Consider the following 105,121-nt stretch of genomic DNA (forward strand, 5'->3'; position numbering starts at 1 on the left):
GAACACGGCAAGTGTAATTCTGTTATCTCACCCTAGGCAGTATGCGCACACTGTAAAATCCATCTCTTCATTTTCTGGTTGAAAAGATCATTGTAAAAAAGGACTGCCAGGGAGTGGAGGTCATGCTGATTTATTGGCAATTAAGCCTGCAGGATTTCTGCACTCCCTTCAAAACAAAGTATCTGAGGCTATTCAGCCAGGATGATTACATAGTGGGCTATCTACTACAGCCCAGGAGTCTTTCTGTTAGTGCACAACAGATACAATTGACTTGGCTGTATTTAGAAGATTACTGCTATTTTCTGTGCAAATTCTTGTTGTATCTTCCTCAAATCACCTAGGCCCAAAGAATTACCTTGTTAGCCAGTTTAATAAGCAGAATATTACCAAATGGTATATAATTCTGCTTGGGTGTATAAGAACTTTGGTATAAATACAAATATGGATTCACATAAAGCAAACGAATGTATTACTGAATCTATGTAATTGGCATATGGTGCCTCAGCCCTAGCTTTCTGAAATGTTTGAGATGGTGTTTCTAGGGTTTGATACTTGTGATGAACTGAATGTTTGTGTCCCCCCAAAATTCATACATTGAAATCTTACCCCCTAAGTGTGATGGTATTAGGAGGTGGGGCCCTTGGGAGATAATTAGATCATGAGGGTAGAGCCCTTATGAATGGGTTTAGTGCTCCTATAAGAGGGACTCCAGAGAGATCTTTCACCCTCTTTTTGTGATGTGAGGATACAATGAGAAGTCAGCAGTCTGCGTCCCAGAAGTGGGCTCTTCCCAGAACCTAACCATACTGAAACCCTGATCTTGGAGTTCCTATCTCCAGAACTGTGAGAAATAAATTTCTTTTGTTTATAAGCCATTTGGTTTGTGGTGTTTGTTATAGCAGTCTGAACTAAGATGATACTGGTGCATATTACTAGCTTTTACCTATTCCATGTCTAGACACAACCCAGGTTATTTAGGGCAGCTTTTTAGATCATGGGTGCGATAGATAGATAATAGATAGATAGATAGATGATAGATATTTCTGCTTGTCCTATAGATGGTTATGGGCAGGCTTAGGTGCTACGAATGATGGAATCTTAGCAACACATATAGATGGGACAGAGAAGGAAGGAATAAATTAGCTGAGGGTGGAGAACAGTGATCAGGTTAATAACATTTCTGCCTCTGCCCAACCCCACCTGCCAAAATGAACGTGATTATACCCAAGTTGTTCTACTCTTCAGAAACAGGAATATGGTCACTGTACCTTGTACCAGATGGGATTATCTGCCTGAGGTGCTAGCCTGCCTGTACCAATCCTAGCTTTCTTTTCCTCCCTGCTGGTTTGTATTGCTAAGGTCTCATTTATTCACCTATCCATCCATCCATTCACTCAGTATATATTTACTGAGATTTTTAATATATGCCAGTTACTGTTCTAGGTCTTTGCAATATAACATGTCTCTGTAATGTACTCTGGTTTTTAATTTTTAAAAAGATTTTATTGATTGATTGATTGATTGATTGGAGAGAAAGAGGGAGTATGTGGCAGGGAGGAGCAGAGAGGGAGGGACAAGCAGACTCTGTGCCCAGCGCAGAGCCTGACACAGGGCTTGATCCCACAATCCCAAGACCACAACCTGAGCTGAAACCAAGAGTCAGACGCTTAACTGACTGTGCCACCCAGTGCCTCTCGGGTTTCTTCTATAAAGTCATTTATCCCATGAGCCCTCATGACCCAATCCCCTCCCACAGGCTCCACCTCTGAAATACCATCCCTTGGGGATCAGGTTTCAGAATATGAATTTGGAGGGAAAATAAAACATTCAGTCTATAGCACATTCAGAAAACAATGGTGTTACTGTAACAGAAATATCCTGCCTCTCTATGCATTAAGTGTGCATTTTACTGCAGACTTCTAACATATTTTCAGAATATTTTAGAATAACATGTTATTACTTCACACACACACACACACACACACACACATATATATATATTTAAAGATTTTATTTATTTATTTGACAGAGAAATCACAAGTAGGCAGAGAGGCAGGCAGAGAGAGGGAGGAGGTAAGCACAGAGAGGCTGATGCAGGGCTCATCCCAGGACCCTGAGATCATGACCTGAGCTGAGGGTAGAGGCTTAACCCACTGAGCCACCCAGGCGCCCTTACTTAAAATATTTAATTACTGGGGTGCCTGGGTGGCTCACTGGGTTAAAGCCTCTGCCTTCAGCTCAGGTCATGATCCCAGGGTCCTGGGATGAGCTGCCTCGGACTCTGCTCAGCAGGGAGCCTGCTTCCTCCTCTCTCTGCCTGCCTCTCTGCCTACTTGTGATTTCTCTGTCAAATAAATATATAAAATTTACTTTATAAATAAATAAACTTTACTTTAAAAAATATTTAATTACTTTTTTTAATAATAAAAATCTCAATTACCAGCAAGATTGCCATCAGTACAGGCCCGTATTATTTTCCTTCCCATGGGTATCCACAGCAAGGTAAAAGTTTTGCATCCATGACTAGGAAAGAGCTGGGTCATTCCTTTTCTTTTCTTTTTTTTTTTTTAAGCTGGGTCATTCTTTTTTTTTTTTTTTTTTTTAAGATTTTATTTATTTATTTGACAGAGAGAGATCACAAGCAGGCATAGAGGCAGGCAGAGAGAGAGAGGAGGAAGCAGGCTCCCCGCTGAGCAGAGAGCCTGATGCGGGACTCGATCCCAGGATTCTGAGATCATGACCTGAGCCGAAGGCAGCGGCTTAACCCACCGAGCCACCCAGGCACCCTAAGCTGGGTCGTTCTTAAGTAGGAGCTAGTTATCTGAACTAGTTATCTGAAAGAGCTATTAGAAAGTCTCCCCATCATACTTTCTCTTATCAAAATGGAGCTACTCTAGATCACCGCAGGACCTAGGTAACTCTGAGACTAAGAAAAAAGGAATCATTCATTAGGAAGTGTGAGAAATGTCTTAGGGTTGATTTTGTTTAAATGCCAATGTGAATTGATCATTAGCATTTGCAAGAGCTGTGCAAATAACACCACCTAAGGGGCTAAACCAACATGGGATTGTTTCAAAGCAATTAATTCACTTCCAAGCTTCTTGTATTAACACCACCTTATTTCCCCAGTGTAGATACACAATTTGTCTTAAAAATCAACCCAAAACTGTGATATTCCACCAACAAGATTACAGGGTGAAAGCACAACCCCCTAGTCAAATGCAAATTATAGTCATATTAGTATGCTAATGAGCTAGGTGATAAACTGCGGGTCAAATTTCTCCTTCTTCAGCTTAAATAGCACTTGAAGAGGTTTATTTCTAAATGTTTGGAAAACCTAGGAGCAGCAACAATTAAGGTTTATAACATGAATGTTATCTGTTCAGCAATATGAAAAATTAATAGACAGGACTAAACTAAAATGAGACATAATTCTTTCAATAATTTGCAAGTTATTGGTAAACATGGCTTCAAGGAAACATATTTAATTATTCTAAATTTGGAGGGAAGTCTTTTCAAAATTCCTTGTTTTACAATTTAAAAAAATTAGGTCTGTTCTGTCTAGCCAAAGGAAATTTCAGGAGAAGTCAAGGAGGAAAATACTCCAGAAAAAAGCGTTGAAAGGAGATAAAGGTTTTCATGAGAAAGAATGTTTAGAGATGTCAATTTCTTTTTTCTGACAATTTATCAAAGAAGACTTTCTTGATTGAACCTACTTCCATCACTAGATTTCACCCGGTCACGAAACAGCTATGTGCTTCTACAGAGTTTTTCTACAAATATTCATTATCTTTTATATATTCATGTTCATTTTCCTTAGAATCCAAAGCAAGTCTGATCATATTTTGCAGCATCCAGCTCGGCTCCTGGCCTGCAGGGGAGGCTGGGGAAAGCCCAGGGAAGACTCCAGATATCCAGGAAGTGTGGCGGAGAGAGCCTGAAAATGGGGTCACATAGACACCCCTACACACTGTGCTTTCTGTGCGTCCATGTCCAGCTCTAACCCCTGCACTTTCACAAGCTGTATCACCATGGGCAAGTTATCGAATCTCCCTGGGCCTCAACTTTGACAATTGGAAAAGACACATAATAAAGCTTTAGGTCCAAGGCGGTGGTTCCAACCTCGGCTGCACAGCAGAATCACCTGGAGAACTTTAGAAACACTGCTGACTGTGTCCTACTCCCAGAGCTTCTAAATTTGTCTGTATGGCTGCTGCAAGGGCATAGGGAATTTTTAAACTCCCTATGTTGTTGTAATGGGCTGTATAATGTAATGGGATGAAGAATTAGTGCTCTAAGGGTGTTATAGGAATTAGTTCGAACAAAGACAAACAGTACCTAACAAGCAGTAGTCAAAAGTACTTGTTTCCTTTTTTCTGTGGTTGGTTTTTCTCTTTGTGCTGATAGCTGTGCTTGATCCTATATGGAAGCTAAAAGGGAGAATTCATTCAAAGATTTGTTTTACTTTTTAAAACTTTTTATTTTGAAATTATCTTAAACTTACAAAAGAGTTGAGAGAAAAATACACAGAATTCCTATATACCCTTCAACCAAATTCACCAGGTGTTAACCAGTTGTTAATAATGAAATACATTTACTCTATCTCTCCTCCACATTCTCTGTACACATATAATTTTTTTCCCTGAACTAGTCAAGAGGTAGTTGCAGAAAACATGGAACTTTACCACGAAAGAACACGTATTTATGAAGAATAAGGGCATTCTCCTACATACCTACAGGACAATTATTTGGCAAATTTAACCTTGTACAATAGTATTATCTAATCAATAGTCCATATGTAACTTCTCCAATTTTTCATTAATAGCCATATGGCATGCCACCATCCTCTCCCCCCAACAATCAGGATCCAATCCAGGATCATGAATTGCAGTTGCTGTCGTATCTTTTCATTTCTTTTATTCTGACATAATTCTTCTGCCTTTCACGAAACTGAGAGTTTTTGAAAAGAACTGGCCGCAGGTTGTTTTGTATCCCATGCCATTTTTCTTGTAAGTGTACAGTGTAATGATTTCTGGTAAATACACAGAGATGTGCAGCTATCGCTATAATCCAGTTCAGAACATGTCCATCATTCCCCCCAAATTCTGCTTTCCCCACTCAAACCCCCAGCCCTAGGTAACAACTGGTTTTCTTTCTGTTTTCATAGTTCGGCCTTTTCAGAATGTCAAGTAATAGAATTATACAGTACTGTATTCAATCTTTTAAGTCTGACTTCTTTCATTTAGCCTAATGTTTTTGTGGTTCACACATTTGCAGCATATCTTGGTAGTTTGTTCCTGTTTTTTTGCCGAATAGTACTGTTGTATGGATTTTACATAGAAGTGGGCAAATTCTAAGATGGTCTTAGATAACTCCTGCTTTCTGGTATTCATGCCCTTGTGTGGTTTCTTCCCATTGAGAGTGGGCTGGACCTAGCAACTTGCTCCTAATGAACTGAATTTGGTGAGATGTCATTCCTAAGATTAGGTTATAAAGAGACTATAGCTTTCCTCTTACGGCTCTCTCTCTCTCTCTCATGAATTCCTTGCTCTGAGCAGCCATGATGTAAGCAGCCTTATGGAGAGATCCCTCATGGCAAAGGAACTGATGTTTATGGTCAGAATTAACGAGAACTTGAGGCCTATGAACACCATGTGAGTGAGCATGGACTTCAGATGAGATGCAACCCTGAATAGCACCTTGACTGCAATCTTGAAAGAGACTAGAGTTACCCAACTAAGCAAGGTCCAGATTCCAAACCCACAGGAACGGTGATAAAATAAACACTTTTTTTAGTCATTACATCTTGGGGGGTGGTGGTGGTGGTGATTTGGACATAGTAATACATAACTAATATATCATATTTTATTTCTTCGTTTACTAGTTGATGGACAATTGAATTGTTTCTGGGTTTGGGCTCTTATGTTATATTGCTATGAACATTCACATACATGTCTCAAAGGACTTTTCTTATGGCATCAAGCTCTCTTGGCTTATACTATTCCTATAGTTCCATTTACCACTTTGGTTTTTTAACTATTTCTGTGTTTAAAGCACTTTCTTATCTTGACAAATAAAATTGTGCAATCTACCACCTATCCCTACAGTAATATTTTAAATCAGGACACTGTATGTTAGAGAAGGAAATTTGACTTAGTTTAAAAAATCATTAGGCTCCAAAAAAAAAAAAAAAAATCATTAGGCTCCAAACTATACAGAGTACTAACTACTTCTTGATAGCCAGAGTATTAATAGTTCAGGATATTAAAAAACTATTTGGGGACAGCAGTGGTTATTTGCTTAATTTTATACTGGATATGTGTAAAGGGTAGTTTTGTGTCCTAGGAGAATTAAGGTCATATTTTCTTTGTGGCTTCCTTGCTCTCCAAAGAATATATCTCTTAGAAAAAACATTTTTAATCTAGTGTGCCTGCACAGTGGTAACTGCATTCCTTTCGTTTTTTTTTTTTTAAGATTTTATCTATTTTTTAAAGAAAAATAAAGAAATTTATTTTATTTGCTTATTTTTAAAGATTTTATTTATTTATTTAACAGAGACAGACACAGCTAGAGAGGGAACACAAGCAGGGGGAGTGGGAAAGGAAGAAGCAGGCTTCCTGCTCAGCAGGAAGCCTGATATGGGGCTTGATCCCAGGACTCTGGGATCATGACTTCAGCCAAAGGCAGATGCTTAACCCACTGAGCCACTGAGGCACCCTGCATTCCTTTAATTCTCAACTAAGAATACAGTCACCATGACTATATTTTCAAGATTTTTTTTGCATAGCTAATATATGGACCAAATTCTAATAGTTAGCATCTAATGAGCCCTTACCATGTGCCAGGTATTATTCTAAACCTTTCATATGCATTATACTTTATTTAATCCTTATAATGACGTTAACTGTTACAACTCCCTCAGGTAGGTATTCCTGATAGTCCCTTCACACATTTCTAGGGGATGCCATTCATATGTTGGGTTCTATATGAATGCCTGCAATTATACAGTGCCAGGCTGCTTGTTAGCATTGTCTATTACATTCTCTACTCAACAGATGAAGAGGCCCAGAAATGTTAAGTATCTTGTCCAAGCGGCTTTGTAAGTGGCTGAGCTAGTATCTGCATCTAGGTTATCTGGCTTCTACCAGGGCATGAAATCTCTTAGATACTGTACTCTTTTGAAGAATCTTAATTCAGGGTTTTAAAAAAAAGTCATGTTGGTATGGTCATTTTATTTTTTTTATATGGTCATTTTAGATAATTATTTCTAGAGCATTGTTTCTCAAGGAGTGATCCTTGGACCGGAAAGATCAGCATCACCAGGGAGCTTGTTAGAAAAGTGAAATATGGGGTGCCTGGGTGGCTTGGTGGGTTAGGGCCTCTGCCTTTGGCTGGGGTCGTGGTCCCGGGGTCCTAGGATTGAGCCCCGCATTGGGCTCTCTGCTCAGCAGGGAGCCTGCCTCCTCTCTCTCTGCCTGCCTCTCCCCCTACTTGTGATCTCTCTCTGTCTGTCAAGTAAATAAATAAAATCTTAAAAAAAAAAATGTGAAATATAATGCCCTCTGTCCCATCCTGGACACACTGAATCAGAAAGTCTGGAATGGGTCCCAGCAATCTGCACTTTACAAGCCCCCAGCTAATTCTGATGCATGCTCAAGTTAGAGAACTACTAAATTTAGGAAATAATAGGTTGGTTTTTTTTTTAAAAAGGAAAACAATATTGGTATTTATATTTTTTCTATTTGCTTTAGACCAAGTTTTATTTCAAGTAACCTACTCAAATTAGCCCATGTGTTTATTATACTCTTGATCTATGCTATAAGAAGTAATAATCTTACAGAATTCAAGGGAAAGGCAAGAGTAAGAACAGGGCAGTTACTCTCTCCAGCTCCCCTATAAAAGTGATGTAGCTACCCACTCCCTAGGTCTCTTTCTCCTCTTTCAAATGTTCAAAAAGGAAAATCTGTTTGATTTAGCTGTGCAATGGGGTGCATCCTCTTGTGCCAGCCAACTGTCTACACATGGCTTACTTGCCTGAGTCCAGGGAAGGAGTGAGGTTACATAGTACAAATAGGCCAGAGGGGGCTCTGTTGTGATGGAGGCAAGTTAGAATCTTTCGGAGGGGAGGATGGATGGAATCAATGACCTGCATCTTTGATACACAATTTATGTTTAAAATAATGTGGTAGGGGCACCTGGGTGGCTCAGTGGGTTAAAGCCTCTGCCTTTGGCTCAGGTCATGATCCCGAGGTCCGGGGATCGAGCCCCGCATCGGGCTCGCTGCTCGGCAGGGAGCCTGCTTCCTTTCCTCTCTCTCTGCCTCTCTGCCTACCTGTGGTTTCTGTCTGTCAAAATGAATAAAATCTTTTTTTAAAAAATGTGGTAAATACAAGAAGAACGCATTTGTTCTATCATGTTTGTTACTGAACGTGCAGGATTTGAGCTTCTTAATTGGTTTGGGAAAGGATTCTATGGACCTTGCCAGAGCAGAAGCCCAGTGTAGAGCAGCAATGAGTGAGATTCAATACATTTCTCCGTCAAGTGGGAACACAGACACTGAAGTAAATAAAAGGAGAGATTTTACTTGCCAGATTAACTGAATTAAAGTTGGCATTTTTTTTCTCTTAAAGATCTGAAGATATTTTCCAAAAGAATATGAAATACAGTATCTGTTTATGAGAAAATAAGTCCAGTAGTAGTTCAGACTTCTTCAAAATGACACCATCATTAGCTCCCTTATGTATTGTATCCAGCTATTACCTGAACAGTATGTGACCTTTGAACAAATCCTGGCTGAATAGTCTGGCTGCCCTGTTTCTATCCCATTTGCATTCTCCTGAGCCACAGCTGATTGGATCAAAGGTAGACATATGACCAAGGAGAAACAAGCGATTTCAGAAAATTAGGTTTTCTATCTCCATACTTTGCTAGCTGAGGCACATTAATGATGGAGCACTAGAGCAAAGATCTCTAAAATCTTGATACTGAGAGTCCTGAAATGTATTGATTCCCATCTTTCCTGTAACTTAATCATTCTCTGTTCCTTTATGGACTATGAAAGTATTTTTATAATGTAACTACTTTTAAAATATATTAGTGGTGCCAGGGTGGCTCAGTTGGTTAAGAATCTGCTTTAGGCTCAAGTCATGATCCTGGAGTCCTGGGATCAAGCATCATATTGAGCTCCCTGCTTAGTGGGGAGTCTGCTTCTCCTTCTCACTCTGCAACCCCATGCTCTCTCTCTCAAATAAATAAAATCTTTTAAAAAAGGAAAAAAGAATTTTTACTTGAGCAAATTCAATAGGTTTCTATTATGTTCATGCAAACATGTTCTAAGACCCATAGTTATTAAAAATAGTTTAATAATAGTAGTGTTCGTTAGAAAAAAATAGAGTATGTGTGTATGTGTTTAAAGCATGATTCAAATATCATTAAACTCCAGGATTGGAAGAAAATTGAGAAATTTGCTACTTAGAGCAAAAGACCAGTGCAGAGCAACAATGAGTGAGGTTCAAGACAGGTCTTTATTTATTAACAAAGATAAAACTGGGAGCTAAAAAGAATAAATAATTTGCCCATTTTCTTCTTCTAATTCAGAATTCTGGGTTCTTTCTACCAAGCAGTACCACTTCCCTGACACGAGAAGAGACAGCAATCATATCAGTAAGAAATGCATATTTCAAAGTTTCAATTATTTTTAATGCTTATTTTATTCTTAGAAGACTTGACTGCCACAGAACTGAAAATAAATTCTCCTATGTATTATAATATCTATACATAAGCAACATTTTATATCATGATTGCTGGATATCAAGGACATTCAGAAAAGAAATTACTGCAATTTAAAATGGAATTTTACTGACAAGTACTAAATTTTCGTCCCTGCTTATTCATTTTAAATCATATAATAAAGTGAATTTAATGATAGAATGATTCTTATGGGTATAGGAAAAAATTGCTTCCTCTTTGCTAAACCCATCAAAGGTAATTGAAGATTAATAATACTATATGTTGTAAAAATTGGCTTATTTTCACTAATGGAAGACACATCACCACTCAGATGTTATAGTCTGTGATTTGGAAAGGAAAAAGAAGTAGAATGCCTACAGACTGGACCGACCACATTATTTGTACAGCCCAGTGAAATACGAAAATATGGCACCTTGTTCAAAAAGGCAGAAAAAGTGCCCATGTGCTGCAGTGCTAAAGATACTAAAATACAAAATGTTTTTCTTTCTTCTTCTCCTCTATCTCAACTCATCTTGCTGTTTTTTAATATGTTACTTAATGTCTTGCACAGGGATACTTTCAAGATGAGGGCAGCTGCTCATTGGCACCTCAGGGCCCCATCCCATGACTGTGTACACTCACCATCCCCTAGCTGCCAGCTTCACCTCTCTACAGCTGCAGGACCTATATGCTGTGCCCTGGAAGGGACAGAAAGTCAGCCTTCCTTGGCATGGCCCATCACCCTAACCCATGGCAGACAGGCAGCCCCAGAAGTCTGCAGTCTCCACATCTAAAATGTGCCTTACATAGCCCTGTGATGGAAAGCCTCCACTTTCACCCGATGTCAACCTTGAAGTAGGGACCAAAACATATTCAGATCTCCTCAAAAGAAAATCCATCCATCAAATATTTATAGGTGATGCAGATTCTGCTGAAGATTTTGTAAGGGAGCCAGGGGAGGATTTCACAAACCACAGTGAATAGCACACAACTTTATTAATGCCCTCCTCCAATTTGTCCTTCTTCTCTTGTCCCATGGAGGGAGTAACAAAGATTCATCATTTTCCCCTAGATGATCCAACTTTCAAATCTTCCTCTGTGCACCACTACTATTCTCTCTCTTCTTTACTGCCTTAGTCCTAACCTGAACTATTGGCTTGAAAATGACTGCCTCTTAGCCAATATGTAAGACCAGGCAGTCCCAGAAATAATGGCTATTTAGATATAAAAGTTGTGCTCTGTGAACAGATTGGGTATGGCTGAGTACTAGAAGGAGAGGGGAAGGGCAACACGGGCAGCACTAATTCTTAGGTGAGAAAATGTGCACATCAGCTTAAAGTAGAGTCATATTCAGGACATTTGGGGGTTTCAGCATGGCACGAAGAAGAAAGTGAAAACAAAGAGAAGTCGAAAGAAAATGAAAAACCCCCACGATGTAACAATTGGCTTTGTTAAATTATTATCCTTTTGTTTCATCTTTGTCTGAATAAGACAGTGCAACAAACACACACAAACTAAACACAAAACTAATAAGTTAATTCAACAAATATTTTTTTAATTGTCTACTGTATGCCAAGCAGTGTTCAAGATAATTAGACCATATCAGAGGACAGAAGAAAGACTTGTCCCTGGGAAGCTTACATTTTAGTCAGGGAGCCAGACTTAACAAAAACACAATAAATAAACTATCCAGTGTGTGGGAAGATGATGATTGCTATGGGAAAGAAAAGGTACAATAGGGAAAGGGGATTAGGATCCTTGGGACTTGGTTGGGGATAATTTGCAGTATTAACTAAGGAGGCCAAGGCAAGCCTCATTGTGAAAGTAAAATTTAAGTGCAGACTTAAAGGAAGTGAGAGAGTTAGCTAAGCAAGTATCAGGAAGAAGAACATTCCAGGCAGAAAGCAAAGGTCACAGGGCTGGGTGTGCCTGACACCATCAAGAAAGAGCAGGGAGGCCAATGGTGGCGGGGGTAGGGTTAGAGCATGTAAAACGTGGTCGACTATAATAAGGGCTTTGGCAGTATTCTGAATGAAATGAGGAAGCCACGGAGTAGTTATGAAATGACGCGTTACGTTAACTCACAGAATTTAAGAGGATCCCTCCGGCTGCTATGGTAAGGAAATATTGCCTACGCGCAAGAAGAGAAGCCAAGAATTAGGAAGTATTAAAGTCATTCAGCTGAGAGAGGACTGTGGCTTTGAGCAGGATGGTGACGGTAGAGGTAGGGAGATGGGGGTGAGATTCTAGACATATTTTAAAGAGAAAGAGAGGAGCCAAAGGTGACTTCAAGGTTTGGGACTTGCACAATCAAAGAGACAGAGTGAAGCAATTGACCACAGTTACTAAAAATGCCTAGCTCTAAATGCACTACTACTGGGGAACAAAAATTTGTATTTGCTACAATATAATTTAGAATCTCTTTAATACTGCCTTTTCTAAACAATTACCTCATTGGTCAAAAGTCAGTTTCACAACTGTATATTTAATTTTGAATAAACTCTATTTACTAGATAGCCAGTTGTTATAGACAAAATTTGTTTTATTCTTCTAGCAGTAGAAAAGGAAACCGACCTCTATAGCATCTCTTATGCAATTCTTTTGGGCAATTCCTAAAATTGCAGTAGGTTGACTTTCTAGTTGTTGTTCATTTAAAAAATAACAAGGGCCGCTAGCATTTACCGAGCACTTATTATTCACCAGGTCATGTGCTCCATTGTTTCACATACATTGGCCTCATAGCACCCCTCTGAGGCTGGAATTGCTATCTTCATTTTAGACACAAAGAGGTTCAGAAAATGTTGAAATATTTTGCCTGGGCTAGTAAGTAGTGGAGCCAGGATTCTAACCTGAGTCTAAGCCTATAGCTTTTAAGAACTGTACAAATTGTCTCTCTACTTGACTGCTAAGGAGGGAGGGACCAGGGAAGGCATATAGAATTTCAGCACTTTTTGTCCCTAAGAATTATTGAAGCTTTAGGTTTCCCTCTGTCTTAAGTCTATTTGGGCTGCTATAACACAATACCAAAGATTGAGTGGCTTATAAACAGCATACATCTACTCACAATTCTAGAGCCTGGGAAGTCCCACCATTTGGTGTCTGGTGAGAACCCAATTCCTAGTTCATGGCCAGTCATCTTCTCACCATAACCTCCCATGATGGAAGGGGCACGGGAGTTCTGTGGAGCCTCTCTCATGAAGGCACTCATCCCATTCCATCTCCCCTCTCAAGACCTAATCACATATGACTTTGGCGGGGGTGGGGGGGCAATATTCAATCTATAGTAGCCTCTTCTGTGATTGATTAGTATAATTTTAAACGTGCCTATTTTTAATTGAGTTTCACTGGTCACATTCTAAGCCTTAGTTTCTCCATCTTTGAGACAGGAAGCTAGACTGGTGATTTCTAGGTCTTTAAAAATTTCAACTCTTGGGACTCTTGGGTGGCTCAGTTGCTTGGGTGTCTTCCTTTGGCTCAGGTCATGACCCCAGTGTCCTGGGATGAGTCCTGCATGGGGCTCCTTGCTCAGAGGGGAGCCTGCTTCTCCCTCCCCCTGCTGCTTCTCCTGTTTGTGTTCTCTTTCTCTCCCTAATAAAGAAGTAAAATCTTAAAAAAAAAAATTCAACTCTCTCAAGGTACATATCCTATCACTATGAGGTATTCATTGTAGAAGTTCTCAATGAGGTAGAAGTAAGAGAGCCTGGGAGGGGCAGCTGGGTGGCTCAGTAGGTTTAAGCTTCTGACTCTTGGCTCCAGCTCACGCCATGATCTCAGAGTCATGAGACAGAGCCTGGCAACAACTCTGTACTCAGTGAGGAGTCTGCCTGAGATTCTCAAGACTCTCTTTTACCTTCTGCCCCCCCACCCTTCATTCTGCCCCACCAAGCCCAAATTCTCTCTCTCTCAAGAATATAAATAAATATTTAAAAAGAGAGAGAGTGTAAGTGCCTGGGAATTTGACAGAACTTAGCCCTAAAGATTCTGATAGTTCCTCTAGATCCATTAGATCAGTGGTTTTTTTCTTTTCTTTTCTTTTCTTTTTTTAAGATTTTATTTCTTTGTTTGACAGAGATCACAAGTAGGCAGAGAGACGGTGGGGGGTGGGGAGCTGGTAAGCAGGCTCCCTGCTGAGCAGAGAGCCCAATGCGGAACTCATCCCAGGACCCTGGGATCATGATTCAAGCCAAGGGCAGAGGCTTTAACCCACTGAGCCAGCCAGGCACCCCATATCAGTGGTTTTCAGATTGTGTTCCTGGAGGAACACTGGATGAAAATGCCTGGGCTTTCCCAGCCTTTCAGTATCAGCCCATTTTTCAACCACAGTATGTCCACTCTGATCTGTTTTATAGAGTTGGATTCCATATAAGGTTTCAAAGAAAACAAAACCCTATCAGTCTACTTTGAATAATATGAAAACTGCCATTCTAATTAAGTGCTCCTTATACTTTAATGTGTATATGAATCACCCATGGGGAGTTCTAAAAATGCCGATTCTTATTTAGTGAGCCTGGGTTAAGGCCTGGGATTCTGCATTTCTAATAAACTCCTGGTGATGCCAAAGCTGCTGAGCGTGCTCAGATTACACTTTGAATATAACAAGCACTAGAATGATCTCTAGAGCTTTAAAAACTCTAATGGTTTTTCTACTCAAATGAAAAGTCTTTCCTTGGAATTTTCCTGAGAACAATTTTAGCTCAGGTTACCAAAATTGTAAATTTTAGGTTTCTTCTCCTCTTACTCCCCAAGTCTTTGTCTTCCTTTGTCTTTCCAACTGTCTATCTCATCCTCTCAATGCCTCTCTTTTCTTCATCTTTTGAAAAGTAGATACTGAACCTTTAGGACATGCATTTAAAAATCTTTCTACACACTGTGAATGTTGCGCCTCAGCCAGTTCCTCTCAGCAAGAGCTAACTATTGGAGGGTCTGCGAAATTTGCCACAAGTGAGTTATTTAAAGGTAGTTATGGTGACACTTTCTTCTAAATTTAGCAACTTAATGAACTTCTCCAGATTAAGGAGTAACTGTCTTGCACTCTTCCACCCTTTGTGTGAAAAATTTAGCACATACTTGAGACTGATTATTTTCTTTCCTGTGTTAGAGCCTTCAAACATTTCCTTTCTCAAAATACTTCCTCAGCTGCCTTTTCCCCACATTATCCTTTTTCTGCAAAGAGGAGGAAGGGTTTATCCACTTCTCAAAGCTTTGATTCCCAGCACTGTCTCCTCCTGAGCCTCTATACAGCCCTATGTCTCCACATCCAACTATCCAACCCAGGGGTCAGCAATTTTCTTCTGCAAAGGTCTAGATAGTAAATATTTTCAGCTTTGTGGTCCATAGGTTCTCTGCTGCAACTACTCAACTCTTTCTTGTGACGTCAAACCAGCCAAAGACAACACGTAAATGAATGTGTGTGGCTGTGTTCCATTAAAACTTTATTTACAAAAGCAGAAGGCAGGCCAGATTTGCCAACTCCCCTCCTACCCCTCAAGGCCATAAGTTTGCTGACCCCTGATCTACATGCATGTTGAAACTGGACTAGCCAGATTGTACAGCTCCTGGGAATTTGGAACTGGCACTGGGAAATGGAGTTAAGTAATAAATGTGGGTTGCTTAGCAGGAAAGTTGGGCAAACTGGGTGGAGGCCAGAAGTGGAGAGCAGGGGCCGCTATTTGGGACTGCCATAGTAGCATGCAAGCACACAAGTTAGCAGAGGAGCCCATCTGCAGAGGAAATGAAGCAGACATACAAAGAAAAGCTCAGATTAGAGACTGGAAGTTGAGAGAGAGAAAGGGGGAAGGAGGGTTCTTGTAATGTTGGCTTTGCTTTCCACAGTTTTGTCTCACAAAATCCCTGCCCATTTTTATATTCGTTCCTCCTTTACTTTAGCCAGCTGGTGCGAATTTCTGTTTCTTGCAACCAGATAACCCCTAACTAGAGCAACCTTTTACACTCCAGATATTCTAAATGACTGACAGTTCTCTGACTTGAACAGTTAGGCTCTCACATAGCTGAGGCTTTGCTAGGTGTAGTTCCACTCCCCATCCCCCACATTGCCACTTCTCCTCCATATTCTTTTCTTTCTGCAAAGTTTGCTCAGACATTATCTCCTATGGCTGAATTAGGACTTGGTTCCCACTGCTCCTTATGTAAAGCTTTGTCATTGCACTCATAATGCCACAGTATATTTTCTGATTTCCTTCTCTGTAGTTATAACTACAATTTTTATCCCTGTGCTGTGTACAGGGCTGGTACATAGTAAGAACTTAACGTAGAGGTAAAGCTACCCAGTGGTAAATAAATGTGTAACTTAAGGATAGGTTCTAACCACCCTGAAGGCTCCAGATCCTCAGCTGTCCCTTCCAGCTTCATGAGCCAAAACAGAAATAATATAAACTGATAAATTTATTCATATGTAAAGGACTATAGAAAAGTAGTTAATATGTCTTTATAATCGACTTTGCTAATTGTTGTTCAAACCTATGTTCTCACTGAATATTTTGTCTATTTTATCAATAGCAGAATATGTTAACATCTCATGCTAAAATTGTTGATTTTTTTACATTTGCTTTCAGTTTTGTAAAGTTTTTGTGCCATCATTTTCCAGCTTCAGACTATTCTATTAAAAAGTCAGTTCTAAATCTATTATTTCTTTAAAGATAAGCTCTTATATTCCCTACTTCCTCTTTAGATTTTTCTCTTCGTCTTTGGATTTTAGCATTTTTTTTTCATGATGTATCTACATGCCAACTGTATCCTGCTGGTGACTCATTAATTCAAATATTATTTCTGCCCAATACTATTTTTCCTTTCCTTCCAGAATTCCAACTACATGCATATTAAGCTTTATAACTATATCTTCTATGTGCTTTCCCTGTGTTGTGTATTTTCCATCCTTTTTCTTACACCTCATTCTGCATAGTTTCTTCTCAACTATCTTCTAGTTCACAAATTCTATCTTTATCTGTGTCTAATATGCTGTTATACCCAGCACTGAGTTCTTATCTTCAGCTAGTGAATTTTTTGGTTCTAAAATTTTCATCTGATTCTTTTTTTCAGGTTTCTAGTTATCTGTCTAAATTTTTATTCTTATGTTTTATTTACTTATACATAGAAAGCATTGTTATTTTAAAATCTGTGTCTGATAATTTCACTATCTGAATCCCTTTTGTTCAGTTTTTGTTGTTGTTTCTGTTGTTTTTTGTTTGTTTGTTTCTTTGTATGACTGATTATTTTTCACTGTGTACTAGATATAGTTTTTGTAAAATTGTACAAAGGATTTGAGGCCTAAAATGATATTACTTTACTCCAGAGAAAATTTCAGTTTGCTTCTGCCAAGGGCTTCAGGGAATTAGCTTAAAGGAATTAATCTAATCCAATCTCAGGGGTGAGATGATTTGAAATGGAGATGTCTCCCCTTTACTTCTAGGATATAACCACTTGGATTCCTAGTCCAAAGCAAGGGGGCTTCAACCCAGTCATCCTCCTTCCCACTTTGCATATCTTAAACTCTAATCACTATCCCCCATTCCTGTTCATACTCTCAGCAACCTTCTATGGAATATATAAGTGGGTTCACTGGGCCTCCATCAACCCTCAGGTCATGGACTATAATTTCTATCTAACACGTTCAAGCTGATATTTTTATATTTTGCTAAGTTTTTCCAGTGTCCTTAGTAAGACACTAGTCCTAGTAAGTGTCCTTAATAAGAAACTAGTGAGACACTAAGTCCTAAGTAATTTGGTCCAAATTACTGCCAATAACAGGGTCTATAGAAATGTAGGTTCTTGGGTACCTGGGTGGTTCAGTTGGTTAAGTGTCTGCCTTCAGCTCAGGTTTACGGTCCCAAAGTCCTGGGGTTGAGCCCTGAGTCAGGCTCCCTGCTTAGCAGGGAGTCTGCTTTTCCCTTTCCCTCTGTCTCTTCCCCTGGTTTGTGCTCTCTCTCGCTCACTCTCTCTCAAATAAATAAACTAAATCTTTATAAATAAATAAGATTTTAAAAAAGAGAAATGTAGGAGCGCCTGGGTGGCTCAGTGGGTTAAAGCCTCTGCTTTCAGCTCAGGTCATGATCCCAGGGTCCTGGGATCGAGCCCCACATCGGGCTCTCTGCTCAGCAGGGAGCCTGCTTCCTCCTCTCTCTCTGCCTGCCTCTCTGCCTACTTGTGATCTCTGTCTGTCAAATAAATAAATAAAATCTTAAAAAAAAAAAAGAGAGAGAGAGAAGTGTAGGTACTATCAAATACAGGCAGTTGAACTTAGGAAGTACACTGAAAAATATCCTCAAAGGAAAAAAAAAAAAAGAAGACCTTCATTAACAATTCCATCTTTTTAGCCCAAGTGGCAGACCAGTACTTAGGACTGTTGTATCCTAGTCCTGGCAGCTCGTAATTTGACAAAAGTTACTACTTTTATCAACAAATATCATTGTTATATTATATATCACCTCTGTCCCAAAAACTGTTCCAAGAAATTAGAATATAAGAATGAAAAAGATATGGTCATTGACTTCAAGGGGATTGAAGCCTACAATTGTTATCAGTAAACTGGTTATTTTTAGAATCACCAAGTCATGATTAAAGAGTCTTTGTTAAATATATGTAATACAATGATAAATATATTTAAAGTGTAAACACGTATATTCGAGTTTATATCATATTTAGCCTAAATATGAGGGCATTTCAAACAATATATTTTCTAATGCATTTGTCTTCCAGGGAGGTTTATTACTGAATATGTTCCTTTAAAGTATTTTGGAGAACGAAGAATACAAACTTTGAAAGATATCTTAAATGCCAGGATCCTCTTTTTCCAAAAGAGTTAAACTATGCCTTCATAGCCTTTTTACTCTTGTAAACTCCTGGGAAAAGCTACTCATTCTGAATCATCATTAGTTTTAATCAGAGCTTTTCCCTGATAGGTGTCCAAAGTCCTCTAAAATAGCCTTTAAATGTACAAGTGTCCCTGGACTCTAAACTTAAAGTGTGACAGATTTCCTAAGGGACCTGAGCTTTACCCACAGAGATTATTTAAATGTTCCCAGCCTCTCTACTGAATTAGTAGAGAGGACCAGCAGAGAGCTCTTAGTGGATGCCCATGCAGTACATTTATTATTTGACCTTGAACAAGTTACTTAAGTGTTCTGGATTTGTTTTTGCATCCATGATAAACTGGGCTCCTAGAAGACATCTTTAAAGTATATATTAATTCCAGATCTCAAATTCTGTGATTCTTCTAGAGTTGAGGAAGACTGTTTGGTCACCTGAGTTTAAAATTGATTAGAGGGGCAACTGGGTGGCTCGGTGGGTTAAAACCTCTGCTTTCAGCTTGGGTCATGATCCCGGGGTCCTGGGATGGAGCCCTGCATCGGGCTCTCTGCTTGGCAGGGAGCCTGCTTCCTTTCCTCTCTCCCTGCCTGCCTCTCTGCCTACTTGTGATCTCTGTCTGTCAAATAAATAAATAAATACATAATTGATTAGAAGAAAAAATAGAAACTAAAGTCCAATATATCAAGTAAGATGCTATTACAATAATCTGTAAGGAGATGAAGACCTATATTATATTAGGGATCACCATGGGCAGCAGAGATAAAACAAAGGACTAAGGTATGAGAAGGCCATGGCTCACCAGAAGCTACCTCCTCTCAATCTTCCCTTCGTTCCTCTGCTCCCTTTCTACTACCTTCTCCCTCCGGGAGACAAACCTTCAGTTTGTCCACATGAGGAGGCAATAGTGATTGCTCTAAAGGGAAAAAATGAAGCAACTCTTGCTTTAACTGAAGCTGACTGTTATTTACCTTGTGGCCTCTTACTCTAAATACAGTTATGAGGCCTTTCAGGACAGTGTAATGAGAACCAAATGGAACTGGCAGGTGATTTTGGACAAATCATACAGACACAGCATTCTCCTCTGGGGAATGAGGACTGAACACTTCCATTTTTGATTTTATACATTCTGATGCCTGTAATTCTTCTGTGTCTCTGTCATCCCCACAGCTTGACTTGTTTTATTATCAGTAGGAAGCTTGTTTCATAATCAGCTCACTTTATACTCACAGCCTGGCACATAGTGAATATTCAGTTAACATTCATTGCTCAGGAAGAATGTGAACCTCCCATGCATCAGTCACTATGCAGGTCTCTTCACCTTTTCTTTCAATCCATTCAGCAAATTTGTGAGATAGGTATAACTACTCTCGTTTTTGAAGATGTGGATATAGATATTCAGAAATCTAGTAATCAGAATCATAATCTTAGTAAGATGGAGCCTTAGTTCTGCCACTTACCTTATATTTGTCAGGTTATTTTTCTAAGCCTCGGCTTCCTTATCTGTAAAGTGGGAATTTGTAAGAGTTAGGATAGGGTTTGCAGATTTAGCAGAAAAAAACAAACAAACAAACAAACAAAAAACACACATACAAACCACCAGAAGTGTATCCCCAAATGGAACATTCTCTTGTTTAAAAAATATGATTCTGTATTTATCTGAAATTCTGATTTAATGGACACTCCTGTGTTTTATCCAGCAATGCTATCTTAGCATTATGATTATTACAACGCATGTCAAAAATTTAGCTCAGTCCCTAGCACTTGGTGAGGGCTCAATAAATGCAATGCTTACTAAATTTTGGATCTGATTCCAACCCTTTTTTTTTTCCACCACAAACACGCTGAGCTCAGTTTTCACTTAAAATTTCAGTCAGGCGAGTGTAATAACGACTTTTTAGTTCATATTAATGTTTTACCGTTCCTACAGCGCTTTCAAAGTCTGGCCAATGGCGGAAAGCTCTTGGGGAAGCCCCCAGAAGCTCCTGCTGTTGGAGGTCTACAGGGTAGTCCCAGCACCGGGGAGGCCACGCTAGCCCCGCCTCCGCACCATTTCGGCCACTCAGGGGCCGTGCCGCGCCCCGCCGCCCTCCTATAGGTCCTTCCGGGCAGGCGAGGCCTTTCCATTTTTCCCGCCTTCCCAGCCCCTCCTCAGCCCGAAAGCAGCACTGGCCCACAACGTCTCCTCCCTGCCTTCCGTGCGAACCCCGCCCTTCCGGACACTGCATCACCCTTCCTTCCCATCAGCAGTTCAGAGCGGCCGGCGAGGTCCCGGGCCGGCCCTTAGGTAGGAGGTGGGAGGGGACACCGGGGGGCGGGCCGAGCCCCCTCCGGAGTGGTCGCAAGAGGCGGGGACCAGAGGGAGGGGCGGGGCTAATCTCCTTGGCGCCGCGTTGCCATGGCATCGGGGGAGGGTGCAGGGAGGGGGAGGAAGCGAGCGGGAGGGGGATGTGGTGCTGCCGCGGCCGCCACCGCAGCTGCCGCTGCCTGCTCTTTGCCGCGTCTTCCCGGAGGCGGCTGCTGGGAGCCGTCGGGAGCAGCTGCGCTGCTCTGCCATATTGTGTCTTCCCCTGCCCGTCCCTCGCCTCCCCGCTGCGGCGGTCGAGCAGACGGTGAGTCCCGTGCGGAGTGGCGCCCTCCTGGGCGGGCGCCGCCGGGCGGCCGCGCTCCTAGCCCCGGCCCGCCGCGCAGTTCCCGGGCGCGGAGGCAGCGCGTGCGGTTGGCGCTCGGCGTGGGGCGCGGAGGCGGCTGTCCCGTGACGCGCCCGCGGCTGTCCCGTGACGCCCCCGGACATTTTTGTCCTGTGAGGAATTGGCGCCGGCATGGGGGTCTCCCCTGCGCTTGGCTTGGGTCCTGCGTGGGTTCCCGGGGGTGTCAAACTAAGGGGAGCGCGGCCCCGTGAGGAGTTAGGAGTTTTTCGTGAGAGGTAATGACTGCCCCGGAGCGGGTGCCGCGCGGCGGGATCCGTGGCTAGGGGTGCCGGCTCTCCGGTAAGGCTCGGGGGTGGCCCTGAGGACGCTTAGGGCTCCACTCGGGGCGAATCTGCTGTTAGAGGAAGTGCCCCAAGCCCCTCGGGAGTGTGTGCAGCACCCCCTCCCCCGCCTCCAAGTGGAGCGAGACGTGCCGGGCGTGAAGTCTTGGTCCGGCCCCAGGCGGCCTGACTGGGCCGGGCCAAGTAGTGCCCGGGGAGGCGCCAGCCGCTGCCTGGAGTGAACTTGTTAAGCCCAGGAGCTGCCGGGCGTTGGGGGTACAGGGGCGGGTCCCGGATGTGGGGGTGGCCGACCCCGGCACCCTCTGGCCCCTCCTCCAGCGGGCGCCCTGGGGGCCTCGCCGGGTGGCTGTCTTAGTGGGGTGCGAGTTAGGGTTTTTCTGCGCTGCAATATGGACACTTCCTGTTCGCCAACTCTCTTGGGCCCGTGGTTACTTGTGCCCTTCTGTCTTGTGTCTGGGAGGGTGAGAGGTCGTAGGCGAGGCCCTCCGCGTGCTGGGTTCGCCCCACCGCAGCAGCAGCAGCGAGTCTGAAACCCTGGGGGGGGGGGGGTCTGGAGAAAGCGGGCCCCAGTGCATAACCCTCCATCCTCTACTGTTACTCAACTCCACCTCTTTTACCCCTTCGCAAAATGCCTCTGTTCCCATCTAGCTCGCGGGAGTGAGCTTAGCGAATTCAGTGGGGTGCACACTCGGGATCTTCTTGGACCTGATTTTTGATTTGAAGTCTCTTTAAAGCAGCCCCTGTACTTCGTTTTCACCTTACAGGAAAAAAAGTCTTATCATGCAAAGAAACGGCATGGTCTTTTTTCTACCCCAACTCCGCGGTGGAGGGAGGAGGAAGGTTATTTGTTTCCAGGTTAGTTTGTGCTGTTTCTCCTGTCTTCCTTCTGATTGTGACAGCCACGTGGCCGGCTGAGTGTAATAGAGTGCCCTAGCGCCACTAGATGTGAGGCTTCACTGGTACCCGGGGCTTTGCAATCGTGCTGTAGCCTCAAATCCACATTTATTTTGGTGTTTTCGGAGATGAGGAAGTGGAAAAAGCTGAACTGTTCATGTCTATCTCTGTTCCGTCCGAATTATAAGACTTACCTGTTACCTTGCAGTCCTTCTAAGGGTATATATTGACGTGGTTTTTTTGCCTTCTTGTGCTGTTTTGATGATTCAGCTCTACAAGCTCAGCAGTATTAGGTACCGTTAAGAGGTGGTGGGGCAATAGAGTAGAACATTATGGAGTTCCCCAACTCTGGAAAAAAAAAAAAGTCGTTTGTATTTCAAAAGCGTTAGTGAGGGGTTCTATGCAATAAGAAATAATCATGTGGAATATTTCTTTTTGAGTTTTATAAAAGTCTTATTTTTTTCTTCTTACATAAAAATTCTGACCTGGAAAAATATATTATTAGTGAAAATACTTGTTTAGGGATGAAGTAAATACCCGTTTGATTTGTGTGTACGCACTTTAAGCTTTTTGGGGAAAGTTTTAATAGTTAATATGAATGTTAACATGAACAGATTTTATTTTAAGGAATGACATTTAATTTTAAAATAGAAGGTCAAAGGGTTGAAGATGAAAAAAATCCAAACTTTTGGAGAGTTGGCGAATTTTAGAATTTAGGTGTAATCTCTGGACACTAACACATCATGTTTCATTTTGTAAAAGCTTTGGTGGATTTGAATTATTTCTGTAACATATGTTTTTATTTGAATCAGTTTTACTTGAAGGGTGCTAAGCCACAGGAAACATTTAGAATGTGTAAAAGAATTATGTACAGAAGTTACAGCAGCACCCTTTATTAGAATTTAATTATGCCGTAACAATGGTTCTCAATCAATGAAATTAATAAATAAAAAGGTTAGAGAGGCTTCAGTGCAGAGAAGATAATGTTATTGAGAAATTAGTATATGTGTTGACCACTGAGAGGAATGCTTAGTTGAGAAAGAAAAGTAAATGAGGTGATGAAATACTTATATAAAGCAGGAAGCACTGAAAACATATGCTGTCTGACACATTATTAGTTATGGGCTTCAACTATCGAATGAAACTTTAAAAAGTGCTGTCCAAACAGGACTTAGCTCTTGTTCGTATGGTAGCTTAGCTACTCATAGTATGTATGTTGTGTGTTGCTTTTAGATTGTTGTCATATTGGTAACTGGGTTTTGCACAAATGCAAAAAGTCCTCCCGAAATAAAGCTTCAGGGGCCCAGTGCTTTGCTCATTTGTTAGGGGAAAAAACAGAGGTCTATGATATGATCCCTATTCTTCAGTTGAAGAGAACAGACTAACAGCAATGAAAATAAGAATTTATATTGTGAGAGAATATAGTTAGGAGTTAAATTTTATAATGCAGGCAAGTACTGTAAAGCTTAAAAGGAGAAGGAACCTACAGGGTTTTGACTGGGGAGGCTTCTTCAAGAAATAAGGCTCTTGCTTTCTAAAGTCTAACCTATGTTATTCCACTCTTAGGTCAAACATGAATACCAAATTTCTTCTCAGGACTTTCCCAACTTTGGTTCCTGTCTTCTCCTATCTTATTTTCCAGTAACCTTCAGGAACTGTTCTTTAATTACTACTTCAGTGTTGTAAAAGAATTTTACTTCTTCTTACCTTTGCTGGTGTAACATTTTTCTGTTGGAAATGTACCTGCACACATCCTCTTAACCATGCAAGAAATAATTGATCTTGAGTCTTGGCTGTCCTTAGAGCCTTAGAATCAAAGAAATACAGACCTGCTTTTACTTCTCCAACTGATAATTCTTTACCTTCTCAAATTGCATATAATTCTTTTGGCTATAGCATTCTATACTGCCTTGTTTTCACTTAATGAATACTTTTTGAGCCCTTACATGTGGCAGGCACTGTTATAGGAACTGAAGTTAAGCTTTGAATGAGAAATATTCCTGTGTTCTTTGTTAGTCTTTTTTTTTTTTTAGGTTTTATCACCCCCAAGGAGATTATAAAGTCTTTGACCACCCAGAAGAATCTTGTTTTCTTGTGTATATGTGATATGTTTAGTGAGTATTGAGTTATTTTCTGAATAAAGGAAAGGCTTATGGTATGACGTAGAGAGATGGATGGAAGGATCTTTACAGTGAAGGTACAAAAAAGCATAAGCAATTATGGATGGCCTTGAAAGTATCACTTCTGAATTTAAATATGGTTTAGTTGAAAGAAAGTGTTTGAGCCTGCGTTTATGATAAAATCCTTATTTGAGGAAGATTCATTTGAAGTAGTGTGTACTACTGATTATAAACTGTGGGGTGGAGAGGCATAACTTTGAGAGGGAAGTTTGTTTGGAAGAGGAGCTTTATCAAGAAGATGAGGAGTTTAGTTAGTTGAGTGTAAGGTCAGTGGGAGATAACAAGGGGGAAATGACCTTAAAGTGATAAAGATTAGAGATGTGGGATAGTCCATGCAATACAGAATGACAGCTAATGTTATGAATTTTTGTCACAGAGTGAAATGAAATGTTGAGGACCAAGAATGATACTTTGGGAAACTAAAATTCAGAGGGCTTTTGCTTTGGCCATATTGTCACGTCGTAATTAGTACTATAGACTTATACGATGCCTATAGGGTGTTTTATTAATAACTTTATTTCCACTACAGGAGAATGCTATCTTTGTCTTACCACCAAACATAAAGAGACTAAAAGAATATTTATCATCATTACTCCCAAGGGATTTTGATTCATTCCTTATTTTCCTTACTCTGTTTTTATTTAAATAAAACTTTTTTAGATTAGTTTTATATTTACAGAAATGTTGCAGGACAGTACACATGAGTATACCTTACTCAGTTTCCATTTCATTTTCTTTTTTTCTTTTTTTAAGATTTTATTTATTTATTTGACAGACAGAGATCACAAGTAGGCAGAGAGGCAGGCAGAGAGAGAGAGAGGAGGAAGCAGGCTTCCCGCTGAGCAGAGAGCCCGATGCGGGGCTCCATCTCAGGACCCTGGGATCATGACCTGAGCCGAAGGCAGAGGCTTTAACCCTCTGAGCCACCCAGGCACCCCTCCATTTCATTTTCGTTGTTAACTTCTTATATTACTGAATATAAGATTACTTATATTATTTATATTACTATGGTACATTTGTTATAACTAAGGAAACAAAATTGGTGCATTTCTAATAACTAAGCCATATACTTTATTCAGATTTCACTAGGTTTTTCCTAGTATGCTTATTCTGTTCCAGAATTCCAAATTCTCAGGCTTTTCTTGTTTTTATGACTGACAGTTTTGGGGAGTACTAGTCAGAAACATTAGAGAATGCCCCTCAATTGAGATTTGTCCACTGTTTTCTTCGTGATTAGGCTGGGGTCATGGGTTTTAGGGAGGAAAACAACAGAGGTGAAGTGCCATTCTCATCACATTACTCCAAGAGTACATACTAACAATACGATAAAATTGATGATAATCTTGATCACTCTTTGAGGTCTTTGCCACATTTCACCCCCACCTTCCATATTTTACTGTTTTAGAAGCAAGATGCTAAGCATATCCCATCCTCAAGGCCTTAACCTAATTTGGATTCATATATTTTCCCCCCTCAACCTAATTTTCTTTTCCATAAATAAACATTTAAACTTGGATAGATATATTTTGAGCATCTACTGCATTTCAATGCTAAGAATATAGTGGTGAGCAGGAGATGTCATTTCTACTTTTCTGGAGTTTGCCTGAACAAAAACATAGAATTTATCCCCACACCTTACATAGGTGTTGATTTCACTGTCAGTTATAAATGTAGTGTTATAATAATGTGTTATTGAGAGTATTATCAATAAAATAGTGCTAGTTTTATTGGACAAAAATTTGATTAAAGGCATGTTGAATGAGAATTTCAGTTAATTTTTTTTTACTTTGAATTCTTACTGAAGTTCTTTCTAAAATGTTTTTAATACATTATATCTTTCACACTATTTGTACAGCCCACTGAGCATAATTTATTATTTAAGTTAGAATTTTGACACAGAGCTAATATAGTACTTCTGAGTTTTATTTGTAACCTTGGAGGTAGTGAATTGAGAAAATTGATAAACTCATATCCTTGTGGTTTTTTTATCTTAAAAGAGGAAATACAGAAAAAGAAGTGATTTCTTGTAAATATTTTTCTATTCCTTTTGTCTGTCCCCGCCTTTGTCCAGCTCCTCCATCCTCAAAAGTTCAGTTTGAATGCGACCTCTTATATAGTTATTGAACAACATTTATTAATAATCATAGCAGCAATCAGTACCTTTTATTGAGCACCTACTGTAGTCTTATGGAATTATACTATATATATAGTATATAGAGTTTATTAATTCCCTATAAAAACCTTACAGGAAATATTTTTTTCTTATTGATAAAAAGAAAGATAATGAAAAGTTATATAAATGCACTGCTGGGTATTTGAATTCAAGTCTGGAGACTTTAAAAATGCATATTCTGGGGTACCTGAGTGGCTCAGTTGGTTGAGCTTTGGGCTCATGATTTTGACTTAGGTCATGATCTCAGGGGTCCTGAGGTCTAGCCACATGGGCTCCATTCTCCATGGGGCATCAACTTGAAGATTCTCTCCCTCTACCTCCCTCTCCCTTCTCACTCTCTCTCTCTTTTTCTTAGATAAATAAATAAGTCTTTGAAAAAAAATGCATATTCTAGGTACTGTGACGTGAAGTCTTTTAAAAAAGAGTTATTTGCCAGGATGAGAAACATCTTGATCTGTCTCCAGGAAGGAGTAGGTAAAAATACAGGGTAGGGAGAGGAAGCTAATACTAATTTCCAGGACATTTTCACTCATTTGATGCCTAATTTATAGAATGCCTCATCTAGGAGTGCTACTACTTTATTGTTATAATGAGTTAAGTAACTGGTGTTAACTCCTTGGGACTCAAGGAGGTTAAGTCACTTCTCAGATTGTATAAGCTTATTGGCTGATGGGTCTGTTTGATCTCAAAGCCTTGCTCTTTGACTTTTCTGGTACAGGATGCTGCTATATTTTCTGGTACAGGATGCTGCTATATTTATTCATTTATTTAAACATTTGCTTACTAAATGGTCTGTATGAGAGCATAAAAATGAATATATTGAGTTCTACCTGCAAGGATTTATAGTCTAGCGCAGTATTTCCTAAGTGGTTGATAGAACCATTGTAGTAAACTGTAATCAGCATTTCTTAAAAAAAAAAAAAAAAATAGAAAATTTCAATGTATTGTATATGGTAAGTGTAAAAGTGTAGTTTCATTTTGTATCAGTTATATATATATATATCATGGTTTTCTAGGTATGTCATAAACAGCAAATAAGTTCCATAATAGGGTTCTGTATGGGGTGATAAGGAAGCACGGTGGAAAAGCAAATAATTCAAGGAGGGCTGGAAGATGACTTTAAGCAGTTGTAACAAATGGGGTAGAGAGCCTTAAATACATCTAAAAGCCTGAAGGAATAAAAGAGCATAGTATATTCAGGAACTTGAAGTGGTGTGAAATACTGGCATACAGGAGCCAGATTTTTCTAGGAGCTTATAGGTTACTGTACCAAAAATTTTAGATTTTACTAGCCCCATGATTTTCTAGAGTCTCATGGTGTTCTTTTGTTAAAGAACAAATACATGTATATATTTGATTGTATCATATAAGCCAGAAGCAGTTTTAGCAAAAGACAATTTGAACTGCAGTGCCCGAGTGGCTGAGTTCATTAAACGTCTGCCTTTGGCTGAGGTTGTGATCCCAGGAACCTGGAATCAAATCCCATATTAGGCTCCCTCCTCAGTGCAGTGTCCGCTTCTCTCTCCTGCTCCTCCTCCAGCTCATGCTTTCTCTGCTCTTTCCCAGAAAGAAAGAAATAAAATCTTGAAAAGAAAATAAAATTTGACCATATAACATGTATGCGGTATAAAATGGTGCCCATGAATATAACTGTTGATGAAAACAATCAAAACCAAAAACTGGTTAAGCAATTTTGAGGTGGCTATCAGGTAAATGTTCCTCTTTTACTTTTCCTTGTATTTTGTTATCTGTTAGCCATTGCTACCGACCAGTGGTAGCAGGTGCTAACGTTTTAAGAGAAACTTTGTAATTGTTCAGTATTCCTTTGAATTAGAAAGACAGTCATTTTTGCAGTTTTGAGGACACTTGGGCCAAGCTATTGGGATATTAATGTCAGACCCATTTCTGAAGGCAGTGTTCACAAATTTTGCCTACAGCTGTTTTTTGTTTAGGTTACTTTTGTTACTTTTTTTTTTTTCTTCAAATTTTGCATTATTTGCCAACATTTAAATATTGGTACATTTCACATGCAATGACTAGAGTTCTGTCATCTCTGGAAAAATTGAACATTGTAGCAACAATGGTTTCCTGTTCCTACATGGTGGTAATTGGCTAACCCTTATTATAAGGAGTTGCCTTCTTTTTGACAGTTTCCATCATTCTCTATTGTCTTAACACCAGATCAACTTCATTCATTTGTTGCCTACCTTGTCCTTGTAAGGCATTTAAATTGCCTGTGTACTGTACATTGTGAAGAGTTTTTAAAAGGGGCTTTTGGTGTTTGAAAGATCATTCTGCCATTACTGGAAAGGATAGATTGGAGGAATATGAGAAGGGTCTGGTTAGAATATTAATGCAGTAGGACAGGTGAAAAGCCCTTTCTTCTGTACCTGCAGTACTTTGTACCTTTTCTCAAAACACACACTATATATAGCTTTCTATTATAGGTGTTATTTATTTCTTCAAGTGAAGTGTAAATACCTCATACATTACATATCCTGGATAAATGTTTGTTGAATTTAAAATTTTATTTATTTGGAAGACCATCATATTTGTTGCAAAGATGAGTTCTCCAGGCAGTTTTAGAGTATCTCTTAAAAAAGACCCTTTTATGTATTTTTTATGTATGTAGTTAATTCTAAGAATTAGTCAATGTCAGATACTTTTTAAAGTATGTGTTACATGTGAGAAACAGAACAGGTAGGTACTCTGTATTGAGATAGTAGACTTAATTCACCATCCTGTTTGCCAAACATAAGGACAAAACATTGTGAGAAAATTTGTCCCTTGGTTTGCCACGTCATTTTATGAAGTTGGTTTGAAGATAATTCCAAAAGGTTTTTTTTTGCACCTGTTTTCCTTTGATACCTAGTAGTTTTAAATTAATTTATCTGTAGTTTTTGATTTTCCTAAATTCCTTTTTTACCCTTTTTACTGTAAAATAAAATGTAGATGTAGAAAACAAATGTGTAGCTTGGTGAATTATCATAAGACCGACACCTATGCAACCATCTTCCAGGTTAAGGGATGGAATTTTGCCAGCTACCTTAGAAGCCCTTCCATATCTGCCTCTTTCCCAAACATAACTTCCTTCCCTCAAGAAATAACTGCTATTCCTGACTTTTTTTGAAAGTCTCTTAATGTTCTTTTTTGTTTTATTACCAAGTATATATCCCCAGACACTAGAATTCAGCTTGCACACTTCCTTCCTCTTCATTTCTTTTTGACTCTTTTCTTTGCACCTTCTGTTTTTAAGGCTTTATCTTGTATGTTTATTTTTTCTTCTACTTTTTAAGTAGAAAAATCACTTTAAGTAGAAGAATCATTTCATTTCTGAAATGATTTTCTCTTTTTTATAAATCCAGATTCTTTCCTGAACTCTTGTCAATTTATTTCTTAGTTTTTTATTTTGATAAATGTTTTTCTTTCGGGTCTTGTATAATTCTTTTAAGTTCTTTTTGAAATAGAAGCTCATTTTTATTTCTCCTATGCGCATCCCTTTCTGGCATGCTTTAGTTATCTGTAGGATGTTATTGTATCCCACCACCCCCTTTTAAAAAAAAATTATTACTCTGTGTGTGTGTGTGTGTGTGTGTGTGTTGAGTACATTTAGCATGAGACCTACCCTGTTAAAAAAATGTTTAAGTGTACAGTATAATATTGTTAACTGTAGGCACTGTATTGTACAGCAGATCTCTAGAATTTACTCATCTGGCGTAATGGAAACTTTATACCTATTGAACAACTCCCATTTCCCCCTCTCTCTTGCTTCTATGAGTTTGACTCTCTTCCTGTTTCTTTTTTCTTATTGTAACTTTGTATGATATTCAGCCCCAATACTTGGACTTGTTTTTTATAAAGAAATAGTTTTCTTGAACTTGTAGGAGGAGACTTAGTTCAGATAGCTCTTCTGACTGCACAGATTTCTCTTTTGTTGTTTTTGTGCACCATTAAAAAAATGGTAGATGGCTTTCTGAAATTTCCTGGCTCTGTTCTACTCTGACACTTCTTTTTTTTTTTTTTAAAGATTTTATTTTATTTATTTGTCATAGAGAGAGAAGCGAGAGCAAGCACAGGCAGACAGAGTGGCAGGCAGAGGCAGAGGGAGAAGCAGGCTCCCTGCCAAGCAAGGAGCCCGATGTGGGACTCGATCCAAGGATGCTGGGATCATGACCTGAGCCAAAGGCAGCCGCTTAACCAACTGAGCCACCCAGGCATCCCTACTCTGACACTTCTATTTGGACCTTCTCTTCCTGTATCTTGTTTGTCCATAACCTGCTCAATTTTATTTTCATTCCCAGCACTTACTCTTAAGTGTAGGCTCTATCCTGAAAGACAGCCCCAAGTGCCAGATTCAAGGGACCTAAGAGGATCAGACTGCTCCAGGCCTGTATGCCTTATTGTGAACTGCTTGCACTTAGTACAGGAGTGATTTTAGCTTCTCACAAATTGTCTCTCACTGTTTTCCACTGAATACCTTTTGGCTGTTTTGTACTTCTGTTCTCAAATTCTTCATATATCTCATTGTTTCCCCCCTGCTTTCTCTCACTTAGACACCAATAGAAAACAGGTTGGGGGAGGAGTGAGGGGAAAAATGGTTGGCTGTTTGTGGTTTGTTTCAGTCCTTTGTATTACGGGGTTTGTGGTGAGACTGTCAAATAGTTTTGTTGTAAAAGTTACCCATGGGTTTTGGGTTTGCTCCCTAATTGCTCTGTTTTATGTAAAGATTCACAGGGAATCAAAAATTTGCTGCCACCACAGCTGCCATTTTCCATAATTCTCTTCCTGATAATTTTAATTTGGGGAGTGGTTATATCTCTTTCCCCCCTAAAATCTTGGCAAAAAAACTAATTTCTTCTAAAATTATTGCCACGTAATGCTGTCCATTGATTTTATATGTCATAGCACTCTGAACCTGTTATTTGGCCCTGATTATTTCTTCTTAGTTGAGCAAGCATTTAAAAGTCTATTAAAAATCCTTTGGGAAATTTTGAAAGGGTCATGGGATTATCTTTCAGTTGCAAATACACAAGTGTTAGTGCTTTGACATTTAATGCTTTAGCTCTTTCCAGTATTTAAAAGCTAACCTACATTATTTACACCTAGGGCTATTCTTAAATTATGGAGAAAGAATTGGTTAGTTTTGAGAACTTGTTGATTTTACTTTATTTTTTTTTTTTGAAAGATTTTATTTATTTATTTGAGAGAGAGAGACAGTGAGAGAGAGCATGAGCGAGGAGAAGGTCAGAGAGCGAAGCAGACTCCCCATGGAGCTGGGAGCCTGATGTGGGACTCGATCCCGGGACTCCAGGATCACGCCCTGAGCCGAAGGCAGTCGTCCAACCAACTGCGCCACCCAGGCGTCCCTTGATTTTACTTTATATAAGATAGTAATTAAATTCAGAAATATGAAATAATTGGAAGACTTAATGGGGTAGTTTCTTGATGTTTAGAAAAACAAAGATTTAAATTATTTGTTCAAGGTAAAGATACTTATTTACAGGGGCGGCTGGGTGGCTCAGTGGGTTAAGCCTCTGCCTCTGGTGGTGGCTCCGGTCGTGATCTCAGGGTCCTGGGATTGAGCCCCATATCAGGCTCTCTGCTCAGTGGGGAGCCTGCTTCCCCCTCTCTCTCTGCCTTGTGATCTCTCTCTGTCAAATAAATAAATAAAATCTTTTTTTTAAAAAAGGCACTTATTTACAAATAGCAAATGCTGCATGTAAGTAAATAATTGCCGTATGATATATAACCTTCTAGACACAGATTCAAGAGTAGTGTAGGAACCAGCTTTCCCCAAGGAGTGGGAAGGGTCAATTTTTTAGTTATAAAAGAGGTTTCCTAATGGTGTGTCATTATCTTTAATAAATTTGTTTTCTCTTTGTTTTTTGTTTTGTTTTGTTTTTAAAGATTTTATTTTATTTATTTGACAGAGATCACAGTTAGGCAGGGAGGCAGGCAGAGAGAGCAGGGGAAGCAGGCTCCTTGCTGAGCTGAGAGCCTGATGCGGGGCTCGATCCCAGGACCCTGAGATCATGACCTGAACCAAAGGCAGAGGCTTTAACCCACTGAACCACCCAGGCGCCCCTTCTCTTTGTTTTTGTAAACTTTTTCCATTATAGTGCTTCATACAAATGGTTTTACTGTATTCTTTCTTGAATTACTACTTCCAAATAGCAGATTTTCAAATGGAATTAAAATAATTAATGCTTAAAAAGTTTTCTGATACTATTTTCCAAATACTCCAAGCTTAAGTACTCTGCTTAGGGTTGTTATGACCATTGTTTTTTAGGCTTTTTGTTTTTATTTTTCATTCTGGAGTAAGCCTTTTTTTAAGGTATAGAACTTTAGTGTTTATAAAGTGGTTTCATTTCTGTTGTTTGTTTTGAGCTATTGACACAAATAACCACAGTTAAAAAAAAAAGGACAATATAAATGCAATTGGAACATAGTAGGAGAGAGAAACATTTCTAAAAGATGTTCAGGTGGTAATTGCATGGAGGAGTCCTCCTTAGAGTTTTGGCTGAATGGTGGTAGGGAAGGTAGACAATCCAGATGTTAGAAAAGCAGGAACAAGAATATAAATAGAGAAATGCACAAGAAATTTTTGGACAAAATTAGTCAGGTTTGGACTAACTTCAAGTAGAGGAGCATTAGCTTGATGCTATAGATTTTTAGTCATATATTTATATTTGCATGTACTTTTTTTTTCAGTCTTTTGTACTTGTGGAGCAATCTAAGCAGGGTAGCAACTAGTGTAGTGGTAAGGAGTGTGAGCTCTAGAGCCATACTCCCTCAGCTTGTATCTCCTTTGTGCTACTTTAGAGTTTGTGGTAATGAGCATGCCATTTAATCTTTCTGTATCTGTTTCCAAATATAAAATGGACACTAATAATAGCAACTGCCTGGCAGAGTTGTGAAGATTAAAAGAGTTAATACTGGTAAGTCACTAAAAACAATTCCTGGTATCAGTAAGCATTTAGTGCATTTTTTTATGTAAGAAACTACTAGCTCTCATTTACATAAATCCATGTGTACATGACTTAGACACACACATAAGAAATATACATATGGGTAGAATATATAGGTTTTACCATGTATCTGTAGGAAAGCTGGTAATATTTTAATTTCAGTTTTTGATGGCATTTAGATTTAGTATAGAATGAAAATCCAACCATCTTATTTTATAGATGTCCAAGTTATGTGGCAGCAGAGCTAGAACCAAGATCTGACCGACAAAAATTATTTGAGCTATAAACAAAACAAAAAACCAGCTCTGCCATTGTGTAGCTTTCAGTCAGTTAGGAAAGATAGGTCTTAAGCCATCTCAGGTATGCTAAATGTCATTAAAAAGTATAGGATATTGGGTGCCTGGGTGGCTCAGTGGGTTAAGCCTCTGCCTTTGGCTCAGGTCATGATCCCAGGGTCCTGGGATCGAGCTCCACATCAGGATCTCTGCTCAACAGGGAGCCTGCTTCCCCCTCTCTCTCTGCCTGCTTGTGATCTCTCTCTCTGTCAAATAAATAAATAAAATCTTAAAAAAAAAAAAAAGTATAGGATATTATGGAAGTACAGAACTTAGGGCCCTGTCTGGTCTGGGGTGTAGAGAAGATTTCCTTTAAGATTTTACAACTGCGATGTGAGTGATAAATAACAGCCAGGGCTAGGTGAAATCAAGAGGGTGTCAGGCAAAAGATGCAACATTTGTAAAGGCCCTGGAGGAGGAGAAAGCATGGCCTATTCAGACATCTAAATTGGGGAGAATCAGGAAAAGAGTGGCAAAAGATGTGACCAGAGAAGTTAGGGGCTAAGTCATGCCAGGTCTCATGTACCATGTAAAGGACTATACATTTGGACCTCAAGGTCCCCTTGCTGGATTAAGAAAGAAAGGGACCTTGTCAGATTTGCATTTTATGAGATTATATCGTAGAGAACAAATTAAGGGAAGATCAGACATAGATGCAGGGAGACTAATTAAAAAGCTCTTGTCAGAGCCCCTGTATATGTTTGTGCAGCAATTATAATGGGTACCATTCATGTAGACTACTATTATAGGGATCTAGATGAGCAATATCTACCTTCAAGAAGAAAAGCAGCCATTTTGCTATCAATATTCTCTGTATTATCAAATGGAACTCAACATCCATTTGGGCGGCTGATCCTATCTACTGGTAGTGACAACTAGACCTCCTAGCTACATATAGCTACAGTTGATTTGGCTGTTTAGGATTTAGGTTATATTCTGAGTATGTTTATTTAGAAACTTAGTTATTAGGTTAAGTTTTACTTTCTACAATGCCCTGGAGATAGTCTATTTAATAACATAAGTATCTTTAATAATTTTTAGCATAAATGTATTTTACTTCAGTAATTACTCAGAGTTAGTTGAGTCTATTTAAAATGTACTTACTTTTAATCGTACTTTTAATTAATCATATTTTGTGTTTGTGATATATATCAACTGGTTTAGAGTCCTAAGTTTTACTTTTGCTTTCCAAAGTTAATATAGAAAGCTATTAGTAAGGTAAGATACCATTTTCTGCCTTTATTAAATGTAATTTCCAATCTTGAATGTTCTTTTAAAAGATGCTTTTTTTCAGTGGAAAAATTTAATTGGCTGTAGGGGATTTACTGCATGGCTGACGGATTATGGCTTATTTCAAAGGATTAAAAATAATTTCTATATAAGTAAATTTTGATGACAAGGAATACTTACTATTTGTATTCAAATGCCAACTAAATTTACCTCTGTAGTTTAGGGCATTAGATCTGTTGACTTTCAGGTTTCTGTAACTTTGCTCCTTTCAGCATTTTTCCAGTTTGGCATAGGACTGTCAAAAAACCAAAGGGCTGGTTGGTTAACTGGTCACTATATGGTTTGTGGCATGGTGATACTACTTCTAATACTAGATGGCATGGTTAGTTCCTTCCATTAGCAATTATTTTTATTTTTTTTTATTTCTGTGTTGTCAGAGTTTTCCACCCTTTAACATATTTTCCTTTGTATACAACATTGATTGCAGCCCTAAAGGTTGAGAAAGATGGTTTTTCTAAGCTAGATTTACTCTAAGAGCTAATAGTGCTTTTTTTCCTATCATATTTAATAACAGGTAAAGTAAATTAATGCTATGTTTTAGATGGTAATAGAAGTTTTCAAGTTATTTTGTCATCAACTTTTTTTAAACATTTATTAGAACTAGTAATTTTCCTTATCAGAGAAAACAGTTTTCACTGCATTTAGATCTTTTGTGGTACTATTCTTTTAAATAAGTATTTCTGTGTGTGAAAGGTGGGGTTATTTGCTAGCATTCATTTTGAGGAAAAGTATTTGGTCTTTATAAAGAAAATACCAGGTTTGTTGACCGGTTAGAAGCAAATGTGTTTCATTTTTTCTACTTATAAAGCTTCTGCTTCATTTTAACTTCCCCAGGAAACTGATGAAAAAATGAGACTTTTTTTTAAAAGACAAATGCTGCAACAATGTGTAGGGGAAGTCTATATACAATGTACAGCTTACACAAAACTATTTAGATAGAAATGGCATTTAAATCATGGTTTACACTAAGTACCTGGGCAAGTTAGGGTGGAGAAAAATGGATTCAGTGGAAGGTTACAACAGAATTTTTCCCCGGATTTTAGTGTTTGGTGCTTTCAGCATGAGTTGGAGAAAGGTATTTTCCTTCACTCAGTTTTATTTCTTTTTTTACCCCTATTTGAAAAACAGTTTCCCTATGAGATAAATCTTTGACCCTTTTGTATTCTGCCCCCCTGCCCACTTTCCCGCCCTTTCTTGACTGGAAAATATAGCTGCACACATTTTTTGTGTAGAGACAATGGATCACATGCTGTGTCACCTAAATCTATGACCAAGAGGCAGTTTTATCCCTAAGAGACCATAATGCTTCAGTTGTCCTGGATACATGACATCATGTAGCATTATAATCAAACACATGTCTTTTTGCAGTACATTTGGTATTTGACTCTACCCTCTAATCTCAGTATTGGATTTTATGGGATGGACAGTATTTATAATAGAGAATCTTAATCAAAATGAAAGTTTTATTGTTATTCAGTAGAAAAGATTGAGTTCCTTCCTTTTACGTGTCTAAATTTTTTCTTACCTGAGGGTTACCAACATTATCAGATATTTTGAGTTAATGGAATATCATAAAAGTTCCAGTATGTGTTAGGTTTGTTACATAGTGCCTTGCTAATAGTATGTGCTCAATAAATGTTACACATTGTTTTTCTCTCAGTGTGGTAAATTAATAGGAATAAAATTGTTCTCTTTTTTAAAAAATGAAGAACTCTTAGGTTTTTAAAAAATAATTAGTATTTGTAAACTGCTAAAATAATTTTATATTGACCTTATGATAAATTTCTTATACTGTTGAGTAAATTCTGGGAATATAGTGCTGTGGCTTCCAGGGTTGAGAAAAGGTATTTTATTATAATTAATCAATGAAAATAGTTCACTCCCAAGGAGAATGGAGGTGAGGGAATGAGAGGAAAATTGAGTGGAAATTTCTTTTATATATTTATCTTCATCAGAGAAAGCTTTAAATTATGGTAAAGAATTGAGACAGTTGCCAGGCTGTGCTATTAAAATCACAAACATTTTGGAATTTTGTATTATGCCATGTAGATTTGTTTTTTTCTATGTCAAACATTGTTTAGTGATCTGAACTAAGTGAAAGACTATTTCCCTTTGCTAGGGTTCTCTTAGCCCAAGTCAAATAGTTTTTTATATTGGTTACTTTAAAGTGATTGGATGAGTAAGCCATAAATCTAAGATGGGGTCTACCCTTTGGTTGCTCTTTTATATTTGCAGGATTGTTTGATTTACTCATGACATTAAGTTATTGGTAGGAAGGAAGAAGTAAAGTCAATTAAAATAAAGTTTCCAAAGTAAAAAGTTTCCATGTAAAAAGATAGAAATTATAAATGCATTTAGTTAAATATAACCAAAAAAGAATACTCATTTGCCACATGCTTCATGAATTTACGTGTTGAAAGTATTTATAATGAAACTGATATTAAGTAGAAAGCTAGACTAGAAAAGTGAAATGGTGAGAAATAGCTTTATCTGTGGGTTAGATGCTGCCATGTTGTTGAAGGTTAACCATCCCTTGCTTTAACCATAGGACTGACAGCAGTCTTCTTCAGGGTTTCTCTGTACAATTGCTCAAGTGTTGGTTTCATCTGCTTCCCAGTTCTAGTAAAACATAACAGATGGCATGGTTCCTTTTCACTCTAGTGTAATAAAAGCTTTTAACAGCAAAATTGATTTTCCTTATTACCCTTTTAGGGTATTCCTCTTTTTATTTATTTATTTATTTTTAAAATGAGGAACTCTCTAAATTTAGAAAATAATTAGTATTTGTAAACTGCTAAAATAGTTTATGTTGAGCTTATCATAATTTTATATGCTGTTGCTTTAATCTAGGAAATATGGTATGAAAAGAAATATTCAGTGATTAGCTGGCAAGGGAATGCCAGGAAAAAATTGAAATAAATTTGCTTTGGAATATCAAGAATTGATTGCCATATCTTATTTTGATCTGAGTATTTTTTGGTGCTTTTAAAAAAATTTCTTAATGAGAATTCCTAGGTAATGAATTAAAAATAAATTTTTAACTATTAAAAATTATTTCACAAATAGTATCTTAGAGTTAGGGCTTAAAGAGCTATAATATAGGGAAAGTAAAAACTTAATTAAAATTGAAAAATGTAACATCAGGAGATTCAGTTATATTGAAAAGCACTTAGAAATATTAAACGCATCATTAATAGAACTGAGTTAATTGCAGTTATTCCTTATTTGCTATGGAGCTATATTACTAAAATATACACTAAAAAAGTCTCATATACATGAGACTTGCTGGACAGAGCCTGATTTGGGGGTGTTTAAGTAAATTTTATATTCATTAATGCATTTTTTTTATGAACCCTTTTTTTTTTAAAAGATTTTATTTATTTATTTAACAGAGATTGAGAGAGAGAGAGATCACATGTAGGCAGAGAGTTAGGCAGAGAGAGAGGGGGAAGCAGGCTTCCCTCTGAGCGGAGAGCCTGATGTGGGGCTCGATCCCAGACGGTGAGACCATGATCTGAGCTGAAGGCAGAGGCTTAACCCACTGAGCCACTCAGGCACCCTGAACCCGTATTTTTAAAGTACTGTAGATATTATGCTTAAATCACAAAACTATAAGTATTACCTTCAAAGAAGAAATTATTATCTTGAATATTCTAACTTGATAGGAATTCTGTAACAGGATAGTAGATTCTGAATTCCTTGATATAAATGAATGTACTATATAATATGTAGATATTTATATTCCTGTTCTGTTTGGTTATAGCTTCATATTTGCCACTATATTTTTTCTTTTTGTTATTGAGAATGTCATTACTAGTGAAAACTCAACCTTTTTTTTTTTTTTTTTACTTGAGAGGTAATGTGTTTTCTTTGTTTTTTTTATAAATTACTTTTGTGTGTCTGTATGAGAATGTTAACATCAGGCAGAGCTATGAATAAAGGAACTTAAAAAAGAGTTTTCAGAGGCCCCTAATAACAAAATTTAAAAAGTTCTAAAAGTTTATATGATTTGATTTCTTTTAGTTATTTAAACTAGAAAATTTGAAGAGTTCTGTCACATAGTGTGATTGGTAAAATACTGGTATATAAAGTGCATAGAAACAAATAGAATAAGGAAGTGAAAGTCGCGTCATAAAGAAAATGATGAAATTTTTATTGCAGCGTTCTTCTGAGAAGTCCTAATTTCAGGTGGCTGCCTTGCCAGTCATTGGTCATAAAGGAGACCTATCCTTAATGTTAGAATTTTTTTAAATTTCCAAACTTCAAAACATGAAGTATTATTACTGATTTAGTACCCTAATTTTTGTATTCGAAAGATACATCATTTATAAATCTACCTTAAGAAGGAAACTAAAAATGATTTAAAAAATTAACAACTAACAATAATTACCATATCTCTAGCTAGTATTCATTGTACCATTACTCTCTACCACTTTTCTAAGTGCTTTATATTCTCATGTTAATTTGGATTAAGTCTTTTGAAAGTCAGTACTGTTAAAATTCTAAATTAGGTTTTATAATCTGTTGAGTGGCAGAGCTGGGATTTGAACCTAGGCAATATCTCTTCACAGCTCATGCTCTTAACTCTCTGCTTTACTGCCACCAGATGTGATTATAATATCAAGAATAGTGATTTAGATTTTACTATTTTTTTGTAATATGAAATTGCTTATCCTTCACAATTTTAACTTCAGATACACTGTCCCCTCAAGTTTCTGTTAAGTGTCTCCTAGTATTACATGTATTAATTCCTTTCTCAAGGACGAAGCCTTTCATTTCATAGTGTGCATACATACATCACACATAGTTGTTAGATTCTATGGTAAAATAGTATACAATTACGGCAATAGAGCCATGAATGTAATAGGAGTAAAAGGGTTTTTTTGGTGGGGTGGGTTTTTTTGGGGGGCGGGGGGAGCTTCTTTGAATAGGGCCAAGAAAGATTATTCTGAATCTTATATATGTTATACTTCTATTAACAGATGTAAAGAGTTGTATAGATGTATCTATACATCTATACATAAATCTATATCTATAAATCTGTATCTATAAAGAGATGTATAGATGTATAGATGTATCTGTACATCTATACAGATATATAGATACTATAATCATAATCCAGTATAGCTAACACATTAGCTTTGGGATGTATTTTAAATTTCTGTATACATTTAGGTACTTCTGACATTTTTAGAATTCATAATATCTATTTCCTTTGATCAGGAAGTTACTTATTCTGTACCCTCAACTATTAAACCACAAATGGACAAAAAGGGACTCCTAAATAGTTGGGGGGAAAATTATAAAGCTTATGCATTAAACTTATACACCCTAAGTATAGATCAATACTATACTATATATCAATACCAATATGACTGTCTATCAGAACAATACTATACTTCATCATATACTTTCATATAAGATCACAGTAAGATCAGTAAGTATAAAGAATTAGAATATAAGTATAAATACTTAGTATTATACTAAATAGTATACTAAGTAAAAATACTTAGAACTAAGTATAAAGGTGAGTTCTTTATACTTATTGATCTTACTGTGATCTTTTATGAAATTCTTTTTTTTTTTTTTTTTTTAAGATTTTATTTATTTGACAGAGAGAGACACAGCAAGAGAGTAAACACAAACAGGGAGAGTGGGAAAGGGAGAAGCTGGCTTCCCACTGAGCAGGGAGCCTGATGCGGACTCGATCCCAGGACCCCGGGATCATAAGCTGAGCTGAAGGCAGACACTTAACGACTGAGCCACCCAGGCGCCCCCGAATATAAAATTTAATAAAAATTTTTTGGCTTTCTAGTTATAGCAGATAACAGTAGTATAATATGATGTTAATGATTTAGAAATCTTTTTTTTTTTTTTTAAAGATTTTATTTATTTGTCAGAGAGAGAGAAGGAGAGAGAGTGAGCACAGGCAGACAGAGTGGCAGGCAGAGGCAGAGGGAGAAGCAGGCTCCCCGCTGAGCAAGGAGCCCGATGTAGGACTCGATCCCAGGACGCTGGGACCATGACCTGAGCCGAAGGCAGCTGCTTAACCAACTGAGCCACCCAGGCGTCAAATCTTAAATGCTCTGAAAACCAGTTTTTTCTTAGGATATTTAGTAGCAAAACAGGATCTGAGCTGATGTAAGACTATTAATGGTCTTTGTTTAATCTCCTTAGTGTGAAACTACATTTTGCTACAGAAATATTAACACGTTTATTAGAGAATACTGCCTCAAACCTCACCAACATATTGTACAACATATCATATTGCATTCCTTTCTAAACTCTAAAATATTCTGAATTCTCAAATATATCTGCCCTCAAGGATTTTAGATAAGGGACGACACACCTGTGTAATCAGGTACAGTGAGTGCAGTACAAATGAAAACTAGTATATAATGAACTAAGAAGATTAATCTAGTAACTCAAGCATAGCAAGGTGAAGTCTTAGCGTGGAGCAATATTTCTCAACTTGATTGATACATGGATCTCTTTTATCTATTTATTTTTTTTAAAGATTTATTTATTTGAGAGAGATCACAGTTGGAGAGGGCGAGGCAGACTCACTGCCAAGTGAAGAGCCCAGCATGGGGCTCCTTCCCAGGACCGTGAGATCATGATACATGGATCTCTTTTAAAGAAAAAAAAATTGTAAGTGCCATTTTAAGGATCACTGACTTTAGTTCCTGAAGATTTTAGTAAGTCTTTCATTATTCTCTTTGAAAACAGTAAAATACATTTTTATGCTGTTACTGAAAAGCACAGAATGAAAGTTTGCAAAACTCTTGGCCCCCCGAGTATATCTGTGGGACATTCTCACTTGAGAAACACTTATAAAGTGGCAAATAGTCCTATATGCTTAAGGATTCCATATAAATAGACGTTACAAGTCTGTTTATAATGATAAGCCTGAATCGTAGTTAAAGGGGCTAAAATGTCTTTACGTCTTTAATGAATATGATTTTTTTTAAAAAGATTTCATTTATTTATTTGTCAAAGAGGAGCGAGAGTGAGCACAGGCAGACAGAGTGGCAGGCAGAGTCAGAGGGAGAAGCAGGCTCCCCGCCAAGCAAGGAGCCCGATGCGGGACTCTATCCCAGGATGCCGGGATCATGACCTAAGCCGAAGGCAGCCACCTAACCAACTGAGCCACCCAGGCGTCCCGATTTTTTTTTTTTTAAGGGGTGAGAAGAACCACCTCTATTTAGAAAAATGTGCATAATTTTTGATAAGTACCTTCCACCTCCAGGGAAGTGTCCAGTACCTACTTCCATTTGGGAATCACTATCACAATGAGCAACTCTTACTGTTAGAGGAGTGAGTCAGATCTCTCAAGTGTGTTGAAGCAGGAGAAACTTAAACAATAAAATAATGCATCAGTGCTCTGGCACAAAAGTAGAGAATATTTAGACCGAAGACTAATTGCAAACCCAGAGAGAACCTAGTGCAGTAAGCTGAGTACTGAAGCTGGCTCTTGCCTTGAGGGTATTTACCAAATCAAGGGAGTTTCTGTTTTCTTAGCCTTGTGGGGCTCAGGAACAGGAAGCAAAGCCCAGACCCAGCCAAGGTAAAACACCTAGCAGGAAATAGTCTTCCCCATTACTGTGGAGCCCCAAAGGGCTATAACTTCTAGATGTGTAATCTAGATACTCTTTCTCTTCGTGTCCTTAGAGAAGACAAAGTTTTAAGAATATTGCTGCTAAAAGGAAGAATAGAATCACTATTGAAAAATTTTTTTAACCACAATCTAGCCTTTCACACAGGTTTACTTGAATTCACACTAAGAATTCAAAATGATTCTTCATTGTTACTACTCCTGGGGACTTGACAGAAGCAACACAAATCGTCACCATCAAAGAGTTGCTTTTAGTAAAGTTCTAATGAAATGAGTAGCTTAGGGGCGCCTGCGTGGCTCAGTTGGTTAAGCATCTGCCTTCAGCTCAGGTCATGATCCCAGAGTCCTAGGACTGAGCCTCACATTAGGCTCCCTATTCTGCAGGAAGTCTGCTTTTCCCTCTGCTCCTCTCCCCGCTTGTGCTTGCGTGCTCCTTCTCTGAAATAAATAAAATCTTAAAAAAAAAGAAAAGAAAATGAGTAATTTGTAATAAAAATTACAAACAGTCTAGGGAAACAAGGCATAATATAAGAGAATCAGCAGAATCAGACTTGCCAATAGTTCACATCTTAGAATTATTAGATGTAAAATATAAAAATTACACATTTAATATGTTCAGTGACAACTTAAAATAAGGAAAAGAGCAGATATTTCATAAAGAATCAGAGGTTCTAGAAATAAAAATATATAGTAAATTAAAATTAAAATTCAAAAGATAGATAAAAGTAAATAGACCCCACTGAAGAAAAATTGATACAATGAAAGATAGTCCTCTGAAGAAATCCAGAATGCAACACAAAGAAGAAAATAGAAAATATAAAAGAGGCTAATAAAGGGGAAAATTGTAAGAGAAAACAGAACACCTTTAGAAAAATATCAGGTCTCAGTAAGAATAATGGAAGTAGACGACCGTGAAATTATATACTCAGTAGAAAGAAATTTAACAACTATGACCTATTCTAGTTCAACCTAGAATTCTATAGCTAGCAGAAATGTCTTTCCTAAACAAAGGATTAAATAAAGATATGCTCAAGTAAATAAAATCTAGAAGTTCAAAAGCAGTCCATGTTTTATGTAGAAAGAAAATGGTCATAGCTAGTAGAGATTCAAGAAGGAATAATCAGAGTGATAAGTATATGGGTAAATTAAAATTAACTATAAGTAATACTATTATTAACCATGAATAGTAAAAGCTAGAACTAAATTAACAATTATTATAGTTGTTTACTAAATACCCATTATTTTATAAACCAGGAGGAGGTGATTGGAGCTAGTATTCAAAAGGTCTTTTTTCTTTAAGATTTTATTTGTTTATTAGACAGAGAGAGAACACAAGTAGGCAGAGAAGCAGGCAGAGAAAGGAGGAAGCAGGCTCCCTGCTAAGCAGAGAGCCCAATGTGTGGCTCGATCCCAGGACCCTGGGATCATAACCTGAGCCGAAGGCAGAGGCTTTTACCCACTGAGCCACCCAGGTGTCCCTCAAAAGATCTTTTTATTACTCAGATTAAAGATAACTTTAGATTTTGATAAGAATGCATGATAAAAATTTTAAGGTAACACTTCAGTAATAGAAATAAATATCTAAGTTCCAAACTAATAAATGATAAAAAATGAAAGCAGGGGAAAAAGAATTCTAAAGAAGGCCAAAAAAGAGAAAGAAATATGGAGTAGAATATCAAATAAAGTGTTAGAAATAAACATATCTATACCTTATATTTAAAATGGGGTTTAAAGCAGAGACTGGAAGGAAACAAGAGGAAAAAATGTTGAAAGTAAAATGATGGAAAAAAATATATAAGGCAAATATTGGTGGAAAGAAATCTGGCATATCATTTGAAATAGATGTTAAAACTAGTAGAATTAGGGATGCCTGAGTGGCTCAGTCAGTTAAGTGGCTGCCTTCAGCTCAGGTCATGATCCTAGTGTCCTGGGATCGAGTCCCACATAGGGCTCCTTTCTCGACAGGGAGCCTGCTTCTGCCTCTGCCTGCCTGTGCTCTCTCTCTGACAAATAAATAAAATATTAAAAAAAAAAAACTAGTAGAATTACTACAGAAAAAAGAACTGATACAAAATGGTAAATGCTTCATTTTTGCCAGGAATACTAGAAGCTTTAAATTTGTATGCAACTAATAACTGTAACCACAAAAAAAAAGCAAAAATTAACAGAACTACCAGGAAAATCTAATTTCACCAGCATAGTAGGAGATTGTAATATATCTTCCTCAGTATTTAATAAAACAGACCCCCAAATTGGTACAAATATAGAAAATTTAAACTATGTAGTTAACAAGCTTAATTCAGTGGACATCTATTTCATCTAATCACTGGATGGATATATTCGTCCATCAGCTGAATCATGAAAATCAACAACACACTAGGACCAAACAAGTTTTAATACATTTCAAAGGATTAGTATCCTATGGACCATTTAAATTAGAAATCAGTTAGAAAAAAAGATCACATGGCAATTAAGAAGCATTCTTCTAAATAACTCATGAATGAAAGAAAAAATGTTAACAGAGCTTGGCCTGCTCTTTGATGTTAGGTCATCCCTCAAGTTTGCTTGTAGCAAGCAAAACCCTGAAAAAAAAGCCCAAGTGAAGGCTTTTCATTCTTGGCATATATAGCAAGAATGTTCAAGGATGCCAACGCTCAAGATTGGTTCCCGCAACAGAAAGGATACAAGTTTTTTTAAGATTTATTTTATTTTAGACAAAGAGACAGAGAGCAGGACCTGGCATAGGGACAGAGAGACAGGGAGAGAGAGAGAATCTCCAAGCAGACTACCAGCTGTTGGGGAGGCCCACATAGGACTCGATCCCAGGATCCTGAGATCATGACCTGAGCTGAAATCGAGTTAGATGCTTAACCAGTTGAGCCACCCAGGCACCCTGGGAAGGAATTCTTAAATGAGAAATAAACTACAGTAACTATAAAGCAAAGGGTTAATAAATTCCATCATATTAAAGTTAACTTTTTCATTCATAGACAACTAATAGACTAAAAAGACAAAGCACCTACTAGGAAAAGATATTTGCATTACATGTGAGGATTAGTATACAAACAATACAAGTGACTTAAATAGACATTAATAGAAGTTTTTTAAAAATAAAAATTATTTATTTATTCACTTATTCATTTGTTTATTTGTTGTTTGTTTGTTTGTCAGAGAGCCAGAGAGCATAAGCAGGGAGAGCAATAGAGGGAGAAGCAGGCTCCCCACTGAGCAAGAAGCCCGATATGGGACTCCATCCCACGACTCTGGGATCATGACCTGACCTGAGGTCAGGTGCTTAACCAACTGAGCCACCCAGGTGTCCCAGAAGATAATTCTTATGTACAGGTTTCTCCTGCTATCCAAAAGTAGAGTCTTCCTACAAAACCTTAGGAAGCCCAAGTGGTGTAAAGTGAAGAAGAAATTACCATTAATTTATATGGAAATATATATGAACATTCCCAAAGCCAAAAAAAGGAGCCTCCCATAGGCTTTTCTGGTACCTTAGGACACATCTTACCAAGGGATACACAAAATAAATCAAAATAAAGCCCAGAATTCCACAGGTACCATTCAAAGCTATGGCAACTTGACGCTAAGGGGCTGAGTATAGACCCTTTGGGGAAGGAGCTTGGCGGTGCCACTCTCCCTGCTCAGGGTTCACACATGCTTCAGAACAGACCCTAAATCCTATTTTCACTTTGTGCCTTTTCCTAAAAGTGAAAATCATCTTCAACAGGTACTAATGTAGGTCTTTTGTAGAAGCAAAGTAGTATAATAACTTCAAAAAGCAGGGAATACCTGCATGTTCAACTCCATTACTAATCTGGGAAATGCCAAGTAAAACACAAGGAAATGAAATTTCATAGTCATCAGGTTGGCAAAAAAATGTTTTTGAGGAGTACATGGAGTAAATAGAATACACATATATTCCTGGTAGCAATTTGTCATGACCAGTTAAAGTGGAAGAGAAAAATGCTCTGTGACCCAATAATTCTACCCAATATATACTGCTTTTAGTTGTGTACCCCACTAAAGTTCTTGGCAGTTGTATTCCAAGAGATAGGAACAAGGATATCCATAACAATGCTACTTGTAATAGCCTCAAACATAAATAAATAATTGTCCACAAGAGTATAATAAATTTTGGAATATTCATAAAGTAGAAAGAATAGTCGTCCTCTTTAGAAGTGAATTATTGCTGCAATAATGTTAATGAATTTGGTAGGGGGAAAAGTAAGTTTCAGTACAATTCTATTTTATATGATGTTTATTTATTTATTTTTTTAAAAGATTTTTTATTTTATTTATTTGACAGAGAGACATCACAAGTAGGCAGAGAGGCAGGCAGAGAGAGAGAGAGGAGAAAGCAGGCTCCCTGCTGAGCAGAGAGCCCGATGTGGGACTCGATCCCAGGACCCTGAGATCACGACCAGAGCTGAAGGCAGCAGGTTCACCCACTGAGCCACCCAGGCGCCCTTTATATGATGTTTAAAAAACAAAGCGGGTGGGGCACCTGGGTGGCTCAGTCCTTAAGCGTCTGCCTTCAGCTCAGGTCATGATCCCAGGGTTCTGGGACCGAGCCCCCCACATCAGGCTCCTTACTCCGCGGGAGGCCTGCTTCTCCCTCTCTGACTCCCCCTGCTTGTGTTTCCTCTCTTGCTGTGTCTCTCTCTGTCAAATAAATAAATAAACTTCAAAAAAAAAGAAGGGGGAGAGGGAGCTAAAATAATGATTAGGGGTCCTAACATGATAGAAGTATAAAGAAAAAATCTTTTTTTTGCCTAGTCTTTGATACAGTCAATTAAAAATATGGATAAATAAATAAATAAACTCTGTGTGTTTATAAACTCTATCAATAATAGCTCTTACAATACCTCTAATATCAGGGTAATATTGTAAATTCTATACCTTAGTTTCCCTTCTCTGAGCTCTGTCAAGCATTTCCTCTCAGACCATTGTTAATACTGACCTAAGCAAAAATGCTCTTCTCTAACCTTTTGGGAAATGATCCAAGAATTCCAATACGGAATTTTGTTTCTCTTGTCCTAGAGTAGACTATCATTGTAATATTAAACATAGTATGGAAATATGCAGATCTCTATTAAATATCTTTGAGAGATGCATGGGCTACACAGATGTGAAAAAATGTTACATTTTAATCCTGAGCCCTCTTCTCAAGATACTGCTATGGCCTTACACAGTGAAGCTCTAGGCAGGGGTTGCAGAGTGATTATACTGGGCTTGTTTGAACTCTCCACTGTTAAATTATTCTTGTCTAAAGAAATTCAGTTTTTTCTGAAATGTAGAAGACTTGGGAGTCTTAACACCAATGTGTACTTTGCAAAATTGTCTTGTACATTTATCTACTTTTTTTGTAGCATTATCTTGGTTTTAGGAATTGGTTTATTAGTGGATGTATTCATTACTTGGGTTATGCTAGTTATGCTCCTAGGAAATTAGAGTACAGTTTTCAAACCCCACATCATAGTCTCTTGACCCTAATGCTTATTTTGAGTGACATTTATTATGTGTAACAATTACGTGTGATTTGTTGAGGTATTGTTCTTAAAAGATTAATAAAAGGAAATGTTACATCACTAGCTCAGATTTCCTTTTATTTCTTTACTTGTTCTGCTTTGAAGCAAACTTCCATGCACATTATTAATGACCTGTTACTGAGTGGTTTCAGTTCATTTTAAGAAGCAGTTTCTTATAAAACTAGATTTTGTTTTGGTATAAAACTAGAATTTTCCAAACAAAAGTAAAAGCTTTTTAAAAAATTTTTGGTGTGAAATATACAGGTCTTTCTTATGTAATATTACATATTATATATTTCTGAAAACATTAAAATATTGTGCTAGCTGATAGGTCAGCTCGCCTAAAAGTATGAAGCTTTGTAACCAGAACACTAACAAAAATAAATTTTAAGAATACTAGAATATTTTAAAAGATATATTAAATTTATTACAAATAAAGAAATACAATTTAGGAATTTAAAAAAAAAAAAGTGAAAATAGCCTGATGGAAGGGTATGCAAGGAAGGGTTGAAGCTGCAAGGTTATGGAGGGCAGGATAAAATGCATAAAAATTTGTGGAGAGAAGAGCTCATTAACACTTCCAAGGAAATGCATGTGGCCAAGCTGTGCCAAGAGGAAGAACATGGGTTGAATGAGAATTGTGTACAATACTGTATTTTCAGCAGCTTGCAGCTTTGCACTACGTTAGCCTATTTTGGGTTCAGCTGTTATTACTTAGTATTGCAAAAACATAAGCTGGTAAAAATCACTTACAAACCAATGTGATTATCACATTGTACTAAAATCTTACCCCTATTTACCAGTGAGCTAATTTGTGTTACAGAAAAGCTTGGTAGCAAAATAGACTGTACTGAATTTAAGAGGTGACTTTTGTTCGGGTTTTTTTTTTTCCTTTTGTTTTTTTTTCTGTGTGTGTGTTTTTTTCTGAGGTGGCTTCTGTTTTTAACTTATGATCTTTGATAAGTCCTTGATCTTTTTGTGATTTGATTCTTTGTTAAGTGGAAACACTAAAAAATAATCCAGCATAGCTCTTCCCCTTGAATGTATTTTAATTTTTTATTCTAAAAATAATAAACACATTAAAGAAAAAGTGGTAAAGAGATCAAAGAAAAAATTATCAAGTTAATAAAAACTACTTTAGTGTTTATATATTTTTACTTTTTCACTAATTTATAATCTTTTTTGTTTACTTCACAGTCTTCAAGAAAGTTATTATTATTTTTTTAGTTTTATTTATTTATTTGACAGACAGAGATCACAGGTAGGCAGAGAGGCAGCCAGAGAGAGAGGAAGGGAAGCAGGCTCCCTGCTGAGCAGAGAGCCCCAAGCAGGGCTCAGTCCCAGGACCATGGGATCATGACCCTAGCCGAAGGCAGAGGTTTTAACCCACTGAGTCACCCAGGAGCCCCAAGAAAGTTATTTTTAGTGACTAAATATTAGATTGAATTGACGTACTTCAGTTAAATTAGCTGTTTCTCTATAATAAAATGTATAAGATATTTATACTTTTCTACTATCTTTAATAATTCTTGGATGAGTGTGTTTGTGTGTATGAAAGACGGGGGAGACAGAGACAATCTATTTTTCCTGTGTAGGATTATTTCACAAAGTGATTCATAAATGAAATTATTGGGTCAAAGAATATGACTTTTTTAATTTGAAGTATAGTCGACATAGCATATTAAACTAGTTTTGGGTGTACAACATAGTGACTCAACAGCTGTATACATTACAAAATGCTCATCACAATAAGTGCATTACAATATTACTGTTATTCCTTTGAAGATGTATATATTTATTTTAGTTGAGGAGGACGGAGGAAGAGGGGGAACATCCTCAAGTAGACTCCCCACTGAGTGCGGACTCCCCCCCCAAGATCTTGACCTGAGCTGAAATCAACAGACGCTTAACTGCCTGAACCACCCAGGCACCCCAGTACATTACAATATTACTGACTATTTTCCCTGTCCTAAACTTTTCATCCCCGTGACTTACTTATTTTACAACTGGAAGTTTGTATTTCTTATTCCCTTTCACCCATTTCACCCATCCCTCCATACTCTTCCTTTTAGTAACCACCTGTTTTTCATATTTATGAGTCTATTTCCTTTTTTTTTTTTTTAAGATTTTATTTATTTATTTGACAGAGAGAGAGAGCGAGAGCAGGAATACGAGTAGGGGGAATGGAAGAGGGAGAAGCAGGCTTCCTGCTGAGCAGGGAGCCCGATGTGGGGCTTCATCCCAGGACCCCGGAATCATGACCCGAGCTGAAGGCAGACACTTAACAAATGACTGAGCCACCCAGGTGCCCCTATGAGTTTATTTCTTTATTGATATTATTGGTTTGGTTTTGTTTTTTAGATTCCATAGGTAAGTGAAATCATATGGTTTTTGTCTTTCTGTCTGACTTATTTCACTTAGCGTAATATTCTCTAGGTCCATCCACGTTGTCACAAGTGACAAGATTTCATTCCTTTTTATGACTGAGTAATATTGCATTGCTTATATATACCATATCTTATTTTATCCATTCATTTAACAGTGGACACTTAAGTTGCATCTGTACCTTGGCTGCTGTAAACATAGGGGTGCTCCTGTCTTTCTGAATTAGTGTTTTTGTTTTCTTTGGATAAATACTCATAAGTGGAATTACAAGATCCTATGGTACCTATTTTTAATTTTTCAAGGGACCGCCATACTGTTTTCCACAGTGGCTGTACCAATTTCTATCTCACCTAGTGGTTTGTGGGAGTTCCCTTTTTTCCGTGGCCTCACCAATACTTGTTATTTCTTATAATTCTCATAGTAGCCATTCTGCCTGGTATAAGGTGACATCTCATTCTGGTTCTGCTTTTGCATTTCCCACATGGTTAGTGATGTTGGGCATCTTTTCTTTTCTTTTTTTTTTTTTTTTTTTTAATATTTTATTTATTTGTCAGAGAGTGAGGGAGAGAGAGCGAGCACAGGCAGACAGAGTGGCAGGCAGAGTCAGAGGGAGAAGCAGGCTCCCTGTGGAGCAAGGAGCCTGATGTGGGACTTGATCCCAGGACACTGGGATCAGGACCTGAGCCGAAGGCAGCTGCTTAACCAACTGAGCCACCCAGGCGTCCCTTTTCATGTGTCTGTTGTCCATCTGGTGTGTCTTTGGGAAAATGTCTATTTAGGTCCTCTGCTCATTTTTAATTGGATTATTTAGGGGGGGTTTGGTGGTGTTCTATGAGTCCTTTATATATTTTGGATATTTAAACCCTTAACATATATATCATTTACAAAACTCTTGTCCCATTCAGTGGAGAAAACCTTTTGTCTCGTTTATGGTTTTCTTTGCTCAGCAAAAACTTTCTAGTTTGATATAGCCCTATTGTTTATTTTTGCTTTTGTTCCCTTTGCCTGAGAAGACAGATCCAGAAAAATATTGCTATAGTTGATGTCTAAGAGATTAGTGACTGTTTTCTTTTAGGAGTTTTCTGGTTTCAGGTCTTTTCTTTTCTTTCTTTTTTAAATTTTTTTAAAAGATTTTTATTTATTTATTTGACAGACAAAGATCACAAGCAGGCAGAGAGGCAGGCGGGGGTGGGGGGGAAAGCAGGCTCCCTGCCGAGCAGGGAGCCCCATGCGGTACTTGATAGCGGGACCCTGAGATCACTACCTGAGCCGAAGGCAGAGGCCTTAACCCACTGAGGCACCCAGGTGCTCCTGGTTTCAGGTCTTATATTTAGATCTTTTATCTATTTTTTAATGTATTATTATTATTTTAAAAGATTTTATTTATTTATTTGAGAGACCATGAGAGAGGGAACACAAGCAAGGGGAATGAGAAAGGAAGAAGCAGGCTTCCCGGTGATCAGGGAGCCCAATGTGGGGCTCAATCCCAGGACCCTGGGATCATGACCTGAGCTGAAGGCAGACGCTTAACAACTGAGCCACCCAAGCCCCAGGTCTTTAATTTATTTTTAGTTTATTTTTGTATATGGTTTAAGTGGTCCAGTTTCAAAGAGGCTCTCTTTTCCCCATTTTATATTCTTGTCTCCTTCATTGTACCTTAATTGACCATATGTGTATGGGTTTATTTCTGGGTTCTCAATTCTGTTCCATTGATCTGTGAATTATTGAGTCAAAGAATATGACATTTTTAATGATTCTTGGTGCATATTGCCAGTTAGTATTCCAAAATGGCACTAGCTCCTTGCCCAAAATTTTGTATTAAATATAATATTTTTTAAACCATTGTTAATTTGGGCAAAAGTAGATAATATTTTTATTGCTAATATTTGTGTTTACTGCATACCAGGCATTGTGCCAAATACATTGTCATATTTAATACCACATTTGTGTTTTGCTTTGAGTTTCTTTGATTATCAGTGAAGTTGGGTATTTTCTAATGTATGTTTGCTTTTTACATACTTACTTCATTTGTGAGAAAGATGATTTGCCTGTTTATTGTGGTGGACTTAGTATTCTAAGTGGATGATGTCCTAAAGTATACTAAAAGGATAGTTTAGAAACAGCTCTTTTTCTGTCCTTGAAAATACAGTCACAGTTCAAACCTTCCTAAGAGAATGTCACCCTTTCAGTGTCAGTACTTGTTGTTTTTTTTTTTAAACTGTGCTTGGCTGTATACTTTGTGTAATCTTTGGTATCTATGCTGCCGTAATACTGCTTTACATCTTAAAGTAATGGATTTTATTCTAAACTTGTAATTCAGAGAAATAATATATATTTGCAACCATCTGAATTAGTTTCTGAGGAGAATATATGTTATTCTCATATCTGTCAACAATGTCTGTCTGAATTAGTATTGCTAAAAATATCAACTACGTAAGAGATTGAGTGTACTCTAATGGACAAAGAACTTGCATATTGAACTCAGTCTGATTTATAATTTTGGCTCTACTGTTAATTAGTTTTATAACTTTAGGAAAATGGCTTTTTTTTTTTTTTTTTTTTTTTTTGCTTCAACTGCCTTATTAATAACAAGGAATTTCAATTTTCTGATTGTTACCAGTTAGGATGTTTTCTAGCATTAAGGATTTTCTTCTAAAATAAAGTAATTCTTAAAGGCAGGTGACACAGCACTTGGTACAGAGTAAACATATATGTTGATTTTAAGTTCATTTTAGTTTGAAATGATTATAACTTGGATGCCTACTCATGTGCCCAATATATTAAGATTCAGCAGGAATACAAAAATAAAATACTTAAACATTATGGAATCCATGGCTTTGAATAAAGGACCATACACAGAACTAAGCAGCAGCACAGAGTAAGTAGAGATTTTAAAGCCCATAGCATAGTATCTGTAATATAGTAAAATCTCAGCAAGTGTTAGCTACTGATATTTGGTACTCTCTGATTTCTGTATGTGATTGAAGATCAGTGGAGATATAGGTGAAAGGCAAAAGTAGAAATTGGAAATTAGTCATTCCCGTGTTTGAACACTGACTGCTATGTGTGTTTGGGTTTTTTTTTTTTTTTTAAAGGAAGCAAGATATTCTTCAACCAGTGAATTCTCATTGATACATTTTTTTTGAAATTCTCTATGGGTAGAGAGACTTTGGTGGTAAAGTGAATAATTTGGTCCTTTACATAGGACAGAAAGTCATCTTGGACGTATATTACTTGCGCATATGCATGCACACGTGTGCATGTTTATGAATATGTGGCTTCCATACCTGAAATACAAACCAAATTTTTACAGTTTGATCTTTTCCTTCTTAAAGTATCTTGGTATGTCAAGTTATAAGTACAGGACTAAGTAAGAAAAATAGGAACTGGATGTGGAGAGAATAGTAGTAAGATTTAAAATAGATGGGACTGGGTCATTGGTATTCAACAATGATGAGTTTGCATTCTTACCAGGATAATGTAGTAGTTGTGGTTCCGAAGTCAGTCTGCCCAGGTTTAAATTCTGTTGTTTCCCATTATTAACCAGGTAAGCTAAAACAGGATGCTTAACCTCTGAGTTATTTTCCTCATTTATAAAGTTGGGTTAATAATAGTGCCTACTTTATAGGGTTTAATTGATGGTTAATTGAGATATAGTTTGTAATGTTTAGCACAATACCTGGCCCCAAAAATATTAGCTGATGCTGTTGGTAATAAGAGCTTTGAGACTACATCTATTAATAACTACCAGAATCCAGATAGACTGTTACACATGTAAAATTGACTGGTTTCATAGTTCTTAGAGTAACCTGCCAGCTTTGTTCTAAGTGAAATAAAACTGTGGGGGTATTTCTCTTATTTCAGTTATATAAGCATAAGTAGATTGAATAGGATAATGGAAGATAGAAAGTTTTTCACTGAATTCATAAATGAGGTACTTTTATGAACCACTAAAAATGAATTTAATAGTACATTACTTGTATCACTTTTCTTTTTGGTCACTTATTTTCCCATGATATGTTTTTTGCCTTGAAGTATGTTTCAAAGGCAAAACAAAAGATATTTAAGAAAATAGAAGTGAAAAAGGATAGTTTAGAAATAGCTTTTTTCCCCTTCTCCTGGAAAATTACAGTGATAATTCAAATTTTACTTAGAGAATGCCAGCATTTCATTGTCAATACTTGATGAGATGATATAGAATTCAGTTAAAATATTGAATGTAATAAATTTATAGTAAATAATAATTTTGCTGATAGTGGATTTAGTAAGAAATATTATCTTTTTAGTATAATCTATAAAAATATTAGAAGTTATTTATCTCTTTGTAGTAAATATTTCGATTTGAGGAAAGGGTTTGTTTGGAATTATTGTTTAAGCAATATTTTAAATTTGACTTAATATTGAATTTAAATTTATTAAATAAATATTTATTTGAATTTCAATGTATTAAATTTAAATTTGGTTATTTTCTATATCGAGTAAGGTCATATATCCTTAAAATGCATGGATTATCTAGACTTATAATTCAAAGAAAGTCTGCTCATTTTTTTTTTAAAAGATTTTATTTATTTATTTGTTAGAGATAGAGAGAGTGCAAGCACAGGCAGACAGAGCAGCAGGCAGAGGCAGAGGGAGAAGCAGGCTCCCTGCCAAGCAAGAAGCCCGATGTGGACTTGATCCCAGGACACTGGGATCATGACCTGAGCCAAAGGCAGCTGCTTAACCCACTGAGCCACCCAGGCGTCCCAGAAAGTCTGCTCATTTTTAATAACAATAACCATTACGAGGCTGTTACTGTAGGCTGGGGACTTTAATAAGTATTCAAAATAGATTATTTACTTGTATTAATATCACTCACATACGGTGTTACAATGCTGTATTTTATTTACAGCCATTTCAAATAATATGAAATAAGTTCTCTTCCTTGGATTGTAACCTTTAATGTCTTTGTTGTACAAATATTATGCTTCAATATTATGTGGGCTAATTGCAAAATTTCTGATTTGTGATATTTAAAGATGTATTTTCATTTTCCATGAGCTTAAGAGTCTTAAGTATTATATTGATTGACAATTGTTTTCTTTATTGCAGAACTGTAAGAGTAAATGGGTCCAGTAATTGGAATGACTCCAGAAAAGAGAGCTGAAACTCCAGGAGCTGAAAAGGTTGCAGGATTAAGCCAGATTTACAAAATGGGAAGCTTGCCTGAAGCTGTTGATGCTGCCAGGCCAAAGGCCACTGTAGTGGACAGTGAGTCAGCAGATGATGAACTCACAAACTTGAACTGGCTTCATGAAAGTACTAATCTTCTAACAAACTTCAGCTTTGGAAGTGAGGGTCTTCCAATCGTTAGTCCGTTGTATGACATAGAGGGAGATGATGTGCCATCCGGAGGACCACCTTGCTATCAGAACCCAGAAAAAAAATCAGCAACTGCAAAGCCCCCATACTCCTTTAGTCTTCTCATTTACATGGCTATTGAACACTCTCCAAATAAATGTTTGCCTGTCAAAGAAATTTATAGCTGGATTTTGGACCGCTTCCCATATTTTGCCACTGCACCAACAGGCTGGAAGAATTCTGTCCGACATAATCTGTCCCTGAATAAATGTTTTCAGAAAGTGGAAAGAAGCCATGGCAAGGTCAGTGTTTATGAACGTTGCTGTATTTAGGGAGGGTGGGGGAGAATTAACTTCGAGACCTTAAAATATGGGGAAACTAAAGGAAGACAAAAAATTGTCAACTCATAATTACTTCAGTTTGAGCCTAATTATATTCATCACTTGCTTTCATTGAGATGTTTTTAAATTTCTTAAATATTGATATAAATCTAACAATTTCAGTCTACTATAGGACATAAATTGGTTTTCTAATGTTCTAATTTTCTATGCTTAGTTTCTATAGTGTTCTGCCACTCTCAGTATGACAGTCTCAGACTTATAATTGGAATGTAGACCATTTACATTAATGTAATGGATATAGTTGGCTATAAATCTGTCATTGTGCTATTTTTTGTTTGTTCTATTCTTTTCTCCCACTTTTCCCATCTTTTTAAGGATTGAGTATTTTGTGATTCACTCTTATCTCTACAATTGGCTTATCAGCTGTTCCCTTTTGGGGGGCTGCTGGTGATGGAGGTGGTTGCTCTATACTTTTCAGTATTTATCTTTAATTTACCACATTTATCTTCAAAAAATATCATTTTACTTTTTTTTTATAGTTGTTTTGTTTTGTTTTTTTGACAGAGATCACAAGTAGGCAGAGAGGCAGGCAGAGAGAGAGGAAGGGAAGCAGGCTCCCTGCCAAGCAGAGAGCCCGATGCGGGGCTCGATCCCAGGACCCCGGGATCATGACCTGAGCCGAAGTCAGAGGCTTTAACGTACTGAGCCACCGCTCATCGTTATACTATTATACCACTTATTATATGGCTTTACACAGAAAAAGTTGACTAATCCTGATGTTATGTTATCAGGATCAATTCCTTTTTCGTGGATAAGTGTATGTAATATTTCTTATAGTTGAAATCTGGCAATGAATTTATAAGAATCTTTTTGTGGATGTTAAGAAATTTTCTTTTTTTTTTCTTGAAGTATTTTAAAGATGGTACTGTCTTGTGTTCTGGCGTATACAGTGTCTGATAAGAAGTCTTCAGCCATTCTTATCTTTGTTCCTCTGTGATGTTTCTTCTTTTTCTTTTTCTTTTTCTTTTTCTGTCTGACTTCCAAGACTTTTCTCTTTATGTCATTACTTCAGCAGGTTGGCTGTGGTGCACCGAGGTGTGTGTTTCTTTATTTTTATCCTGCTTTAGTTTTTTGGAGGTTCTTGGATCTGTGATTTGTTGTCATTTATTTAATTTAGAAAAGTTTTGCTCATTAGCTATTCAAATATTTCTGTGGCTCACTTCCCACTTCTGGGACTCCAAGTAAAAATATGTTAGACCATTTGCTATTGTCTCACCTCTTAGTTGCTCTGCCCTAGTTTCTAGTCTTTTGTCTCTTTGTTTCAGTTTGGATCATTTCTTTCAGTCTTTTTTGGTTTAGTCTTCCCTCTCATATGTTCATTCTGTTGATAAACCTGATAAAGGACTTCTGCATATTTATCATCTGTAGCTTGTTCATTTGCCTTTTTTTTTGTTTGGCAGCAAAGCAGGGTTTATTGAGTGATACTACAAAGGTCCCAAAGAGGGAGGGAACTCAAGAGGTTGCCCTTCATTTGCCTTTTTAAAAGTAGTCTCCATCTTTCTGCTAAAATTTCCCACCAGACCCATAAACATATTAATTATAAATAGGGTTTCTGTCTAATAATTTTAATATCTCCTCCATCTCTGGGTCTGATTTTGTTGACTTTTATCCTATTCTCTGTGTGTTTCATAATTTTGGATTAAATGTCAAACATTGTAAAAGAATGGTAGAGACTTCAGTAGATAATATTTCTGTCCAGAAATAAACATGCCTCTACTTTTGTCAGGTTGTTAGCGTGAAACAGGTATAGGTCAATTTAGATATTAACTGGGCTGGATTTAGCTTTTGTGGTTGTTGTAGTTATCTTCTGAGTACCAAAGGCTTCAAATTCATGCAGAGATGGACTGCTAATACTTGGGCTTAATGTGAGTCCTGGAGTGTCAGATGATTTTTCTTAGCATTTCTGCTCTACCTTGATCTTTCAGCTTGTGATACATTTGGGGGCAAGAAGGGAATTACATATTTTGCTCTGTGCTCTTGCCCCTCCCACAGCAATTGCTGTTACTTGGTATGAGGCTCTTGGGGTAGGAACATGAGTTTCTTGACTTTTTTGCTCTAGTTTTAGTATTAAGCAGGCTTTGTATGCCTGTGTCTCAAAAGTAGGACTTCCCTTTCCTTCCCTTGGAGCAGACAGCCTCTCCCATCTACTCAGAGTGAAGTCTAGTGGTGGCTTCTTCATGTGGCTAGTGGTTGGCATATTGGACAGTATAGATACATGATATTCCTGTCATTGTGGAAAGTCTTATTGGACAGCACTGCTCCAGAGCTCGGGCTAGTTTCCTGCTCATTCCCTTCAAGGTAAATAAACTCTGCCTAGTATCAATGAGAGGTCCTGGTACAAGTAAGTTACCATTCCCTTTCTCAGGGCAGCAGATCTCTGCTTTGTATCATCTGGGCATGAGCGGATTTCCTGCCCCTTACCTAATGACACATGGCCATTGCCTAGTGTCACTAAAGTGTGAGGATAGTCGAGTGTTGTATTTTTCTCCAGCAATAACCATCCCTTATCTAGAACTGGGGTGAGGAGGGTGTTTTGCCTCTCTCTGAGTGGCAGACAGCTTTTGCTTCATAGCGGAGCTTTGTCCAGTATGTAAGGCAGATTGTGTTCCTCTCCCACAGTGACATCTGATCCTATCTTATGGGCATGTAAAGCCCAGAATATGGATGAAGTTTGCCTGATATCCTTGTTCAGCCTTAAATCTGAGTATATTCTGCACATCCATCACCATCTCCATGGGTGTCACTGTTAGGTCTCTTGTCCTGTCTAAAGTGTTCCTATGGAGCACTGGATGGAGGCCTATAGAAAAATGCTGGCTAATAGATGCAGACCTTTTTATATGGGAATGGCAAGGATGCTAAATTATCTTGCTAGCTCACACTTGGGTTTTAAAAATTTGTTGTTGTTTGAACATTTTATTTATTTATTTATTCTTGAGAGAGAGAGATCATGGCAGAGATAGTGAGAGAGAGCACTAACAGGGAGGAGAGGGAGAAGCAGGCTCCCTGTTGAGCAGGGAGCCAGCTCAGGGGTTGATCCTGGAACCCTGGGACCATGACCTGAGCTGAAGACAGACACTTACCTGACTGAGCCACCCAGGTGCCCTGCTTTTAAGAATTTGTTAAAATAAAAAAAAAAAAAAAAAAAAGTTAAAATTTAAGTCTTTTTTTTTTCTTTTTTGAGTTTTATTTATTTATTTGACACAGAGAGAGAGACAGCAGAGAGAACACAAGCGGGGTGAGTGGGAGAGGGAGAAGCAGGCTTCCTGCCAAGCAGAGAGCCCGAAGCCCAATGTGGGGCTTGATCCCAGGATCCTGGGATCATGACCTGAGCTGAAGGCAGATGCTTAACAACTGAACCACTCAGGTGCCCCATGGTTTTTGTTTTTGTTTTTAACCTTATTTTATGACAGCCACTATTTCTGTGCTCTCCCAAAGGTAAAACAGTTCGTGTATTCCATCTCTCCTAACAGGGGCCTGTCACACTTTAGAATTTAGTTTTTTCTGTTGTCTTTAGCCTTAGCTCTCAGATGAGCTCATAAAATATTACGATTTTATGGATTATTTTGTTTTTTTCTTGTTAGGCTGGGAGCAATGTTCTCTAATGGCTTTCTGTCCCCCAAGTGGTAGCAGAACTCTCCTATTCTTGTTTTGAATAAAAATTATGAGCAAGTAGTTATGTTTTTAAATGACTGAAGGATTTTTCTCCGGTAGTGCTGTTCAAGTTTAAGTGTGTACACTGATATCTGGGGCTCTTATTAAAATGCAGATTCTGACTCAGGAAATCTAGAGTGGAGATGAGGCTTTCTTTTCTAACAGGTGCCCCATTGATCCTGGTGCCATTAGTCCATGAGTAGCAAGACATTAGGATATATCATCATCCATCATCATCTTACAGCTAACTTAAAGGAGGTTGCATTAGTTATCTTTCATAACATATTGCTATCTAACACATTGTCTACTGCACATGGGATATTTATGAAGACCAACTAAGTGTTAGGCCATTAAAAAAGCCTCAGTAATGTCAAAGGATCAATCTCTGTCATAGCCTCCAAGAGGCCTCCAGATGAGCCCTACCTTCCGCTATTCCTGCCCTTGTAGAATTCCCTTCAGTAATGAATAGGGTGGACCTATATAACCACGAGGATATTGTGGAAATGATGCATCATGACTTTTGAGGCTAGGTCATAAAAAGCACTATAGCTTCCATCTTGGGCTCTTGGATAACTAGCTGTAGGGGAAGCCAGATGCCATATCATAAGGACATTTAAGCAGCCTTATGGAGAGGCTTATGTGTCAAGGAAATACGGCCTTCTGCCAACAGTCATGTGAATAAGCCGTCTTGGAAGCAGATTCCCCCAGCCTTTCAGATGACTAAAAGTTTTAGGAATGTTGGACATGTTCTCTCCAACATGTATTATTAGATCTTATTTTGAATTTTATCACTTCTTTATTTTCTAGTTTAAGACCTGTTGTGTTTATGCTTATGTTGGGACCTAGAACTGGAACTGTCTACTAGGTACTTAGAAATATAGTACAGGAATAGTGGTAATGTTAGATTAAAGTCCTAAATTTGGAAGTCATCAGCACTGATTTTTCAGCTGAAAAATCTGAAACTGAACTAAACAAATGAAACAACTGAAAAATTCAGTTGTAGGAGGGTAAGTTTAAGTGTGAATGAGCAACAGCATCAAATGTTGCAGAAATCTTGAAATGATTGGTTAAGAAGTGATTGAGACAACTAGCTGCCAACAGATTAGGATTCAAAATATGGTGTGCTGGTATATGTGGGGTAGGGATTGAGTAGGGGTGAGGGTATAGCTTTTTTTTTTTTTTTTTTTTAAGATTTTATTTATTTATTTGACAGAGAGAGATCACAAGTAGGCAGAGAGAGAGAGAGAGGAGGAAGCAGGCTCCCTGCTGAGCAGAGAGCCCGATGTGGGACTCGATCCCAGGACCCTGAGATCATGACCTGAGTTGAAGGCAGCGGCTTAACCCACTGAGCCACCCAGGCGCCCGAGGGTATAGCTTTTATAGATTTTCACAGTATAAATATTTCCATCATGGCTAGTTTCAAACTATTAGCATTCCGTCATTAAATGTGAAGTTGATAGGAGATGTTTACAATCAGCAGTACACACTGTGTATAAAGAATTCATCTAATTCAATAAGAGAAAGAAATTAATTAAAAAATGGATAAGAATATGAACAGGCAGTTAGAGGAGGAAATACAAATGGCCAATAAGCATGCAGAGATGTTCATCCTCACTAGCAATCAAGGACATACAAATTAAAAGAACCCACAAAAATAGTTGTACCCCATGAGAATGCAAAAATTTTAAGTGCTTGATAATATCAATTTAGATAAGAATGGGAGAAATGACACCAGCATTTTCATACCACTAATAAGAGTGTAAATTAGTATGACCATTTTTCAGGGTACCTTGGCTACAATTATTAAAATTAGAAATGTGCTTATCTTTTGATCTAGTGTATTAGATTCTGATTTCTCCCCTAGAGTAACATTCATAGTTGCATACAAGGAGGTATAGATCCACTGTGGTATTGTTTGTAATAAAAATTGCAAATAATATGTCCAGTGTAGTTTAATTTGTGGTAGTGATCAAAAGGGATTTGTTTTTATCCTTAATTTTTAAATGTGTGCATTATTTACATAATTAATCTGAGCATTTTTAAATGCTCAGAGAAAGAAAGAAATTAAAGAAGTGAGAGTTAGCGAACAAGAAAGCATATAGTCCAGAGTACAGGGAGAGTGTGATAAAGAGAAAGAAATTATCTTAGGAGATAATAAAAAATATGAGGATAAATATAGAAATTGTAATATATTGGGATAAAAATTAGTCAGCAATTACAACAGGTCAGGGTAGGAGGAAAGAAACTGGGCAGAATCAATAGCCACTCTGCTTAAATGTCTGAATTTTGGACAGAAAATGATACATTCAGGTAGAACTGGGGTTGCTTGTGGGTTTGTTGTGGGTTTTTTTGTTGTTTTTTTTTTTAGTTATGAAATACTTCTAGAATCAGTGTTTCAGAATAATAGTACTTCTCTTGTAATCTGCAGAAGGCAAGTAAGTTATACTTTGAATAAATGTTGGAATTGAATTTGGCAACCTTGCCAGCACTTTTCTGATGAATATCTCTTATCTATAGGTGATAATCTTAAAAAAATGGCAAGATGGCAAGGTCTGGGTCAAACTACAAAGAGGTAATGAAACGCAGCCAGCTGGATAGCTGCTGATTAGATTTTCTCCCCTATCATCCATACCATAGTTATTACTCTGAATAGACAGATCTAAAAATCTTGGCTTGGTATTTATCTACCTCAGTATTTTAAAATTATAATAGTTAGACATTGTCTTTTTTTGTTTGTTTTGCTTTGGGTTTCATGTTTTAAATATTTAAACATCCAGGTCTTATATCTACTTCTCTTAATTTTTATAAAGCCAAACCAAGACACTATAACTGTGAGACTTGAGCTGGGAAACATAAAATTAGAAATTTTGCTTGGGTTAGTACAGTTTTAGTCTGTACATTTGCATAGTGATAACTCGCTTCAATAGCTGAATTCCAGGAAAAGAAGTCATGCCAACCACTATAAAAGTTCATGCTTTAAGCTAAAACTGGACTTAAGAATGCCCTTTTTAATCAGTTAATTCTTTTTAATTCAATCATTCTAAAAACCACAGAAAAGATAGTTGGGGAGAAACTGTTAAAATATACAAGGCAAATACATAAAAACATTTCAGGAATAGTGAATATTATTTGCCTTTTCTCCTAAACTGTTCTTTACAACCAATCTTAAGATCTTTTTAAAAGTTCATTTCTTAGTATATTCCTTGTTTCTTAAAAACCTTCAGTGGTTCTCTACCAAGTAAGTCCAGAAGCCTTGTAATTCCAAAATGCAAAATAGTGAATGAGAGAATGCACATTTCCTGTTTCCATTACACAGATTTATTTTGTTTTAGGCACATTTAGTTTAAAACAATACCTAATGTCTAAAACTCTTCATCATTTGTGTTCTGTCGTCTAAGCACAATAATAAAGGGGCAAGGTTTTAAGTGAGAGTTTAAAATAAATTCCTCTTTGCTGAAGACTCTAAAACATAGTGTTAGCAAATACATAATTTTATCTCTTGTTACTGATAGTTTGTGAACAGACCCAAGTGAAAGGAAATGCTGCCATGGTAACATAACCAGACTGTTATTTGGAGACCTTACTCAAGATACTTAACTGCCCTGAACAGCAGGTTTTCGGTACTAGTTCTTCCAATTTACTATTTCAAGGAAATAGCAATTCTACTATGATCAAAACAATTTGTAATTCTCACGATAGAATTTAAAAAGTACACTCTTGAACCAGTTTCTAGGAGTGTCTCAGGAATACTAAGATAGAACATGTCTAGAATTGTTAAAATAATTATCTTAGTCATTATATGAAAAATAATATACATATCTTTTCTATATGAAACTGAAGTGGATTGGGCAAAGGATGTTGTGGCTGGTAATGTTTTAAAGTTTTATTTCCCTAAGCCAACTGACAGAAAACATACCTAATTTAAGTAATTTCATCCAAAAATACATTTGTAAGCCAACTGACAGAAAACATACCTAATTTAAGTAATTTCATCCAAAAATACATTTGTAAAATTTAACTTCCTTTAAAAAACAAATCAAAATTTCAAATACTTACTTAGTATATAGTTCATATGATAGATATTTTGCTGCTGAAGGCCAGAAAAAAGTTTCACCTAATAGTATGGTATGTTTCTTTTTATATTACAGCATAATATGACAGCTATGGCTTTTCTTTTATGATATATTTAGGTTGCTAGGATGTTAAAAACTGCTTACACTGATAGCATACTTTTTCTAAAACAAGAGCTGTTTTCCTTTCTAAATTTAGTTTATTTCTTGTTCTTTATTACCTTTTATCTCTTACTCAGAATTAATTGATTTTGTTCATATTTTTCATTTTTTCAAAGCTCCATCTCAGAGGTAAAGGAGTAGGAATATGCTGTTACTGAACCATATAAACTTGGGGCACATTGGTGGCTCAGTCCATTAAGCAACCGACTCTTGATTTTTGGCTCAGGGTCCTTGGCACTCAGTGGAAAGTTATGTTCAGGATTCTCTCTCCCCTGCCCCCTCCCCACTTACTCACTTGAGCTCTCTCTGAATAAATCTTTAAAAAAAGCAAAACAAAACAAAAAACTACAAAACAACAACAACAAAAAACCGACAACAGAGACCTGGGTGGCTCAGTTAGTTAAGTGTCTGCCTTCGGCTCAGGTCATGATCCCAGGGTCCTGGGATTGATCCACATGTCAGGCTGCCTGTTCATCCAGGAGCCTGCTTCTCTCTCTCCGTGCTCGTGTTCTATCTCTTGTTCACTCTCTCTCTCTGTCAAATAAATAAAATCTTAAAAAAATAAACAAACATATAAACTCTAACCTTATGCCAATTTCAGAATAACCCCCAGAAATAGGTAAGTATCCATTTATTTTGCAGCTCTATATCACTTACACATAAATTACCTTGTTTTTGTTGTTCTTGTTTAAAGATTTTATTTATTTATTTGACAGAGAGAGTGTGCACAAGCAGGGGGAGTGGCAGGGAGGAGAGAAAGAAGCAGGTTCCCTGCTGAGCAAGAAGCCTAATGCTTGGCTCTATCCCCTGATCCTAGGGTCCTGGAATCCCAGGATCCTGGGATTATGACCTGAACCAAAGGCATGCACTTAACTGACTGAGCCACCCAAGTGTCCAGAATTACCTTATTTGAATCTAATCAAAACTTAGTGAAGTGGGATGCCTGGATGGCTCAGTTGGTTAAGCAGCTGCCTTCAGGTCAGGTCATGATCCCAGCGTCATAGGATGGAGTCCCACATCGGGCTCCTTGCTCCGCAGGGAGCCTGCTTCTCCCTCTGACTCTGCCTGCCACTCTGTCTGCCTGTGCTCGCTCGCTCGCTCTCTGACAAATAAATAAATAAATTAAATAAAACAAAACAAAAATAAATATATTAAAAATATTTAAAAATATAAATATATAATATATATTTTTATATATTATATATTATTTGTATTATATTATTTTATTTATTTTATATTATTTATATTTTATTTTATAATATAATATTTATTATATGATATAAATAAAATATAAATAAAAAATAAATTAATTTTTAAAAACCTTAGTGAAGTGGACTGGTTTCTTTTTTAATTTTATGAATAAAATATGAATAAGAACGCTGACTCTTACAGATTACAGGATTTGTCCAGTATCACATAAGCAATGATTAGGACCTGTTTTTATACCAGTGGAAATATTCTTATATTATGCCATTGTGCTGTAATAACTATGACATGATGTTCAGAAAATAAAAGAGCCTCAGTAATAGAATAATATTGCCTTGAAAAAGAGTTTAGGATATGGAAGCACTCAAATTCATCACGTTAAATCTTAAGTAATCATAATAGCTTACATCGTATAGAATTTTATATGAACAAAAAGGAACCAGGGAAATAGAACACACATAAATTTTATTGTTGTCCAAGTAATTCTTAATGAATTGTGAAGTGTAATTAAAATTTTAAGAAAGGATTTTTGAAGTAGAAAAAGTATAATATAAAACAAAAATTAACAGTTTGGATCTCACTAATCTTATGAGTTCTGAGGAAGTTTTATACATCACATGGCAGGAGAGGAGGAAAGTTTTTCCTTATAGTTGGTTTTTAGTATTTGTAGAAAAAAAGAAAAAAAATCTTCAGAAATATTTGTTAAAATGTAATGTCAATATCTGGTGGAATAGAAACAGAAAAACAAATTTGCATGCTATTAGACTGGAGGAAACAGGAACGTTTTTGAACTACAAAGAAAATGAACATATATCAACAGCAGCAGCAGCCAGTGTTTATTGAGTGTTTATTGTCTGTCGGTGCTCTAAGCACTTTATGTGAATTAACTCTTATAATAGAGTAATTCTTAAAGTGAAGTAGGTACTATTTTTAATATAGTTCTATTTTGAGTATATTAATACATAGAAAACAAACACATTTTTCTGAAGATTACACAGCTCTTAAGTGACAGCCAGGATTCCCAAGGAGGCAAAATTGCTTTTAGGTTCATACTCTTAACCACTGTACAAGTAGTGTTTAGCTCTGGAGAAGTGAGAAGAGATTGAGTTTGGATTTCCTTGCATGGCTGTGGAGTTCTGTATGTAGGCTGTGTATGGATATGGTACAGTGCTAGGACATACTTATAGTCCAGGTTCTTTTCAGGATGTGCAGTTAGGGATGTTCAGCTAAGGAAGTAGAAAAGGTTTATCCTGAAGGAAGAGTTAGCAGGTGATAGGTATCACAGCTCCTAAAGTTCTTCAGTCATTTCCTTTGACTACCTCAACTAGGGTGTGTAGCATTTTGATGGTTTTTTTTAGAATACTCTCTTGATTTATCAGTTCCATTCTTTTCCTGATTTCCAGTTTATTTTTTTATTTTTTTAAGATTTTATTTATTTATTTGACACAGAGAGATCACAAGTAGGCAGAGAGGCAGGCGGGAGGGGGGGGAGGGAACGGGCTCCCTGCTGAGCAGAGAGCCCGATGCAGGGCTCGATCCCAGGACCCATCAAGGCCTGAGAAGCTTTAACCCACTGAGCCACCCAGGCACCCTACCTGATTTCCAGTTTAACAATTTATCATATTTCATATGATATATTTACATTATATAAATTATATAATTTTCTCTCCCCACCTAATTTTCTCTCTCCCCTTCTCCAGATATGCTAAAAATATCTAAATATTTCAGATATTTCATTTGTTTAAGAATGAAAATAGACACCTGGGTGGCTCAGTTGGTAAGTGTCTTGACTCTTGGTTTCAGCTGAGGTCAAAATCTCAGGGTCATAAAATGGAGCCACCAGGAGGGCTCCACACCCAGTGGGGAGTCTGCTTGAGATTCTCTTTCCCTCTTCCCCTCGTGTACACATGTGCACTCTCTCTCTCTCTCATAAATAAATAAGTCTTTGGAAAAATGAATGAAAGTGGATATAAATTTGCCTTTGGCTACATTCTCTTAGTTTTCATATAACTGTTTATACCCTTTATTTACCAGATAATCTATAATTGTAGTTTGGGTATCTTTTTAATCTGAGAGAATTATAAATTTCCAAGTGGTCATAGAATTTTGTTTTGGGGATTTTTTTTTTTTTTTTTTTTGTGCTGGACTCTTAAAATTGTGAACTTTAAGAGGGAATTTATTTTTCTTTATGGCCTAATCAATGTTTGTAGCTTTTTCCACTAATATTGGGAAAGTATATTTTACCAGAATTGATTAATTACATCAGTTTTTCTCATAAGTGTTCCACAGAATACTAGTTTCCTCAAATACTACCTGGGAGAAGGAGGTTCTAATAGATAACTTTAGGAAACCATATAAAACAGGTATAATGATAGCAAGACTATTTAGATCCCTTAACCTGCTGGTATGTGGTGTGACTTTCTAAGAAGAAGGAGAAGTAAAATGTGCAGCATTTTTCAAACCTATTTGAGGGAGTTAGTAGCTCATAGCCTGGCCTTCTCCCCTGCGTGTTACATAATACTAGTGAGGTTTTCCATGTATCTTGTCCACTTGCTGTTCCTTCAATAGTGAGGAAACCGTGGATCACGCAAGCCGGTCTTTCAGACCCCTTCCATTTGAAATTTAGCAGGCATTTTTTTTTTTAATTTAAGATTTTATTTATTTAGTTGAGAGAGGGGGAGAGACAGAGATAGCAAGAGAGACCAGGAGCTGGGAGGAGAGGGAGAAGCGGGCTCCCCACTGGGCAGGGAGCCAGACATGGGCCTGGATCCCAGGACCACAGGATCAGGACCCGAGCCGAAGGCAGATGCTCAACCACCTGAGCCACCCAGGCACCCCAAGCGGGCACTTTTGTTAACGGTTTCTCTAGTTTCTAGTAATCATAAAAATTCCATAATTTTTAGATTCTCTTGATTATTTCAGTGGAATCTGGGTTTGTGTGCTCATTGCCATATTATCTAAAGTCCCTCAAATGTTGTAACTTAATCATCTTACACAAAGATTCTTCCTTCCTCTTTGTTATCTTTTACAGGAGTCTTTTCCATACCTCAGTTGTTGATTTACCCCTCTTTGAGAGTTTGCTATGCTTTTCATGAAACCATTTGCCTTTTTTTTTAAGAGTTTATTTATTCACTTAGAGAGTGAGTGCACGAGCGACTGAGCACAGGGAGGGGCAGAGGGGAAAGGGAGAGAATCTCTAGCAGACTTGCATCTAGTGCAGAGCTGGATGCTGGACTTGGTCCCACAACCCTGAGTTCCACACCCAAGCTGAAATCAAGAGTTGGTTGTTGAACTTACTGAGCCACCCAGGAGCCCTTGAAATCATTTGCTTTTGAAAATTAAACTTACCTTAAATGAGAACTTAAGCAGTACTGTTAATGCCATTAAAAAAAATTGTTTTTTGCTATATCACTTGATCTCATACTGCTTATCACTTTGAGGGAAATGATGCTGCACAGAAAGCTTAATTTTTCCTTTTTTTCCTGGTTTTTCTATAACAATAACGTAATAGCTTGTATTTGTTTCATCTTACTATGTGGAAGACCACATTGTACAGCTCTCCATGCTGTTCACTGTACATCTTGAGGTTGTACCATTCTCAGACTATGAAGTGGTTGGCATGTTCTGTGGCCCTATGTGCCAGGCACCATGCAGAGTGCTTTAGGCATAATTTAATCCACATGACAGCCCTGTGAGATAGGTAGTGTTCTCATCCCTACTTTCCAGAAGAAGGAGTAATAGCCTGGAGAAATAGAGGTTGATTAACTTTTAAGATCACACAATAGGTAAATAACAGAGCTGGAGATAAGAACCCAGGTAGCTGCTTCCAGGGCCTTTGAACTACAGTGTATTTACAGCAGTCTTTTTTTTTTTTTTTTTTTAAGATTTTATTTATTTATTTGACACAGAGAGCATGGGTAGGCAGAGCAGCAGGCAGAGAGAGAGGGAGAAGCAGGCTGTGCACTGAACAGGGAGCCCGATGTGGGGCTCGAGCCCAGGATCCCAGGATCCCAGGACTCCGGGATCATGATCTGAGCTGAAGGCAACTGCTTAACTGACTGAACCACCCAGGCACCCACCCACCCCCTTTTTTTAAAAACATTTTTACTTAGTTATTTGACAGAGATCACAAGTAGACGGGGGTGGGGGGCAGGCTCCCTGCTCAGCAGGGAGCCCCAAGCAGGGCTTGATCCCAGGACCCTGAGATCATGACCTGAGCCGAAGGCAGAGGCTTTAACCCACTGAGCCACCCAGGCGCCCCTACAGCAGTCTTAATTCAACTTTTGCATTGTACTCAAAAGGGTACTGTAGGGTTCTTTTTTCCCCACACACATTTAGTAAAAACATTCAAGCACTGGTTGTGTATGTCTTAAAGTTGCAGGTTAATAATTCTTATGTATTTTATTTTAGGTTAATGGGAAAGGTTCCTTATGGTGTGTTGATCCAGAATATAAACCCAACCTTATGCAGGCACTGAAGAAGCAACCTTTTTCCTCAGCATTGACATTTTACACCCCTCCTGCATCTCCACAAAGGTACAGGATCTTCCATATAAGTGTCAGTGGTTACTTAACAAGATTTCATTGTATGACATGAAAAAACCTAACAAAGTTGTATGGTTTGGGGGAGGAGGGGTTTATTGCATTGAGAATAATTTATGGGTAAGAAATTAGCCTAAGGCATTTTAACTTATAGTCTTAACTTGTGTTATTAGGAAATAGGATATTTGATAGGTGAGAACATAAATTTTGGAAAATATAGTCACTCCTGAGTATATTATAAGTAAACCCTAAAGAAAGTTATAATAATGATTTCAGGTACAAAAGGTTTGAATTATTTTAATTGCCTACAATACTAATGCGGACTAATGAAATGGAAAATTAAAAGTATATTTGAACTTTTTAAAATAAGATAATTAAGTTTGTCATTATAACATTTTTATGTATATATTTATTCCTTTTTCATTTTTTTTTAAAGATTTTATTTATTTACTTGACAGAGAGAGAGGTCACAAGTAGGGAGACAGAGACAGAGAGGGTAAGCAGGCTCCCTGCTGAGCAGAGAGCCCAATGCGGGCCTCGATCCCAGGACTCTGAGATCATGACCCGAGCTGAAGGCAGAGGCTTAAGCCACTGAGCCACCCAGGCACCCTCCTTTTTCTTTTTTAAGTTTGTTTTCTTTCACAGCACATTTAATATTTGAAAATTATGTTCACAGTCTCAAATTTTTAAATGTCTGACAAGTAAAATAATGCTTTGACTTTTTTATTTGTTTTGTTTCTGCTGGTAAATGTTGTATTTCCTTAGCTCTTGTTTTTAAACTCAGTGACTCCTATTGATCTTACAGCTTTCCCATTTTAAGTGAAAGCTGAAAATGATACTTAAAATCTGGTTTTCTTTCCATTTCCTAAAAAGCCTTCAGAATCTTTTTTTTTTAATCCTCTTATGTAAATTCATTTGAAAATGCCAGATTTTGTTGAGATACTTTTGAGGGTGGTCTTATAATGGTTAAAAAGCTTTTTAATAGAATACTAGATGGAGAATTTCAAACATACATAAAAGGAGGGAGAAAACTATAATGAACTCTTCAACTGCAATAATTATCAATATTTCCATATAGTATTTAATTTCTTAAACAATTATTAAATAACTTAGTTAATAATAATAATAAAGTTACTATTAAATAACTTTAAGTGGAGTGGCTGTAAGCTGAAATACAATAAATTGGGCTAAAGTTGAAATTAGTAATATATATCTACTCAGTGAGATCTTAAGCTTGTTTACTGGTAGATTAGAAGGATTATTGTCACAAGAATGATTGAGTGGTTTATCTTTATGAAATGAAACCTAGAAAACTTATCAGAGTTTGTATCTTCATTGTTTGAAACTTGGTATCTTCTTTATCAGTTAATGTTGGTGCTTGTGAGATATCGTAGTTTAAAAAAACAATTAAAATTTAGAAAGTAATGGTAAGTTCTGCTTATTGTCATTTATGTGTTATATTTAGCTATACTTTTTTTTAAAGATCAAATGAGGGAATTGACACTCTTGTATACCATCAAATATGCACTTTACTGTACCTTTCATAGGTTGCATTTTCATGATTATATCTTTTAGCTTTATCATATGTTAAATAAAAATGATTTTGTGGTTTAAAAACAGATAGATAAATGACAGCATAAAGATAATTTTTGACTTTAAGACATTACCTTAATATTTCTGGAAACATTTTCTCTTTCATTGTTTGGCAAAATGATAGTTCCATCTAACACACCTTTGTGTAGCACTTTCATGTCGTAATTGGTAAGTTAAGAAAAAGAATGAAATGTAGTATATGTAAAACTATTAATGCAAAACAGACTTATAATTTAGTTAGCAAACAGATTTTTTATGCTTTCACAGGTTTCAAAGAACAGAAGTAGTGTGTCCCAAAAATGATTTAATTTTTGGAATGAAAAAAAAAAAAGCCAAAACAGGACACCTGGCTAGCTCAGTCAGAAGAGCATATGACTCTTGATCTCAGGGTTTTGAGTTCAAGCCCCATGCTGGGTGTAGAAATTGCTTAAAACTAAAAAAAAAAGCCCAAAGTCCTGATCTCTTATGACTATAGCAAGTTTAATCTGATACTGATATTTCTTAATAAAATCAGGAACTTTATCTGTTTTGCCTTATTACCATACATTCTCTTCACACATTTGTTTTGATAAGCGCTTTCATTTCTGTGGTAACACCTATATGATATCATATCAAACTTAAAAACATCCAATACAAAACCAAATAGTAACTATTATGTATCATCTATTGCTGCAGGCATTTTAAATGCATTATTATTATTCATTACAGCAGCCCTTATGTGGGAGGTTTAATTATTCCTATTTTACAGATGAAGAAACTAAGAAATTAATTATTTTGCCTAAGAATGTCCAAATAGTTGTGATTTAATCTTGGATCTAATGCTCTTTCTGCTTTGGCAGACTCTTCCTAAACTGAATAGTATTAGCAAAGCAAACAAGGTAAAAATAGTTTGTGTTTTTTATTGTATAAATTGGTCGTATTTGTGACTAAGTTCTATAAAAAGTGAAACAAAGATTTGTATAAGCATATTTATCTTTATTTTTCAGTGGCTCTTTATCACCTCACTTCTTAAACTCTGTACTCAAGCAGAACCAGGTGCGAACCCTCAAAGGTATGTGTATAAAAACTTTATTATAAATTGTAACAGCTCAGGTCAAAAATCAGGATTTTTGGTTTATTTAATACTTTTCTAATTATAAAAGTATTACATGTTCATTGTAGAAGATTTGGAAAATAAAAACATTTATAGAAAAGAATTTAAATTTTAAGAAACAAAACTGATGAACATAGGAGAAGGGAAGGAAAAATAAAAAGGATAAAAACAGAGAGACAAACCTTAAGATACTCTTAGATCTAGAAAACAAACAGGGTAGGTGGACGGTTGGGGAGTGGAGTTGATGGGTATTAAGGAGGGCACTTGATGCGATGAGCACTGAGTGTTAAATGTTAAGTGATGAATCACTAAATTCTACCCCCAAATTAATGATAGACCATATGTTAACTATCTTGAATTTAAATAACTCCCACAAAAAAGAAACAAGCTTACTCTTTATAATCGTCCACATTTTGTTTTAGTTACTTTGATTCTTCTTACACCTTATACATGAGTAGATGTGTCTGCCTGCATGCACACACATACACACACACACACACATTTTTTTTCCAAATGCTAGGTTCATACTGTGTATAGTTGTATATTCCGTTTTTTAATTTCCTTTTGTGTATTTCTCCTTGAAAATTGGAAAATACTTCTTAGTAATACTGTCAGTATAGAGCTGTCTTTTCAAGCCTGTCTTAGTCTAGAATAGAGATTGGCAAAATATGCCTTGGGCCATATCTGGCCTGCCATGTGTTTTTATGTGGTCTGTGAGTTTATATTTATAAATAGTTGAAAAATAATAAAAATAATATCTCAAGGGATGTGAAAATTTACCATAAGAACAGAGTTAAGTAGTTGCAACAGAGATCTCTGTATGGTATCCTTGTTTTTGCCTCTTCTCTGACAAAACCTAAAATACTTACTGACCCTTTACAGAAGAAGTTTGGATCAGAATATAGTTTAGAGTATTTCTTTTATAGGTTAAGTGTAAAGAACTTTAAGGAGGGAGCAAGTTAACTTTCAGAATTTCATAGGTGACTTTTCTGAAGTATGTAAAAATTCTGAATTAGTAGTTTTTTCCCCCTAGTCATAATTAATATTTTAAGTTAGTGATGTAGTAACATAAGGTTTTCTAGCATTGTTGCTTTTGGGCCTAGAAATGTTTCTGTGACCTTTAAAAACAGAAATCCTTAGACCAGAGGTCTTTTCTGCATATCAGATGCATTTTGGCTCTTTGGAACTACACTAAGCCAAGCCTAGGAAGCTGTGTGATGATGGTCTGTAAAAATGAGTGAGAGAAGTGGTGTGAAAAAGCTGAAGAGAATTCTGCAAAGAAGTTAAGTGTATTGAGCGTATGTTCAGATTATGTTCTGGCTTAACATAATGCAAATATCCATTTTCTCCTTCCTGCATGGGTAGATGTGGTTTCTCTACATTTAGGCATGTAGAAACTACATATTTTTATTATCTCAATAAGTTCTGACCTTTAGTCTTTCAGGCTCCATTTATATACAGATTTTGAGAACATTTTCTTTGTGAATTCTGGGTTTATTTAGAATCTCTTCTTGCTCTTACTCCATTCTGTCCTGATTCTGCTGCTGCTTTTGGTGAGCAGACACTTCTACAGTTTTTTCTCCTTCTAGTTTTATTTTTTTAAAAAGATTTTATTTATTTATTTGGGAGAGAGAGGGAGAGAGAGAGCTAGGGGGTAGGGTAGAGGGAGAGACTCCCCACCAAGCAGGGACCCTGAAACGGGGCTCGATCCTGAGACTCCAGGATCAGGATCAAGATCTGAGTTAAAGGCATCTGCTTAACTGACTGAGCCACCCAGGCACCCCTCTCCTGCTAGTTTTAGCCGCAGTTTTTTATAACTAGAGCATAGCCCTCTCCTTCATCTAATGACTTAGACATATGGTGCGTCACCTCTCCAGTGCTGCTAATAGCTTACTTCCCTTCATCTCTATACTGGTGAGTCTTAAGCTTGGGGACATGGGGGCTTGGAGTTCCAGGTTAAAACAAATGCAGGCCTGTTGTGGAATAGAATATACAGTTCTCATGAGTTTTAGCAGAAAATACAAAACCACACAAAAACTTAAGAAAATTTTATATTTAAATCAGGTTGCTTTAGGGCCTAGACTTAAGAGGAAATTTGCTTTTTCTTCTCTCAGTGTTATTTCTAGAGAAAAGTTTGGGGAAAAAAACAATGCTAAATGGACTAAATATTCAACTGTTTATTCTACAAGTAATTGTTGACTTCCCACATAGTGCCGAAACAATGTGTGAGTACTTTGGGATATGCAGAGATAAAAGTGATCCAGGCCCTATTCTCAAAAACCATACAGTTTAGTTGAAAAAGGTTGACAAGGTTATGCAGAGTACTTTGGGGAAAAAGAAAGTAAGTTGGTGGGGTGCCTGGGTGGCTCAGTGGGTTAAAACCTCTGCCTTTGGTTCAGGTCATGATCCCAGAGTCCTGGGATTGAGCCCCGAGCTGGGCTCTGCTCAGCAGGGAGCCTGCTTCCCTTCCTCTCTCTCTGCCTACTTGTGATCTCTGTCTGTCAAATAAATAAATAAAAATCTTTAAAAAAAAAAAAAACAGGAAGTAAGTTGGCAAAGTAAGCTTAGAGGTAGATCAGGAAAGGCCCCTTAGAAAAGAAAGTGGTGCTTGAGCTGGACCTCAGAAGTTGGGGAAATACTTGACCTTGTTGAAGGGTATCTGCTAGGAACTGCAGGCCAGTGAGTGTGGTTGAACCCTAGGATTATAAAAGACAATTTGGCAGCGTTGGTCCACTGACTGTAGATGTGATCATTTAGCATGTGCAAGCCAAATGAAGTTTAAGCGAGCATTAGTCAAGTCACGGAGAACTTACTTAGCATTATGTGTTGAACTCCTATATAATTACAACATTAGTTAGCATTGAGTTCCTTACTACGGTACTTTGAATGCATTATCTCATTTAGTCCTTATAATTCTTTGAGGTATTGTTACCTACTTTTACAAATAAAGTTTGGAGAAGATTGGAGTGATTAAGTAACTTTCTCAAGGCCACATCACTAGTAAAAGGCATACAAGGAATGCAGAAACTCTGATACCAGAACCTGTACTCCTACTAGGTATGAGGCACTGGGGGAGCTACTGAAGCACATTAAAGAAGGAGGCAACATTGTCAGTTTTGTGTTTTATAAAGGTCACTTAGGTGTCATTGAGTTCCAGTATTAGAATCCAGTATTAGATTTATCTCTCACTTCACAGACTCGTCTTTACTAATCATTATAATAAAGCTACGTTTAAACACATAAGAGCTACAGGAGAACTTGTTTAGGTGTAGAAACTCCAGAAATAGTTACTATCACCCAAAGTAGGTATAGCAGTTTGTTTAAAGTCTAGTTGTCTTTCTTTCTAACCTTACAATGACAAATTTTATATACCAATGTATATGTTATAGTAGTTTATAACAGAGGGCGGGAGGCACAGGGATCTCTTACTGAGATAGCAAAACAAAATCTTTTTTGTCAATATTTTGGTTTGTTGTGGATTTAGAATAAATTCATCTGCTTAAGAAATATTTATGGAGTATACCTGTGGGCTAGGCACAAGGATACATCAGTTAACAAAGATGACAAAAATGGAACTTTACTGAATTGTGGTATTTATACTGAAGTCATAGTATACTGCAAATATAAATATATATCTACATATATAAATATATACATATTTACATATATAAAATATACATATTTATATATATAAACTTTAGATGGTTAATGATGATGTTAGGGGCTAAGTACAAATCTAGATTCAAATTTTAAGATTCTAAATTAGCATAATTTTAATCTATTTTTATTTTTATTTATTGATTTGATAGAGAAGACAAGTAGGCAGAGAGGCAGGCAGAAGAGAGGGGGAAGCAGGCTTGATCCCAGGACCCTGAGACCATGACCTGAACCAAAGGCAGATACTTAACCCACTGAGCCACCCAGGCACCCCAACATAATTATTATCTTAATAGAAATGAAACTAAACCAGTGGTCCAAGGAGCTTACAGTATTGGCAGTTTATCAAAATTGCTCTCCTCTATTAAAGAATCACAAGAGACAGCTTCTCTGTTTGGATGCTTTATAAATGTATATGTTAGCTTTGATAGAGCTAGGAAGTCCTTATAGTTATTACTGAGCTTATAATCATTTAAATTCTGCCTCTATGGTTCTCATATCATTCCTTAAGCAAATGGATTGAGAATCAGGTGACAGAGACCTGTCAGTTTGTGTAATAACCCTTAGTTTCACATAGGTGAACCTAGTGTCTTAGAATTTTTTTCTCAATTATTATTAGTAATTTCCCAGCATCAAGGCTAAGAAACTATAAACCAGGACATACAAATTAACACTTAGGACAGAAATTTGTTGGAATCAGATATTAAATCAGTAGCATGTTTTCAACTCCAGTCAGAACTATGAAGGAAAAAAGAAAAATAATATGACTTTGAACTAAGTTGGCTTTTTTAATCACTATTTGGATGGCTTTCATGAATCTTAATGACAAATGACTTTCAACTAGAAGTGAATTATTTATTTAATCTAAATAGTGTCAGAGAAAATGTTTATAAAAGACTTATAAAAGAACCAAATTTATTCATTATGAACTGGATATGCTAGGTAATAGTATGTCTTTAAAAATACAGAGCTACATTTTAAATAGCTTAAAGTATTATCAGTGAAAAAAATAGCATGAAGCATTTTCAATTGTGACAATAAACAACTAAGTATTCAGTTTAATACCAAAACAGATTGAGTACTCTAAATAAAAATTGTAAAATCTTTGCAGAGAGTTTTTGGTTTTTTTTGTTCTAAAAAGTTCAAGATTGTACCTTGGACAAATAATTGGTAATCAGGTATGCTTGATTACTGAGTGTTTAGGGTCATTTTTCTTGGAGTGAAGACATTTTTCTAGAGTTAGTTGGCAAGTCATTATGGGAAGCATCCTTAAAATGCTTGAAACCAAACAAATTACACATAGATAAAATCGTTTTGCAGGGAAGTTTTTGGTTTCATAAAGTTAATTTCATGTGGGAGAGTTCAAATTAATTTGGTTATAATAAATCTATTACAAGAAATAAATGCATTTAAGGTACACTTTTCCTGTCCTCCTACTATTACAAAAATAGTATCTAATTGTGTTATCATTAAATATTTGGAAACTAAGAAGAGAAGTGGTGTTCATGCAGCTTTTTAATGTTGTCCAGATAAGTCTCACCAATTTTCTTTAGTTTTAAATATTATTTTTAAGAAACATGACTCCTTGAATTCTAATGGAAGTTTCTATAGGAAGTTAAGCTAGAGATACACTAATTTTTTTGTTAAGATTTTATAGGTACTTCATTTGTAAGATTATAAATTTTCTGAAATTGTTTCCTCATTATAATGCTTTTCTGAGTTAGATTCTCCCTCAGCATCACTTCCTTTTTTTTTTTCCCTTAATGAAATTGGTAACAAGGTAGCCCTTTTTTTTTTATTAAAAGACAAATTATTTCCTGGAACAGGAAACTCTCTGTCAGGGCTTTTATATAACGCCATGCAAGATGTCCCCTGTGCAAGGCCACTTGGCTGAGGCAATGAGTGGGGTCTGAAATTCAGCCCACGCTCCAGTCTTCAAGCTGTGTGCCTTCACACAGGGAAGCATTCACCTGGAGGCAGACTTGCTTTTTTCCAGTTCACACAGAGCTACAATATGGGCTGGAGTCTGCACCTTTTCTTCTTCAAAGACGTGTTGGAATACTGAACTCTATCAAATTATAGTCAGGTCTCATTCTAAAAGAAATGAGAGAAAAGAAAGATCTCTCTTTTAGAGATCTTTTCTTGGCCATGACATGAGAAACAGTGATTCATAATCTTTTTACTTACTGTTCTTCCTGCCTTGAAATATTTTTCCTTCAGATAGCTACATGACTTCTTTTTCTCATCTCCCTGAATCTGTGCTCAACACTTGCTTCTTGAAGCCTTCTCTAACCTCTGTATTTAAAGTGCAGTCACCCTTCCTAACACTCTCTATCCCCCTTCTGCTTAGTTTCTCTCCCTAATATTTGTCACCTTGTAACATACTGTGTTTTAATTATTCCTTTGTATTCTGAGAGGTTAGGGGTTTTCCTGTTTAGTTTTTTGCTGTATTCCCACAGCCTGAAATGATGTCTAGCTCATAAAGTATACTCATTTTATTGAATGAATAACAGAATACAGAATTTCCAGTATATTCTGTAAATTGCACAGAATTTCCTACTCTAATCATGGATACATGGATACAAGTATTAATGATTGATAATTGATAGAGAACAAATTGAAGGCCTAGGTTCTAGAAGTAGGCTATAGAGAGGTTCAAGCCCCACCTCCCCTAAAGACCTGTCCATGTCTGTTTTTTTTTCATTTTTCAGATGGAAATGCTAATAGTATCCACATCATAAAGTTGTGAGGATTAGATGAGTTAGTAATACTCAGAACATGCCAAGCCCATTGATACCCAACATCAGTAATTTGGTGCTAATTAGCTTAATCTAAGGAAAGGAGGGCAAAGAGGTCAATACTTTATTATTTACACATTTTTCAAGGACCTGCTATTGTTCCAAGGATTGTGGAACATAAATAAGACAGGTTCCTACCTTAATTGGGAAGGCATTCATAGAGATTCTTGCTTCATGAGGTCACAGTTTATTGAAGGGGAAAGAGTAGTATTAGGTACTTCATAACAACCATCTTCTGATTTACTGAAGCCTATTCGGTAAAGTCAGTAACAGTAACTTTTTCTGTCTTCACAGAGTTTATGGTCAAGTTGGGGAGAAGAGAAGTCAATATTTTTATGGCTTTACTGTCTAAAATAACTTTATAATTAGGTATTACAAATAAAATGGAAAACATTAGAATAAAAATTTTCTAGCTTTGAGATAGAAATAGGAGGTTTCATAATCTGAATCTTACTTTAAACATCTTTATGATCTAAGATTTCTCAGTATTTTCTAACTTTTCCTTCACGTTCGGTTATACCATATTACTTTTATTTAATTACAGTTATTCAGAATAATAGATCACCAAGATGGAGAGGAACTTCTAGCAGAAAAGTGATATGAGAGCATAATAACTTTATCTGGAGTAGAACCTGCTGATTTTACCAGCCTTTTAAAGTTCATTTTTCTTATGGAATATCCATAATTCTGTTTGACCTCTTACGAAGTCTCTAGTACTTGTGGGCTCATAGATAATTATGATTAAAAACATTACTAATACTCTTGTACCAGCAGTAATTATTTATGTAGCATTTGTAAACTCACATGATCTAGACTGACCAAATATACATATTTCTAACTCCTGTAATTAGTATGTAATTAATGCAGTACTTCATAACTGCAGATACACACAGATAAAGATATTTTTTACATGCTATAAAGTGTAGGGGAACCTCAGTGGCTCAGTTGGTTGGATGTCTGACCTTTGGTTTCGGCTCAGGTCCTGATCTCATGGGCCGTGGGACTGAGCCCTGCCAGTGGGAGTCTGCTTCAGTATTCTCTCCCTCTGGCCTTCCACCTGCTTGCACTCTCCCTCTTTTCCTCTCTTTTTCTGTCTCATTCTCTCTCAAATAATCTTTTTCTTAAAAGGTAAAAATTCTAAAAAGTAATAGTGCCTTAATGTACATTTTTAGTCAAGTACAGTTGACCCCTGAACAATGCAGGGGTTAGGAGTGCTGACCCCTGCCTCCTTCCCCTATACAGTTGAAAATCCATGTATAACTTGATTCCCCAAAATCTTAACTACTAATAGCCTACTGTTGACTGGAAGCCTTAGTGATGACATACACAGTTGTGAACACATATTTTGTATTTTTTATGAATAACATACTGTTTGCTTATACTAAAGTAAGCTAGAGAAAAAATGTTACTAAGAAAATCACAAGATTTTATTATCTGGTACTTCTCAATTCTCCTTTACTCGATACTATCCACAAAACTGTTCATAATTTTTTTATTAAAGATTTTTATTTATTTATTTCACAGAGAGAGAGAGATCACAAGTAGGCAGAGAGACAGGCAGGGGCAGGGGTGGGGGAAGTAGTCTCCCTGCAGAGCAGAGAGCCCAATGCGGGGCTCTATCCCAGGACCCTGAGATCATGACCTGAGCCAAAGGCAGAGGCTTAACGTACTGAGCCACCCAGGCGCCCCATAAACTGTTCAGAATTTTAAGTGAACAAAAACAGATTGCAGAATAATATGTCTCATTTTGTTTTTTTTGTGTGTGTATGTATTTAAGTAAAAGAATATATACCAAATCTTAACACTGGTTACCTTTACAAATACTTATAATAGCTTCTCTTTTATAAAGAACATTAATATTGTTACTCTCTTCCTTTTTCAGAATCTGATATTGATGCTGCCACTGCAATGATGCTTTTAAATACTTCTATAGAACAAGGAATTTTAGAATGTAAGCAATCATGCCATTCTTCCTAAAATACATTTTTGTGAGTGCTTTTTCAAATGTAATTTAGAATATAAAATATTTAAATATTATAGGCAGAATTGTTTTTTCTAACTAAATTGTGTTTTCATTTGAATTACTTAGTTTCCATTTTATTGTATTTCCCTTAATATATGTGAGCAGTTATGAGATTGAAGTTAATACTGTGATATTTTTACATGGACCAGGAAACAAGGAAATAAATAGCATGTGTAGAAATTAAAGATGAGAATTTAAAAGTAAAAATGAAAGTCATAAATAACAAAATATAAGAAATTTATATATAAATATAAGAAGTATAATATATATAACTATAAGAAAAATACAAGAAATTTATAACCTTGGAATTGGAAAACCCTTTAGATACTAAGTGCAAAATCCATAAAAAAAACATAGGTAAATTTAAACATCAAAATTCTGTAGTTCTCACAACAAAAGGTATTTGTAACAAAAGTCACACAAGGAAAACACTTGAGAGAACATTTTTTTACTATGTATATAATAAACAAAGGGTTAATATTGAGTATATGTAAAAGGACTCTACAAGTAAGAAATAAGAAAGATATTCAGAAAAGCCAATATATGAATTAGGCGGGTCTCAGGGAAGGAAATAAAGTGGACAACACACATTTGAAAAGATATGCAGCTTCTCTAGAAGACAGGGAAATGCCAAATGAAACAATACTGAGATACTACTTTTTTTGCCCATGAGATTATGAAAAATTAAAATGATAATATTAGGTTTTAATTGTGAGAACTGGATATTGTTGAACACTGTAGGATGTAAGTAAGTACAACCATTTTGGAGCACAATTTGAAAATACCAGCCACAAATACAAATCAAACCACAGTGAAATCTCCTACTAATTAGAATGTCTAGTATCAAAAAGGTAAGAAATAACAAGTGTTGATGAGAATGTAGAGAAAAAGGGAACCTGCTATTGGTGGGAATGCAAATAGGTGCAGCCACTATGAAAAACAGTATGGAGATTCCTCAAAAAACTGAAAATAGAAGTACCATACCATCCTGTAATTCCACTCTGGGTATTTACCTGAAAAAACAAACACTTAATTTGAAAGGATACCTGCACCCCTGTGTTTATTGCAGCATTATTTGCATAGCCAAGGTATGGAAGCAAACATCTTCTGTCCATCATCAGTAGATGAATGGATAAAATGTGATATATATACACAATGGAATATTACTCCACCATAAAAAAGGAATGAAATTTTGCCATTCTTGACAACATAAATGGACCTAGAGAGTTTTATGCCAAGTGAAAGAAAGCCAGGGAAAGACAAACTGCATATGATTTCACTCATATATGGAATTGAAAAAACAAAACAAATGAACAAACAAAAAACAAAAGCAGATGCCTGGGTGGCTCAGTCCATTACGTGCCTGACTCTTGGTTTCAGCTCATGTCATGATCTTGGGGTCCTAGATTGAGCCCTGAGTAGGCTCCATGCTTATGGGAGTGTGCTTGTCCCTTTCCCTCCCCCTCCACCCCTCCCCTCACTCCTCTCTGTCTCTCAAATTAATAAAAATCTTAAAAAAAAACAGGCACCTGGGTGACTCAGTCAGTTAAGCATCTGCCTTTGGCTCAGGGCATGATCCCAGAGTCCTGGGATCAAGCCTCATGTCACGCTCTTTGCACAGCAGGGAACCTGCCACTCCTGTTTGTACACTTGTGTGTGTGTGCGTGCTCTGTCAAATAAGCAAAATCAAGAAAGAAGGAAGGAAAGAAAGAAAGAACAGAAACAGACTTACAAGAGAACAAACTGGTGCTTGCCAGGGGCAAGGAAGGTGGAGGGATAAGTGAAATAAGTGAAGGCAGTTAAGAGGTTACAAAATTCCAGTTATAAATCACAGGGGGATGAAAAGTACAGTATAGGGAATAGAGTCAATAATATTGTAAAACTTTATATGTTGACTTTACTTACATAATGTTTAGAATTATCAAATCCCTATATTGTACTCCTAAAACAAATGTTAAGATTGTATGTCAACTATACTTCTGTTAAAAAAAAAAATACCAATTATAATTCAAAATGTATATATCCTTTTACTTAATAAATCTGTTTCTTGCTATTCTAGAAGAATATTTGCATATGTGTAAGAAAAGGCATCTAGAAGGATTCACATTGCAATATTATTCATAGTGAAAAATTGGGAAAACCTAAATATCAATAAGAAAATGGTTAGCTCAACAGTGGTACATTCTTATTGAGGCATTCTCTACAAACAGCTCAAAATAATTATAATTTTCCTGGAAAGGTCAAGTCATATCATTAAGTGATTTTAAAATGTTTCAAGTTAATACCAAAGGATGGCATATAATGTCTAAGTAAAAAAAGAAACAAGTGAACAAAAACCTACAGAACTTTACTAACCCTAGAATTCTCACTACTCGTTTAAATGGTCTGTTCTTGGCAATCAGATGCATTTGACCTATTGATGGAAGTGTTTTTTTCCACAGGTGAGAAGCCTCTTCCTCTTAAAACAGCAATGCAAAAAAAGAGGAGTTACAGCAATGCCTTTAATCATGCCAGTACTGTGCGATTGCAAGAGAGTGATTCTTCGGCCACGAGCATTGATCCAAAAGAAGACCACAATTACAGTGCGAGTAGCGTGGCAGCACAGCGCTGTGCATCCAGGTCTAGCGTGTCTTCTCTGTCCTCCGTGGATGAGGCATATGATTTCATCCCAAAGAGTAGCCATGTGGGAAGTGATGGCAGTGAAGGATTTCGCAGTGAAGAAGATACAGATGTTGATTATGAAGATGATCCTCTTGGAGACAGTGGCTATGCATCACAGGCTTGTGCAGATACCTCTGACAAAGGACAGCCAGGCAAAAAGATGCGCAAACAGTTATGTCAAGAAATTGATGAGGAGCTCAAAGAGGCAGCTGGATCTCTGCTCCACCTTGCTGGAATCCGTACATGTCTGGGTTCCCTAATAAGTACTGCAAAGACACAAAATCAAAAGCAGCGGAAAAAATAGAAATACTTATTAGTGTGAAATTATTTTCAAGTGTGGCAATACTCTTCTACTTAATTCTTTACAAGGGATATCAAAGCCATAATGGACTTCTTTTGGTTTGGGGTGGGGGAGGGGTGCTAATTACCTGTTTATTTCGAAACATTTGTTTTAATCTTTATTAAATAATTGCTGTTAGGACCATGCCCAACCATAGATACGATGCCAAGTCCTAAAAGCTAATTTTTGTAATAAGTGTCTTTAAAATTTGGAAATTTTTTTATAGGAAAATCCACAGCCTATGTCTTAAAACTTGTAGGAAGTATCTTTTATTCTGTTAATATGTTAAAGTGTAAGAATTGGCAACTCTGTAACTTTTTCTCATTTTCTTTTCCAATCATTTGTAATTAGCTATAGTTGCTGATCCAGCCAAAAATGTTGCTGATGTCTTTCTCACATACTTCTCTCTGGACACATGCAACCTAGTAGAATGAGATTTTGATTTTTTATTTTGTCTTAATTTTTGTTTTTAATTATTTTTTGTTGAAGCATGGAAAAACTTGAATATAAATTGGAAAAGGTCCTAGATGTCTCAAAAGCTCCTTTTGGTTACATAGGCAGGAAGTACAGCAAAGAGTTCTTAAAATTTAGAAAAGGCAGTTTTGTGGTAAAATTTCATCTAAGAACACTCCAATTCCTATTACAATATTATCTTTGATTTTTTTTTCTTCCCAGATGTTGCATAACATTTATTGGGGCCTTTTGTTTGTTCCCAAAGTGCTTTGCAATCATTGTTTGAATTTTAGCCACTAGCTGTCTTTGTTGAGTAGAAACAATCCAATGAGAGGATATAGCCATAAAGTGTGTTATGGGGTTAACACCCATTTTGACACACTTTTTGCAATAAGAGAATCTTTCATGTGTTGTTAAATGGACTGCATTCTGGGAATTTTGTAGTAGGAATGGAGTGTAATCTAATAGAAGTATTTTGAATAGTTACTACTTATGTCCTTTTAAATAAAGATAGATCATTTAGGAAAAAACTTCCATCCAAGGTTTGTATGAATTAAGTCTGTATGTATTCCTAATTAAATTTAAAAGGATTTAACAAAACTATAGAGACAAAGTACCTATCGATTCTCGGCCTTTTGGCTAAGATCAAGTGTGGAGTTTCAAAATTCATATACAATTAAATCTTATACAGTATACCCTTTGGGGGAGGCAGTTATAATATATGTGCCATTTATTCCATGCTAAAAGATTTTATATTGCTGTTCCAAAGGTGCACTGACTAAGGCTTTTAAGTATTTGAACAAATCTGCTTCTGTGAGACATCTTTCCATATCATTTTTATGGTTTGACTTTATTATTTAGAAAGAACACAGGATACTAATAAAACTAAACTTACTCATTATGTATATATTTTTACAGTGGTGGAAGCAACTTTCCAAAAGTTTAGTCTTATCTCATGGTACATTCTGTTTTATAACAATGAACTTGTTTTCATTTTTCTGATAATTTCGTATATCCATACATACATACGCACATAGATACATAGGCTCATGATTTGGGTTGGTTACTTCAGCTGTTTCTATGACTAAAATGTTTTATTGGATTTTTTTTTTAAGAGATACTTTTATTTTAACTTGTAAATTTTATTTGGGCAAAACTGTTGAATGAGAAGCATAATGGAAAACATCTTTTTCAATTGGCAAAACTTTAAGCCAGGGATAACAACATTAATATTACCTGTCCTGTTTCCATGCTCATTGTAAATGAACTTGAATAGCCATGTTAATAGTATCAGTGCTGTTGAAATACAGTAATTTTTAAATTTGTTGATGATGAAAAATAGTTCTTAAGTGTGCAGGATGAGGTATTTGGGGTTTTTTTCTTTTTTTCCTTCTTCATACATGTCACATCTACTACAGAAAATGGCTAATCCAAGTCGGTACCTTTTGCTGTAGACAGTGACTGTAACACACACAAACAAATGCTTATACCACAGTATAAACAGCACACAGATTATAAAAATCACTTTAATAACAATATCTTAAAGCTGTTTACAGTGGCCCTTTAGATAGACATTAGTAAAAGTGTGTTTCAGTGATCTGGTTCCAGTGTATTTTGTTCAACGAAATTCTGTACCACAGATGTTCTCTCTGGTTCCTGTCCATTAGGTAATTACTCTTCGTAAGCAGAGGAAAATGTTCTAAGGTAAGGAGGGGGAGAGTTGTTCCCTCTTTAAGAGGGATCTTCAAAATTATTTTCATTTAATATAAATAACAATAATATTCTACACAATTCTTATACAGAATTCAGTGCATCACTTTCCATTTGCTGATTTATCAAAGCAGTTATTTTCAAGGGGAAGTAGCTTTTTAATTATGATTCCCCCATTATTACTTCCATAGATATTATGATCCCATTCCTCAGGTGTGTTAAGATAAAAACATGGCTAATAACCACCCAACTAAGGAAAGTCATTTCAAGTCCTATGGACTGGAAATTGTATTTCTAATAATATATTAACAAGAAATTATACTGTAATAGAAACAGTTTGGCAGTCCCAGAGAGGTTATATATGTTCCAGCATATTTTAAGACTGTGATTTAAACTAACATAATTTGCCTTACATCAATACAAATTGTTATAGCCAATTCCAGTTTATAATAGATATCTAGTGAAAGTTTTGAGTCAGCACAATTAATCTTTATCTTTCACATCCCAAATAGAATCAGTGTTTCTTGAATATAGGTTTTTGAAATTTGTTTGTGCAATATTATTACTAAATTGATATTTTATTTTACCTATCAAATTCAGAGAAAGAAAACATTACTTGTATTCATGGAAAAGATAATTATTGGTGGATTGCCTCCTTTTTTCCACCTTTGAGCCTTTCCTTTCCTCCCTAGAGCCAGCATGACTTCCCTTAATGTAGATACCCCTGTATATAATAAGGTTTGGAATATATATATTTTTTTCTTTTGCTACTTTCTGAGGCATTATGTAAAGGGTTCATACTAGGTGGTCAGTTAAATATATGTAAGCACGAATTCAAAGGTAGAGAAAGCGTTGAGGGAATGTGTGTCTTCATAGACCAGGAGGCCTTTCCTAGCAATTTAACCAACAGATGTGAATACTTCACAAAGCTATAAAGACTTTTGTCTTAAATACTACAGTAACTTAACAACCATTTGTGAAGACCATAGCATTTAATTAAAGGCTTTCTGGTTTACATATACTTTACAGGTTTTTTTGTTGTTGTTGTTAATTTGAAATGTGTAAGCTTTGATTTAAACAAAGTTTACTTCACTGTGTTAATGATGTACTCAAAATATTTATTGAAAGACAAAGTAGAGTATTTTAATGTTATACCTGCCATTTTTTCTTAAAGCACATTTTTTTGCATCTAACTGCCAGTGCCATTGTCAAAACTTGTTTTTATAATTGTTGTACATTTCTTAGTAAACTAAGTGCTTCAAGTATTATGTTGCCATCATATAGTGTATAAAAATGTATAATTGCCAATTCACTGTAACTATTATTTATTTTTAAATGAAAGTGTAATGCTTTCTGATTCAAGAAATTTGAGTTGTTAAACTGGTTTCCTTATCCTCTTTTCTAATGTAGCATAAAAATTGCCCTGAGTTTGAGTTATAACTGCCAGTAGATGACCAGTCACAAGTGAACCACTTCTCAGTTGCCAGTCTTCACTCATATTAAAAGCAACCTAACAGATACTTAGTTTTTGTATCTAATCTCTGATTATTAAAATGTTTATAAAGTTTATTTTTACCAAAGAGATGCAATTCATTATGATAAAGTATTGCAGAATAAACCTTGTTTTATAACATTGTTGTACTTTCTCTGTTCTTTTGGGGTGGCTAGTTAGATATAAGTGGCTCATACTTCTACATACACATGCCATTTCCATTTTGGTGTTACAAAGCTGAAGTTACACAAATGAAAAATTAAGTTTTAATTTCAGAATATTTGTCTTTTTTTAAAGTGTTGTTTTACCTGGTTTTTACAGGCCATTTTAGTAATTTTGAAAGCTAAAATAGTGTTAATTATTCTCTTCCTGAAGATGAACTTTTCATATATATTTTTTCATATACATATGAGATATTTTGAAATATAAGAAAAATTGTGCAGATAATGAAATTAAGATTATTTCTAAATATAGTAGTGTTGTTACTTCAACAATATCCAGTACTACTGTGTGTTTAAAAATTGGGGCATCCGGGACGCCTGGGTGGCTCAGTTGGTTGGGCGGCTGCCTTCGGCTCAGGTCATGATCCCGGCGTCTTGGGATCGAGTCCCACATCGGGACTCCCCTCCTTGCTCGGTGGGGAGCCTGCTTCTCCCTATGCCTCTGCCTGTGCTTGCTCTCTCTCCCTCTCTCTCTGACAAATAAATAAATAAAATCTTTAAAAAAAATAAAATAAAAATTGGGGCATCCATTATAAAATGAAATAATGGACAACCAACATCTTAATGTTAATCCCCTCACCCCCTACTTCCCTTTGAAATTCTGTGCTGGAAATTTAAATGGTATTAGCTATGTGGAGTTGTTTATTTAAAATGAGTCAAATGAGACAGCTGTATTGATTGAAAACTACCACACTCTCTAAGCCCTCCTTCCAAAGCATCTTTTTGATATACAAAATTATTTACCAAACATAGGCATTTGGGACTCATGTATTTATTCCTTAAGAATGTTATTCTCGTTTTTGGTAGGGTCTTTGCCTGGTTTAGGGATCAGGGTAATGCTGGCTTCATAGAAAGAATCTGGAAGTTTTCCTTCTGCTTCAATTTTCTGAAACAGCTTCAGGAGAATAGGTGTTATTTCTTCTTTGAAAGTTTGGTAGAATTCCCCAGGGAATCCGTCAGGTCTTGGGCTCTTGTTTTTTGGGAGGTTGTTGATCACTGCTTCAATCTCGTTACTAGATATCGGTCTATTCAGGTTGTCAATTTCTTCCTGGTTCAATTTTGGGAGTTTATAGTTTTCCAGGAATGCATCCATTTCATCTAGGTTGCTTAGCTTATTGGCATATAACTGTTGATGATAACTTCTGCTGATTGTTTCTACTTCCTTGGTGTTAGTTGTGATCTCTCCCTTTTCATTCATAAAAATAGAACTTCCCTATGACCCTGCAATTGCACTACTGGGTATTTACCCCAAAGATACAGATGTAGTGAAAAGAAGGGCCGTCTGTACCCCAGTGTTTATAGCAGCAATGGCCATGGTCGTCAAACTGTGGAAAGAACCAAGATGCCCTTCAACGGACGAATGGATAAGGAAGATGTGGTCCATATACACTATGAAGTATTATGCCTCTATCAGAAAGGACGAATACCCAACTTTTGTAGCAACATGGACGGGACTGGAAGAGATTATGCTGAGTGAAATAAGTCAAGCAGAGAGAGTCAATTATCATATGGTTTCACTTATTTGTGGAGCATAACCAATAACATGGAGGACATGGGGAGTTAGGAGAAGGGAGTTGGGGGAAATTGGAAGGGGAGGTGAACCATGAGAGACTATGGACTCTGAAAAACAATCTGAGGGTTTTGAAGGGGCGGGGGTGGGAGATTGGGGTACCAGGTGGTGGGTATTATAGAGGGCACAGATTGCATGGAGCACTGGGTGTGGTGCAAAAATAACGAATTTTGTTATGCTGAAAATAAATAAAAAATAAATTAAAAAAAAAAAAGAATGTTATTCTCGGGGCACCTGGGTGGCTCAGTTGTTAAGTGTCTTAGTTGTTGTTAAGTCTTGGGATCAAGCCCCAGAAGTGGGGGTGCCTCCTCCTCCGTGGGAAGCCTGCTTCTCCTTCTTCCACTCCCCCTGCTTGTGTTCCTCTCTCACTGTATCTCTGTCTGTCAAATAAATTAATTCTTAAAAAAAAAAAAGTATTCTCACTATTGCATTCATCTAGCTCATACTAGTTCTGAAGGGGAAAGAAATATATGCCATTTTTAGAAAAATGACTTTTTACTTAAAAATGGGTTAAAACATCTAGTCTTTCCCTCAAGAATTTTGGGACATGCTGATTTGACAGGTTAAAAAACAAACAAAAACTAGAAATAAAGATCTCAAAAACTGTGCAAAAATTTAGATGTGAAACTGTTGAAAATCTCTAAGAATGAAAACAATTACTAATCTTAGTAACTTATTATGTATCATGAAATTATAGAGAACTGTTAAAAGCTGTCAACTAAAAATTGAAATAGCCATGTGCTACACATGTGTTTGATAGTTTGTGTTCCAAAAGTTTGTTTACAAATATATTCTTGGAGGAGGCATTTTTCAGTGAACTCAAGGCAAGTCGTGAAGCCTTATTTACCTCATAATGTAGTGGATAAAAACAATCCTTTTTTAACTAAAGTGATTCTTATACAAAATTTTTGTAGAAGTGGATTTACTTCCTTGTAGAACTTTCCTCAACCTTGAGATTTTGGTTCAAGTAAATACTTATAAATATCTTGTGGGGACAGTGTAATAAAAGCAGAAACTAGGAATTGGACAGAAAGGAGACCCTGCAAAGAATAGTAATGTATGGGAGATTTCAGAACCTGAAACACAATTATCTAATGGTTATGGATTTTTTTTTTTTTAAGGTTTATTTACTGTAGAAGGGGCAGAGGCATGGTGCTCCAGGCAGGGCTTGATCCCAGGACCCCAAGACCATGGACCTGAGCCAAAACCAAAAGTTTGTTGGCTCAACCAACTGAGCCACCCAAGCATTGGTGGTATAGGGGTGAGCATAGCTGCCTTCCAATTGAGCCACCCAGGTGCCCTTAGTGGTTGAAAAATTTTTTTTAAGTTTTTATTTACTTATTTATTTGAGAGAGTGCAAGGTGAGGGGGTGCTGGGCAGAGGGAGAGAATCCATGCTGAGAACAGTGCAGTCCAAGACTCCATCCCACAGCCTGAGCCAAAACCAAGCGTCCAACAGTTAGCTAACTAAGGCATACAGGTGCCCCAATTGTTGAGAATTCTTAAGTGGAAACTGCAGCCAGCATAAAGTACTCTGCATTATAACTAAATTTATATGATAATCTTGTATATCAGGAAAGGAGTTGGGAAAAAATTCTACACCCTTGGTAAACTGAGCACTCTTTCTTTCTTTCTTTCTTTCTTTCTTTCTTCTTTCTTTCTTTCTTTTTTTTTTTTCTTCTGTGCATTGACTTAGTATCCTGCCACATTACTGAATTGGGGTATGAGTGCTAGCAGTTTAGGGGTGGAGTCTTTTGGATTTTCCATACAAAGTATCATGTCATCTGCAAAGAGAGAGTTTGACTTCTTCATTGCCAATTTGGATACCTTTTATTTCTCTTTGTTGTGTGATTGCTGTTGCTAGTACTTCTAATACTATGTTGAACAAGAGTGGTGAGAGTGGGCATCTTTGTCGTGTTCCTGATCTCAACAGGAAGGCTGTGAGGTTTTTCCCATTGAGGATGATATTTGCTGTGGGTTTTTCATAGATAGATTTTATGAAGTTGAGGAATGTTCCCTCTATCCCTATACTTGAAGCATTTTAATCAGGAACGGATGCTGGATTTTGTCAAATGCTTTTTCTGCATCAATTGAGATGACCATATGATTCTTCTCTCTTCTCTTATTGATTTGTTGTATTACATTGATTGATTTGCAAATGTTGAACCATCCTTGAAACCCAGGGATGAATCCCACCTGGTCATGGTGGATAATATTTTTAATGTGCTGTTGGATCCTATTTGCTAGGATCTTATTGAGAACCTTAGCATCCATACTTATCAGGGATATTGGTCTGAAATACTCCTTTTTGGTGGGGTCTTTTCCTGGTTTGGCGATGAGGGTAATGCTGGCTTCATAAAAAGAGTCTGTAAGTTTGCTTTCCACTTCAATTTTTTGAAACAGTTAACTGAGCAGTTTTTCAATGAGGTATTTTAATGCCTAATCCCAAGCATTGAGCTTTAATTGTTGGATATCCAATGTGCACTAAGAAGTAAAAATAGACATCCCTCTCCCCAAAAAATGTAAAGGCAATTATGAATTGTGATGATTGTCATGAAAGAAAAGAATAGGGAGCTATGAAAACATAATATTTTATCTAGGGTTTTAAGAGAGGCTACCATGGGGGCGCCTGGGTGGCTCAGTGGGTTAAGCCGCTGCCTTCGGCTCAGGTCATGATCTCAGGGTCCTGGGATCGAGTCCCGCATCGGGCTCTCTGCTCAGCAGGGAGCCTGCTTCCTCCTCTCTCTCTGCCTGCCTCTCTGCCTACTTGTGATCTCTCTCTGTCAAATAAATAAATAAAATCTTTAAAAAAAAAAAAGAGAGGCTACCATGAAGAATGTGATTTAAGCTGCGATCTGAAAGAAACAGGTATTGGAACTAAAAGCATAACTTATTGTTGGGGCAAGGATAACAGCAATCACTGAGATACTGGGATAAGAGAAAAAAGGAGATTTGGGGTGAATTAAAAGGTTAACAGTGTGGCCACACAACAAAACACCTGGTGCCAGGTCTTCCAAATTCATGTGAGTCAAAGATCTGGGCTTCTGTTATAAGAACCTTAGGGAAACCATTGAGGAGATAGGCAGTTTAAGAAATCATCCTCATACTTTGACTTGCATCCATAATTGACAGGACCAGACTTAAGCTCCTCTGTAAACAACCAGAAAATTAGACAGTATATGGCAGGGGGGGGGGGGGGGGGGGAGTATGAAACATTTTCTGACAAGATCAGTAAGAGTGGTATAACTCTAGCCAGATTAATTAATGGGAAAAAATGAGGACCCAAATTAGCAAAATCAGAGATGAAAGGAGACATAAGGACAGATCCTATAGATATTAAAAGTACAACAAAACATTAAGAATTTTATGCCAATAAATTCAACAATTTAGATGAAATTAACAAATTTCTTAGAAGACATAAATTACCAAACTTAAATCGAGAAGAAATAGAAATCTAGTAATCTTCTACCTATCTGTAATTAAATCAATAGTTATTAGTAATTAAAACCTTACAACAAGATGCAACAGCAAAAGCACAAGCAATGAAAGAGAAAATTGGTAAGTTGGACTTAACTAAAATTAAAAACTTAGGTTCTGTGAAAGTTACTGTTAAGAAAATGGAAAGGCGGGGTGCCTGGGTGGCTCAGCCATTGAGGGTCTGCCTTCGGCTCAGGTCATGATCCCAGGGTCCTAGGATCAAGCCCCACATTGGGCTTCCTGTTCTGCAGGAAGCTGGCTTCTCCCTCTCCCACTCCGCCTGGTTGTGTTCTCTCTCTATATATATATCTCGGTGTCAAATAAATAAATAAATCTTTAAAAAAAAAAAAAAGAAGAAAAAGAATAAAGAAGGAAAATGGAAAGACAAGCTACAGCCTGGAAGAAAGTATTTGCAAAACATTTATAATAAAGAACTGGTATCAAAATACATAAAATGCTCTTAAAAATCAACAATAAGAAAACAATTCAAAAATGAGCAAAACAGGGGTGCCTGAACGGCTCAGTGGGTTAAAGCCTCTGCCTTCGGTTCAAGTCATGATCTCAGGGTCCTGGGATGGAGCCCTGCATCAGGCTCCATCCCAGTGGGGAGCCTGCTTCTCCCTCTCTGTCTGCCTCTCTGCCTATCAAATAAATAAATAAATAAATAAAATTTTAAAATAAACAAAATATCTGGACACTTAAAGAAGATAAACAGATGGCAAATAAATATATGCAAAGACAGTTCAACATCATGTCATGAGGGAAATGAAAATAAAATTAAGGGGCACCTCGGTGGCTCAGTCAGTTAAGCATCTGCCTTTGGCTCAGGTCATGATCTCCAGGTCCTGGGATTGGGCCCCATGCTGGGCTCCCAGCTCAGTGGGGGAATCTGCTTCTCCCTCTACCTCCTGCTTGTGTGCTCTCTCTCTTGCTCAGATAAATAAATAAAATCTTTAAAAAAAAAGTTGTGTGCAGGTTTTCCTGTGGACATATTTTCAACTCATTTGGGGAAATAAAATGGAACTTAATTGCTGGATCATACAGTACAAATGATTATTTTGTGGGAAGCTACTGACCTTTCTTCCAAAGTGGCAAGTGTGTTGCATTCCCAGAAGAAATGAATGAGTTCCTATTGTTCCACATTCTTGTCAGCATTTGGTGTTGTCAGTATTTTGTATTTTAGTCATTTTAGTAGGTGTATAGTGATATCTTAATGTTGTTGTTGTTGTTTTTTAAGATTCTTTTTTATTTTTTCATTTGAGAGAAAGGCAGAGACAGAGAGCACAAGCAGGGCTATACCCAAAAGAAGTAAAAGCAAGGTCTCAAAGAAATATATGTATACCATCTTCATAGCACCATTACAATAACATAAAGGAAGCACCTCGGGTGTCCACTGACAGATGAATGGCTAAACAAAATGTGGTATTATACATACAATGAAATATTATTCAGCCTTTAAAAGGAAGGAAATTTTGATAGGTAACACAGAAGAAACTTGAGGGTATTATTTTAAGTGAAATAAACAAGTCACAAAAAAGACACTATATGATTCCACTCAGGGAGGTACCTGGAGTTATTTAATTGATACAGAGTGAAAGGGTGGTTGCCAGGGGCTGTGGGAAAAGGGAAACGGGAAGCTGTTTTTTAATGAACATGGAGTTTGAGTTTTGCAAAATGAAAAACGTTCTAGAGATTAGTTGCACAATCAGTTGTACTCAATCCAACTAGAAACAAAGAAGAAAAAGAAATGAGCTACCAAGCCACAAAAAGACATGGAAGAATATTAAATGCATATTGCTAAGCGAAAGAAGCCAATCTGAAAAAGCTACATACTGTGATTCTAACTCTATGATATCCCATGAAAAGCAAAATTATGGAGACAGTAAAAAGATCTGTGGTTTCCAGGGACTTCAGAGGGAGAGAGAGAGGAATAGGTGGAGCACAGAGAATTTTTAGGATTTTATTGAAACTACACTAAACTACTGTTACCGTAACAGTGGATCCATGTCATTATACATGTGCTGAAAGCCACAGAATGTATGAGATAAAGAGCGACCCCCTAGTGTGAACTATGCATTTCAGTTAATAATAACATATGGATATTGACAATTGTCACAAATGTACCACACTAATGTAAGAGGTTCATAGTAGGAGAAACTTGGGGTAGGGAAAAATAGGGCTGGAAGCAAGTATATCAGAACTCTCTGTACTTTCTACTCTATTTCTCTGTAACCTAAAACTGCTCTAAAAAGTAAAGTCTATTAATTTAAAACAGAGTGAAAGAAAAACAAAACAACCCCCCTCCCCAGCTAACTGCCAGCTGCAAGAGCTCCCAATGGTCAAAACTGGAACCATTTAAGCAACAAAATATACAAAATAGTGTTGGTTTATAGCCCAAAATATAAAATAAATATCCATGAGTACACAGTGTTACAAATAATGATTGAATAAATGAAGAAATGAGGGAGAAGAGACAAATGTCCCATACAGAAGGCTTCCCAATAAATGGTGCAGATACTCCACTTATAAGGAGGGGGAACTTAACTTTTCCTTTTCCTAAATGGGGGCTTCACACAATACTTCCTTCCAAAGTCCAAGTACGGTCCGGACTGGGAGTGGGGGAGGAGGTGGGTAACTTTGCAGTGGAGAAGCCTGACAATCACTACTTTAGCGCAGTGACCTTGGTCAACGTCAACTGTCAAAAATCGGTCTCCACAAATTTGCCTACTCTAGGTGCCTCCGAAAAGTGAAATCATACAGGACTTGTCTTCTTTTATCTGACTTATTTTAACTTGGAGTAATGTTTTCTAGGTTCTCACATGTGGTAGCATGTATCAGAATTCCATTTCTTTTTAAGCTTGAATAATATGCATTGTGTATATATGTATATATCCATACAATGATTTATATACCGTATTTTGTTTACTCATTCACCTGTTGATGAACATTTGGGTTTTTTCTATCTTTGGGTTCTTGGGAATGACAATGTTATGAACATTGGTGTACAGCTATCTCTTTAAATCCCTGTGGTCAATTCTTTTGGATATATACTTAGAAGTAGAATTGTTGGATCAGATGATAATCATAGCTTTAATATTTATTTATTTATTTAAAATAACCATCATACTATTTTTACAGTGGCTGAACATTTTGCATTCCCACCAGCAACACACAAATGTTCCAAATTTTCCATTATCCTCTCCAACATTTGTTCTTTTTTTCCCTCTTTTTCTTTTTATAATAACAGTAAAATCCTAATGGAGGTGAAGTAGGGTGTCTCACATTTTTTCATGTCTTGCAAACAGGCACACTGACAGTCTTTTCTTCTTGACTACATTTTTAAGGATGATTGTATGGTGAACAGCCATGGATGAATAGGGAGTGTGTCTCCTTCAAGAGCAGAGAACTGGTTTGGTTGCTGTCCAGTATAATAAAGAAAATGGCTCGCTTTGGCAAGGGTCAGACATATTTGCCTACACCTTTTATAAAATATTTGGGTTTCTCATGAAGCATCCACCTGGGCTGTTCTGCAGAGCTCCCAGACATAATGAGAACTCGTGCGACTGTGAAGCTCATGTTGCTTGATGTGCTGTAAGCAATCAATTCCTTTGTCTCTGACCCAGGAGTCTCTTGTTTGCTGCAAGCATCCATGAAGCTGTAGCAGACTAACTTATTAAAAATACTATTAAAAGCTCACATCCTTCACAGTTCTTGACATTCTTCTGTCTGATAAAAGGTATCTATGGGGTCGCCCGGGTGGTTCAGTCATTAAGCGTCTGCCTTTGGCTCAGGTCATGCTCCCAGGGTCCTGGGATTGAGTTCCGCATTGGGCTCCTTTCTCAGCGGGAGCCTGCTCCTCTCTCTGCCTCTCTGCCTACTTGTGATCTCACTCTCTCTCTCTGACAAATAAATAAATAAATCTTTAAAAAAAAAAAAAAGGTGTCTATGAAAACCCTACAGCTAATGCCATACTGAATGGTGAGGGGTTGACTGCTCCCCCCCAACCTCCATTATGAATAAACCGAGGGCATCCCCTTTCACCACTTCTATTTAGTATTATCTAACCAGTTCAGTAAGGCCAAAATAATAATAATAATAATAAAATAGAAGAAGGAGAAGAAGGGGGATAACAAAAGGGCATACTCCTTGGAAAGGAAGAAATCACTTTTATTTATAGACAACATGACTGTGTCGATTAAAAAAAAAACCCTAAAGAATCTACAAAAGGCAACTAGAACTAATAAATAAATTTATCAAGACCTCAGGGTACTAAGTCAGTATTTTCAAAATCACTTGTACTTCAATATATTAACAATAAACTTGGAACATGAAATTAAAAAAAGAATACCATTTGCAGAAGTATACAAAAAATGAAATACAGAGGACCAGATTTAAAAATCCAGTTGTTGCAAAATATGTGCCAGACCTGTGCAATGAAAACTATAAAACATTGCTGAAGAGTATAAGAAGATCTAAATAAATGAACAGGTACACTGTGTATGAGGATTCAAAGACTTAAATATTTTTAAGATGTCACTTCTCTCCTGATTGATTCATACATTCAGTTCATTCCCAACCAAAATGTAAAAGGCTTCTTTGAGGAAATTGGTAGGCTTAAAATTTATATGGAAATGCAAATGGCTTAGAATAGCTTAAATAATTGCCAAAAAAAAAAAAAAAGGTTGAATGTCTTGTGCTACCTGATTTCAAAATTTATTATACAGCTATACTAATTAAACAGTACGGTATTTGACATAAGTTTAAATATAAAGATGGATGAAACAGCATAGTCTGGAAATAAAATCTACACATACAAGAGTAATTGATTTTTGCCAAATGTCCCACATTAACTCAAGGATTTAAGGGTAATTTTTTTTTTTTAACAAATGGTGTTGGAACCGCTGGATATACATGTGAGGAATGACAGACCTTGACTTTAACCTCTCAGAATACATAAAAATATACTGGAAATCAATTATAGACCTAAATGTTAAAATTAACATTGGAAGACTTTTAGAAGAAAACAGAAGAAAATCTTTTTGACCTCAGAGTAAGCAAAGATTTAATACACAAAGCATAATCCATAAGAGAAAAAAATTACAAAGTGATCTTCATCAAAATTAAAAACTCCTACTCTCTAAAAGACATCATTAAGAAAATGAAAAGGCAAACAACACATTGGGGAAAAAATCTTCACAACACATATCTCTGATAAGCAGTTGTATATACAAACATATAAAGAGCTTCTACAACTCAATATCAAAGAGACACAAACCCAGTACAGAAACAGTAAGATTGAGACAGACCATAGACCAAAGAAGTTATATGAATGGCTAATAAGAGCATGGAAAGGTGCTCAACACCATTAGTCATCAGGGAAGAGTATACTGAAACCCCAATGAGTAGCTTCTACACATCCAAGGGTAAGTCTGAAATTAAGTGTTAAAAGACAATTAAAAGTCAATACCAATTTTTTTTTAATGTGGAGCAATCATGAATCTCATATATTGCTGGTGAGAATGGAAAATGGCACAATTATTTTGGAAAATGGTTTGGCAGTTTCTTAGGAAGTTAAGCATGCAGTTGTCATAGAGCCCAATGTATTAGTTTGCTGGGGCTACTATGATGAAATACCACTGACCCGGTGGCTTAAAAACCAAGAATCTATTTTCTCAGAGTTGTAGAGGCTAGATGCCCAAGATCAAGGTGTCTGGCAGGTTTGGGTTTCTCCTGAGACTTTGTTTCTTGGCTTCAAGAAGGCTGTCTAGCTCTGCCCTCACGTGAACTTTCCTTTGTGATTGTGCACCCGTAACATCTCTTTTGTGCCTCTTTTCTGTCCAAGTTCTTTCTTCTCATAAGGACACCAGTCAGACTGAGTTAAGATCCACTCTTAATGGCCTCATTTTGACCTAAGTTCCTCTTTAAAGGCCCTATCTCCAAACAGTCACATTTTGAGATCCTGGGGGTTATGCCTTCAAGATACAAATTTGGGGGACAGGCTAGACAGATCAGTCCAGAACACCCAGCAATTCCACTCTCAGGTATTTGCCTGGGAGAAATGAAAGATTTGTGCTTTAATGTTCACAGCAGCCATATTCAAGATGGCTCCAAAATGGAAACAATATAACTTCTATCTCCAAGGGAATAAATACATTATGGTGAATTCTGAGAAGAGAGTCCTATTCAGAAGTAAAAAGAAACAAACTGCTGATTCTAATAACAATGTAAATAAAATCAGTCTTTAAAGAATACCCACCATGGGACTCCATTTACGTGGAATTTTAGAATAGACAAATGGAATCTATAGAGACAGAAAGCAGATCAATCCACCGCCCAGGGCTGGGGTGTATGAGTGTGGAGGGAGGTGAGGGCCAAGAACTGTCCACCTACAGAGAAGAGTAAAGCTCCTTGGGATTCAAATTTCTTTTTTACAAAACAAAAATAATGTGTCCTGTTTTGAACTACAGAATGAGGAAGATAATAAAAATGTGTTAGTAAGCAACAGATGAGAAGGTGAAATACATTTGACAGCTCTGTTACTGTCAGAGCTCAGAGCTGAATAAAAAACTTTGGTGTTGGCTCAGGTCGTGATTTCAGGATCCTGGGATAAAGCTCCGTGTCAGGCTCCACACTGAGTGTGTAGTCTGTTTGGGATTCTCTCTCCCTTTGCCCCTCCCACTTGTGCTCTCTCTCTCTCTCTCTCTCTAAAAATAAACAAATAAATCTTTGGAAAACAAAAACAAGCAAATAAGTGAAAATCTTGAAGTCAGACCAATGGCTGCCACATAGACTCTGAGACACACTGGGGAGAGAGAAATCTTAAACAGTTTTTGGGGAGGTTTGGGTAGGTGTGGGGACCAGCTGCTGGAAGTTCAATGGTTCTTTTTATAAAATTAAATGTAGACCTACCTGAAGCTGATATAGCAATCTGTGATGGGTCTGATCTCGAATATTCTAACAACTACTTACTGAGTGATTTCTGCTCAACCGCATGGTGAGCACTAAGCCAAGCATTTGGATTTGGCCTGTTACCTCATTTAATCTTCACATGAACTCTCTGAACTTAATAAGGTAAATTTGTAGATGAAAAAAATCCACACTTTAAAAAATCCTCCACTTTAAGGAGCTTAAAGTGCCAGTGTTTACATGCACCAGTAAATGGTTAAAAAACCAAGTCTGATTCTTAAATGTCTGCCTACATCACCAGGTGTTACTGGCTCTGGTTTACAGGAATATCCAAGCACAAGAATGCTTGACCTTTTATTCTTTGATTCCACGAATCTTCACTGAGCACTTGTGAGATGCCCATCACTGGGCTAGGCCCTGGTGGTTTGGCAGTGGACAAAACAGATGGAAGTCTCTGCCCTCATGGACCTTACATTCTTGTGGGAGGAGACTGACAAGACAAAAATTTGAAATTAAATTTCAGAAGTGGTAAGTGCTATGAAAAGAACCAAGGAGAGGAATGGGAGGGAGAAGGGTGACAGCTGCTATTTTAGAAAGGGTGGACGGGAAAGATCACTCAACTAGGTAGCTTTGAACGGGGGTTAGAGTTTAGAGTGATGCGCAGAAGGGAGACAAACCAACACCCTGGGGAAGGGCCGTGCAGGTTGGGAACAGGGACGGCTATGGAATAGGGAGGGGCTGCAGCCTTGGGATGTTTTTGCAGGCTTAGCAAGAGGAATAGATAGGTGTCTGGATTATCGTCCCCAAAGGAAAGGCTGGAGGAGATGACCTGAGCAGGGGCCTTGCCAGACAGAGCTCTGTGAATGCCAAGGTAGGAAATGAGTTTCTAAGGCTGGGGGTAATCGAATCATATGTGCATATTCAAAGAATCACCATTACACCTAGAGATTTGGAGATTGTTGACTGCAAATCTTAAATACACATTCTTAATCAAATACCTTCAGACAAAATACTGTCCCCTGTAACCAAATACTGTTACCCTTCAAGCCAAAATCTTCCAAACCCAAGAAGTGGTTAATCCAGGAAGTTAAGAGAGAAGGGATCGTTTTCTCTGACCTGGTATACATATACGAGCAAGGTGTTTCCGAGGATAAAAACCTTACTGCTTTTTATTAGTGTAAAGGTCAGCGTACAGTATTGAAAAGTCTACTAAAATAAATATTTGTTATTTTTTAAAATGTAATTGGATCTAAGCCTTCCAAGTTTTTTAGGGCTTTAAGGGAATAGAGAAGAATAATTTTATAATTAGCCCTCTGACAGGTTTCATTAAGTAATTCAAGCATTCCCTTTAAGATCTTGTTCATAGTATTAAATCTCTTAATATGTAGAGTAAAAGAAAGGATAACACAGAGGGCACCTAGCTGGCTCAGTCAGGTAAGCGTCTGCCTTGGCTCAGGTCATGATCCCAAGGGTCCTGGGATAGAGTCCCACGTGCTGGGCTCCATGCTCAGTGGGGAGTCTGTTTCTTTCTCTGCTCCCCCACCCCCACTCACCCTCTCTCTCACTCGAGCTCTCTCTCTTGAATAAATAAATAAAAATTTTAAAAGAAAATATAAAACTGAATCTTGATCAAATTATAGTACTGTCAGTTCTATATCACCGTAATTTACTGCTATGAAGCAAACACTTGAAGAAGACAGATGTTTGCTTTCTTTTCAAATGAGCAAGAACCAAGCCAGCAGCAGAACTTTCCTTCACGTGTATCAAGAGTTCATTTAAAAGAACTCACACCCACTTTCTGCTTTCGTTTGCACACCAATCTCAATTCTTAAACGAAATTATTTATGAAATTGATTTTTCCTAAGTGTGTTTGATGGTTATTCTGAGAATGTTTCCTTGTAACTTATTTCTGTGTCAATACTATCTTTCCTTTTTTTTAGATAAATTTTCCCCAGGAAATGTTTGGTCAGCTTTAATTCATTTTAAGAACAATGTTGGTTATTTGAATGAGAAATTACAATATAAATTTGCCGCCAGCTCTTGGGAGAGGCAGTGGTGTACTTACATATTTCAACTGACATACTACAGGTTCCTTATCAGTGGAGGTAAAAGCAGGGCCATATATAATTTATTAGTACTCTCTCTCTCTCTAATTGCTTTCCAGTAGAATTGCAGGAAGGAATTTCTCTCTCCTGTTTCCCCAGGGGGATTGCCTTTGTTACAGCTCAACTATAAGCTTTATATGGAGTTGTAGCTTTCAAAATAGAGCATTAATTGAAAGCAATTATCCAATTATACCAGCTGTGACTATGCTGTATACTGAATATTTACCAAGAAAAGAACGCATTTAACAGATGATTTAATATAGCAGCCTGGCATAATGAATCTGCAACTGACACTTCAAACCCATAGCTAATGTTGTCAGTGGCTAAGATAGTCAAGAGAACACAAGTAGCTCAAGTCACTGCAAAAAAATAAAATAAAGACTATCAGGCTTGATTTCCAAAACCGTGCAAATGTGTGAGATGTGAATTTCAAAAGTAATCAAAGAACTTATGTTTATTATCTACAATGCGTGAGATCTCTCCAACTGCTCGATTTTAAAAGCAGATGTGCGTTCAACTTTAATAAAAAAAATTTTTTTAACTCTTTTGATGTCGTATGTAGGTGCACTGAAATCTTTGAGGACTGTCCTTAAAACCGATGCTTTGGAACCACTCTAGGTAATTCTCAGATAAGCACCCAGAAGAACCTGCCCTGTGTGAAATTCCACTCTGCAACCCACAGTGTGATAATGAGCTGCAGTATAGTCTTTTTCTGTCTGTAATCTATTCAGCTTCTCAAGTGCTCACCAAGTGCTAGGAGGGAAAAGGCTTTGGCTGGGCTGGCCGTTGATTAAATGGACTTGGGGATAATCCATATTACCAAGGAATATTTTTATGGGCAAAAAAATCCAAGACTAACCCTTGCAAAAGGGGCTCTGCAAGAAATGAAGACAATGTTTCCCTAAATGCGTTAGCTCTATATTAAAGAAACAAAACAAAGGAACCACAACACTTGCTACCAACTCTGGAGTCATCTTATTGGTGCTGTCTTGACAAAGGGATGCCGTTCCTCTATGTGCTATGATGTCACCTTTGTCCAATCATAACCTTCCTTATGAGAAGGGGGGAGAACTCTCTGGAGACAAGGTGAGTGACAGCAGCAGGCAATGTAGCAGTCACTAGGCAACAAGATCCAGCCTTCGGTGGAAGAGAATTCTAAAACATTTAACCCTCACACTGTCAGGGCTTTCTGTTGCTGGCGTGGCAATAATCTGTGGACAAAAGGCCTAATACGAATACTACCACTTTTTTCTAAAGCTGTGCTCGTAAAGGCAATTTGAGGACACTTCCTATTTAGACCAAGGACATTATTCAGTTTGACAAGATTGGTAAAGGTAGATATGTTTACAGTCTCCTTTTCACAAGGTTATAGTTTAAGACCTACATGATGATCTCCTCAGTATGTTGGGACCTGTTAGTCGATTGTTCCTTGCAATCTGGGCTATCACACAGGCATGTAGTCTGTGCCCTGTGCAAAGTCATATCACAGCCTGTGCTCCATTCATCAAGATGCACCCTCGTTCAGGCAATCTTCAGAAAGGTCCTTTATCAAATGGGTTGACTTGATGAGGCTCCATGTTGTAATTTGTCTGCTGGGAGGGGTTGCTTTTCCCCGTTTGCACAAGGTTGCTGATGAGATCTTGGGTGGGGGTGCGGCTACAAGTACCTCTTATTTTTCCAACCAGTCAGAAAGTTCTGCAAGATTGTCTGTCCTCTTTCACTTGAGTCTGTTAGAAAACTTAGCACAGGTGTGGACAGACCCAGGTGTGGCCCAGTTGTATTGTTTCCACACTGGATTTCTATCATTTCCTTCAGATGCTTTTGGTTTGTTTCGAGAAAAAAATTAGAATTTTTCTCATAAAGCTAATTTTTTTTATTGATTTGAAAGATCTAATAGTTTAACATTTTTTTGGTACCCCAACAGTTATGTAATATAATGATTTCTTCAGGAAGAGAAATCCTTTTAATTATTTTTTTAGCCAGATAATAAATGACTTAGTACACAGTTTTTGGGTTGGTTTGAGGGGATGCACTATAGTTTATTATTTAACTTTTTGTGTTTTGTTTTTGGTTTCATTTGAGGACAGTTGACGCACAATGCTGCATTCGTTTCAGGTGTACAACATAGTAATTCAACATCTCTATACGTTGTGCCGTGCTCCCCACAAGAATAGCTAACTTCTGTCACCATACAACGCTATTACAATACTGTTGACTATACTCCCTGTGCTGTACCTTTTATTCCTGTGCCAGAGGGGCAGAGGTGGAACGATGGGCCAGATGGGTGAAGGGGAGTGGGATACACAGTTTTCCAGTTTTAGAAGGAAGAAGTCACTGGAATAAAAGCTACAGCAGACACTTTGAGAGAGCTTCTTAAGGACATCGGGTACCATGTTTTCTCTAACAGTGCTTGGCACGTAGTAAGTGCACACATATCTTCCCATGAATGAGTTAATTGTTTAACTAATTGATTAGTTAATGGTATTCACTTCTGGGGAGTATCCAACAGGAGAATTATATATGTTAAAATTGTCAGACATCTGGGGCGCCTGGATGGCTCAGATGGTTGGGCATCTGCCTTCGGCTCGGGTCGTAATCCCAGGTTCCTGGGATCGAGCCCCGCATCCGGCTCCCTGCTCAGTGGAGAGTCTGCTTTCTTTTCTTCCTCTCTCCCCTTCTGGTGCTCTCTTTCTCTGTCAAATGAATAAGTAAAAATCTTTTTTAAAAAAATCAT

General features: G+C 37.1%; 1 protein-coding gene across 4 annotated transcripts; it reads left to right on the forward strand.

Annotated features, from left to right (window-relative positions):
- Window positions 1-20,764: 20,764 nt before the first annotated feature.
- FOXN2 (forkhead box N2) lies at window positions 20,765-88,250 on the forward strand. Of its 4 annotated transcripts, none has more exons than XM_044263900.1 (6): window positions 20,765-20,836; window positions 56,010-56,560; window positions 70,159-70,283; window positions 72,869-72,933; window positions 81,313-81,381; window positions 83,895-88,250. In XM_044263900.1, exons 2-6 carry the CDS (start codon window positions 56,024-56,026, stop codon window positions 84,416-84,418), a joined length of 1,320 nt encoding a protein of 439 aa, XP_044119835.1. In that variant the 5' UTR covers window positions 20,765-20,836; window positions 56,010-56,023; the 3' UTR covers window positions 84,419-88,250. The 4 variants fall into 4 exon arrangements, with proteins under 4 accessions (XP_044119835.1, XP_044119834.1, XP_044119836.1 ...); XM_044263899.1 differs by lacking the exon at window positions 20,765-20,836 and adding an exon at window positions 21,036-21,161; XM_044263901.1 differs by lacking the exon at window positions 20,765-20,836 and adding an exon at window positions 21,511-21,539.
- Window positions 88,251-105,121: the final 16,871 nt, after the last annotated feature.

Source organism: Neovison vison, chromosome 8 (assembly GCF_020171115.1).
Source record: "Neovison vison isolate M4711 chromosome 8, ASM_NN_V1, whole genome shotgun sequence".
Taxonomy (NCBI): domain Eukaryota; kingdom Metazoa; phylum Chordata; class Mammalia; order Carnivora; family Mustelidae; genus Neogale; species Neogale vison.

Excerpts from the sequence above, each read along its gene's own strand:
- FOXN2 (XM_044263900.1), top strand. The coding sequence starts at position 56,024 with ATGGGTCCAGTAATTGGAATGACTCCAGAAAAGAGAGCTGAAACTCCA. Across the intron at positions 56,561-70,158 it reads TGGAAAGAAGCCATGGCAAG|GTTAATGGGAAAGGTTCCTT; the intron begins GTCAGTGTTTAT and ends ATTTTATTTTAG. Across the intron at positions 72,934-81,312 it reads CCAGGTGCGAACCCTCAAAG|AATCTGATATTGATGCTGCC; the intron begins GTATGTGTATAA and ends TTCCTTTTTCAG.